General features: G+C 41.4%; 2 protein-coding genes and 1 pseudogene across 3 annotated transcripts; 1 reads left to right on the top strand and 2 right to left on the bottom strand.

The window, feature by feature from the left end:
- Window positions 1-47,630: 47,630 nt before the first annotated feature.
- RWDD4 (RWD domain containing 4) lies at window positions 47,631-56,193 on the bottom strand. The gene is made up of 7 exons (XM_075930276.2): window positions 56,034-56,193; window positions 54,653-54,733; window positions 53,904-54,013; window positions 53,651-53,795; window positions 51,334-51,451; window positions 50,665-50,873; window positions 47,631-49,329 (listed from the first exon to the last, which is right to left on the bottom strand). The coding sequence occupies exons 1-6, from the start codon at window positions 56,055-56,057 to the stop codon at window positions 50,815-50,817; spliced, it is 537 nt and encodes a 178-aa protein (XP_075786391.1). The 5' UTR covers window positions 56,058-56,193; the 3' UTR covers window positions 47,631-49,329; window positions 50,665-50,814.
- A 137-nt stretch (window positions 56,194-56,330) lies between these two features.
- Window positions 56,331-111,384, top strand: TRAPPC11 (trafficking protein particle complex subunit 11). Of its 2 annotated transcripts, none has more exons than XM_006130162.5 (30): window positions 56,331-56,417; window positions 57,495-57,718; window positions 63,503-63,672; window positions 64,416-64,486; window positions 66,085-66,199; window positions 66,398-66,497; window positions 69,255-69,328; window positions 71,537-71,633; window positions 73,268-73,401; window positions 74,329-74,476; window positions 78,594-78,687; window positions 80,080-80,159; window positions 80,250-80,328; window positions 80,441-80,495; window positions 83,085-83,230; window positions 84,579-84,640; window positions 84,733-84,865; window positions 85,556-85,686; window positions 86,588-86,743; window positions 87,298-87,485; window positions 88,186-88,334; window positions 97,498-97,619; window positions 98,728-98,847; window positions 100,903-100,968; window positions 101,076-101,232; window positions 103,463-103,574; window positions 106,726-106,817; window positions 107,129-107,262; window positions 108,631-108,798; window positions 110,351-111,384. In XM_006130162.5, the coding sequence occupies exons 2-30, from the start codon at window positions 57,515-57,517 to the stop codon at window positions 110,393-110,395; spliced, it is 3,402 nt and encodes a 1,133-aa protein (XP_006130224.2). In that variant the 5' UTR covers window positions 56,331-56,417; window positions 57,495-57,514; the 3' UTR covers window positions 110,396-111,384. The 2 variants fall into 2 exon arrangements, with proteins under 2 accessions (XP_006130224.2, XP_075786392.1); XM_075930277.2 differs by having other exon boundaries at window positions 56,390-56,528.
- LOC149524519 (uncharacterized) lies at window positions 89,644-92,184 on the bottom strand (annotated as a pseudogene).
- Window positions 111,385-118,409: the final 7,025 nt, after the last annotated feature.

The following is a 118,409-nucleotide window of genomic DNA, read 5'->3' as shown; positions in this document are numbered from 1 at the left end:
CAGCTTCTCTCCTTGGAGAAGTAATTCCATTTATTTTGCAATAATTAACATATAAACTCAATTAAATGTTACACTAGCAGCTAAAGTTATTAAAATATTGCAGTTTAACATCATCTGTCATTTTTATGGTATTCTAAGAACAGTAAGGTCAAGACAGACTGGCAAGTGTCAGAGCTGTTCCCCACTCTGGCACTTCGAGTATAGAAAGGGGGGGCCCACAAGATACTTTAAAATACCCTACCACTAAAGGCTTCTGTTAAATACACACTATGGTCACAGATTTCCTGATCTTGGATGTACTTCCTCCATCACCCAAATGCAAAAACCCCTTTGAAAAGCAGTAAGACACACTTGGGAATTTCTTCCAGTGGGGTACCCTTAAGCTCTTTAACCCTCCCTCAGGAGAGTGCTTTGAAAAAAAACACTGTAATGTTCTTAATAGCTGATACTGTGCATGTGCCTTAGACTGTACAGAACCTCCTGTTTTCTAGGACATAGGAATCAGATCATGGTCTTTAAAAACATGATTTTTATTAGAAAAACCAAGAAAACATACATGATAAAACATTACCTGGTTGCTAGGTGTTACAGAGCAACTGAAAAAAGATTAAAGCACAGAGAATTGCTTCCCTGAGATCCAGTTAAAAAAATACAGTGTAAGTGGGGGATGGGGGCTTACCTGGGCTCAGCACAAAAAAGTCTAAAACTCAAAAATAAAGAAAAAACCTGATCACATCTGACTAAACATCCCCTGTTCTACTTACATATCTATTTTTCCAAGATTTAGTACTTTCCAAGGCATGAATGTCACTGAATAGCCATGCCTCGCTCCCTGGCTTAATTTGTCTCCCAGCTCTGCTCTGGTCATACAAAGACTGTAACAGGAAGATCACTGATTCCAATTAAAAAACCCACACTCTGTTTTCATTGGCTCTCCTGGCTTCCTGCCAACTCACTTCCTGCTTCCCTAGCATTCCTGGAGATTCTCAAGGACCTACTGTCTAAGATTTTTTAATCCTTACAGGCAATTTAGTTAACTGAATGGCTGGAATGTCCAGAAAAGGGTTGTACCCCTCCTGTTCATCACAGCAAGTCATATTTAAGTGTAATAACTTTTCAAAATTAGCAAGAAAGTTTGTAACAGTCTCTACTTTGGAAGCACAATAAACTGGACATAATTTACTCATGTGAGAATAGACTTCACTCCAGAACTAAGTCTGCATCTAGTATCCTTGGTTGGTTGTGATTAAATTCAAATCTGAAATATCTTAAACTTTCACGATGATTCATCAGAGTATCACAGTACTGCCAACTTTTGCAATTTTATCATGAGACTTGAAATATTGGTGGTTTTTTTTAGAACCCCAACTCCTGGAGCTGAGCGAATAGGAATGAATCTCAGCTTTTGGTTTTTTTTTTTTTAATTTAACCCCTTTGCAGACAGAAATTTAAAAGCATGAGCTAAATGTGGCCCAGTAGTTCAAAAACCAGATGGCAAGTAAAAAGTAAGCCATTTCTATTTTTAAAAAAATCATGATTTTAAAGAGTCTGACTCCTAACTTTTTAATGCCTTAGCTTGGCAATAGTGCTGTTGTCCACATTTTTTCTTGTCAACAAATTTGTGATTTCCATTGCAAGATGCTGGCCTCACAAGCATTATCCATGCCTTTGTAATCTTCACATTGGTTTACTGCAGTGAAGTTTCAGTGGAAGACCTCTTAATAGTTGTAGGTAGTATAAAATGCGGCTGGACATTAATTGTGTTTCACAGATGCACAATAATACATACATATTGCAGGTCCTGTATTTCTTCATGACCACCTTTCTCTGTGGTGACAAAAAGCCAAACAGTTAAGATCAACTTGGGACACTTGAATTGACTATGCCTAGAATTTAACAGGGTGTTCTCAGTGAAGACCATTAAATTTCAGAGGAAATTGCAAGGTCCAACAACTCTAGAATTTGATGATGCATACTGTGAGGCCTATATAATAAGCTTTTTTTTCCAGGAGGGAAGTGAGGATGTTGAAGAAGCAGATGACTGTAATATCAGGAGCTGTTTTAATTTCATGCTTTACATTTTGTTAATTACCAGTTACTATTGTTCTATATGTTTGTTCTTTGAAATTAAATTTTTGGATGGAGGCCTAGAGATGTAATAGGCACAACTATACAAGAATACTATTTGGAAGGGAGCTATTTACAAACTATGCAAATGGGATTTGTTTCATGTGTTGAGTTTTTAATCATTAGTAATGTTTATCTTTAGTCTCTGAGTATTAGGAGCTAAATGTCATTTAATATGCTTTTTATACTGTTGGCTCAACAAGGCTAGTGAGAGACCCTCTTGTAAATAGCAAAACACACTCCATATTTTTTCAGTTGGTGGTGCTTGACTCCAGGATAATGAGAATGAGGAAATGGGTTTGCTATGGGGTCGGTCTACACACCAGCTTCTATCATTGCAGAGCCTTGTAGCATAGTGGCAGGGCCTCCAGCAACAGAGTCTGCCCAGCAGGGAGCTGTGGTGGTAAAAAATATCTGCAGTCTGCTGTGGTATAGGAGAGTCACAGGAACCATCACAGCCATAAAGCAGGTAGCACTGGGTGTCAAGGGATCATTGCAAGCAGCGAGGCCAACAGTCTGATTCAGCACATCCCTGCTAAAGAATCTGCCCACTGGGATTCCATCAACCTGATAGATGAGACTTTCTTTTAGTGGAACCTTACTAGGTGGGTGAGGCACTCTCTTTCTGCCTCTAATTGTGAGCTTCCCCTAGATGCAGTGATCCTGGCTAATGCATGGAGGTACACTTAGCCTCTATACAGAGAAAGGTACAAAATCTGACAACACAGTCATTTGATACAGAGGCTACGTCTACACTACGAGTTTTCTTGGCAAAAAATATGCAAATGAGGGACTCATTTGCAGGAGTTGCGATCTCACTTGCATTTTTTTTGCCAATCCATTTTTGCACTGGGGTTTTTGCGCAAAAACAAGCAGCATGGATGTTTTCTTTTTGCGCAAAAACCCCTTTTTCCGTAAGATCCTTATGCCCCAAAAAAGGAGGTTAACCAATCTTGCAGAAAAAGGTGTTTTTGCACAAAAAGAAAACGTCCACGCTGCTTGTTTTTGTGCAAAAACCATAGTGCAAAACAGATCGGCAGAAAAAATACAAATAAGATCGTGACTCATGCAAATGAGTCCCTCATTTGCATATTTTTTGCTGAGAAAACTCATAGGATAGACGTAGCCTAAGTGTATTGAACGTGCCACTAAAGACTTTCTATTTTTTTTAATCAGGAGAACAATGATAATCTCTTCTAACTGCGGATACTTGCAAATAAATCTTGTCTGAAACTTTTGGCTACGTCTACACTGCACTCTCTTGTGCAAGAATATGCAAATGAGGTGAAGCGGTGAATATCACTGCCTCATTTGCATACGTAAGCCACCATTTTTGTGCAAAAAAACCCTCTTGTGCAAGAGCCAGTCTGCCTGAAAAAAAGCAGCAGAACAGTTCTTGTGCAAGAGGGTGGTTTTGCGCAAAAAGGAGCGATGTAGACGGCTCCTTTTTGCACACAAGCCCCTTGCCCAAAAATGGTGACTCATTATGTATACAAATGAGGCACGGTGATATTCACCGCTTTGCCTTATCTGCATATTTTCTTGCACAAGAGAGCGCAGTATAGACACAGCCGCAGCGGGTTTGGTAGAATGTTACTCATTTCAGCCACGTATAATGGAACTGATCTGACAAAACAGTGTGACAAGGAGAGACACTGCTCATACAGTTTTCAGTTAACAATGTGTGACCTGTGATGGAGCACCACACAGCCTACTGTAATTCTTAGTAGGCCATCCAACTCATAGGGTGCGTCTAGACTGGCAAGATTTTGCGCGAAAGCAGCTGCTTTTGTGCAAAAACTTGCCAGCTGTCTACAATGGCCACTTGAATTTGCGCAAGAGCACTGACTTTGTAATGTACAAAATCAGTGCTGCTTGCGCAAATACTTTCCCGCTCCCGCTCGGGAAAAAGTCCTCTTGCACAAGAATACTTGCGCAAGAGGGCCAGTGTAGACAGGGAAGAACTGTTTTGCGCAAAAAAGCCCCGATGGCTAAAATGGCGATCAGGGCTTTCTTGTGCAAAATCGCGTCGAGACTGGCCACGGATGCTTTTGCACAAAAGCATCCGTGCCAATCTAGATGCGCTTTTGCGGAAATACTTTTAACAGAAAAACTTTTCTGTTAAAAGTATTTCCGTAAAATCATGCCAGTTTAGACACAGTCATAATGAATGGGAAACATCTCTCAACTCTCCTGCATAGATTATCTGCATAGTTTGAGTAGCAGATCTGTTGCACATTTGAGTAGAACTTCCCTGTCATTTTTCAGTCTAGAGTAACCATGCTCTGTCATTTGGACACTTTTTCTCATAAGCATTTCTTAATATATAAAAAGCCCAGGTACCAAACACACAACACTGTTTTATTTTTTGTGGGTGAGTCATTTTGTTTCAAAAGGACTTCAAAGTCCTTCTAGACATGCAAAGTCATTGTGTCAGCTTACCAGTCCGTGAACAAAATCTATTTATTTATCCTTTGCACTCCACTAGGTTGCTGGAGCAGCATGAGCCCAGATAATCAGGGAGTTGTATCCAATTCCTCTGTGCTGTTCTCCTGCACTGAGCGGATCTTGGCACAGCAGAGAATGTGGGCTAATATCTCAACAATGCACTATATGTTGTGACAGAAAGGCAGCTCTGAAATAGCAAATGCCCTGGTTAATTAAGGGCAGCTGAGAGAGTGGCACTAAAGCAAATAAGGGCCAGCTGAGCTGACTTCAGGCAGCCCTGGGACCTCTTTAAAAGCCTTTCCAGGGGAGGGCAAAGAGGAGCTTGGAAGGAGGCAGAGAGGAGTCACACCTGATAAGGTTTGACTGGAGATGCTGACAGAACAGCAGCATTGTTAAGAGAGGGGGAAGGTGAAGAGCTCCAGCAGGGGTCTCCTGTCCCCAAGCAATCAGGGAGTTCAGCTGGTAACTGGGGAGGATTGGTAACCCAAGCTGACCAGAAACATCTGTCCTGACAGCCATTTTGCCAAGGGACAGCCCTCCACAAAATGCTGAAAGGGGTAAGCAAAATCTGTGCTGCAGTACCTAGACTGGAGATTGTAGACTGAACACCACTCGGGGACCTAGGAGTGGGACTAACCCTGTCATAATCTATAAAGAGCCATGAGTATCTTCAGGAGTCTCCTTACTTGTCTTCCACCATGACACCAAAAACAGTTCATCTAGTATCATCTGTAATAGCCACATAACACACATTTGGCTCATTTTTAAAATTGCTTCTTAACCTACAGATTTACAAGAAGGTGCATTTTTAACATCTGCTACACACTCATTTCATTTGTTTTGTCAGACCTTTATAATGAATATTTAGAACTAGGTGTGAAAAAACCCCAAACATTACATTTTGCACGATTTAATACTATTTCTGCTCATAAAGATCTGATGCACATTAATGTATTAAACTTTTTAGCGTAAACCCAAATGTGCTATGGAGGGATAATCTTCATAACTAGATCTCATAGAGTAGCTCACAGTTATCTCTTTTTCCAGCCAGTTTCACATTTTGTTCTGTTTGCATACTGTTCACAAAGAGATTGGCAAAACTGACTTTTTTTTTTAAAGAAATATTTTGGGAATATCTCAAGCAAATAATTTGTGCTCAGCATAAGCAGTTAGATGTGATTCTTTAGAATCTGCATTGTTTTGATTATAAAAGCACCACTTTCTTACATGAAACTGCATTTAAAATTGCAAAAAAACAAGGTTACCTTGCCAATTTCTAAATTCCACAACATTATGTAGCTGGTTTTCTCCTCGTTGTAGTTAGAAAGTACCAGGTGGCTTCCAGTATAGGTCAAGGCAGCATTGTGTAAGAAGAGCATGGGTGTTTTACTTTTAAGAGTGTGGAGATGGGATAGGGCTTGCAAACTGAACACAGAAAGATGGTGCGCATAATATGAACACACTATTACCTAGGAAAAGACTGCTGCCATTTCAGTTGCAAGTTTAAGTACTCTTCTGCATTCCAATTGGTTTAATTCCTTTTCTCTATCTGTTACTTATTTAGATTTAACCAAACAAGATTTTATGAAGTACAAAAACTGCCAGAGAAATTCATCTTTCTGTTTCTTTAGACATAATTCTTAATGCATTTTGACCTCAAAAGCAATTAGTGGTTATAGGTGTTGGCCAAAAAAGAATAGATTCTAGAAGAGTGGCTCTAATGACCTTCAGTAGAATTCTGCACCTTAATTATAAACCATCATACCTATGGGCTTATCTCAATTATCACGTTCTCCGAAGAAAAAACAGCAGTCAATCTCCCTGTTGGCTCTGTGCTATAATGTCTGAAAATGCACTTGGGGGGAATGGGTACTTTAAATCAGACTGGGAAATGCTTCAAATTAAAACCATTAACAGTATACAGGACCTGTATTCTGTACACAGTGTCTAAATAGGCTGCATAACAACCAGGTTATTTTTTCCTTTAAAATCTGTATAAAATCATATAACAACTCCAAAACTGCAACTGTCTTGCTATAAGTTAAACACTTGTTGGCAGGATTCCCAAAAGGAGAAGGGAAAAAATGGTTATTTAAATAAATTAATAATCCTTGCATTTTAACCCTTAGCAACTCAGGCCCCCCTACTGCCTTTGCAAAATTGAGTTTTACTTAGTCATGTAAATTATGTTCTCCCCTAAACACACTTGCCTATTTCAAGCTCTTCTTGAGAAGCAGATCATAATGAAACCAACATAACAGAGTGAATATAACATAGGAGAGATGTACAAAAGAAAATAAAACACAAAGCAAAACAAAGGCATTTGTGTAAATGCCATCTGTTCATGACTATTACAAAGTGCAGGTCAGTAGACAGAACCAAATGTGGTTAAGAAACTGTTGTCATAAATACAATATTATGGTGTGTCAACTCTACATCACATCAACCGATGAAAGAATTTGTACTGCACCATGGGAAGCCATTTTTCATTAATTTGCAGGACAACATTGATTTGCATGCTAGTCTCCACACTGTGCAAGATGCCATGCAGACATAAGAAGATAATCCCAGGCCAAAGCTTAAAGTTCTAGACCCCAATTCTACAAACCTCGGTGGAACAATTCATGTGCATAGTTATCTATGTACAGCTTTAGATGCTCAGTAGTGTTCCCTGTAAACTGCAGGAGATCACAGCTCCAGGGGTGGTTAATCAGCCCCACCCAATCAGTCAGTTCCTCACATGGAGCCCTGAGCCTCTGACTGGGCAGGGCTGATTAATTACCTGTGAAGCTGTGCTGCCAAGCAGCTTAGAGGGAACACTGATGCTCAGCTCTCCTGGAACCATAATTGTGAGGCTTGCTTAATTCACACTTTTAAAGTACTTTGAGAGATTCAGATGAAAAGTATTACATAAGTGCAAAGCAGTAACATTATATTTTCTCTTGTAATGTACTTATCCTATTCCTAACCTTTTCATCTCCACTGTGCAGGTACTGATCAATAGCATTGCACTTCTCATTAGCAATTTGCTGCAGCTTCTCCAGCTCCTGTTTTACCTCATTTTCCAACCTCCTTGTCTTTCCAGTATTACTTTCATTACACCTTTCCCAAGGCATCTGAAGTACTAAAATAACAGGATGGAAGGAGAAGAGATAGGGCTGCTATGAGAGACATGTTATTAAAACAAAAGGTAAGTCTGCTGTCAATCTGTTTACTCTGTGACTAAAGCAAAATCACACACAGGGAAAGCAGCAGTTAAATAACATGGAGTCAGTATAGCCTTAAGATTTCTATCCAATTTAGTCTGTCAATCACTATGGTAATTTTAAGTAGGTTTTAGCAATTTGGTTCTGTAATTGCCATACACTAGCCATGATGGATTCAAGATCACACCTCTGCATTTACTTAGGAGTCAAAACAGAAGCATTTGGATTTTGATTACTCTTCATTTCTCTGGCTGAAAAATCTTTTGGTGAGGAAGAAACTGCTTTGAGAGGTATTTTTTTTTATATTGGAATAACTTCTGGTGGTGAGTGACAAACTGGAGAAGAGTGCTATGTAAGCGCGAAAGCCTGTCTCTCTCAGAAGCTGGCCTAACAAATGATATTACCTCACCAGTCTTTTCTTTGGGATTTGCAGGCAATTTTAAATTATTTTTTTCTAGCAGACCGACAGGTAGGTAGCCAAGGAAGCACAATGCTACTCTAGCATCCAATCACTTAGATATCCTTAGTATCAGTCCCAGGAACCCAGCTATGATCCTGTGCTGTGATGCCTCTGACTGTAGCTGCAATGGGACACCTTGAGTAGCTTCATCAATATTGACATCAGGACTTCCTAGTGAAGCTGTTGGAGATGCTGTGTGACTTAGTAACCAAGTGCACAAGTCTCATTGTTTTGGGAGAGAGAAATACCTGCCCAGACAATGTCCGATTCCACGACACAAACTATCTGAGTTCTCTAACTTAGGCTGCTCACAGGCAACCTCCAAATCCACCCACACACCAGTAATCTATCAGGTTAATTTTGTCTGAACCAAACTTCATGTTTCAAACTAATTTTTCTTAAGTTGGAGTGAACTACAGGCTCCAGTTCTTATTTATTGGTGCTGCCTAGCAAGATCTCTATTTAGGAGCATTACAGATGCCTGCATTATAACACTACTGGTGATAAATCCCCAAAGACTGTATAGAAATAAATTTTACATGGCCATTTAAAATCTGGAACTTGCTCCAATATGATAATAGTAAATCACATCACAAATATGACATACAAATAACATTAAGCACTCCATTGTAGCATTAAAGGATTGTTATACACTATGGGCACTGCTAAGCTATTCTGTCCACCAGCAAGTGTTGATCGGCATTGTGTCTACAGCTCCTGGGAACAGCCACCACTGCACCATCCTGGAAGAAGAGACAGTGTTCACGCCTTCCTGTGGCTGTCTGGTGCAGAAATGGGGGGTAGCTACTACAGCTGTTTCTCCTCATTTCTCCTTTGACAGTGATTGCTGCTAGTTCTTGCAATCTGGCAACAAAATGCCTGCAAGACAGCCAGTCCTTGTCTGGGTGAAGAGGCCCTTTGCTCCATCTCCATCTTATGCTCTTAAGATATTGCTACACTGAAATTAGATATCTGTGGCTGAGCTCCCTTGCAAGATCCTAGAGCCCAGGCTCCAGCCCAAGCTCTAAAAGCCTGAGTCAGCTGGCATAGGATAATCACAGATTTTAACTATAATATAGACATACCTTAGGCTATGCCTAGACTGCCGAAAAAGCGGACTTGTTTTTTCACCAACCCTGTATCCTCATTGTATGAGGAAGAACGGATGTGTTGAAAAAGGAGGTTTTTTTCTGAAATTTGGCCCCATGTAGTCAGGACAAGTTTCGGAAAAAGCCTCTCTTGAAAGAGAAGCGGAAAGATATGCAAATTGCGACTTTTCTTTGTAGTATAGACCTAGCCTTAGGCAGGGGACAGACACAGCCTAGCCCTAAGGGTATTAGCCAAAACAAGAAATTTGCATCTGAAGGTTATAGCTTTGAGTAATCCAAATTTCAGTGCCAAATGTGTGATTCTAACTCTAGACAATGGTCACTGTCAACTGCCAATTCAACCTTAGGTTAAAGTGAGGCTTTTGTAACCTGTTGCTCCCTTTCCTCTTTTCCTTTTGGACAGAATACCCTTGTACTTGGTCCTGGTATCTTTAGACATGAAATGGCCAAGCAGAATGCATTGCAAGGGAGCCTTGTCTTTGTACTCTGGCCTTATCCGATCCTTTACAAATCCAGTTTCCATGTTCCAAATGATGAAATGGTCTCTGAAAAAGTTCAGAATGTGCTTTTACCTCACATGAACCAGCAATAACTGAGCTTAGCTGAACAATTCTCTCAGGCCCTACTAAGACCTGAAGGGCCTGATTCAGCCAAACAGGCACAACTATATAAGTTGTACTTCTCTGATCCACTGAGGACCCTAACACTGCAATAGGAATTTATCTCACGGCTGGCATCACAAAGATAGGGTACAATTCTGCTCAAACTCAGGTCAGTGGGAATTTTATCGCTGAGTTTTATGGAACTATTTTTTCATCTCAGATGCAGTGTATATGCAAATAACGGCTCATGTGGAGTTCTCAGTTTTAATGGGAGGCACAATCATTTTCACGGAAGGAGGAGGACTGGTAGCTTTGCAGGCTGAAGGCAGTAAGCACCCTGGACAGAGCAATGCTGAAGGCAGAGACCTGGTGACCTGAAGGCAGCTCCATGAAGGCTGAAAGGATCTGTAGGCTGAGGTCCTGAGGCAAGGATAAAGAGGGTGCTTGGAGCTGTGGGAAAGTGGCCTGGAGAAATCTATGGAGCAGTTGGAGGGGGTACTGCAAACAGCAGACTTGTACAGGGTCCCTGGACTGGGACCTGGAGTAGTGGTTGGGCTTGGGTCCCCCCTATCCATCACCAGTGGGGAAGTGTCTAAGGTGTGTTGAAGATGAATAATGCCATAATAATGATAAAAGGTATCAATACACTGTCATTCCAACAGTTACCTGTGCCTGTCAAGGGTTACCACAGAGAGCCTATCAACACCTCTGAAATTTACATTTTTTTCTGATTCACAGTGACTTAATCTTAATGGAAAGACACTATCTGCATGTCCAGCCATCTTCCAGTCCATATGCAATATGTCTATCATATTCAAATGTATTTTAACTAAAATTGATAAGTACCCCAACCAGTGTTCCCTCTAAGATTTTCCATCCATGAGCAGAGTGAGTTTTGTTTTGTGCACCAATATTGAGGTTGTGCGCTTGTTTTGATGTGTGACATTGTGGCACCTAAGTTAGAAACCTCTCCCTTTTCCTCTCTGCTGCCATGTCTCCCACTCTTGCCTCGCCCCATCTGCTCCCCTGGTGCCTGCTGCCCCTCACCCTTTGCTGTCCTGGCTCTTGCCCTTCTCACTCCCCCCATGGGACTTACCCCACCTACCCATCCTCTCTGACCCCTGCACCTGCCCCTCCTTTCCCCCTGTGCCCACCCCTCCACTAGCCCCACTCTGATCATCTGTAGCTACCCCTCCCCATCCCCTCACCTAACACCTCCCTCTATACGCCTGCCTGCCTCTCTCCTCTGGTGCCTATCCCTCCTCTTCCCTCCCGTCCCCTCCCCATGTCTGTCCTTCTGCTTCACCCTCCACAATCCTCCTGGCACCTGAACCTTCCCTTACCTCCTACACTCTCCTGGTGCCACCCCCTTCCCTCAGTGACCCTGTCCTCCCCATACCTGCCCCCTTGTCTCTTCCTCCCTGGTGCCCACCCTCTGTCTCAGTTTTCCTCACACCCCTCTGTGCCCTCACACATGACTTGCCCCAACCCCTGCCTTCCTCATGCTCACCTCTTCTTTCAACCCCTCTTCTCTCAGCACCCATTCCTCCCCTCTCCTCTTCCTTCCTTTTGCCCCCATTGCCCATTTCCTCTTCTCTCCCAGCATCACCCTGTCCACTCTCCTCTCCCACCCCCACTGACACCTTCCCATTCCTCCCCATCCCCACTCCTCCTGCCCTTTCCCCTCATTGTCTCCTCTTGGCCCCCTGGCATTTGTGTTTCCTCCACCTTGCCCCTTTCTTCTGCTGCCCTGGCCCTCTCCTCTCCCGTCAGCACAAGTCCCTTCTTCTCTTCACCCCTTCTTCCCCTTGGTTCTCTCACTACTACTTCCCTTACCTTCTGCTATCCTGACACCTGTAGCTGCTGGGTGAGGCAGCATGGCAGGTGGCTGCCCTGCATGTTGGGGCTAGAGTCAGGGCTGTGGTGCTATGTTTAGTACTGCGGCCCTGGCCTAGGAGCAGCTGCACTGTGGCCTGACACCAGTCCTGGTGCACAGGGCAGCTGCCCACCGTGTGGCCCAGACCCAGGACAGCTGGGGCTAGCACCACAGCCCTGGCTTCAGTCCCGGCACACGAGGCAGCACGCTCAGGGGTCATGGTGCTATTTCTAGTACCATGGTTCTGGCCTTAGCAGCCATCATGAAGCCATTGCTCCTGCTGCTCTCAGGGGCTGGGCCTTGCGGCAGGTGGCTGCTCCATGTACTGGGACTGGAGCTAGACCATGGTGTGATTTTTTTTTTTTTTTAAAGTACCAGCCCAGGCAGGTCGTGTGGTGGCTGCCCAGCTGCTCTTGAAGTGGACAGTCATCCGCCATGTGGCCCCACTCCTGGGAGCAGTTGGGGCTGCAGCTATGTGGCTCTGCCCTGGGGATGGGCAAGAATGAAATTCTTTGTAACTTAGATGCGCACTTTATAGGGAACCCTGATCCCAACATTTGTAGGTGAATTTGTTCTAAACAATGCGCCCTCTGTCATCAATGTAGTCCCACTTCCCATTGACTTGTAAATTATGAATAAATATTTTAACTTCTCTAAAGGCCTCAACATTTTCAAGAGGCTGTTCAAAGTGCCTTCTAAATCATGTGGGGGCTCTCACTTTCTACAATACATAGAATCATATGAAGCTGCAAGTTTGTTATACATATTTTTAGCTTTTCTTTAAAGAAAACTATAGCTTCTGTATTACATACATTTACATTTTTCATTCTGTGGACCCACTTAATAAGAAAAATATGGTCTCATGCTCATATCACTTGCAGGCATGCCAGTCTTTCACTATTCTTAAAATGGTCTCTTCTCTGAACCACTAGGAAAGGATCATTTAGATGACTTGTGGTCCACAGACAACAATGAAAAATCATTGGTAGATGTTATTTAAAAATATTAATGTTCTTTGTTATTACCTAAACAAATACTTTCTGTAAAATGCTAGAGAATGTCTTGTAAGAGTTCATGAAATACAAGTTTTCCTTATGTTTTATTCAAACAACATTTAAAAAAAATCTTACCTTGACTAACTGGCTGCCATCAAAAAACCCCAGAAGGAGTTGCCCATTCATTGTGGATGTCAGTATTGGAGTGTCCAGAAAACCACCAGCCGTATAGGTCACTTTTTCCAAAGAAAGATCCCAGACTGTAAAGGACTTGTTTTCAGTCACTGCCACCAGCCTATTCTCTAGGCACACAACTGAGTCAATATTCTTCCCAACACCATGTACAGTAAAGATGGCTTTGCCTACACTCAAATCCCAGAATTTTCAAAGTGCCATCCTGAGATGCTGTCACAATTGTAAGATCCTTCTGTGTTTCTGCACCTGCTGTGATTTTGTCCATGTGACCTAGAAGTACAAGTTCAAAATGACTTGAATGTACTGTAAATTCCAGTGGATCAAAAATATTGTTTATTATTTTATTAATTATAGTTTAGGGATGTAAAATTTAGTTAACTAATCGACTAGTTGATGAATTTTCCATCGACTAGTCAAGTAATCGATAAGGGGGGAGCTGCAGCAGAGTTAGCTCCTGGCTCGGGGGCTAACCCTGTTGTTGCTCTGCCTGTTGGCTCTTAATACATTTAAAAAGCAGAGGCACAGCATCTGGGACTGGGCATGAGCCGGGAATCAACTGATTCCCGGCTCGCGCCTGGTTCCTGTTACCTCCCTGCCTCTCCTGCCCCCTGTGGAGAATGTGCTGGGTGGTTTTAAGCTTGCTCCTGCTCCACTGCCTCTGATAGGGATAGCAATGAATGTGGAAGAACCTAGTTTCTTACTTCCCTACTAATGTTCATTTTTTATTTGAAGCACACTAGGTGGTGATGATGCTCCTCTTAAGTATGTTTGTGTTTACTCATATTTTTACAAAATATATAAATATTCTCAAACAAACTACAATCACTTCAACACTGGGATTGAGAAATTAATTGCTCAGAATTCAATAAATGCACAGTTAAGGCTGAAAAGTTCAGTAACCACATAAGAATGGACATGCTAGGTCAGACCAACAGTCCACCTAGCCCCATATCCTCTCTTCTGACAGTAGTTGGTGTCAGTGAACCCTAGTTCTTGTGTTATGGGAAAAGATGAATTATACCATTTCTTCACACCAATCATGCTTTTCTAGTCCTCAGTCCTATGTCCATTAGGGTTTTTTCCCCCAAAGCTGAACAGTCCCTGTCTTTTTTTAATCTCTCCTTATGTGGAAGCAGTCCCATATCCCTAATCATTTTCTTTCCCTTTTCTATACTTTTTCCAGTTCCAATATATCTTAATTATTATTCTAATATTTTTAATGGTGTGACCAGAACTTCATGCAATATTCAAGATGTGGGAGTACCAAGGATTTATATTGTGACAGTAAGATATTTTCAGTCTTATCTTTCCTTTTTCTAATAGTTCCTAATAGGGATGTAAGCTACTAGTGATTTGACTAGTAGCTTCCCCTACCTTGCTGCCTCTATCAGAGAGAGACAGAAAGGAGGAAGCAGGAGCTGGTCCAGCGGGGAGCCAGCTTAAAAGCTGGTTCCCCCTAGCACTGTTCCAGGGAGGCAAAAGAGGCAAAGGCGTAGCAGGGAAACGTGAGACAGGAATCAGCTGATTCCTGGCTCGCGCCTGGTCCCAGATGTTGTGCCTCTGCTTTTTAAATGTATTAAGAGCCTGGTGGAGGTGCAGTGGAGGGTACCAGAAGCGGCTGTCCTGGCTCACTCCTAGTCTCCCCCACTGCGTGTTTGCTTTTTAAACGTATTAAGAGCTGATTCCCAGCTCGCACCCAGTCCCCTCCTCTATGCCTGGTGGCTGTTAGTACATTTAAAAGTCAGAGATACAGCAGGGATAGGGCCAGGGCCAGGAGCTAACCCTGCTGTGCTTCTGCAGTTTCCTCCCTAATTGCGCAGTCGATGGAAATTCCATCAACTGACTACCTACGCACATCCCTACTGTTTAACATTCCTAGTTCCTAACATTGTAAGTTTTGGGTTTGTTTTTTTTTATTGTCGCACACACTGAGTAGATGTGGTGGTGGATAATACTCTGAAAACAATGACTCCAAGAGCTCCTTCTGGAGCAGCAACAGCTAATTCAGACCCCATCATTTTGTATATATAGTTGGGATTACACTTTTCAATGCGCTTTACCTTGCATTTCTCTACACTGAATTTCATGTGCCATTTTGTTGCCAAGTCACCCAGTTGTGTGAGATTCCTTTGTAATTCTTCAAAGTCTATTTTGGACTTAACAAACTAGATAAGTCTCTCCCATCAATAGAAGTTGATCCAATACATGACACTACCTCACCCACCATGTCTCTTAATATCCTGGATCAACATGCTTAACAACAACATTGCATTAACTATCTTGAATAATTTTGTATTGTTTGCACTTTGCCATCACTCTTTCCCTTTCTCTGGCCATTGATGAATATGCTGAACAGCAGTGATCCCAATATAGGCCCTTAGCGGACCTCGTTATGTACCTCTGCTCACAGTGAAAACTGACCTTTGTTTCCTATCATTAAACTAGTTACTGATCCATGAGAAGGCCTCTCCTCTTTTCCAAGACTGATGTTAGGTCTCATAGAAACAGCAAAGAAAACTCATTAGCTCTGCTCCATATATGAACTCCCTTTTATACATCTGCTCTAGAGGATCTTCTCTTAAAGTTGCATGTTATTTATTCATCTCTCACATTAATGAAAGACATATCATTCAGTTCAATATGTGGTGGCTTTGTAGGGCTGTTAAAATGTGTTTGCAAGCTTTATACCTATTGGGACCTATTTTCTCATTCATGTGGCAAAAATGAACACGAGTAATAGTGCTAATAGGAACTAAAGCTATAAATCCTCCATGCATCTGTTGGAGAATTAGACCTTTTTAAACTTCAGTAATTAAACAGAACTGTTTATTAATGGGACTTCTCAGGCTCTTAGCCAATCTAGCATGGAAAATTACAGTTTTAAAACATTCTTTAGACCTTTCTTTTGTTCCAAATAATTCAAAAAAATAACCTGAGTTTTAACTGCCTTTTGCTGATTAGTTCAAAAAGGGCTAATGAGCCTACTTGGAAAACATAAAAACCCTAACAATAACTGTAGTATGCAGAGTTGAGTGAAAATTCAAATTTACATCCTGTGGGAAATTCCGGTATTTCCACATTTGTTTTAATTCCAAATTAAGACAAAAATAAAAATACCATTTTCCCCCTTGTTTTAGAAATGTCCAAATGTTTTGTTTGAATATTTTCATTTAAAACAAAATGGTTTCAACATTCCCAAATCCAAAAATTTCATTTTGCTGTTTTGAACAGGATCAAAATTTCTATTTTACAGAAACTGCATATTTCATTAAAAAAGGTCATCCAGATTAGCTTGTAGTAGTAAATAAAAGATCTGGTCTCAAAATGTAACAGAAACAACCTCTAGTATATCCTCTAAAATAAGGAGAGCAGGATAGATTACCCTTTCTTCATCTTATCTGTCCCTCCTCTTTTTTTTTTCTAGGAACATCACAAATTTTAATCCCAAATTCACCTACATTCTACGTAATTCTAGTGTCCCCACACTTGTATGGTTAAAATTATTTATACCATAAACACAACTGTGAAACTGAGATTATAATGTCATTTGGAATGACTCCCAGAGTGTTTTAAATTTCTTGTGTAAATATTTTTGTTAGTCTCATTTTGGAATTTTGTCCCCCCCACCTTTGGGCCGTGGATAGATCAAGTGATATGATATTAACTATATAGAGGTTGTTTTTTTATGTTCTCTTTTCCATCTTCCCTAAGCTTTTTAGTCCTTGATTTCCTCACAGTCTTTAGCTATTTGCCTGTGAAGAGCTCAATAGGCAGAAATGATCGTTTTGTTTTATTACTACTCAATAAAACAGAGCTGTTGGCAAATATATTTCTTTTGATCTCAACACATAACATAGAAAGGGAAATTGTTGATAGCATGGAGATAACTCACGAACATTCCAAGTAGGAACTTGCCCCATTGGTTATACTATTTTTTTTTATCAAACAGCAAACAAAAATGAAACTTGTTTTATAAAAATTCAAAGTAAAAAAATGACATTTCTTTGTTCGTAGTCCTCACTTTGAGGAATAGGATCCTTTCACTGATTTGGGGTTGGTGAGGAAAGATTTCAGATTATTTTAAGATAACATTTTCAGTGATTACAAAATCAACCTAACATTCAATGAAGGTGCAAACAGCTCTTTGTCTGTGTGGATTCTCGCTATTGCTATCCTTTGATCCTTATCCGCTTCTTTATAACTATCCAATCTTCAGGTGTTTATAGATGCCAATTCTACCTACTTGTTTTTTCCTTTGATATTTTCATACCTTCTGCTCCTTTTTTCCGTTTCCCCTCTCCTCTTTTTTTCACTCCTTTCCCCATCTCCCTTCTCCCCTATTTATTTTGGGTCTGCACATCCTAAACTCAAAACTCCGGTCATCTGAAGAAGTGGGCTGTGCCCACGAAAACTCATGATACCATCTACATGTTTTGTTAGTCTATAAAGAGCTACCAGACCATTTGCTGATTTTCTGTAATTTATCCTGTACAGAATAACTTGAAGCTTTAATGGGTAGCCATTTTCAATGATGTTATGTGTGGGAACCCATAGCCTGTAACCATTTTCAGAAACTCAGATTGCTGACCAGGGTCCCAATCCTACAACTTTCACTCTTACTGAAGTCAGGCCATTAAGTAAAAGGACTGTGGATTTTAGCTCAAAAATCTTAACAAATTTTGTTTTACAAAATTGTTCCCTCCTACCTGACAGAAGGCCACAGAACAGGCCACCGGGGTTACAAGGCAGGATGTTGAAGGCAAAAGGACAGGGATGGAAGACTCTTGACACTGAGATAGCAGGACTGGCAGGTGGAAGTATTTTTTAGGATCACCTTAATTAACATCAAATATAGTTTCTATACAGAACAATTTTATATTACATGCTGTTAAAAACAATGGAAATATCAATGTCTGGTTTATCATGCTGCAATGTCTATTAGCTATATTGCTGAGAATGAGTCAAGTTCTTTAAGTCTACTCGGTTTTCTAAAATCTTTCAATAATATACTTTCAGAGAGACAATAACCAGTAGCTCTCTGGTTCTGTTATAACAATAATCTTTTTATCACCACCTCTAGAACTCCAGATGAGTGATTATGTAAAATAATATTCATCAACATTGTATATTGTTATACACTTAATCTCAGCATGTTCAAAAATGTCCTTATTGACTCAGTTATTTTTATTTAAAAAAATCAGTATTTTAAACCTGTTTTTAAAATACACACAATTTAAAATCCACTTTCTCGGCAGAGAATGCCAAATTCAGAAGCAATAGTTATGGAAGTTAAACATATATGGTATCTGGTGCCATTGGCTTATCTGCAAATACAATTTGATGCAGATGGCCTATAAGCTGTGAAGCCAGCTGACAAGGGTCCTTCAGTAAAACTTTCTTGGATAACTTGAGAGCATCACTTAACAGATTCAAATCAAATATTGTCCTGTGGGTGGAAAAAAAACCCCTATTAAATACCATATTGTTTTTACATATGTAGACAGTGCTAGTGTTTCATTTAAATAAGTCAGTTTTCACTGTTTCCCATTCTCACTATTTGCTGTGAATAAAGTTGTACTGAGGCTGAAATATATTCATCCTTAGGGTGCCAAAACTGCAAAGGCAGGTGTGTGTATGTGGCTGTAGGTATTACTAGTGCCTAGGGTTAACCCTAGTGAGTCTCTCTTATCCCTTTGCTGTGACTCAGTAACTAAAGAGTGTAACATGATGTCCTTTCAGGTAATCCATCAGATCACTTTCACTATTTCTTCCTAACAGGCTGGAATTGATAGTGTGTTAAACACACTATCTTAAGGCTGTGCATTGGCACAATTCCTTCAAACCAGGCAGATTTAGAGAGACATTTCATTTTTGGGTATTTTGAAACTATGTATCAGAAGAAATTGCTTTACCTGAAAATTGCTGCTGTTGGTCCTTTCAGGTTACTAGTTCTGAATTCCAGTGTGATTTGGAAGAAAATCCCTAACAATCCAGTCACAGAGTAACAAGATAGCTTTCTTTATTGTCTTCAGCTTTTCGGTATAATATGCAGACAGCAGCCTTGCTAATTCTTCTCAACATGATACATAATTTTTATGGGTGAGTAAGATATTACTTTTTCATTATTATCACCATGGCAAAAGTAGGCACTAGATTTTTGAGCCTAGGATAAGCCTAGGATAATTTTTCATTAAAAATGTCAGTGTCAGCATACAATATGGTACAATTTTTATTCATCCCATTTGTAGCATTACATACTTAAATAACCTCTCTTTTTATAAACAGCTAGAGTATACATATATGAAAGGATCTGAACAATGAAGTAGCTTACAAACTGTTGTGTGAAGCCTGTGGAGAGCCCATACATTAAGCAAGAGAAAAACTTAAACAACAAATAGTCTGATACCACTTTAAAGACTAACAAAACATGTAGATGGTATCATGAGCTTAGTGTATTGTCCAAAATATCACCCCCATCCCCACTCATTCCCAGTGATTTGTAGTTTTGCTCTGTACCACTGGTTGTCTCCCTAGAGATGACTGACTGTATGGCAGCGCTACAGAGAGTTTCTGAAATGCTGTGAGATGACAGCAGCTAAATACATATTATTGTTGAAACATATTTTTTAAAACTGCTACTGGAAACATCATTTGTAAAACAAATCTGGAGCTACTGGGATACTTAGTTTCAAAGTTCCAGTTTCAAATTGTGAAGGTTTAGTTACAGTGATTAAAAAATGAATTTGTTAAGGTGAAATAGGCTGTGTCATGCTCTTCCAGGAAGGGGCATTGCTTTATGTTGATCAGGTTGCTTTGTGAAATGCTGTGCCAGTTACAGTGCATTGTGAATATATTAGTATTAACAATAAAAATAATCTGATTTGCCCCGGGAGTGGCATTGTTTTAAATGAACAAGCAAAACAGAATTGGTTAGTTCATCATCATCTTAATTGTAGTAAGAGTTCAGGTCATATGACTGGAGTAAAAAATTGTAGGCAGAGTTATATTCTTCTACCACTTAAAAATACAGTGGACTTCCGATAATTCGGCACCTTTGGGACCTAGGTGGTGCCGGATTATCAGATATGCCAGAGTATCAGGATGTACTGCATACTTCCAACCCAATCCCCCTCTCCACTCCCCCAACCTTATGCTCAGGTCCCAGAGCCACCGGTACAGATGCTTGTCTCCCTTCAGGCACTGGGGCATGTGCGCTGAGGGGCCGGCTTTTCAATGAGTTGGCCGGGACGCCGTGCGTAACCCAATCCCTCTCCCCTTCCCCAGAGCCAAACACTTCCTCTTCCTTCTGTAACCCACGTGAGAGCGGCTGACCTGAGTGGTTCCGGGTTCCATTCCGGTTCCATCAGGAGCGCTTGCCATTTTGATGCTGGACTATTGGGAGTGCCGGACAGTTGGGTGCCAGACTATTGGAGTTTTACTGTACCTTGATTAGAATAAAGGTAAAGCAGCATTATCCCTAGAGCTACTGAGGCAGATTCTCAGCTCATGGAAATGGCCATTCAGCTGATAGGGCTATGACAAATCTATACCTGCCGAAGAACTGCCTCAATCTGCTTCACAGAGTTTCTGCCTAGAACCTTGCCCAGGCCCTGCTTGCTGCCTGGATCTTGCTATGGCACACTCACAATCCTGTAGCGGGCCCATATATTGTGTGTTTGGAGTAGTACACTCTCCTGATAAATTTTAAAAAGCTGATACAAGGTAACAAGTTGCTGGAAAACTAAAGAAGAAGAAACATTCTTGTAGTGGAGAAATAAAGTAATATATCTAAATTATTCCTCTTATTACTTGTAAGATGTTTATCTATACAAGATTATCCATAAAAGGGGGATCGTGAAAATTAAAGAATGATTTATATTCAGAGGTTTTAAGCACAAAAATCTATTGCTCCCACAGTCACATGTTATATTTTAATTGTGCAGTACCTGTGAAAATGTGGTGGTGATAATCTGGGGTTACCATATAGATCAGGGCTACTCAACACGCAGCCCGTGGGCCACATGTGGCTGGCGGGCCGTTTGCTTGTGGCCCACAGTGCAGTTTGGGTTTACCTGGGACTCAACACATGACACACAGGTGGGAGCCAAAACAAAAAAGTAGTCAATATAATAGTCTTCTGTTGATATGCATTTTAGTAGTTAAATTCCTGGACTGTCATTGTTCATTAAAAATGCTGCTATATGAATGGAAATCGAATAAATATATTTTATTAATATCAGCAGAACTGATTTAAACCGGGCCTGTGTGTTGTGTAGTTTTCCCTTAAACTTTGTATTCATGCCTGTCAGTGTGAAAGAAGCTATTTGCATATATATTTGCATGTATATACAACTACTCTTAAGTTACGGCCCTCGGCATGTGCTGTGGGTATCATTGTGTCCCCCAGGGCTTCCAAAGTTGAGTAGCCCTGATATGAGATTATACTTATCTATATTATATCAAGATAACTGATCCCTAAACTGAAAAGGGAGACCAGAGATTTATTTTTGTTACCTCGGAGACATTATAAATATCAGCTATCTGGTAGCAAAGGCTCAAGAGAACCAATCTGATATTTCTGCCTTCATCAGTGATGCCAAGAAATCGAATAATGACTCTGAGGTCCCTGTAGTAAAAGAAATAATTGAAATACTTTTTTTGCTCAAAAGCGTTTTTGTTGCTCTCAAGTAGAATCTGGTAATTGGTTTGTTGGCAGAATAACAGCATTCTCTTTCCAAAATAGTTCTCATCTCTAGATAATATTTAATTAATGGTGTTCCATTAATGTTTGTAAAGAAGTCCTTAACTGATGTATTTCACATTTTTCTCACACAGTACCAGTTGAACCAGGTTTGCAGATTTTTTTTATTTGTTAAATTGTTTAGGATATCACCAATATAACTTCAACAACAAGCCCATTTAAGAAGGTTAAATTGAAACAATACACGTCTTCCTTTTGAACAATACACTTCCTTTTGAAAGGACCTGGCTAATTTATAAAAGGCATTTGCTTCTGTTAGTAGTTAAATCTTTATCCAAACTTCATGTACAAATAACAAACATCATCTTACAAGCCCTCCACGTGTGGAACTTTCACTAACTTCCAATTTTTCTTTCTTGGAATTCCAAAAATATCCCACAAAGTTCTTCTAGAATTTTTTTTTGTTCCTTTTCATCTTACTTTCCATTTCCACCTCAGTGACTGCTCTACAGTTCTGCTTTTTAATCTCTTGTATTAATTAGCATGAGGGATTATTTGCATTAAATATAGCTTATTTGAATGCAGAAATCCCTCCGCTTATTAAATATCAAGATTACATGGACAAATTAAAGTCAGAAAATACAAAAAATAAGGTTCCACCTGAAAAACTAACTGCAACCTTAAACGCTTAAAGTGGATGAAGCAGCAAACCTAAAAAAGAAGCTTTTAGTCATGTCAGTTGTTTCCATTTGATAGCTCTAGCTATTGCTGGGGAGTGACTTGGGGACAGAGAAAGAACTTCTATCCCCTTAGCTACATAAATTCCTGCTCTTTAATGCAGCTGAGAGATCGTTACCCAGTTATCCGGTTAGAAGCTAAAGATGCTGCCTTTGCCATGATGACACTTTTTCCATATCCAGCCTCTCCCATGTACTATAAGTAGTCTTCTATTGAAAACAAGAATCTGATTCTTCAGATCACACAGAAAAGTTTCTCTTCCTACAACACAAGCAATCCTATTGGAGAGGTAGGGTCAGGAAGAGGACAGAGACAACAATAAAAGTTTGGAGAAGAAAGTCAAAATATTTTATTCTACCATACCAATACTAGTTCTCTGTCACAAACAAGAGTTCAGTTTCTCACCACACCCAGGTGTATTTTCTATAATAGACACAACTCTCATGTTTACTATGGCACAGGCTCAAGGAGACAATACTGTGCACCATGTAACAGTTAGACCGGGAGCCTGTGCCATACATTGCATGAGTTAATGTAACAGGAGAAAGATCTCTTTTGTTTTGTAATTAAGCAGTCAATCACATGTCAATACTTAGACTGAGGGCACATCCAAGTTGCTTTGTATTGTTCACCTGTGAGAAGAATATGCTTGCGATAGCAAGCTCATGCTGCACACAAATTTGAAGTGTGCTGTTTGAGTTCTTGCTTTCTATAACATGATGTCCAAGCACCTGTGACCATGTGGTACAGTCCTGACCAATTCTGGCATTAGAATCACCAACTATACATAGCTTGGATTTAAAAGGTACTGAACAGATCACTGAATTCTGGCTATCATAGAAAGCCTTATTTTCATTGTGGCTACATCTACACTGCAGGGTTTTTTGCGCAAGCAGTCTTTTGCGGAAGATCTCTTCTGCAAAAACTTCTTGCGCAAAAGCGCGTCCAGACCTCAAAGCGCATCGGTTTTGCGATGCGCTTTTGCTCAAGAGAGTGTCCACAGTGCCTGGATGCTCTTGCACAAGAAAGCTTGGATGGCACAAAATGGCCATCAGAGCACCTGTGCTTTTTCAGATAGGCTGTATTTGCACAAGAAACCCCTGCGGAGTGTCCACACGTGGCTTTTTGCGCAAGAGTTGTAGCGCAAAAAGGAGTTATGCCTCTTGGAAGGAGGTTTACCTATACCACAAAAAGCCCTCTGTTCTGCTGTTTTACTGTTGATTTACTTGCACAAAAGAGTGCTTGTGGTGCAGACGTAGCCTCTGGCTGGGTGGGATTCAAGCTGGGGAACTAGTGATGTCCTGCAGTAAAGCCAAATCCCACTTATCTTGGATGCCCCCCAGGATAGTCCACACTAGCATATGAATAGCCTGCTCTTCTGAACTGGCTAGTACCAGAGATGCATGTTTTGCTTAAGGCTGTGACATTGACATTATAATGTCTTAAGTTCTCTACCAATGATTGCTGTTCTGTGTTCATGGCAGTCATCGCTGTCAAGAAGTGCATGGACATTCTAGGACACAAAGCATAGTTTCTCTTTAGTGGCTAATTTTCTCTTGTGACAGCAAAACTGGATATCCAGTTGGTCGCAATTGACCCCCAGCAATCAACTGGAACAAGTTGTGTTTATTGATTACTAAGGCGTAATAAAACAAGTCCTATAGGAAGCAATATCTGCCCCTTCTTTGTCTCTGAAGCCACAGTAACAGATGACCAAGTTGTTGTACAACAGGACGAAAAGGGTGCAATGCACTTACTCACAGTATTTTAAACATCAGCCATTGAGTTGACTGATTTCTTTGGGCATGGCTAGTCATAGTTATCCAGATGAAGAGGAAGCAGGGTTAACAATATAGAAAAGCAGTTTATATTATAAAATCTGCCTTTGGTTAACTATAGTGGTAGAAATGTAGCCATGTTAGTCTGGTGTAGCTGAAACAAAAAACAGGACTGTGTAGCACTTAGACTAACAAGATGGTTTAATAGGTGATGAGCTTTTGTGGGCCAGACCCACTTCCTCAGATCAAATAGTGGAAGAAAATTGTCACAACCATATATACCAAAGGATACAATTTAAAAAAATGAACACATATGAAAAGGACAAATCAAATTTCAGAACAGAAGGGGGATGGGGGCGGAAGGGAGGGAGGTAAATGTGAGCTAATGATATTAGAGATGATAATTGGGGAAGCTATCTTTGTAATGGGTAAGATAATTAGCGTCTTTATTCAAATTTGCATGTAGAGTGTCGAATTTAAGCACGAATGACAGTTCAGAGGATTCTCTTTGAAGTGCAGTCTTAAAAGGTCTTCGAAGTAGGATGCAGGTAATCAAGTCGTTGAGACAATGTCCTTTCTGGTTGAAGTGGCAAGAAACTGTTTTTTCTTTGTGATCCTGTCTATCTGTTTTGTGGTTAACTATGTGGAGTAGACAGAACTTGAGGTAAAGACCAGGATTAAACAAAGACAGAAGAGGTATACATATAATTTGCATTTATAAATGTAAAGATGCAGAACTATAATCCAAGTCTGCAGAGCTTGAAATAGTCAATGTTCCCACAGTGCTACCAGGAGACCACATAAAGCCATGCCCAGGAGTACTGAGGAGAGTAGGCACACAGGAAGTAGTTCCCAAGAGACCCAAACTGACAGTACCTTGAGGCCCCTTGACTGGCAAAACCCCTTATTTAACCCAGTGGGGTGCACCAGAAGTTGCCTGGGCAACAACACAGACTTCACCTGGTCTCCTGATCTTTGGCCTCTGATCCTAGCCTGATTTTGACCCTGACTCTTGCCTCCTATTTCTAGCATGATACTACCCATTGGGATCTGCAGTTTTTGACTGTAGCCTGACTGATACTGATTCCAGCCTGGTACTACCTCTGAACTCTGGTCTGTGACTGTGGCTTTACTTATACCCTGACACTTGCTAATTGAATCTGGCTCTAATAATTCCTCCGACCTTACCACATCAACTACTTACTGTCCCTTACTTGTGGTTTCCAGCCCTGCTATGACTGCTAGGCCTTATAATACAGAACCTCCATGGTCCTGGTCCAGCACCCTTGGGACATTGGCTGGTCCCGAACAAGGGAATTTGCTGGACCAGGGGAAGTCCCCAATCACCAGCCTCCCAGACACCCACTGACTCTGCTTCTGGCCCTAGCTGTCCCCCACTGCCTTCAGCCAGCTGTGCTGCTGGCCCTGGCTGGACCCCTCAGCCCTGGGACTCTGAGTTGCACTGCCTGAGCCTCCTGCCACAGGGCTCCTAACTGCACTGTGGAACTCCCTGTACTTCCTAAGCCCTTGACGCTCTCCTAGCTGCGCCACCGGACCTCCCCATGCTGGCAGAGTCTCCTGCCGCAGGGCTCCCCTACTCCACAACGTGGGACTCCCTCCGCCGCCTGAGCCCCCTGCTGTGCTCCTGGTTGCACTGCCATTGCCTCGTTCAGAGCCGCTTCCTGTAGCGATCTGCTACCAGTAGAACCCTAACTTCTCCCTAAGTAGCACATTGTTACAGGGAGCAGCTCTGTACAAACCACTGGAGCTCCCCACACCACCTGAGCCCCTAGCACCGTGGGACTGCCTGAGCCCCTCCCGCAGGACTCCTGGCTGTGCCACTGGACCTCCCCACACTGGCAGATATCCTGCCGCAGGGCTTCTTGAGCCCCCTGTTGCAGGGATCCCAGCAACACTTTGGGATTCCCTGTGCTGCCTGAGCTCCCCGCTGCCTACCACGGCCTCCCTGCCCCTCGGCTCTCTGGTCAAGGTACATCCATGGTCCTGTTGGGCCACGGATGTTGCCAGACTAGAGAGTCCCTGTTTAGGGAGGGACAACCTGTAGTTCTCAAAGTGCCTTCTCAATGTGTTCACTATTATCTTAAGGAAGCATAAAATGTCTCTAGTGCAAGGTCACTTGGTGAGCCCAAAATGGAGAGAGGAATAGAACTCCAGCTGCTGTGCCATAAACACCAAGACACTCTGCTCCCATAGTTTTTATGGAAATGTGCTTTAGAATGTGAATGTGAATGTGTAACCCAAATATGCTTTATACTAAATGGGGCATGTAATCTATCATTCAAGAGCTTGTAATCCCCTGAATGTGTATTTTCTATTTGCGTGCATGTATCATTCTTGTATGTGAAGTTAGAAATATGAAGTGTAAATGTTTATTAATCTAGATCTTCTAGTGAAAGCAATTAGTGGTACTCAAGGAACTTAATAGCCCAGTGGTCAAGGCAATGATCTATGAATAGTCTTATTTTTTCCTATAAGCCTGGATTGTGATTGGTCCTACAAAGACAGGTGATCATGTCACCAGGTACTGGACTCCATCTTGAATTTTGTACTTTTCCATAGAAATGGGGAGAATTAAACAAAGATTTCCTGCCCTGGGGAAATTCTATATAAGGAATGGGAAGCAACATTGATGGTCTTCAGCTAGCTTCACAGACTGCTCCCCACCCACCAAAAGACAACACATGAAAGGCCTGGAAAAACTCTAATAAAGAAGGGCAGGGGAGGGGGAGAAGCTGCTAAACCTAGGTTAGAAAAAAAGGACAGTTGTGCCCTGAGAAAAACATTACCTGAGAACTAAGGTGAATTAGGGAAATAAGAACCAGTGTAAGAAATTAAAATTTGTAACAATGTCTTTTCATGTATTAGGTTTAGTTGGAGTGTTTTGTTTATTTTAGTTTAGCATTGTCTGTTATCACTTGCAACTGCTTACATCCTACTTTTTATACTTAATAAAATCACTTTTGTTTTTTATCAAACCCCGTGTAAATAACTATTACCTGGTTGTGGAGTGGGGTGGAAAACAACAGCTATGCATCTCTCTCATTCAGAAAGGGGAGTGTACTTTATGAACTTTCTCTGTGTAAAACTTCTATACAGTGTAAGATAGAAATTTGAACAAATAACCGTTTAACCGGTGACCTGGTAAGCATCACCCTTAACAAGTGATGCTTACTGGGTAATGGTTAACCATGACCAGCCATGGACAGAAGGCTGCTTTAGCCCCACATGGTGCTGAAAACAACAGCCCTGCATAAGCCTCCTTCTTATGGAGGAAGAGCCCCTCCTTCTGCCCACCCCCAGGCTGCAGTGACCTCTATGCCACAGGCAGGGGCTGCTCTAGCCAGGCTGGAGCTCCCCCCACACACAGTTTAACTGGTTAACCAATGAAATGGGATTTTGCATCCCTAGAGTAAGATTTATCTGGGATGAGATTCAACCGGTTACAGGCTATGTCTACACTACAGAGTTTTTCGGGGATTCCGGAGGGATCTTGGAAGAACTCTGCCACGTCCAAGGAACATGTCTGTTCTTCCAAATTTTTTTCGAAAGAGAAGACACGCTTTTTCAGCATCCCTGTAAACCTCGTTTTACGAGGAAGAAAGGATGTACTTAAAAAAGGGGTTTTCCCAACACTTGGTCCAATATAGATGGGCCAAATGTCAGAAGAGCCTCTTCTGAAAAAAGAAGCGGAAAAAGCTACACAAATTATGGTTCGCAATTTGCATAGCTTTTTCTGGAAGAACAGTGTAGTGTAGACATAGTGACAGTCAGTCACTGTGGCTGAGATAAATCAACACTCTTCCTATCGTCTACCTCTACTTTGTTGGTCTTTTTTCAGGTTTTATACTGCAGTTCTATTGGGTGAAATATGAACCTCTCTCAGTTTATTCACATACTATTGCAACCTTAACTTTGGGCCCATGTATGCATTTATAACCCATTCTTTCCTTTTTTTGATCCTGTGTTATTTCTAGAATAATTCAATGATACTACAGAATTTCTTCTGAGATCTTAGATACTAAGATGCACCTAACGTAAGTTAATGTATGGTCATGAATTTACACTATCATTTCTCAGAAAAGACCTGGCTCAGCAGAGTTTTTTCTCCTCCTCCATTCCATTCCATTCCCTCCTAAATTAGCTGACCCACTCACACTCTTAGAAGACCATATCCCCTATCGAGACCTTGAGAAGGAAGAAGGGAAAAGTAAACCTTAGCCTCAGTAAGTTCCAGGATTTTTAGCATAGAAGCTCATCTTATAGGGCTTTCAGTTCATCCAAGCAGTGCCCTGGTATGTTCTGCCTCATCTGGAAAATGGAAGCAGGCAAGCCTAGGTAAGGGAATGAGAATTTGATCTAAAATTTTACTTATAAACTATTTTTAAAAAGAAGCAGCTTAGATTAGGATGTTACTGTAGAGATCTTTTACATGGCTAGAGAGAAAATAAGGACATACCACACTATTTGTCTTTCTCTAGAAGCATGAATTATGTAAAATAAGCAGCAGTTCATTGCTGAACTCACAGTGCCTGACAATGCTGGATGTGCTCCAGAATCTCCTCATCACTATGAGCTCTATACACTTGTTTTCTTTTCCTTGCATCCAGCCCCTCAGGGAAATCCTTTGAACTTGTAATTCTAGTAAAGGAAGAACAAAGAAAAAGCCTTTGGTAGAGTTAAATAAAGGATTTTTTTTTTTTTTTTGCATGAAAAGATACCAGTAGTCCAGTTAACAGGAAATCAATAATTCTCCTTTAAAGGTGAACTTTTTTTTGCTTTGTGGAGATCTGTAAAGAATGCTTGAATATTAGTCTGTGCGAAAATTGTGCTCCTAGACATAACTGACTGAACTACACATATTGAGAAATAGAAGAGGTAGGCCCTCATCATCTGAATTAGCCAACTTAATGGCACTTTTGAAAGCACAGATGTTTTCCTCACATGTGCAATTTTATATGTTTAAAGCCCTAACACTACACTCTAAGTGATCTCCATTGGATATGTATGTTTTACAGTTCAGGGTAAGGATTTTACACAGGCCACATGAAGACAATGGCACTATAGAACTATCACAGCAGGCAGAATTTACCTGAAGTCCTGGTATCCTCAAAATCTTGTATTCTGTTCAACTGCTTTACTTCCAAATTCTGTTTTAGATCAGAACATTTACTTAATGCATCAGAGAACTTGATATATTTGCAACTCTGACATGCTAAGCAATGTGTAATTTCTGAACAAAAGTAATTGTCAACTGACCAGAAACTCATCATCTGCTTTATCCCAATTTCTTCCAGCTTTTATTAATGAAAGCCTGGTTTGGGACTCACCCCAATACATGAGGATTCTTCATACCATCTTTTCAATTGCAGCAGTTGGAGGCTAGTGTTATGACAATGACTCTTACTCTGTTTGCTACTTATTTCTTCCCCTCTGATGGGGTCATCTTCATAGACATCCTTATAGAACTGACCTGCTGAATTGGGCGATGACAATTTTCTGAAAATCACTACAAAGGTGTTCAAGATAGTAAGCATGGGATTTGTTGCAGATGGGGATGATTCCATCCTTTCCCCAGCTAACACTTGTGTCACAGACATTAGTGTGACGAAGCTGTAAAGAAAGAAGAAAGTTACGATATGTGTATACATAGCCCCTAAAGTTAGCTTAGTAAAAAATCTGGGAAAGGATCCTGGGATGACTGTACAGACAGTCCCCGGGTTACGTGGATCCGACTTATGTCGGATCCCTACTTAAGAACAGGGTGAGGGAACCCCGAACTAGCTGCGCCCCCCCCCCCAGCAGACCGCCGAGACGTGCCGCGGTGGTCCCGCCGCCCGCGTCCTCCGTGGTGAGAAAAACTGCTCCGCGTCTCCCTGGTCTGCTGTGGGAGGCCCCCCAGCAGACCAGGGAGACGCGGAGCAAAGCCGCGGAGGACGTGGGTGGCGGGACCGCGGCGTGTCTGGGTGGTCCCGCCGCCCGCATCCTCTGTGGCGAGAAAAGCCGCTCCGCGTCTCCCTGGTCTGCTGAGGGGGGCACCGCTAGTGCGTTCCCCTCCCCCCCCAAAAGACCAGGCTTTTCTCGCCGTGGAGGACATGGGCGGCAGGACCGCCCAGACGCGCCGCGGTCCCGCCGCCCCTGTTCTCCGCCGCGAGAAAAGCCTGGTCTGCTGGGGGGTGGGGGGAGCGCACTAGCTGCACCCCTCCCTCCCCCAGCAGACCAGGCTTTTCTCGCTGCTCATCAGTTTCAGCAGCGGCTGAATCTGGACGCCTGGGACAGAGCAGCTGGGGCGCTGCTGGGTTGGTCCCTGCAGCGCCGCACCTCGGCGCTGCGGGGACCAACCTGGCAGCAACCCAGCTGCTCTACTCCAGGTGTCCCCAAGTCAGCTGCTGCTGAAACTGATCAGCGGCTGATTCCAGGAAGCCCAGGGCAAAGCAGCTCTGCCTCGGGCTTCCTGTAGTCAGCCGCTGGTCAGTTTCAGCAGCGGCTGAATCAGGGACACCTGAGGTACAATATGTACCAGTTCTGACTTACATACAAAGTCAACTTAAGAACAAACCTACAGTCCCTATCTTGTACTTAACCCGGGGACTGCCTGTATTCATAATAAAATAATTTCCAGATTACAAATTGTGCAATAACAATGTTATTGGGTGATTTTTTTTTTTTTTGCCACAAGATATTCAAAGGTTTAAGTTATAATAGCCTGATAAGTTAATATGTACTTTGCAAGTCTAAAAACATTAGAGAGAAAGGATACAAATGAAAGAGTGGATAAAGATAAGAAAAGTAGAAAGAAGATGCCAGAAGTTGAACGAAAGGAAATCATCAAGGGGAAAAGATGAAGGATTAGATAAATTGAGATGAGTGGAGGTAGAAAATTAATGGTGGAGAAGGGGAAGACCCGGAGAGCATGTTTGTACTTGATAATGTTAATTTTATTTTTAAAATTTGTCAACCCTGTATAGAGATGGATGCAGAGGATGGAGAAGGTGGGAAAAGGGCTTAGGAAGAAATAAAAAGTAAAGGGAAACAAAACAAAATAAAAGGTGTGCATGTAATGTTCACATTTGCATTTTATTTTTTAATACATGAATACAAATTGCTTGGTCTGAGAATTAACTGACCTCAAAACAAATCTAAATTAGAATTAATCAACTTTGTTCTTATGCTACAGTTATAGGAATATGGGATGCTATATGTCAGATTTTAATGCTTCATGAGTTTCTTTTGGCTCTCACAACATGCTTTGAGCACTTGTAGTATGAGAAATTGATAACAATAAAAGATCACATATTACTGTTATAGTTAAATATTAATTAACTGTTAATACTAGTATTAAACATTAAAATTCAGATTTTCATCTTAAATGATCAGTATATTACCTTATGATTAGGCCCACTGATCAATAGGACTGCCTGTGGAGCAGGTGAATTCAAGGTGAATTAAGGCTGGCATAATTGAGATTTATATAGCATCGTAATTTTGCATTTTAAAGACTGAAAAGGAGAAATGACCTCTCTCAGGGGGGCTGCCCTGAATACTGAACATAAAGATAACAGATAAAGCAAGGGGTTAGTGGAAAGAGGGACTAAAGTTAAAATAAACAGGAATTATATGAGATGGTGAGTGAATCATAGAAGACTCAGATGGGATAAGAAAGAAGTAAATAACACAGAAATGAAGGTCAGGGGATAAGCAAGGTGAAAGAAATGGCTTTCAGGAAGGGATTTGAATAAACTGGTTTTAACCTTCTGTTGAGATCTGTTTGAAAGGGCACAGGAATTTGCATGGTGACCTCTGGTCTGATCTGTAATTTTTTGTTTGGACTAGAGAGAAATAATATTTTCACGTAAGAATGCTAGCCGCAGCAGCTTGGCCAAAATACCTCCTGTACAACCCAGGCCACCAAAATCTCCCAGCACCTGGTAAATAAACCCAGCAACTAAAATTAGACCAAAATGTTACAGCCCACAGGAAACTAAACTATAATGAGTCACAGTGCATAGCAGACATACCATCTCTCACAAATTAATCTTTAGAGACAATTTCTAAGTAAAAGTAAACCTGACTCGTGATCTTGTGATAGTACTCTTAAATGTCAGGATTAGGGCTGTCAAACAATTAAAAAAATTAATCAGTTTTAATTGCATTGTTAAACAACAGAATACCAATTAATTTATTTTAAATATTTGTGAATGTTTTTCTACCTCTTCCAATATATTGATTTCAATTACAACTCAGAATACAAGTATAGAATGCTTACTCTATATCATTACATTTCATTATTTCCTCTCTTCTGCATCTCTTTTCTATACGCAATGGCATTAAGGCTGTTAATCCCTCCTTGTATGAAAGAGCCCAATGATGTCAATAATTTGCCCATAATAGGGTGGAAGTGAAGGAAAAGACACTAAGGAAATGCCATATCCAGACACTGATTCCAACAGAAGGAACGGTTGGAAAATTCCTTCAGTACATGGGATGGGGGAAATCGAAGGAGCTGCAGCTGATGACCTCCCTCCCTGCACATGTTTTTTGAGTTCCTCTCATTCCCTAACATAATCAGATGCAGCATGTCTTCATATGAAACTTTTGTGACACACATTTTAAGTAGAGCTCAGTTGACTTGATGTTTTTCACTGATTCTTACATTCAGCGAAAAAGCTTCTATACTTCTCAAGGCAGCTAGTCTTTCATCCTTAAGTGCTGCCTGATGTCCAACAGGCTGTTTCAGCCTTTGAACAAGGTAATGCTTAATGTGATGCTAGAAACAAGTGGAAGAGATGAATTAGCAAATTTTTACTTTCCACTATTCGAAGCAATCTGAAAACAAGGGAAATCAGCACATATCTTTAAGTGGGACTTCACTTACATGTCGGTTTCGCCACTTATTTTTGTACTGGGTAAATGCCAATATTGTCTCTAGATAGCAAAAAACAAAAATTAAGATGTTCCTGAACATAACATTTACATTTAATCCAGAAACATATTTTGTTATATTTAACAAAATCTGAAATAGTAATATCCATAGGGGAAAAAAATCAATGAATTAAATTGAACTGCTCGTTCAAGCCTTGTTCTGCAGAATCACACTATAAAGACCATTTCTGAAAATTTGTAGTAAGATATCATCTTTGACAAATTATCTTAAAATTATGAGCCATTCTTGAGAAACCCTTTTCTCAGTTATTAAGAATATACAGTAGTGCTGGAGGTACCTAACTCAGATTAAGGGACAAATCCTGATTGCCTTACTTACATGAATAATTCCACTGAAGTCAATATACAGACTAGCATGAATAAATGAACCACCGTGTGGTTCACACTTCCTCTGGGGCTCACAATCTCCAGACTGAAAACTCTCAACCTACAGTAATAGAAATATTTACATGAGTAAAGCAACCAAGATTGGGTCCCAAGCATACTTTCTGTTGTTTAACTGTGTAATTAGTTAATACCTTTACTGAAATTCTACTACAGTATTTTAAATGGAGCAAGAAAAAAAATGTTTTTGCAGTTAAAATATTTTCATTCTCTTTATTCTCTATTCTTTTGAAAATACTTTAGATTTGTTTCCTTAACTCAAGAAGATAACTTACCCCAGCCCACGTAGGCTACATCTACACTACAGGGTTTTTGCGCAAAAACGGCCGTTTTTATGCAAAAACCCATGGAGTGTCCACTCCTCAAGCACATTTTTGTGCCAGAAAATTTACAGTAGAATGGCAGAACAGAGGGCTTTTTGTGGTACAGGTATATTCTACAAGGAATAATTCGTTTTTGTGCAAGAGTTTTTGCGGATGCTCAACAGGGGGTTTCTTGCGCAAAGAGAGCCTATCAGAAAAAGCATAGGTGCTCTGAGCGTCCATGAAGTGTGGGCGCGCTCTTGCACAAAAGCACATCGCTGTTGCGATATGCTTCTGTAGTATGGATGCGCTTTTGCATAAGAAGTTTTTATGGAAGATCTCTTCTGCAAAAAGCCTGCAGTGTAAATGTAGGCTTAGAGCTGACAGCTTTGTACAGAGATTGCCAGGAACATGAAATTTGTGGGGAGACGAACAATTCCTGAAGGGTTTTGGATGATGTCTGGCTGTTCAAATTACCATGCTGCTGAAAATACAGATATATCTTTTATTAATAATTTTACATTTTTCTTCAGACTTAAATTCCAAGCACATTTGGTTCATTGAATTTGAATAAACTGTTACTATGGACCTTCTATGAAGTAATAATTTCAGAGTATAAACATTTGTCTTTACAGTATGTACAGTCTAAAAATGCAAGGGCTTTCCACCAGCAGTCGAGGTTAAAAGCTAAGGGGAAAAAAAGGAGAGGCACCATCATGAAACAAGTTAAAAAGTGGTTGTTTAAGTTGAGTGATTGTTATATTATCTCTCTCATTTATCAGTACAGGCAGTAAGGTTTGTAACATCTGATTATACATATGATGGGTTACACAAACCTCACAAGGGTATTCATGATGCTTTTGTGCTCAATCAGTCTCCCTCTGCTACACATGTTGAGGTGTCAACTCAAGTTTGAAGGGAGAAAATAAAAGGGCTAAATAGGGTGCAGCTGGGGGCTAGCCAGAAAGGAGAGCATATAGATGGCTTCATTCAGGCCTGATCTAGACTGAGAGTTTAGGTCAAACTTAACCGCATCAGGTCGAATTTTTAAACAATAAGTCCATGCCACGAAGCCTGTTCCATTGACTATATGAGTTGTTGAAGTTAATTTCAGTACTTCAGCTTTTCAATGGGTCTGTGCAGACAAATTTTGATTGCCTATTCAAAGATCTCTGGACCAGACCCCAAAGGCGAGAAAGGGTGGGATCATATGACTATGTCTAAGCTGCAACTAGGAGCAAGCCTCCCAGCCAAGGTAAGCAGGCTCATAATCACATGTGGGGCTCAAACTAGTTCACCAACAGTAAGTATTGACATTCTGGATTGGGCCCTTAGGCCTATGGGGTTGGTGAGCTTGAGTGCCCAAGCTGCAGTGTCCACAGTGCTGTTTTTAGCACACAAGCACATGTATGCTAGTGAGAATCTGCCTCCCTGGGCTGGGACACTCACTCCCAGTTGCAGTGTAGACATACCCAAAGTGACCTGGCCACTGAGGCACAAGATAAAGCAGACCAATGCAGGGGCCACAAATGGAGGTGACCTTGTTGTGCTGGCCCAGCCTCTAGGGGCAGGGCTGGCCCGAGCCATTCGTGTGCCCCGGGAGCACGGCGCCACCCCCAGGAGTGCAACGCACGCACAGCGCTCCTGCCCCCAGGCGTGCGGTGTATGCATGGCCCCGCCCCCGGGCGTGCAGAGCATGCGCAGTGCTGCCCCCGCCTGGCCCAGTAGCCCCGCGTGGCGCCCCCTACAAAGGGGTACCCCGGGCAGTAGGCCGGTCAGCCCATAGCTTGGGTCGGCTCTGACTAGGGCAAGTCACATACTTTTTCCATAATCTGGGTTAGTTTTCAGGCTGTTCTCTATTCCTTGCTCCCCCACAGACTGCCTGCATAGGCAAATCATTTAGGCTACATTTAAACTGCCAGTTTTGCTGGCAGACTATGCAAATGAGGCATAGAATCATAGGACTGGAAGGGACTTCAAGAGGTCATCGAGTCCAACCCCCCGCCCTCAAGGCAGGACCAAGCTCCGTCTACACCATCCCTGACAGATGTCTGTCTAACCTGTTCTTAAATATCTCCAGAGAGGGAGATTCCACCACCTCCCTTGGCAATTTATTCCAATATTTGACCACCCTGACAGTTAGGAATTTTTTCCTAATGTCCAATCTAAACCTCCCCTGCTGCACTTTAAGCCCATTACTCCTTGTCCTGTCCTCAGAAACCAAGAAGAACAAATTTTCTCCTTCCTCCTTGTGACACCCTTTTAGATATTTGAAAACCGCTATCATGTCCCCCCTTAATCTTCTTTTTTCCAAACTAAACAAGCCCAGTTCATGAAGCCTGGCTTCATAGGTCATGTTCTCTAAACCTTTAATCATTCTTGTTGCTCTTCTCTGTACCCTTTCCAATTTCTCCACATCTTTCTTGAAATGTGGCGCCCAGAACTGGACACAGTACTCCAGCTGAGGCCTAACTAGTGCAGAGTAGAGAGGCAGAATGACTTCACGAGTTTTGCTTACAACACACCTGTTGATACAACCTAGAATCATATTTGCTTTTTTTGCAACAGCATCACACTGTTGACTCATATTCAACTTGTGGTCCACTATGACCCCTAGATCTCTTTCCGCCATGCTCCTTCCTAGACAGTCGCTTCCCATCTTGTATGTATGGAACTGATTGTTCCTTCCTAAGTGGAGCACTTTGCATTTCTCTTTATTAAACCTCATCCTGTTTACCTCTGACCATTTCTCTAACTTACTAAGGTCATTTTTAATTATGTCCCTATCCTCCAAAGAAGTTACAACCCCACCCAGTTTGGTATCATCTGCAAACTTAATAAGCGTACTCTCTATCCCAATATCTACATCATTGATGAAGATATTGAACAGTACGGGTCCCAAAATAGACCCTTGAGGAACTCCACTTGTTATCCCTTTCCAGCAGGATTTAGAACCGTTAACAACAACTCTCTGACTACGGTTATCCAGCCAATTATGCACCCACCTTATCGTGGCCCTATCTAAGTTATATTTGCCTAGTTTATCAATAAGAATATCATGCGAGACCGTATCAAATGCCTTACTAAAGTCTAGGTATATGACATCTACCGCTTCTCCCTTATCCAACATGCATGGATTAGCATATTGCCATGACTCATTTGCATAATTTATGCAGGCCATTTTTGCAGAAAAAAAGTAGCGTGAACAGGAGGGTTTTTGCGCAAAACCCCCGTTTTCCGCAAGATCCTTTTGCCTCTCCCAGCAGTAGTGTGGAAAGGGTTTTTTGCGCCAAAACCCTTTGCGCAATAACTGCCTGCATAAATTATGCAAATGAGGTGTGGCGGTATACTAATCCACACCTGATTTGCATACTCACTGCCGGCAAAACTGGCTGTGTAGATAAAGCCTTAATCTTTTAGTTCCTCCATTCCCCATTTGAAAAACGAGGCTAACAGCACTTCCTTATCTCACGGGCATAATGATGATAAATACATTAAAGACTGAGAGACACTCATACTATGGTAACCTAGGACACAAGAACCATGACAGATTTTAACTGAATGGGCCAAATTCCTTAATCAAAGCAAATACACAGCTTCCTTTCAAATCAACCAGAAGTCATCTGTGAATGTACCAAAGCAAAGCTTTTTCCTTATGTTAATCTTAGTTAGGTTTTAGTAACTATGCATAAAATTATTTTCTGGTTATAGCCCTTGGAGGAGCATCACAAACTGCTTTTGGAGAGAGTCTGACAAATATATTACAGGCAGTCCCCGGGTTACGTACAAGATAGGGACTGTAGGTTTGTTCTTAAGTTGAATTTGTATGTAAGTTAGAACTGGTACATATTGTAGGGGAAACTCTAGCCAAACATTTGTCCAGAGCTCAGTTTTATTCTCCCACACCTCACTTCCCTCAGTCCTTTATTCTCAAGCTGAGGTGTCTGCTGAGAAAAGCCGCTCCGCGTCTCCCTGGTCTGCTGGGGGGGGCGCTAGCTTCGCGTCTCCCTGGTCTGCTGGGGGGGGGGGGGCGCTAGCTTCGTGTCTCCCTGGTCTGCTGGGGGGAAGCAGCTAGTGCGGGGTTGCCTCACCCCGTTTGTAAGTAGGGATCCGATGTAAGTCGGATACATGTAACCCGGGGACTCCCTGTATTCAACTACTTACACTGATTGGGTTTTCAAAGGACTTCTTGGAAATTGAAGGGAAAGCAGTTGTTTCTTTATATCCCTGAAGGAAAACAGTGCAACGTAAAATGTTATATCCCAACCTAGCAACATCATATTCACCAGAGGCAAGTTAACTATTTTTTTCTCATCACTGTGGTACAGCTTGGCAAGCAGATTTTGTGCCTGGTTTGGAAAACATGAATGTCCTTTCAACAAGCCTAATTTAGCCACATTGACAGAATTTTTCTTACCTGACTCTTGTGCAATAATGAGCTCGCCTACTTTAGACTTTTAGCATAAATGTGAACTCAGCTATACAACAATTACATTATGGCAGTGAAAAGAAAGTCCATAGCTAAGGCCTCTCCAGTCAAAGTCTGATAAGAACGAAGGCTTCCTCATGTGAGAATTAATAGGAAACATTCTAAAATCGTAATTAAAATTTAAGTGGCCAAATGTTCACATGAAGGCTACTCAAATATTGCTGACTGTGTACTGAGGTTTCTGAGGAAAAATCCCCTTTGTGTAAGCTGCCCACATGGTGTCTCTGCACAGATTTTCAATACATTAACCCAATTAAATTATGAAATCTGCTTCTTTTTGTATTGCCACAATTTCACTAGCTATTTTCAATTAGGAAACCCCACAGTTCCAGTCAAAACTCTCTTCTGAGCAGCTTCTTAAACACCTTCCAAGAAAATAAAATTAGTAACAGAGTACAGGCAGTCCCCGGGTTACGTACAAGATAGGGACTGTAGGTTTGTTCTTAAGTTGAATCTGTATGTAAGTCGGAACTGGCATCCAGATTCAGCCGCTGAATCTGGACACCAGTTCTGACTTACATACAGATTCAACTTAAGAACCCCAGGCGTCCCCAAGTCAGCTGCTGCTGAAACTTATCAGCAGCTGATTCCAGGAAGCCTGGGGCAGAGCAACTCTGCCTCGGGCTTCCTGGAATCAGCCGCTGGTCAGTTTCAGCAGTGGCTAACTTGGGGACGCCTGGGGTAGAGCAGCTCGGGTGCTGCTGGGTTGGTCCAGTAGCGTGGCCACTCCTCGGCGCTACTGGACCAATCCAGCAGCACCCCAGCTGCTCTGCCCCAGGCGTCCTGATTCAGCCACTGCTGAAACTGATCAGCAGCGGCTGAATCAGGACTCCTGGGGCTGAGCAGCTGGGGTGCTGCCGGGTTGGTCCAGTAGCGCCAAGGAGCGGTGCTGCGGGACCAACCGGCAGCGCCCCACCGGCTCTACCACAGGCCCCGGGCTTTGCTCCACATCTCCCTGGTCTGCTGGGGGGGGGCACTAGTTGCGTTCCCCCCCCTCCCCCAGCAGACCAGGGAGACGGGGAGCAAAGCGGCGGAGGACCCGGGCCGGACCGCGGCGCTTCCAGCTGATCTGGAAGCGGCCGCGGGTCCGGCCCCGGGTCCTCCGCCGCTTTGCTCCCGTCTCCCTGGTCTGCTGGCTCCCGCAGCAGACCAGGGAGACGGGGAGCAGCTTTTCTCGCCCCAGAGGAGGCGGGCGGCGGGACCAGGCATCCCGCCGCTCAAGTCCTCCGGGGCGAGAAAATCCCCGTTCGTAACTGCAGATCCGACATAAGTTGGATCCGCGTAACTCGGGGACTACCTGTAATAGTAAAGGCAGCTGACAAAACATATGCAACTTCTTATTTAAATGTTACTATATTGTAGAGTACACTTTCAAATTTTCGCATTCCTGAATTTTGCCCAGAAAACAAAAGCAGCTGCACTTATTTCCAAAGTGTCCATGAAATGAGGTGGTGGTGTTGCCCTCTCATAGATCCTCTTCAAGTAGCAAAGAGAAAATATTCATCCATTTCCCCTCAAGTCCTTCTGACCTTTTAGAAGGTTGAGTTTACTGACTCCCAAGTAGCTCTAGTAGTCCATAGCAACGTCCTCTTGCCCTACCTGTTCGGAGCGTCTTCACTGCACGCGCTTTCTTGCACAAGTAAATTTACAGTAAAGCATTGGAACAGAGGGGTTCTTGTGCAAGAGTTTATTCCTCTCCCCATGAGGAATAAGCCCTCTTGCGCAAGAGCTCTTGCACAAGAAGGCAGTGTGGCTGGGCAACAGGGGTTTCTTGTGCAAGAAACGCCTATGGCTAAAATGGTCATCTTGTGCTTTCTTGCACAAGAGTTCGTCTACACTGCCATGGACACTCTTGCACAAAAGCATATGGCAGTGTGGACATGCTCTTGCGCAAGACCTTTTGCACAAGAACTCTTGCGCAAAACAGTTCTTGCACAAGAAGCCTGCAGTGTAGACGTAGCCATGGAGTTTCTCTGCTAATTATATCCACCCTTTCAACACACTCAGCCCATATCAAGCTGCTAGGTTTCATAACAAACCATTCAACAATTCACCAGGAAAATAACTTCTGAGTTACTTCTCTGGATGCAGAGAGGTGCTAGAAGAGCAAAATTTTATTTTGCATCTCAGTTCCACAAGTTCCCTTTTCTCCTGTGTGAAACAGAATTTTTTGTTTTAAAGCTTGTGTATTGTTGGGGTTTTTTAAAATAAAACACCAGCTTTTTGGGACACTATCTTTACTATGTATGTACAAGGAGCCTTGTCAACTTGTCAAGCACAATTAAAGTACAAAATTGCCTCAGACCACTAGTCAGCAAAGGCTCCATGGTCCTAAATGAACTCTGCATCTGCAGGCATTAGTCTGTTCTAAGAAGGGAAGAGCCATATAAGCCAGAATTTAGCCTTATGACTATGGGGGGGGGGGGTGGCTCCTGCATTTGAGGAGTCTGGGTGTGGGTGCTTGAAGCTCTCTAGAAGAGGGGGAGGACATTGGTGGCCATGCTGTGTCCCTGATCCCTGTCCCAAGGCCCCAACCATGTTCCACTCCTGCTCAGCCCCCTTCCATGAAACCTGCCATCTTACCTCTCTTCCCCTTCCTCTAAGGACCCCATCCCTTGAGAATCTCCCACCTGCCACTTACATCTCTCTGCCCCTTCTGCAGAAGCCCCTGCCCACTATTTCTCTGAATTGAAAGGGAAAAGCAGTCTCGTTGGTTACTGGAACTTTATTAAACCAGTACAGAAGTATATAACTACAGGCAAAATTTATTACTATATTGCTTGAGTATCCTCATAGCACTGGCCAGACTTCTGTTCCAGCATGCGTTGCGCTCAGAGTAAAACACAGTCCTGTATTAGGAAATAGACTAACTGGGAATAGTAACTTTTCTATGTATTTCAAAATCCTTGTTAAAAACCAATGCCAAGATATTATATACTGTATCGGTTGAGAAGACAACTCCCAAATTAAGCTCTTTAATTGGCTTAATTGAACATTTACTGCAAGCATATACACAAATTTGGTAATATCTTTTCATATCACAAGCAGCTTGCCTTGACACTGATTTTTTTCAAACATTAAAATACAAAAATACGGGGGCTTAAAGAATTGCCAATGATCAGAAATGTACATAAGTTTAAAGAACACAACATAAACACAACACAATGTTTCTAATTTAAAAAAATATCTTTTAAACTCTTCCAGTCCATTTGTAATTTCTGCTAATTAGGCCATTCCAGCACTCCTGAAAGATATGTGTTTTGATTTCTCTTTCTCTAGAGAAGACTGCTATAAATTCTCGTAATAGGCTCCATAAGCTGAACTGTCCTTCAGCCAGTATCTGTCAATGAGAAGTAAAGAGGTCACATGAGTTAAATAATCTATTGGAATCTGTGTCAATATTTATAAAACATGTACATTAATTACAAACATTGTCATGTTTACTGGGATATATTGTGACAACTTACATTCGGTTTGTTGTTTTTTTAGAAAATCTGAACTATTTTGGAAAAAATATTTTTAAAAGTGAAGTTAGTATTTGTAAAATGTGTTAAGTTGTTGACTCAATGTGGTAGCTGGCCTGAAGCACTATATTCCACCCAACCCATTCCCTACTGCTGTGTCTAGACTACATCCCTCTGTTGGCAGAGGGATATAAATGAGGCACTTCAAAAGTGCAAATGAAACAGGGATTTAAATATCCCGTGCTTCATTTGCATAATTGAATCATGGCGCTCTTTCGAAAAAGCGCCATTTCAAAAGTAAAATGACGGTCTAGATGCGATTCTTTCAAAACTGGCAGGCTTTTTCTAAAGTTCCTGTACTCGATCTTTCGAAAAAGCCTGCCGTTTTCAAAAGAACCGCGTCTAGACATCAGTTAAACTTTCAAAATGGCACTTTTCAAAAGAATGTCATGACATGATTATGCAAATGAAGCACGAGATATTTAAATCCCCGCTTCATTTGCACTTTCAAAGTGCCTTATTTACAACCCTCTGCTGACAGAGGGATGTAGTCTAGACACAGCATTTATGGCTCTAGTTCATTTGCCTAGCACAATGCCAATGGCATAGCTTGCTATAATCCACAGAACCAGGTCAACTGAGTTTTGGATCATAACCCCAGACTATTCAAATTTGAAATTTGGTATTGAGAGTTTTAAAGGTTAAAGATCAGTGACCATGAACCAGAAAGCATCAGTGGAAGCAATCAAATAATCCATCCTATATACTACATGAGACAGGACTCCTTTGGGGGGGGGGGGGGCAAAATAGTACGCAATCATATGATTAGAGACTATGAAAATTTACGTGAACAAAAGGGCAACCTTATTCTTGTACTTCCTCACTTTTGAGTAGCTAACTTTGCAACTTTAACACTACTTTAACTTGCTTTTTGTACTTGAGATTGTGATGTTATAAGAAAAAGATGTGGGATGGGGGAGGTAAGATATAAACAAACCTACACTGCATGTTAACTCTTGTACTAATATTCCTGGGAGAAAAAAATAAAACTGATATACTATAATATTTTGTAATGCAGATACAGAGTCCATGCACTTAGTGCACTGATGAAAACCTGATATGTTCCCCTTTGCTATCAGAATGCCACTTCAAGGCCAAAAGATCAATAGTCTTCCAATTAATAGAGATCATTCCTATGCTGGAGATTGTATCTCACTAGATGAAAATGTTTTTCCCATTCTTATTTTCCTTGCATCTCAAAATGTACTATTGACACAAAGATACATTTTTCCTTTAAAAGTCTACTCATGATGTATACTCTGACATAGGGCTACTCAACTTTGGAAGCCCTGGGAGCCACAATGATACTCTCAGCACATGCAGAGGGCAGCAGCTTAAGTGTGATTGTATATACATGTAAGAAGATATTTGCTTATATATTTTCACATTGTTGGGCATAAATACAAAAAGTAAGGCACGCCTACACAACACACAGGCCCCATTTATGTCAGTTCTGCTGTTATTAATAAAATGCAAGATTTACCCAATTTCCACTCATATGACAGCACTTTTAATGAGCAATGACAGTCCAGGAATTTAACTACTAAAATGCATACCAACAGAAGACCGTTATATTAACTACTTTTTTGTTTTGGGTCTCATCTGCAGGCCGCGTGTTGAGCCCCCTGTAAACCCAAACCATACCACGGGCCGCAAACAAACAGGCCATGGGCCACATGTGGCCCATGGGCTGAGTATTGAGTAGCCCTACTCTAACAGATTCTTAGCTTCTGAGAAAAAGATTATCTATTCTGAATGATACTTTGCAAACTCATCATGGGCACTGAAAGTCAGGTCAAACTCTTTCACTGATAATTACCAGTAATAGAGGCTGCAGAACAAAATTGTGCCCTCACACATTTGCACAAGCCTTTTATACTCCTGTAAGGTGATGCAGTTACAATTTGGTCTGCTCTCTCTGCCACTGCTACCATACCTTTTAATGCTGTCACCTTATCAGCAATTACAACCCAGGCAGCTTGGGATCCACAATGCAGGTGAGAGAGTTACAAATCTGTCAGAAATTTGGGGAATTGGAGAAATTTGTGCATCAAGCACTTGAAATCACATTTGCTGTCAACATAAGTGCTCACATATTATGTCTCGTGAAATGAGGTTTACAGAGCGGTTGACAAAGGCTTCCTCTGTCGACCGATCTGCGTCTTGACTGCTGCGCTGGGCTGACAATCAACTGAGCTGGCGCAGCACAGCGGCCATTTTTATTTTAATGAAGCTGGGGATATTTAAATCCCCGCTTCATTGACTATGTCGGGTAGCCTATTTTACATGCCTCTGTCGGCAGAGATATATAGTCTAGACATACCCAGAGTGAGAGGATGAAAGGAGAGGTAGAAGACAGAGAACTTAAGTCTGAGAGTAAGCCCTAACAGCTTGAGAGCAGAAACAGTGGGGAGGGAGTCCTAGAAGGCGTGGTGGGACCCCCTAACCCAGAAATGAATGGCAATCTCCAGCCCTGGAAGGAGGCAAGCTACCAGCGCAGGCAGTGGCCAGGGAAAGAGGAGCCCTTGCCACATGACACAATCACCTCAAAGCAAAGGATATACATGAGCTGTGCTGCTGCCATGGAGAGGCTGGGAAGTGTGCTACCTAGCAACATGGCAAGGAATGAAGGGAAAGGGATGTATTTGGTGGCAGTGAAGGGGGAAAAAAGAGATCTGATGCTGAGATATTTTTCTTACTTCAAACTAGAAAAATAAGATTTAATGTATACAACTCAGTTCAAATGTTAGTCTGCATCAGCTAAAATAACTTCACATAATACTTTGGGATAAATTAAATTATTCGAAAAGGACAGAGGTGTTCACCAACCAAGCTACTACAAGACAGATGCATTTTTGTGTTCAGAAAGCCATTTTGAGGTGAAGGTTGGCTTTTTGGCTAACACACAGAAATATGGTACACCTGAACCTCTTTAATCTGCCAACCCTGAGAAACAGGGTTGCCAGATTAAAGATTTTGTCAGGCCAGAGAGGGTGTGGAGGGAGAGGGAGGTGCATTTTCCTGGAGATTTGCATCCCTTGCTGCTCCCTAAGGGCATGTCTACACTGGGGAGTTATATCGAAATAACTCCTCTTATTTCAAAATAAGGCAAGCGTTCACACAGCAAGTCCATTATTTTGAAATTTTCAAAACAACAGGTTGTTTATTTTGAAATAATAACCCCTGCTTATTATGAGAATAATGCCTATTTCAAAATAACTTATTTGGAAATAATCTCATAGCGTAGACGTGGCCTGGGAGCAGCAGGGAAAAACTTCTGGCAGAGCTTGTTATGGTGCAGCTGAGCGGAGAGGGAGCGGCCACACACACAGCCACTTTCTTCTCCCCCTGCCCATACCATGGGTGTTCCCTAATTAGGGATACCCAGAGTTCAGTGTACTAAAACATTCCCCAAAACAAAAAAATCTAATCTTTACATCTACCAGAATGAATCTACGAAATTGGTGATCTCCAAAGCATTATAAGAGAAGGCATTAGAATTTAGTTTACAGTGTAGTTGCAACATTGTGTATTTTGCCTAAAAGAGTAAAAACAATCCTGTGATAATTTCTATTAGGAAATAATAATGGTAAAATACGAGGGACCAAGTAAAGTGCTGTTTATATTCCATACTTTACTAAGTCGTAAATAATCTTTTCAATATTGCTTTCAACTGTGCTTCAGTAGAACACAACAGGATGTCTGTATGGCAAAGAAACACATAAATTCACTCTTTCCTCTTCATTCCATCTACTAACAACTCATCTCAGCTTTTGTTCATTCTGCACATTGGATATTGCAACTTCTATTCTCTGACATTCCTCACCCATCCTCCTCTTCCACTCCACTGCAAAAATACTCCAACTTTACCAGATATTATGGCCCTACACTCAAGAAACCCTTACCCCCCCCCCACACCAAATTCAAAGGTTGTATGACCACTCTGTTCCTGACCCCAGTAATGCTATTGGTTTAAGTTTTTTAAAGATATTCCAACACGGTTTTAGTTCAGCTGCCAGTAACAGAGATCCCTACTCTCAATGAATGTCTTTCCAGCATGAGGTACCAGAGCTGCTTTTTCAGTTATAAGATGTTAGCTCTTGTATAATACCAAATACATTTTCCTTCCCCCTCCCTCCAAGCCCCATTTTCTATTAGAACAAAGATATTACCTTTCCAGCTCCCAGAGAAACCAACAAGTGTACAAGGCTGAATTGTTCCTTATCCAGTTTATTGTCATGGAGACAGGCTTGTAACATTTACTAAATTAGTGGAAAGAGAACAGAACTGGAAGACAGGCTGTTTTGCAAGCATATATCTCCTTGGGGTATAAAGTGCCAGGATAACTTCAGATCAGCCCACACCATAGAAGCCAGCACAGAAAGCTGATGATCAAGTAGTTCAGAAGCCACATGCTGTACATGTACTTGACTTTCCTTACAGCAATAGGAAAGGACAGGGTTGGAGGTGGTTCCTGTGCCCACCCCCCACCAAATGATCTATTCAGATAAATTGTCATGGTAACTAAATTCATATACCAAGGAAAACAGAGAGTTCAGGGAGCTTTTGAATATAAAAGCCAAATCCTTCTGAGGCTGGGAAAAATTAAAGCTGCAGTGATCGCCTCCCCTGAAAGAAATACACCAGCTCATGAGTCTTTCTCCTAAGGTGTTATTGGCTTGTTGGTGTTCTTAGCTTTATTTCTTATACAAACGCATTTTTAGTTTAAGAATCCAACCAATAGACTTGCAACCAAAAGTATCTAATTTGTCAGACGTTTAGCTTTCTCCAGATGATGTAATCTTATCTAATATACTTTCATTTTTGGTACTTGTGGTTCAAAACTGAAAAACCATTTTCTGATTATTAAAATTCCATCAGAAGTAATAGTTGGTGGTGCCTTTATCAAAAGAACCTGCTCTTATAAATCAAATTCTGTTTGCTTTTGGTTTGCACTGACCTGTGTGTCACTTTAATACAAAGTGCAACATTTTAATTCATTATTTGAACAAGGACTTGCCAGAGCTCACTGCTTTATAGGTCTCCTGGATCTTCCCCTCTCTCTCTAAGCAGACAGCAAGGCACATCCAGCACACTTGTCTTCCACAGACTTAATTTCATACCATTGCTTTTGCAGAAGAAAATACAGCTGTAATTTTGAAGTGAATTTAATCTAACCTGCTGGAGAATGGGTGTGGAGGATGGTGGGAAAGTAGTTTGTTGGAATTCACAACTGCATTCATGTGTGTAGTTTATAACCCTGCTAGTGTATCAGTAATCTATACCGTCCAATAATCAAGCAAGTCCATTAGCTGAAACTGTCAGGTTAATTTATGCTACTCTTATCAGGTGACCTCTCCTGTACTGGGCTGCTCAGAAGCATGACTCAGCACAAATCTTCTAGGGAAACCCAATCAGTACCCTTAACACCGCTTCCTTCACTAAATGTTGTATTACATGCAACAGAATGCACTTTTTAAATGAATGGTGTTTGCTGCATGACAAAGCTCAGCAGATGTGTATCCGATGGCTTCACATCAAGTGTGACTAAGTGTCCCCAAAATAAGTACACTGCAACAATTATCCTGAAAAGTATACAGTGCAAATACTGAAGAAAAAAGGATTCTCTTGATAATTTAAGAACCCCTTACTTCATAATGGGAAGAATTTGATGTAAATCTAAACATACTACTATTTGCACAATATAGGTCTCATGCAAGAAACCTCACGCCATGGCAGATATAGGCATTTATTAAGATAAAAAAATCTCAAATATTAAATGACATTAAGGCATTTCATATTCAGTTACTGTTTTTGTAATAAAGAAGGTTTTTTCTTTGAAACAAGACAACAAACTTGTAACAAAATGTTTTCCCAACACATGGGGCAGTGGTTATTTTTTAATCAGTGTCCTATAACTCATACAATAAAATCCTCATTGTAAATGATTGGTTATCCAATAGAAAAAGCCACCAAATCATAAAAATCAGAAATTGACTATCAGTAAGACAACTTCACACAAACACCCTAGCCTCCTGTAAAGATACATGTGAGAATGACACCACCACACTGAGCTGAACTAAAAATGCATGCTGGTATTGTAGCCACTTTTTTCTTTGATTGTATCTAGAATAGGGAGCGTGTTCCTTTTTGAACTAGCATTTACAACTGTCATGTGCTGCTACCTTCTCTACCCTTGTCTAGTTGAAACTTTGAGCTAATTAATCAAAACCACAGTCAGAAACTTATTCTGCTTTCAGATAATAGCATTACTGGCAAACCGATGGGAACTCAGATGTATCATCACCCAGGGGCAGCCCGTCCATATAGGCGAACTAGGTGATCGCCTAAGGTGCCAAGTTAAATGGGGTGCCAAATTCAAGTTAAATGGTGGCGCAATATCGTTGAGAGGCTTGGGGGTGGAGGCGCTGATTACATGGTTCGCCTAGGGTGCCAGTTGCTGGCAGCTAGTCTAGAGCCGCTCCTGTCACCACCACATGTAGGCAGTTCAATTCACTTAGAACAAGACCAAAATCTTTAGGCGCTCTCTAGACTCATTTTTTGCTGGTAAAACTTCTGTTGGCTTGGGGGGGGGGGGGATACAACCCCGACAGACATAAGTTTCACTGAAAAAAGCACTGGTGTGTGGCCAGTGTGGGGTTTGTTGGTGGGAGTGGTTTAATTATGCTTCCTCGGAACGGCTACACAGGGGACCTTACAGTAGCATTACAGCATTCTGCTGTAAGATCAATAGCATAGACACAGCTCTCTTCCACAACGAGCAGCTACACTGGTTACAACAGAGCAACTGGAGCAGCACAGCCACACCAATGTGAGATGTGCAATGTGGACATAGCCTAAAGGTCTAGACAAATCCTTGGTTATAACTGTGTAGTATTCCCTTTCTGCATTTGTAGAGGAACAAATCATGAAGGCTTTGTTTAAAGAGTTTATTTATTTTAATGTACTATATGCTGTCAAGTGATTAATCACTTTTAATGTTTTTATTCCATTGGAATGAGAACTTCAGGAAATGGTCAAAATAGCAGAGGATTCACTAACAGAATTTTACTATATTCTTACTACAGAGTAAAACAATATAAATTAACACTGCATATTTTCACTATCCTTTTCAACATTCAGCAGAAAGCAAATAGGTTCTCTCAACATTCTGTATAAAAATGTCACACTTATCTTCTGTTTAAGGCAAGTTTTTGTTTATGAAGAAAGATGTAAGACCAGAATAATCTCTGGATAAGCATCTGTGGTCAGGTTTAATAGTTAGGAAACTGTTCTTTTATAAAATGTTCCACTCTAACAAGAGCAAAAAGCTATTAAAAGAAAGATGTTGACCAAAATTGCACTGTATTAAAAGGTGAAGTTTCCTTGTATCAAAATCCATTATTCATCATCTTTAGAACCCGTTTTGCTTAACTATAAAAGACAAAGAAAAAATGTTCAGACATATTGCATTTATTAGGCATTAGAAACTATATTTTTATTTTTCACTACATACAGGCATATTCAGTTACTAGTACCAACTCACCAAGCTAATGCATCTAAAAGTTAAAATGACTCAAAACTAATCCTTTATAGCTTATACGTTTATATTTCATTGACCTGTGAACTTAAGACTCCGCTTTCCCATATTTTATGAACAATTTTATATCCAAAACATAGTACATTCTGCAGTTAATCTTAGACCAGTTTAAACTTTGTGAAAGACAGTACCAGAAATTATTAATGTTTCCGTTTAATAAGAAAAGGCTGATTCCAAAAGTGTGTGGGGATTGGTAAGTCAAATAGTGCAGTTTTTAAAAAGTATCCCACACATTTCTACAACAGTCATTAGTGGATTATTTAGTGTTTAAAAACTGTGACAATGCTCACTTGTATTTAATTAAAAACCATATTTGGTGGGCAATGTGACCTGGTTTCTAAAGATCAAATGTAATACTTAAAACAGTTGTAGTCCTATCAGGAAAATTCTCTGAAATTCAAGACATCTGTTCTAAATAACTACTTTCAATTGTGAAGCCTTTCATTCACAAAAATATTTCTGTATCACTCACTGCTGCAGTTTTAACATAGTATTTAATCAAATATATTTTGTTATAAAGTGGAACTTGTTAAAAATAGCAATGTCAATTTATATTCCAGCAGCAGAAGTAATGAAGTGGAAATGGCAAATGAAGGAATTAACAGATCAATATTGTTGGATTCCTTGTACTACCCATCCTATCTGTATTCATCTCTCTCGTCTTATAGTTAATGTTTTTTAGCTCTGTTAGTACAAACCTAGCATAGCAGGGTCCTGATCCTAGGTGTTACAGTAATACAAATCAATAATTAATAAGTGGGCGGGAAAAAAAGGCAGAGGTGACAGGCACGCAGGAGACAGGGTAGCTGCTGCTTAGAAGAATTACAATTCCTGAAGCGGCCCCTTGCTTCTACTTATTGAGGAATCTGTAAATCTTGGCTGCATCCCTATTAGTTGCCCATTTGAAGACAGCACATTCAGTGCATTCTGGAATTTACAGCTGAAAGTTCTCTCCTCAAAAACTTAATCTGAAATGCTCAAAAGATACATTTCCCCTTTAAACTCAGGGTATAAGACAGTTAACGCTTTCAGATTAAATATATCTTAAATTTCAGAAGAGATGTATTTTTAAAGCTTTGTAAGAGACTATCCATAGGATTTATGGAGAAATGGATAAAAGTCAATTTTTGCAGATTGAGAGACAATTTCTAAAACTTGAAATTACTTACATGCTGGATTGTATACAGAATTTAATCAGAGACCACAGTCACATCCAAATGTTGTAGGAAGAAAAGCAAGAAAAGACAGATTAAATATAATTTATCACTACATCTGCAGAAAAATAATGTTTTTATGCAACAGTTTCACAGTTGTAACAGTCATACTACCTTAATTACATCTACCCAGTTCCATCCTCGAGGAAGCTCTCCTTTGTGATCTATAGAAGAAATAGCATTTATTTTCAGCTCTCAGACTGCAAAAGGCAGACTCTAGCAAGATGTTACAATTTTAAGAACTGAACTCTCATATTACTGGTCTGGTCAACACAATATCCGACAAGTGACTGCATGGAAAGCAAGACACTCATAGTACAAATTTGCGGCAGGTGTAGTGTGCAACTCTGTGCGAACTTTCCCATTCAGGAACTGAGGTAAATAAGCAGAACTAATTGCCATATCACTGCTATGTCAATCAATTTTGTGTGTCAGATTGCTGTCACTGATGAAAAACTGTTTGGTAGTTTTATGAGCAAAGCAAGTGAAGACTGGGATGAGACCCAATTCATTCTCTTGTGACCCAAGGTGTATCTGAATCTGTCTTTGAATGTACAAAACTAACCCAAACACACGGCATTATTTCCTCAATTCTGTAAAAGGAGTAGACTATATTGAACAAACCTGTTCTGTCTGCTAGCTTTCGTTTCTGAGTTTTGGACAACTGTTCCTTTTTGTCTCTTTTCTTACTTGATGGAGCTATTTCTTGAGTTCCAGCTGAGACATTATTGCCTACAGATGTCTGAGAGGAAGAAAAGGTATAATTTAAATGTTTCTCCAACAATGACTGAACTGACAATTGATAATTAAGGTATCACCATGATGGGTAAATTACAAATAATGTTTGTAAGATTTCTTATTGAGACATTCCAAGTATTTTTAATTACATTACTACTGAATGCTGTCTGTGCTTTATCATCTAAGTTTTCAGCTGCAGTTTAAAAGTAGTCTGCTATATATCTGAGAGAGTTTATCTGTCTATGCATCTATGTAATTGCTCAAGAAGTCCCCTAAACAGTCTGGGACTGTCCCAGCTTTGAACCTCCCACCCTCAGGTGCCTTTTAGGGAGGATGGGGGGGAGGGTGCTGAAATGATCCCCTCCCCATTCATTGTTCGCCTTTGTCAGAAAGCCAGGGGAAAATACAGTTTGCTGCATTCCTCATTCTGGTTGGAGAATGCAGGGAACAGATGGCCTGGCCTGCCCCAGTTGGGAGACATGTACCCCCACCCCTGTCTGTGCTCACTGGAGCTGCAGCAGAGAGGCGCTTCTCACCTGGCCTCCAGTTGCTGCGGTGGGAGAGGGCTGGGGTAGTCCTCTCTGGGGCACCCTTCATACTGAACCCCACATTACCAGCCCCACCCCCGAGCAATGATTTAAATGAAGAAAAACAAAAAACTGAGTTCAAGACTCAAGCAATGCCAGGTTAATCTTCTATATTTTAGTACTATATATTTCTAATGTTCTCACTGTTGTATCTAAATTGTACAAACCCCACAACATGCCCTGACTTAGTGGGGATAGAAGTGGTTCCGTGTAAATATTGCCAGTACCACTCACTCCTTGCAACACCCTTTTAAATACCTGAAAACTGCTATCATGTCCCCCCTCAGCCTTCTCTTTTCTAAACTAAACAAGCCCAATTCTTTCAGTCTTCCCTCTTAGTGCATGTTTTCTAGGCCTTTAATCATTTAATGCTTCCTTCTTTCTCAGACTCTCTACAGAGAAAAACTACATCAACAAGGGTCCAAATCTAGAGGCTTCTCTCTCTCTCTTTTTTTTTAAAAATAAGATAACATGTAGAAAATGTGAATTGGAGGCTGGACAATAAGAAACATAAAGCTTCCAATTTTAACTGGCTCAAATGGAAGCTCTTGGGAATCAGAATATCTATGTTAGGATAATTCTAACCTAGTTCTGAACAAAATTATAAATCAAATAGATAAAAATTGGTGCATATGTGTTTTTCTAAAAATAGATTTTTGTCAAGTTTCCCACTCCAGATGAAATGCTGCTTTTAACAGATAGGGTTAGAAGAGATGGTTTTAATGAAATCACTTTGAGCAGAGAATGTGCTTCATGTTCTCTAGACTACTGAGCTACTTAGAGTAGAACATAGAAGTGTTATCTAAGAAATTTAATATTTTTATTTCCATCAGCTAAATATTTTTCACATTCATTGTAACTGATTTGTTGCTTCTGTTATTCCTTCCCTCGCTCTTCTGCTCAAACCCAAGCTATCAGCCTAGCTCATCCATTCAAAACCCACTTTGGCTCTAACTGACTTTCTTTGGCACTAGTTCTATAGTCACCCTGGTTCTCTGTGTTAGATTAGGAAGTGTTTCGAATCACTGCTGCTCTCATTTTTCTCATAGGGCACATCTACACAGCAGGGCAAAAGTCGAATTAAGCTAGGCAACTTCAGCTACATCAACTACTGCGTAGCTGAAGTTGAAATAGGTTAATTTGGCTTTTGGCACTGTCTACACAGCAGGAAGTCAAAGGAAGAACATTCTTCCTTCACTCCTCATGAAATGAGGGTTACAGGAGTCGGAGTAAGAAGTCCTCCAGATTGATATTATTTTGAAATAATGGCTTGCTGTGTAGACGCACATTTCTTAAATTTAAAAACAACATCAATTAATCTAAAATAATGCTGCTGTGTAGATGTGCCCATAGAAACTTTTTGGTAAGAGGATGAACACTGAATACTTCAGGTCACACCCGCAGAGCAGTGATACACTTCCTTCCATCTACTTTTTCCTAGCCGTTATCTTATTGACATACACATTGATTTGCACCTCATAGATATGCTCCAGAAATTTTCTATAACAATGTGAGATGTTTAAACTTATAGTAACTAACCTTTCCATTCCTTTCGTTGTATTATAAAGAGTTTTTCTAAATCTGAACTTTTTTTAATACCCCAGTTATAGACTTACCACAATATGAACAGGTTGATTTTCCATGAACAATTCTTTATTATCTTTGGCATATTCAAAAAGTGTATATGTCATGGCAGTTCCAAGATTAACTTGAACTTCTTCCATTAATTTATCTAATATACTTTGTTTTACAGCTACAGATCTAGAAGAAAACCATAAAATCCAATTACAAGCTCAAAAGAATTAAAGAATATGGTCAGAGAAAGACCACATATAAAACTAAAATGGAACTACTAACTGAAATACTTACATAGTGTTGTTGAAGAAAGCATTCATGGATATGTTTGGAGCTGTCTGTGGGTATGTTTCTGGCCATGAAATTTCTATTAGGAAAGCTTTGGGATCACCATTGTCACCTATCTGAAAAGAGATGAAACATTTTACAATGGGCAGTCTGTTTATCATCAAACCTTAAAAATAAAGTGGGTGGGGTTACCTCTTTCAGTATATTAAAAAAACCCTTTTCCTGAAGGACGACAGTGAAGTCATCACATGACACTGTGTCCCGCCTGCCTCCTCTCGCTCTCTCCTCCCACCCCTTTCCCAGTTCTAGGATGCTGTGCAGTGCCTCCTTCCTCCCCCCACCCCTGTGCTCAGTGGCTGGGAGAAGAGCACAGGGCCTAAATATGCTCTATATTAAATATAGTTCATATTTACCTTGACTCAAAGTTTCAAATTTCTTCATAGTAAGCTTTCTGAGAGTAGCAACATGCCACACATTACTATCCAAGATATCTGTCATAAGGATGTTAAAGACTAGTCAACTATCCGATAAGCAAATGCTTATCGGATAGTCAGTTGACTAGTCAATTTCCTTCCTTCCCTTCCCCCCACATCCCTTGCTGCCTCTAGCTGATAGGAGGGGAAGAAGGGGTACTTCAAAGTGGCAATGCTGCACAGCTGAACTGGGGATCAGCTGTGCGGCGCTGCCACTTTGAAACCCCAATAACTTTAAATGAATGATATATTACACCTAATTAAAGCTCCATGTGGTCTTACCCTATACTGAAAGGAAACAGGACTAAGTTCTCTGAAACATTCATCTCCTTCATAAATAGAACGTAATGCTTCTAGCTCCATCTGAAAAGAACAGGTGGATGAAAGGTTAGGAATTTCAATACAATATTAACTTTAAAATTCTTTCAAATGCTTTAAATAAAACAGACGAGTGTCAGCATAATATACAAGTAGTTTCTCTCTCTCTCAACCCACTTCTTTAGATGAGATAATCTTGGGTCATGTCTCAAGACCATCTCACCTGAAATGGGTTTTGCCCACAAAAGCTCATGATACTATCTATCTATAGATATATAATGTTAGTCTCTAAGGTGCCATAGGACTACTTGTTTTTTAAGTTCCATGGCTACCCCTCTGAAACTTAAGCATGATATACCAAAATCCACATTTTCTGTTTTTCATTAAAAACAAAGAAATTAAAATGCAGACAACAATTGATCTAAGATATCCTGACTATTACTGAAACAAAACACAGGACGATGTAGTGCTTTAAAGAGTAACAAGGTGGTTTATTAGTTAGTCTTTAAAGTGCTACATAGTCCTGTTTTTTGTTTCAGCTACACCAGACTAACACGGCTACATTTCTATCACTGGCTATTACTGTACTTCTATAATCCAATTTTAGGGTTGTAGAATAGGACCTCAACAAACTTGGCACACTAGTCTGAATACAATTTACTTTTCTGCAAATCCAATCCCTATCTTGGCACCTTTTTCCGGCAGTCCTGAAGACCGCTTTTAAAAAACAAACAAACAAACAAACAAACAAGCTTTATTCTTAGCTTCCCACAGGAAAAGGCCAAACATTTGTTTCAAGAACGTATCTATCCTCCCTATATTATTTTCTACAGAACTACAGGGACAGGATTCCATAACTGAGAAGATCCCAGAAAAACCTACTAATCGCCAAGTACCTATCCCAGGACGATTTTCTGCAGGGCATATGCAGTTACTAGACTCTACCCAGAGCGTACCCAATGTACATGCTCAATGTACGAAAGCATTTTAGAGAATTTACCAACTCCACGGATAACTGCACGATGGCATCCAAGAAACAAGGGGGCTGACGTGGGATTCACCTGACGGGTAAATGCTCGGGGGCTGACCTAAAGTCTCGGCCAATCTTGGCTTCACAGAGAAGCGGCAGGGAATCCCGCCTGCAGCCAGGCTACCGGCGGGAGGGCAGCGGCTCTGGCTGGCGCGTGTGGGGTCAGGCTGGCGAACCCCGCTCCCGGGGCTTGTTCTGCACCCGCTTTCCGAGGCGGGTTTATGGGGGGGGGGGTTAAAGTTAATCCGCGATCGCCAGGCGGGCACAGCCCGGAGTCGGGGGCAGTTTCGGTCCCCCAGAGGGTCGGCGTCTCACCTCCTGGTCCTCGTTCGCCGCCATGGCCCCGGGCTGGGAGTCCCTGCCTCGGCCCAGGGGCTCACAAGCCACCCGCAGCCGGGAACCCAGGCCACACGGGCGCGCATGCGCAGCCGCCCGACAGCCAAAGCACACCTCACTGGCTCCCCCTCAGCCAGGGCTGCTGTATTGAATGCCTATCTCTCGCTATGATCGGGCTCGTCTGTGACAACGTTATCAATCCCGCTCGGCAATTGGCTAATTCTTGCGGCCTCGCCTCTGTCCCCTTTTTTCATTGGTTCCTACCCGGGTTATCGAGAGTTCAGGTTTGACTTTTTTTCTTCATTGAGCAGGGAACGCTGATTGGTGGCACGGGCTGTCACTCCTAACCTCTTGTTTCCGCAGGTGAGGTTCTGGCTTTCAGTTGCTACCGGCCGGCCGGTGCTGCGGGTTGGGGGCTCGCGGAACGCCCGCCGGGGGCTGCTGTTGGCTGCGCCGCCCGTCCCGCGGGGAAAGGTGCGGGGCTGGCAGGAGCAGGGAGAGGCGGTGGCGGGGCCGGGGCGGGGTCTCTCGCGGCGGGAGGGGGGGGGGCGGTTGTTCTTGGTGTTTGTCTCCCGCTGCCCCCGCTCGTGCCCGTTACTGGGAGGTTGGGCAAGCGCCACTGACCCCCTCCCCCCCAGTGGGAGCAATAGTGGCCCTTTTAATATCAGGTTCTAAACGAAACAACGCTCTGCACGGTGGGCCCCTCCCCCGCCCAGCGAACGGCGCCTGTCGGTAGATACTGAGTATGGAGCTTTTCAGAGCAGGGGTCATCTCTGTACAGTGTATTGCATCAAACCTGAGGCTGGTGCTAAAAAACCCAGTGCCACCATGGTGAGGTCGAACATGCTTGTTGCTCCATACAGTACCTAGCCCATGCAAAGCCTATTTAAGCAGGCTGTTTCTTAGTGTGTAAGAGAGAGAAGCCATGGCCTGCAATTGACTCTGCAAGCTCCTATATTTGCTTATATAGCTCCAGCTGCAGGATTGGGGCCATCAGAGTTCTCAGACCATCTGCTATCTACCTTTTCAATTTCACATCTTGGGGCAGGGAGTATTTGATGAACTTATTTGTTGTACATCTATAGTTAGTGGCTGTTTGGCTTACTCTTTTAATAATAGTGAAAGTGTTTGAGCAGTATGAATAAAAACAGATGTTTGATCTTAATTGAGATGTACTGCATGTGTGCCCTCCCCTTTCTGGTTCTTTTATGCCCTCCAAAAATTGATTGATTGTTGGAGTTTTTTAAAATAATCCCTGCATCTAAAACTGTTTGCATTCCTTTACACAAATGCATTTTAAGTTGCACGAGCAGGCTGGATTTAATTTGGAGCCTATCTAAAAAGACTGGTTTAATTTTTTTTAAAAGATAGTTTTCCTATCTCATAGGAAATGGCATGTTTGAAAAGAGATTTGAAATACAGGGTACTTTTGTTTTTCAGGCATTCTGTAAAACCTCAAGATGAGCCCAACACAGTGGGACTTCCCCGTGGAATTATGTTGTCGGCCTATGGCCTTTGTAACCCTCACTGGCTTGGATGTAGTGTATAATGCTGTTCATCGTGCAGTTTGGGATGCCTTTTGTGCAAACAGAAGAGCTGACAGAGTACCAATTTCTTTCAAAGTGCTCCCTGGTGACCATGAGTATCCCAAATGCAGAACAAAGGTACATAGTTTGTGGAGGTTTTTATAAAGTCTTAAAATATACTAAACACGTTATGAAAACTATCTTCCTGTCAAGTAACGAGGAGTCGTGTGGCACCTTATAGACTAACAGATGTATTGGAACATAAGCTTTTGTGGGCAAAGACCCACTTTGTCAGACGAAGTGGGTCTTTGCCCACGAAAGCTTATGTTCCAATACATCTGTTAGTCAATAAGGTTCCACAGGACTCCTTGTCGCTTTTACAGATTCAGACGAACATGGCTTACCCTCTGATACATTACTGTCAAGTGTTTGCTATTTGTGATTTTTTTTTTTTTTTGGTAAATCTTCAGTCATAATAAATCTGAAAGCATTGCATGGTAAAGGGGCACTGTAAGTCTTAAATCAGCAATTAGGACAGAATTTTAATGTCAAGTATCCAAATTTTAGATGTTAGAAAAAAATTAAAATTTGTTTGCATGAGAGCAAAATACAATCTGTACCTCTATATGCAGCACTACAGTGAAGTTGAAACAGTATCACAGTAGTTGATAAGCAGCATAGTCCAGTGGTTACAGTGAAATGCTGAAAATCAAGAAACCTAGATTTTATTCCTTAATTTTCTTTTTAATTGACTGTGATTTAGGACAAGTAACTTGCCTTTTGTCAGTTTTTCTTCCTGTGAAATGGGGGTAATACCCATTTTATTTTATAAAACATGTTGTTATCTTTACATGACAGATACTACAGGTTGGACCTCCATGGCCTGGTAACCCCAGGACCTGACCAATCCCACATCAAGGTTTTGCCCGACCAGAGGAGATCATTTCTGGCCCCCCTGATGCTAGCCCCCTCTGGCTCTGGTCCGATCACTAGCCTCCCAGCCAGCTCTCCTCTCTTGCTGGCAGGGGTAGATGAGAATTTTGCAGGGCCCAGGGCAGCACAATTTCACGGGGGGCCCCCCTCAGAGAAAAAATAGAAAAAAGACCTCCGCCCTATGCCCACTCCTCCAGTAGCCCCACTCTGATCATGTAAGCTACCCCTCCTCATCTCCTCTCCTAACACCTCCCTACACGCCTGCCCTGCCTCTCTCCTCTGGTGCTGGTCCCTCCCCTCCAGGTGTCTGCCCTTCTGCTTCACTCCTAGAATCCTCTGGCACCTGCACCTTCCCTTATCCCTGCACCCTCCTGGTGCCTCCCCTTTCCCTCACTGCCCCTGCGCCCTTTGCCCTCTTTTCCCCTGATGCCCACCCCCTCATCACTCTCTGCCCCCATTCTCCTCATGCCCCTGTGCCCTCACATATGCCTTGCTCCATCCCCACCTTCCTCATGCCCACCCCTCCTTTCAAGCCTTCTCCCAGCACCACCACCTCCCTCCTTTTGCCCCCCATGCCCTTACCCTCTCCTCTCCCAGCATCACCCTGTCCCCCCTTCCACTGACACCTCCCCTCCTGCCCTTTTCCTCATTGTCTCCACTTCGTCCCCTGGCATTTGTCTCTCCTCCATGCTGTCCCTTTGTGCCTTCCCCTTTCTTCTCATGACCTGCCCCCCTCCTCTCAAGCCCTTTCCTCTGCCATCCACCTTCTGACTTCCAGTTTGCAGGCTGACCGCGACCCCAGCCCAGGCTCCAGACCACGTGCCGAACTGAGCGGTGCAATGCTGAGCCGCGCAGTTTTAAAGTCCCGGGCCGTGATGTCATGCCACACCTGGGCATCTCCCTTCTCAGCTGTTGTGCGGCGTTTCAGCACGCTGCACATGCCCTCCCTCGGCCCCACATGACCGTACTGGCCAGCGCCGGGGAATTTAAAGTGCGGGGCTGCGGCGCCCTATCACGATCCCCCTTCTCCTCTAGCAGCCGCCAGCTGGCCCTTCGGTGGATGGCCCACCGGGAAATACCCAGTATCCCGTCGGGCCAGTCCGCTCCTGGTGCTGGCATGGGGCCTATTGAAGCGCGTGGCCCAGGGCAGCCACCCCGCTCTCCCTGCCCTGTATCCTCCGCTGCTCGCTAGCCCCCCACTGCCCAGTTAGCCCCTGCTGCAGCACCTTCCAACCCCACTGCCTCTGCATGCACCGAGGTCCTACTACCATGCTGGACAGCCCTGCTGATTCTGTGTACCGGGATCCTGCTGCAGTGCCCAGCTCCTACTGCTGTGCCGGGCAACCCCACTGCCTCTGCGTGCTGGGCTCCCACTACCCTACTGGGCAGACCCACTATCCTGCCACGAAGACCCACTGCCATATGTTGGTCTCCCGCTGCCCTACCAGCCTGCGGGGCTCCCTTGCACTAGCTCTCCACTGGGACTTTGTAGTCTGGCAATGCCAGACCAGAAAATCCCAGTTAAGAGAGTTTCAACCTGTTCCTAAGTGCATATTATTTTATTTTTCCCGAAGTTGACTTTTCTTTAGTTTCATAATCTCTTCTTCTTCTTCCACCTCTGTCACCTCCTGCTTATGTAAATCTATTTTTATAATATGTCTGTGGTGTACTTCTGGCCCTTGAGCCAGAATGGGGTGGAAAGAAAATCTCTTCATGCCGTCTCCCAGTGTTTTTCTCAGGAATTGAAATTGGAGGGGGTGTCAGGGCCGATGAGGGGTGAGACTGTGAGGGTGAAGGTGGGCTGTATGGCACCATAGTAAAAACTGAAAAATGTTTCATGACATTTAATTAGATTTAACTCATTTTAAAATCTCACAAATTAAAGTTGGCTATTCAAGCCTTCTATGAAGCACTACGTCTACATCCTTCTTGGTTTCTTGTTATAATTTTGCACAACTCTGTTAATGAACTTCTCAAATGCAGTGCATTCATCTTCGGTGGCTTCTTGTGTGTCCTGTACTTCCATTCCTTCAATTGATATGCTCATTAGTTCATTCACATGATCAGGCAGAAGGCGACTTCTGTCAGAACACAAAATTCTATTCAATGATGAAAAAGAATGCTCAACTATAGCTGTTGTGACTGGGAGTAGCAAGAGATGAATTCCTACTTCTTTCATCCCAGGAAACATAGCACAAAGATCCAGTCAAGCCACTAGTGATGATAAAAAAGAAGTTGAAGTCAAATCTTCATTCATTTGTCGTATGATATTCCACTCTGTTTTCAAATTCTCTATTCTGTCCTGAGCACATGGGAGCCCCATTACTGGTAGTACCTCACTCTACTCAGTTGTTGTCATTTTATAGGACAGGCATCTGTAAAAGCTACATAGCGGTTGAGTAGAATCTAGAAGTCGCTGTTGTAGATTTTTAAGAATCAAGTCTGTGTACTTTTTCAGTTGTCTTAACAAACACTTGTCCTCTTCGCTTAAGGATTCAGTATAAATGCCTTCATTAGTCAATTTCTGGACTGAAATCTTTGCTTCCTCCAGTACTTTTTCAGTGGATAGCTCTGTGATCCAAATGTAGCTTCTATTGCTGGACAAAGATCTTCTACTGTTGTAGCACATGCCTGGATGGCATTGTTTAATGACCCAAGTGGTTTCAACAGTAGGTTTACGAGAGAGAGAGAATGGTGGTAATCTTCTCTGAATGTAGTAGCAAAAGTAATCCACCAGCCTCACTACTTAGATCCATCCCATCTTGGTAGATACTTTCCAAACTCAGTAATAACGGCTGGAGTAATTTTAAGACAACAGCCAAGGATCGCTCATGAGAGAGCCTGCGGGTTTTCCCAGATTGGACTAATTTGAACTTTAGTCCCAGTGTATCTTCTATATTTTCCAAGATATTCAGTCTTTTTGGACTCTTGCTGAAAAAAGAATATAATCAAGACATTAAATTTATAGCTTTTAAAATGTCTTTCGAAGATTCTGCAGCTTGTACTAGTGCTAGTTGGAGTAGATGGCCTCTGCAATGTGTATAGGAGAGATTAGGGTTACTCTTGAGCAAAGCTTGTACTCCACCATGTCTTCCAGAGAAGTTTGCAGCTCCATCAAATGCACAAGCAACCATCTGTTTGGGGTCCTATTGACAAGCATTTAACTCTTCTAAGATGTGGGTTGTCACAGATGCAGCTGATGTGTTTTCTATAACTTGAACATCTAGAAATGCATCTGCTGGCTTACCTCTGACATCAGGATAACATACACAATGACTTGATGCCCACTTGCATTGGTGCATTCATCAGCCATGTATGCAAATATTTTGAATGTGGTGAGAAAGTTCGTCACTTCAACTGTTGAGTCTTTCAGTGTTGCACCGCATGCTTCTAGCTAGTCAGTTGAGTTTCTTGCAGAAAGATAATGAGCATTTGCTGATCTTGTTCGGAACCAGTGTTCAACTTCAGGATGAACAAGTGACAATGCACTTACCACACACTACAAACTGGAGGCCAATGTTATCTCTTGCTTAAATAGAAAGTATGATGCCACAGCCATGTTTGTTTGCGTGAACTGTGTTGTGTCTCCAGCATTCTTAACGGCCTCATTAAGTACTTCTAAAATTGGCTTTGAAAGAGGGCTTATAAGGCTTTGTGCATGTGGATGCAATCCAGAGGTCTGGTGTTTTGCTGCCTTTTCACGTAGTTTGTCAGCATTGGCTTTGCTGATCGGTCTGACAAACCAAGCTCCTCCACTTTTACCAGTTATAGCATTGGAAAGCTTTCCTTCTTCGTAAGCTTTTTTGCAAGAGGTGCCATCTTTTGTAACTTCAATAAATGGGAACATTTTGATCGACAAACGTCAGGAACTGCCTTTAGGTTTTTCTGAAGAGACGCTGTTTCTTCAGTAGGTAGCTGTATTTGTGCTTTGGGCTGGTTGGATGTAGGTACACCACTTGACTCTTCAGATGACATATTGATATATTCTTGGTTCTTGATGTGTTTAATTTTTGAGGCCTTTGAGTGGAAAAACTGTTGTATTGTTTTCATTTTCACTTTGACCAGTAATGTATAAAAGAGATATGAATAAATTAAATGTTTTGTTAGGATAATGCAAATTTAACATAAGGATAATGCAAAATACACCACAACACATAATAGAAAATATCATATTGCCTCTATATAAATCCATGGTACGTGCACACCTTGAATACTGGTGTGCAGATCCCACCCCATCTGGTCACCCCATCCCAAAAAAGTTATATTGGAATTGGAAAAGGTACAGAGATGGGCAACTAAAATGATTAGGGGTATGAAACAGGAGGAGGGATTAAAATGACTGGGAATTTTCAGCTTAGAAAAGAGAGGACTAAGGGGGAATTATGAGGGGGGGTCTATAAAATCTTGACTGGTGTGAAGAAAGTGAATAAGGAAATGTTATTTAATCATTCACATAACACAAGAACTAGCAGTCGCCCAATGAAATTAATAGGCAGCAGGTTTTAAAAAAACAAAAGGAAGTGCTTCTTCACACAACATAAAGTCAACCTGTGGAACTCTTTGCCAGGGGATGCTGTGAAGACCAAAACTATAACAGGGTTAAAAAAAAAACCTATATAAATTCCTGGAGAATAGGTCCATCAGTGGCTATTAGCCAGGATGGAGAGGGATGCAATATAAACTGTATATGCTTTTAAAGTGTGTATTAATGTTTCAAATTCAATTCAGATTTCCAAACAATCACTAAATTAGCATGTAACTAGTTCACAAAACTGGGGGGAGGGGGGTTGGTAGAAATTTGGGAGGTATACCCCCCCCATAAGAGGGGTGTAGGGAAATCCCTGCCATCTCCATTAGGGAGAGAGCAAGATTGTTGGAGGAAAGATAAAGTATCCCCAAGACAGACATGGAATTTCTCATACATATGCCAAATAGCACAAATAAATAGCATTGGTGACTTATTAAAATAAGTTAAATTAATATTTTCAGAGAACTTCCTATGAGTGGTACATTCCAAAAGGGATATTGAAGACTGGCTGGATGAACAAACATCTGAATCTGGTGCCAGCTCTTGTTGTGGTGTTCTATGAACTGGACTGGGATGAGGCACAGTGGAAAGAAAAACAGTCAGAATGTGCTACTAGAGTAGAAATTGTCAGGTACAGTTATTTTATTTGGTTATAAGTATCTACTGAAGTGTAGGTCACGAATTACTTATACATGTCCTAAAACAATTTTATCTTTTCTTTTGTTTTAAAAATACAATTTTACTCTGAGGTGAAAAGACTCCTTACAGATAAATTATAATTGAAATTTTATTTATATATATATATTATATAATATAAAGAGGCTTTAATGAAGTTTTACTTTAGAATGTAAATTAGCAAAAGTTGCTTGGCACTGCCTTTACTTCCTGTTTTCTGAAATCAGTGAGGCTATGCCTGTGCTACGGCTTTTGCCCAGAGTATGCAAATGAAGCACTGATTAGCATTTTGTCACACTTCATTTGTATAATCTATTCTGAGCCGATTTTGCACAAGGGGTTTTTGTGCAAAAACAAGCAGTGTGGACTTTTCCTTTTTGCGCAAAAAGGAAACGTCTACACTGCTTGTTTTTGCGCAAAAACCCTTTACACAAAAACAGCTCAGAATAGATTCTGCAAATGAAATGCAACAAAATGCTAATCAGCGCTTCATTTGCATACTCTCTGCCGGCAAAAGCTGTAGTGCAGACAAAGCCTGAGGTGGTGTAAAATGCAATTTTTACATGTTCCCTGTCGTTTTTCAGACACATTGTATTTTGTAGAAAATGTGTGCTTTTTTAATGGATAATTTTTAAGGAGACCAAAAGTCATTGTACAAATATGAAATGTGAGCTTGTCATTACAATTCTTCTATTTCAGGCAAAGTTTGCAAGGAAGAAACACAAAAGTTGCTGTAGTCTTGATTCAAAAGAAAACACCCTTACCTCCAGGTATGAAAAGGCTAATCAAACTGCAGTGCATGCAAATATGAGGACCAAATTTTCGAAGGGGTTTTAATGTGGCCATCATTTGTGCACTTGCATGCACAGTTCTCATGCACTGCACTCCTCCCCCCTAAAAGTTCTGAACTTTCTCTGAAAAATTGGCCGTAAAATCCCTAGTACTTTTTTCATTACCTCGCTCTAGAAGGAGTAGAGGAGGGGATTTAATGTCTAGCTTCCTATATACAGTATTAAGTCTAGTGCAAATATGGCTGTGCAAATATGGCTGTAACCTGTTCTATAAAGTGGTTGTAATTTAATGCTTACCTGAGATCAATTTAAAAATAAACTATAATTGCAGTTGTTTTAAAAGTTGCACAGAAGCTGTAGCATTTTGGTTTAAGAATATTCAAATGTCAGCATGAATATTTCCTGTACAGGCAGTCCCCGACTTACGCGGATCCGACTTATGTCGGATCCGCAGTTACGAACGGGGCTTTTCTCGCCCCAGAGGACACGGACTGCGGGACCTCACGGTCCCGCCACCCGTGTACTCCGGGGCGAGAAAAGCTGCTCTGTGTCTCCCTGGTCTGCGGACCAGGAAGACGCGAAGCAAAGCCGCGGAGGGGCTCGGGCAGCGGGGCAGCCCAGACAGAGCAGCTGGGGTGCTGCCTGGTAGGTCCCCGCAGCGCCGCCCCTGCGGGGACCTACCCGGCAGCGCCCCAGCTGCTCTGTCCTAGGTGTCCAGATTCAGCTGCTGTTGAAACTGATCAGCGGCTGATTCCAGGCAGCCCAGGGCAGAGCAACTCTGCCTCGGGCTTCCTGTAGTCAGCCACTGGTCAGTTTCAGCAGCGGCTGAATCTGGAAGCCAGTTCCGACTTACATACAAATTCAACTTAAGAACAAACCTACAGTCCCTATCTTGTACGTAACCCAGGGACTGCCTGTATTAAAATGTCAGATGGGAGCATGCATGATGCTTAAGGCACTTCATTAAGTCTGTGCATTTAATCATTCTCTGTTTTTTACCCATACTGTTATGAGTCTCTCATTTTGACTGGGGTTGAGAGGTGTTTGTGTTAAGAAGTGAACGTAGTACATTTTTTTTTAACTCTTGACTAAATTCTGCAAGGGACAAGTTCTCCTGCCTGACTGTATGTTAGTTGTCCAGGAAAGACGTTTGAAGGGGTTGCATCTTGAATCCATCTATCCCAGGTTGTAACTGCATGAAGTCACGGAAGGTGGAGCTTCTTTGTTTTTACTTGTAATACCTCTAAAAGATACTGAATTGTGAGTTTTTTCTGTCATTGGCAAACCATTCTTTTACACCCAGGAGAAGTTGGCTTGCCAATCAAACTTCTTTTTTGGGGGGATTTTTAAATGACACAACTAGTACCGTAAATTTATTTGTAATGTGCTATGTGAGTTCCCAGTTTGTTGCCCAGGTCTGGGGGTTGTTAAGTCACAATAGTATTCTGCTAATCAAAGAGTCTCTCATTTTAGATACGTCATCTTTTCTGTATCTTATGATAGTCAAACTTCAAGAGTGCAATTTGACACTGCTCTGCTAATTGATGTTTTCTTGCATGCCCTGTTGCTGTCATTAGGGGAAGATGTTATTGCTTCAGAAAGAGCAGCAGCTTTATGTAATGCTTGTGACCTCTCTGGAAAATCCTTGTTTGTATTACCCCACACTGATCATCTGGTTGGTTATATTATAAGGTAAGTGAATTGGCAAAAGACGTTTCCTCTAGTGCATTTTTCCCGTGTATAAGGGAACATATGATATACCAAAAAATTGACATCTGCACATCAGCTGTAGAGCAGTTGCAAACTTAATTTTTAATATATTTTAGAATTTGTGTATATTGAAAGAACTTCCTATGTGCTTAAAAAGTGACAAGCAATTTTCTCTTGCAGATTAGAGAATGCTTTTTATGAGCATGCACAAACCTACTACTATACAGAAATAAGAAGAGTAAAATCTCATAAAGAATTCTTGAATAAAACAACACATCAGGTAATATTACTCTTTTTAAAATAAGATCATTCAAAACGTATATTTAATGTATCCTATATATTACACATGGGATATATTACGGCTTTTTGAAATATCAGAAGGTTCAAAGAAAACAAAATTACTTTCACACTTTTTTTCACTTCTAGGCAGGGTTTTTTTCTTAACTTACAGCAACTAAAGTTCACCTTTTAAAGGTGAACTTCAAATTAAAAAAGGACTGTGGAATTAATTTCAGAGTTACATTCTTAAAGCTTCCACTTGTCAGACTTGAGGGGGTGTATTTGTAAGCCGAGAAACAAATTTTCAGCTAGCTTCTTAAAAATAAAATGTGTGCTAGAATTGTTTTGGTACTTCTGTCTGACTTAAGGTATTCCAGAAAACAACACACCAAATTCCAGGTGTCTTGCTGCAGTCCTTGTAATCACTGGTGTCTGTGTAGGACATCACAAATTGATGTATTATGGGCTATTCTCTGACTGGAGAGGCAACAAACAGATTGTAAAAACTTTGCAAGACAGGAGAACTTACTTTAAGTTTCAGAGGGGTAGCTGTATTATTCTGTAACTGTAAAAACAATAAGCAGTCCCGTAGCACCTTAGAGACTAACAAATGTATGAAGCCAGGAGTTCTCAAACTTTGTGATACTGCGACCCCCCTCCCAAGTTGCTCCCGGGGGGTCGGGACCCACAGTGAGAAATGCGGTATTAAGCCATGAGGGCTTTGTGGGTAAAACCCACTTCATCAAATGAATTAAAGCAGAATTTGTGTGTGTGTGCACGTGTGTGTGTGCGCGTGCACACACCAGAAATTCTGTAAATTCTGCTCTCTATATATAAATAAAATAAAACATCAAAAGGAGTTACCTGTCAATTGTAGGATCAATGTTAATGAAACTTACTAAGTGGAGGTGGATGTGTCTCATTGACAGTATTTTCCCTGCCTTTGATTTTCCCATTTCCATACCAAATACTGTGAATGACAGGTAACTTATTTTGCTTTTATATATACTGTGGATTCTGTAATTCTTTCTTCAACTTATCTGTTGGAGTGGGTTTTACCCACAAAAAGCTGATGATCTAATTAAATTTGTTAGTCTCAGAAGCTATGTTTAGACTACAGAGGTTTTTTTTAAAAAAGTGGCCTTCTTTCGAAAAAACTTCACCTGCGTCTAGACTGCCATCGCGTTCATTTGAAATTAAATTGAAAGAACATGGCAATTTTTTTCGACAGCGGCAAACCTACTTTTACAAGGAAGAACTCCTTTTTTCGAAAGAGCTCTTTCAAAAAAAGGCATTCTTGAATGCCAATAGGGCTTTTTCGAAAGAGCATCCAGATTGTCTAGACAGTCTCAAGACTTTCGAAAAAGCAATCTGCTTGCTCAAAAGAGAGTACCCAGGCAATCTCCTTTGAAAGAGCTCTTTCGAAAAAGCCTATTTAGTCTAGACGTGCCCTCTGATGCCACTGGACTGCTAGTTGTTTTTAAGAAAGTTTTAGTGTTTTTTCTGTGCAGTGCTCTCACTCCGGCTGTAGAGGGACTACAGACTTCTGGCCTTAACTTGGTTCTCATTTGTTGCCTTTTCCATTCAAATATTGATTTGGCACAAGAACTTGTGTTGCAACCACCAACTGTCCTCCATTTTGGAAGGCAATAAAAATTGCCTTCAGTACCACCAGATGTATCCTTAAGGTATCTACCGTATTTTCCGGCGTATAGGGCGACTGGGCGTATAAGACGACCCCCTATCTTTTTAATTAAAAGATAGGGTTTCCTCTTATACCCCAGCGCCCCTCCGCCTCCTTTGCTCCTGGTGTCCCTGGTCTGCTGGAGATGGTCCCCAGCAGACCAGAGGCACCGGGAGCAAAGCCGCCATGAGCGCCTGGGCTGCCCCCTCCCCCCCCGCCGGAGCCCCTCCGCGGCTTTGAAAGCCTCGGGGGAAGCCGGCGGGGGGGCATCCCAGGCGCGCATGGGCTGCCCCCCCGCCGGAGCTCCTCCGCGGCTTTGAAAGCCTCGGGGGAAGCCGGCGGCGGGGCATCCCAGGCGCACATGGGCTGCCCCCCCGCCAGAGCCCCTCCGCGGCTTTGAAAGCCTCGGGGAAGCCGGCGGGGGGGCATCCCAGGCGCGCATGGGCTGCCCCCCCGCCGGAGCCCCTCCGCGGCTTTGAAAGCCTCGGGGAAGCCGGCGGGGGGGCATCCCAGGCGCGCATGGGCTGCCCCCCCGCCGGAGCCCCTCCGCGGCTTTGAAAGCCTCGGGGGAAGCCGGCGGCAGGGCATCCCAGGCGCACATGGGCTGCCCCCCCGCCAGAGCCCCTCCGCGGCGGCGCGGAGGGGTTCCGGCGGGGGGGCAGCCCATGTGCGCCTGGGATGCCCCGCCGCCGGCTTCCCCCGAGGCTTTCAAAGCCGCGGAGGGGCTCCGGCGGCGGGGCATCCGGCGTACAAGACGACCCCCGATTTTTGGGGGATGTTTTTTAACTTCAGAGGTCGTCTTGTACGCCAGAATATACGGTATTTATGATTGCTGATGGATAGTACAAGGTGGTCTCCTGCTCCTTTTGGGGGTAAGAGTAGTAAATTAGGTTCAGCAAAAAAACTCTGTGCCTGCTGTTCAACTACTACTCATGTAATTGTTTTCTGCTGTACTCTTATATTTTGGATAGTTCTAAGGGATCTGTGGTTTCTTTGAGTGTTAAATATATTCCAATTTTGTAAATGTTGTGTTCAGTTTAAATTATGGCACCATTATTGGTTTGTGTTTTGCAGCTTTTATTTGTTAGACATCAGTTCAAAATAGCATTCTTCAGTGAACTGAAACAGGATACACAGAATGCTCTGAAGTATGTAAACTTTTTTAATCACAGTGATTTCTTATTTATGTTGGTTTCAGGGTTAGCAAAATGTAAAATTTAAATGTTGGCAGTGTCAAATACTCAATATTTTTAGTTCATTCTACAGTGTAAGGAATAATGCTTTTGTTAGTCTGTGTTCAGAGTAAATATTGATTCAAACAATTTTCTTGAGTTTGTGTTCACTTTTTTTGTCATACGTCAAATGTGTTTCTCAATTTACATTGATGTAAAATTACTTATAGACTAAAACCCAAGTAGGTGTTATCATTTTAAAATTTATTTGGACAGGTAGTCAGTCAGTTCACTTTTTAATAAATGAAAATAAAATGGCTGCATTAACAACAGAGGGCTGGACTTGATGACATTTTGAGGTCTTTTCCAGCCCTAGGATTCTATGATTCTGTGAACCCTCCTTTTCCAACTCCTCCTGTTCTCCACCCCCCCCCCCCACCCGGAAAATCTGTAAAGGTTAAAATCACAGTCAGGAAGTACAAAGGTTAAGATTCCTACTTCATCAGTAACTGATGATGTGTTGTACATCTTATACATTTTACAGAGTACATTAGGACCCAAATAGCAATGCTTTAAAGGTAGAATTTAATTCAAAGGGTATAGTAAATACTCTATGCACACATGCTCAAACTCTGTCCCCTCTCCCCAACATTGCTTTTGGAGCCTTAATAGTTGGGTTTCCTTAACAATGTGCATCTGTGCATCCTTAATGTTACATTAAAATAACTTTTGCATCTAATTCCATTGTTGTTAATAATATCTGGAGAGACATATATATGCTTGTTCTTAATATCAGCATTTAAAAAAATCTCAGTTGGGCTCTAAATCACATTTCTGTTGATGTGAATGGGATATAGGAAATGTGAGCTCCCAATCTTTACTATCATCATTATTTGTCAATATCTTTGCAATAAAAAAAAAATTAACCGCAAGTTAACTGCTTTGTTCGATTAGGGCCTCACTGCTCACCAGGGGCTGTCTCTAAGGGGGTGCAGGACAACCTCCCCCCCCCCCCCCCATCCGACCCCTGCCTGACCACTTCATGCCCCTGCTCTGCCCCACCTTGGCCCTTTCCACCCTTTTTCTCAAGCCTCTTCTTCTGAGCAATGCTTAGAGCTGGCAGAACAGAGCAGGCTGGGGCTAGGTTGTTCCACTTCCCATGAGCCCAACCCCTGCTGTCAGCACCAGGCTGCACACTAATCACCCGAGGTGCTCTTGGGCCTGCACTTCTGCATCCTCCCAAAACGTGGGGCCCAGAGTGATTGCCTCAAATCATTTTATGGACAGGACTGCTCTGCCACACACCAAGCCACAACTCACTTTAGGTAGAAGAAGCTTGCTTGTGAGACAGAAGCGACACAGAAGGAAAGAGGTTACAACAGTACAGCCAACAATTATGTCTCCTCCAAATTACACCTGTCTTCTGTGTGAAAATAAGTCACTTTAAAAATCCACACCCTTGGCAGACATCATCCTCACATCAAGAGATAGCTGAAGGATTAGGGCATAGACTTCACACTTGGAGCATGCTTAGAGCTGACCCTGAGGTGGTATTACTTAGCATAACTTGCTAAGGAAAAGCCTTTCTGTGAATACTTTCTGGGAAGGTTTCTGAATTTCACTTTTGGATATATTTAGATGTATGTTTAAAACAGAAAGCTGTAACTAAATCCAAACTTCTCAGTATTCTAATTTGTTGCTTAACAAGAACCAACCACTGCTTAAATATCTTGACTTTTGTGCTATATCTCTGCATTGGTTCTACTGTTTGTCACATCTCAAGATTTACTAATATTTCAAGAATGGTTTTTAATGTTCTTTTGACAATATGAAACCTTAGTGTTCTTTTGACTGTTGCGGTTTGTATTTAGTTTGCTTGTTGGAAGCGATAAACAAACAGAATACCGCAGGATTGTGGGGGAGGATTTCTTTTCTTTTTAAATCACTCCTAAACTGCACATGGAAAAAGGCAGAAAAGTATTGTTCATGATCAATAAATACACATCAAAGTTTGCTTGAGGATGTTGTGAATGCAGAAGCAATTGCACGTGTTACCATTATCAATGAGCTTTTTACCAGAAAATTTGTTTTAGTTGAATACAGATTTTATCTTTTCCAGTAATTTGTTCATGAATAATTGTTTTGGTATGCCAACTCACCCAATTTATAAACATTCATATTTAGAAATTACAGAACGGCATATAATCTTGTACATGAATTGAGGGCGCATGAAACCAACATGTTGGAAATCAAGACCATGGCAGGATTTATAAACTACAAGGTAACACATTTATTGTAACCTTTAGCAAACCTATACATTTAAAAATATGAAGATATCTGGAGGACTCAGAATCTGTAAAGATTTAATGTTAAAGCATTAAAGCATTTAAATTACTACTCAGATGCTGTTCCCCTAAATTCTATCTTGTGGAGGTTACTTCGAATTCCATGGGGGAAATACTTGCTCAGTAGAAGTTGGGTTTAGGTGCTTAGAATTCTATTCTATCATTTAAGAGGCTAGATCAATGTTTCTCAAAGTGTTCTGCTGGCCAGCTTTGGGAAAGCCAGCGTCTGTAGTCACAGAGCCTCGTAGCTCCTAATAGCTCTGGTTTGCTGTATGGCTGGAAATGGTGAACTGGAGCCAATGAGAGCTACAAGCTTCATGGTTACAGACTGTTTAGATCAGGGCTACTCAACTTTGGAAGCCCCAGGGGCCACAATGATACTCACAGCACATGCCAAGGGCCGCAACTTAAGTGTGGTTGCATATATATGCAAATAGCTTCTTTCACACTGGTGAGCATGAATACAAAACACTTCCCACAATGCTCGGGAGCTCCCAGCACCTCCTCAATAGGGACTAGAAATGCCAACACCTTGTTACCTATCTGTTCCAGCCAGCCCATCCACTTGTCTCTTTCAATGCTTACTCCACCTGGGAGACGCCTCGCTGTTGTGGAGCGTAATCCCAGTGGAGGCCATATTCAAAGGCTCCCACCCACAGGATGCATGTTGAGCACTGTGTAAACCCAAACCGCACTGCGGGCCACAAACAAACAGGTCGCAGACCGTGTGCGGCCCATAGGCCATGTGTTGAGTAGCCCTGGTTTAGATAAACAAAGTGGTGTGGGCCTGCTTCCGGCTTTCCCAAGGTGAGCCCGCAGAACCGTTTGAGAAACACTGGAGTAGAGCTTAATATGGCTCAATCTTATGAAGTGTTTTTCACCCTTTTCAGTTCCCACTTGAGGTCAGTGGGAATAAATAGCACTTCACAGAAACAAGTGCATGTGTAGTCTATAGAATATTCATCCATTTTAAAAGGCAGAGAAGGAAAAGCAAACCTGAGGAAAGGATGGCTCTTCCTTTGGAAGAACAAATTTTACAGGACCTTGGGTCAGTGAGCAAAGTGTCTTCCTACGTACTAATTAAAAAAACTTGTGTCTTGAGCTTTCATCAAGGCCCTTGAAAGTGACATACAACTGGTTTGGATTACTGCAGACTACATAGTCTCTGTGGGGAAGATCACTGGCTCCAAAAGATATCTGGTGGTGTTCATCCCTCCTCTTCCAAGTAGCTCAGCAATTCCATGTTGGATCTGGGAAATTGTGTGTTGTTCACTTTCTTCTGTGATGATTTTGATCTGTGCCTTAGATTTTTTTTTTTTTTCCTGGACAGAACTAATCTTTCAGTTCTTGCCATAATTTTTACATCTAGAAGGACCATGTGGACAATATGTTGCTCTGAACCCTGTTTGTTTCATAGAATACGCTATCCAATGTTTTTACTTCTAAAATGTTGGGGATCTTAACATTTACCCACTATGTGTCTAATATTAGATTTACCTTTAAAAATTTTAACTTAGATTAGGTTGTGACTAAAGGTTTTAAAGTCTGTCTCTTATTTTGACTCTCATAGATTTGTCGCCTCTGTTTTCAACATAACACCCCACTGGATGCTATTGCCCAGTTTAGGAAGCACATTGACTTGTGCAAGAAAAAAATAGGGAGTGCAGAGCTGGCTTTTGAGCATGCTGCCTGGATGTCTAAACAGTATGTTTTTGCTAAATAATACTTACACTGTATCTCACGTATAAACATTTCACAAAGTTAATTGTTTTTATGTCTAGGAAAGCAATGAAATTCTGAATTTTGCTCCCTAAAAGAGATGCAGTAGATATTAAAGGATATAATACTATAGTTGGGGAAAAAATACTTACATATTTATTTATTGTCCTGTATCAGACATGCATGCTACATTAATCACTGATGGTAATTTATAATGGTGGGAATCAGTATGTGGTACCTATTGTGAGATTTAGAATCTGATCCTACTGTTGTGGTTGGAAGCTTTGTCTAACAGACTTCAGTGGGTGTTTCATCTAAGCAAGGACTGCATGATTGGATCTGAAACGTCATAATGTACACCAAACTGACACAGATCTTGGTTTCATAACATTATACTGTGTTTTAAATATACACTAGATAGCAGGCCTTAGCAGTAAAGATTTCTCTCCTCTGGGAGGCTGAGGAGTTCCTCATATCAGAATTGCTGCAAGTTAGTTGTGGAGGAGTTATGAGCCTTTCTTTGTCATTGCCCAGTCTTTGTTGATTCTGCATATAAACAGAGGAATTCAGTCTCCAGGGCTGTCAGTCAGCTTCACTCATGAGTATTGAATGAAAATAGAAGTTAAAACTCTACACACTTTACAAAACATAGTAGAATTATTTCAAAGTAACTGGGCCCTGACCCTTGCAGTTTTGCACTCCTGTGAATGCAGTTGTAGGAATGAGTCTTTGGGTTTCAAAAACCTATGAAAGCTTTGGATGAACTGGAGCTGTAATTTGATTTAAAATGACAAAAATTCAAATCTGTTGTGTATTGTAATTAACTATAGTCACATATATCATACAGTTAAAGCGCAGCTTCTGTTTTATAGTAAATATTCATGTAAAAATGTTTTTGTTCTGTTTTTAAAGATTTCAGGCCTTTGGAGACTTGTTTGATGAGGCTATTAAACTGGGCTTGACAGCAATTCAGACTCAGAATCCAGGTTTCTATTACCAGCAAGCAGCATACTATGCACAGGAAAGGAAGCAACTAGCAAATGTACTCTGTAACCACGATGTAAGTTGCAAACTTTTGTATCTCAATCTTTATTTCTTAATGCTTTAGTATAGATGACGCCAAAGCCAACAATATGCTTGTATGCAATAGAAATACCTAGTACAGTATTTGGAAGGATTGACAATGAATGAATATATTAGTCATCACTTTATCTCAACTGCAAAACCAATTTTTAGTTATGTAGCAGACCTTATGTAAAATATTTTCTAAATGTTTATACACTGTTCAGCACTTATGTCAGTCTGAAAAAGGAGCCTCATTGTACTTCGCTATGAATACTCAATTATAATTATACCTAACTACACTGTCATGCTGATATATCAATCATTTAAAATATTAAGCTGAATTCCTACTGATGCTATTTACCCAGCAGTGACAGATAATGTTAGGAACTGGTGAAAATAAATAAAACTGCCTATAATTGTGCAGACATTAAAAGGAAAACTAATTTGTTTTTAGCATAACCTGTAGTAAACTAACGAAAGCAAATAGGCTGTGATGTCATATAGGATTGGTGAGAATTAAGAATGGTCTGATGCAGTACAGCCGATGGTGGATCTATCACAGTATCCTGTTTTCTGACAATGGCTAGTGCCACACGTTTCAGAGGAAATGAATGTACAGAGCAATTCTATCCCATTGTCCAGTCCCAGCTTCTGATAGTCAAAGACTGAGTGACACCCAGATCATGTGGTTGTGTCACCAACTATATTAGCCAATTAGCCCATCAGGTCTCTCCTCCCATGTTGGTCTTCTTTCCTGAGCCTCCGGCCTCTTCCCCTCTCTCTCTCCCCCACCCCCCTCTATCTCCCTCTTATTGGTCACTTGCACAGTATTTTTTAACCCTTTTTTTACATCCCTACTATTAAAGTCATTGAGTGACTCCTAGTTCTTGTATTATGTGAAGAGATAAATAACGCTTCCTTATCAACTTTCTCCACACCATTCATGATTTTATAGACCTCTGTCATCCTTAGCCATCTCTTTTCTAAATGGTTCTAGAAATTTTAATTTCTCCTTATGTAGAAGCTGTTCCGTACTGCTAATAATTTTTGTTGTCCTTCTCTGTACCTTTTCCAATTCTAATCTTTTGAGATGGAGTTACCAGAACTGCATGCAGCATTCAAGGTGCGGGTATACCATGGATTTATATAGTGCCATTATTCATGGGTGGTGGGTAAAATTAAAGCTGGGAGGTAAAATTAAGCTCCAGCCCTGCCTCTGCCATGAATTTATTCCAAAATCTTCTTTTGTTATGCTTCAGTCTGAGAGAGTTCCGCAGATTTATACCTTCAAAAGAATGGCACAGGGGCAGGAACCTCTTTCACATTCTCTGCAGTGATGACTGATGTAGACAATTCATTGAACTTTTCTACAGTCGTTTTGCTGTCCTCTAGTTCTCCTTTAGCATTGGGATTGTCCAATGGCATCACTGATTTGTTTGGCCACATAGCCACTGACTCCATGGGTGCTCTGGGGCTCATGCATCCATGGGGGAAAAAATAGTGGGTGCTCAGCACTAGGGATGTAAAAGAGTACAGTAGTTGAGTTGACAACTAGTATTTCTCTCCCCTCCGCGCCCCCCCCCCCCCCCGATCTCTATATCAGAGGTAGCAAGGGGAGGAAAAAAGGAATCGGTGCTGGGGGGAGCTGACTTAAAAGCCAGTTCCCCCTAGCACCGTCTCCACAGTGTGGGGGGTGGGCAGGGGAGGCAAAGGCGCCGCAGCGCTGCGCCTCTGCCTTTTTAATGTAATAAGAGCAGAGGCTCAGAGGGGTTAGCTTCTGGGGCTGGCATGAGCTAACCTCCTTGGGCTCCTGGGAGCTACCCCCACAGCGGCTCTGCAGTTTAAATGTAGTAGGAGCCAGGCTGCTGCGCGCGCCCGGTTCCTCCTACATTTAAACTGCAGAGCTGCAGCAGAGGTAGCAAGCATCTCCCTTCCCTCCTCCCCCATCAGCAACTAATTGAGTAGATGATGGAATTTCCATCGACTACTCGATGAGCTGATTAATCGCTATTTAACATCCCTACGCAGCAGACAAGAGTGAGTTCTGTGCTGCTAACACTGCCCTTGGGCTAAGGATTTTGTTTATAAACAGAGGCTGGGTGATTAGGATAACAAAAGGCTTGTCATTATGTTAAGGATCATTAGATGATCCTGAAAGCATTGCTAATCATGTCAGTTAAAAGATAGGAAATGAAGGAATGTAGGAATAAATGGTCCATTTTCAGAAGGGAGAGAAATAAATAGTGGTGTCTTCCAAGGGCAAGGGTGGGCAAGAGGTGGCTAGTGGGCCGGATCCAGCCTACAGCCGCCAGCACCTTTATTAAAAAGCAGCTGCTGCTGCTTTAAACACCAGGCTGCTAATTCCTCTTCAAGCTGGGTATGGAGGAGAAAACTTTGTGCACTGTCCCCAATCCCTTAGCAAAATACCCAAGCTCCCGTTGGCCAGTTTCCAGCCAGTAGGAGCTGAGAAATTTTGCTGAAGGCAGGGGCAGCGAATGAAGCCACCTCCCTTCTCTCCCTTCCTGTGCTGGAGTAGAGCTATGTGGAGCAACTCGTCTTTCCCTTTTTCCCCCCCAGGCATGGATCCTGTCTCAGGTTCATTCAAAGCTGTTGGCTGAGAGCCTGCTAGATAAGTGCCTCCCAACCAGAGCCTGCCTCTGGCACCCCACCTCTTCTCTTCCCTCCAACTAACTGCCCCAGGACACCACCCTAACCTTCTGTATCTCCTCTTCCTCCCCCCCCCCCCCTTCCTCCACCTCACAACTCTCTCCTAGATCCTTTACCTCCTCCTAAACCCCTTCCCTTAGGTCAGAATCCTTTCCTGCACCCATATCCCTCATGACCCTGCACTCCATTCCCCTGTCCCACATCACCACCCAAGCCCCCTTTCACCCTGCTCTCAGATCACAACTTCCTCCCAGATACTGCACACCCTCCCCCCCCCCCCACACCCCTCCGCACACTCCTCCACCAGGTCATAATCTTCTTTTACACCCATAACCCCTCCTGGACCCTGCACTCCAAGCCCTTGCCCCAGATCATAACTCCTCCTTCACCCAAATTCCCTCTCAGACCCCCACCTTCCCTCCTGCACCCCTTCCTCTGTCTTAAGCTCCCTTCTACACCTCACCTATTGTCTCAGACTCCGCACACCCTCCACAGAAATGCGGCTCTTGACCACTTACCAAAATCTTGGAGTGTCCCCCATTAAAAATTATTGCCCACCCCTGCCCAAGGGACTTATAAAAGTGGTAAACAGAAAGGTGGCAAACTTTGCAGATGATACAAAATAAGTCCAAAGCAGGCTGCAATGAGTTACAAGACTCAAGGATCTCACAAAATTGGAAGATTTGGCAACAAAATAGTAGAGAAAATTCAATGTTAAATGGAAAGTAATGCATAAGGCAAAAAATATTCCCAGCTGTAAATACAAAATGATGGAGCTTAAATTAGCTGTTACCCATTAAGAAAGAGGTCTTGGAGCCATAGTGCTTCCAGAGTACTGCAAATTCATAAGAATCCTTCTCACTGGGCCTGTATCATCCAGAACTTTGTCTTTAGCATCAGAAGACTTAAAGCTTATCTCCGGTCATCAATGGGACAGATGCAACTGAATATGTACCTGTCGTTAAAGTGCACCAAAACCATACCAGGGAACCTAGATGTAAATAAGATTGCTTATATTTTCATCCAGAAAGCTACAGAGACACATACTATCTTCAAACTGGAATATTAGAGAAGACAGCTTGTGACTATTTTAATATATTGTAATTCATGCTCAGTAATTATATAGTTCATAATGATGATGCATTCAATAACTAGAATAGGAAAGAAACGCATAAATATGCTGAAATGACTTCCCTTCCCCTCCCGGCCTCCTGCCCCAAAACAAGCAGAGTGTCCCTCACCCTACACACACCTCTTTGAAAGCACCTGCTTATCTGGTTTCATGGTAAGTAATATTTTACACAGATGGTTGAAAAAGCTAAATACATTAAGAACTTTATGTTCCTCTTTAAGTATGTGGATTTTTTGCTTATGTACTGCAGTGTTATCTTTCATATTTTTGAAATGTGAACCCTTTTTAAAGGCTATATTTGCTGAATTTACAGTCTTCTGTCATCTATCCGAATCCGGATCCATTGGAAACTCAAACTGGATTGCTTGACTTTTATGGACAGAGATCATGGCGTCAGGGAATACTAAGTAAATATTTTTTTGGTTTTTAATTGTTACAGAGATCAGACAAAGGGATTGAGGTCCTAGTCCTGTAATGTGCTTGGTTTGGCAGACTCCCAGTACCTATGTAACACCTGTTGACATCAGTGAGACTGAATAGGTGTTGTACTCTGCCCTGCAGAACAATCTGTGGGACTAGGTCCTTAATTTGTCCTTTTAGTTGGCAGTGTAAATCTGAAGTGTAATGAAGGAAAGTATACATAGTCCAGGGGTGGCCAAACATACTGAACCTCTGAGCTGCATATGACAGTTTTGAGAAGATTGAAAGCTGGGGTGTACCTGCCAGAGCTTAGGGCTTCTGTCCTGTGGGAAGCACCTGCCGGGGTTTGGGATCTTTGATCCTGCTCCTGCTGAAGCCCCAAGCCCTGGCAGGCATGCCTGCGGGGCTAAAGCCCTGAGTGCCCCTCCCGACCGTTTTGGGCTTTAACTCCTGCTCCATCATCCTGCTGGTAAGAGGAGAATGGGAGGACCTGGGGGGGCCTTCACAAGCTACACTTTAACTGTAAGAGAACCACATGCACCCTTGATCAAGACTCTTCTTTTTATAAGATTTCTCCTTCTATATAGATGAATACATCTTGTACCCAACAAGCAATGTGTTTAAACTAATTAGTGGTGTAACACAAAATAAATAGTACAAAAATAGTGGTATCAGTTCTATATATTATATCCTCAGTTTTATATTCTGTTGCTAATGGTTCTCTCTCTATATCTATATCTATATCTATATGGGGGGGCGATAGCTTTTTTTGTTGTTGTTGTTGTTGTCTTTTTCTAAAACTGGCAAGTATTTAAAATGTTGAGGCTTGAATCAAAATTATAAATATCAATGCAGTTTAAAAGTGAATAAAACTTTGTTTCCTGCTAAGATGTGAATTCAGAGGCCTGTCTTTTTTGCAACAGTTGATAGCTTCATGGATGCATAAAATAAGCAGAGAGAAGCATTTTTACATTGCTTTAAGTGTTGATGATGTCAGCTATTGGTAAAGAAATATAACTGTGAAGTCATTATTGGGAAGCCAGCAAATAGTTTGTATTATAATGTATTTGTAAATTTTAGCATTTTCTATCCAGTGATCCGGGCATCTCTGAGAAGTATGTATTTAAAATATGTAAGTTCACTTTTAAATTATTAATAATATGCCCGTTTGAAGAGTGTTTGTTGCCAAATTATCTTTGCAGAACAGAGAATATAACAGAGTTCTCCAAATGTAAACATTCTATCTCCTAAGAGATGGCATAGTTATGAATCTAAGAATGCCTGAGTTAGAACTGTCTTGTTATTTTTTTAAAAAATGGTAATTCCTTTTTAGACTGGGCAAAATTTCAATGTAATGGATTTTTCATTATCATTTGCAGGTTTTGATCTTTCTGATCCTGAAAAAGAGAAGGTGGGAATTCTAGCCCTGCAATTAAAAGAAAAAAGTGTTCCTCATTCTGTAAGTTACATCTACAAAATAGTGTTAGAACAATTTAAAAATTATTTCTAAATGTAAACATTATATCACTATTGCTGATTTATCTGTTAGGAGCTAATAATCACTTTGCTGAGTAATGCTGTAGCACAGTTCAAGAAATACAAATGTCCAAGAATGAAGAGTCACTTAAGTAAGTATCAGTTATCAGACTAATCTTTGAAACTCTTTGCAAAAATATTTTAAGTATTGCAATATTTAAGTATTTTAAGTATTGTAGATCCTATGGCTTTGTTCTTTTTCAGTGGTTCAGATGGGCGAAGAATATTATTATGCTAAAGATTACACCAAAGCACTAAAGTAAGTATTTGTGAATGATTCCTTAGAACATTATTTTTCTAGTTTGGAACACAGATCTTACCAGTTGTATAGTGGTGTTTAAAATTAATTTAAGAGACTTCTGCTATTGCATGTGGAGTTCTGGGAGTGAACTTTAGAGTTTGCTAATTTCCACTGTCTGACCCACTATATGGTCTACTTGAAAAGTTACCCTTGAAAGAAAGAGTAATTCTCAACTAATGGTCCACAAATAGGAACAGCCTAAAATTTGGAATTTAGTACTTGAAAGTTGCAAAGGGAATTTAATTACCACTCATACCACTGCACAATGAATGTCATGATTTTATTATTTTAAAAATGATAAATGTCATTTCAGCTGTCTAATCTGAAATTTCACAGAGATGTAATTGTAGGGATCCTGACCCAAGAAAAGGAGTTGCAACCCTCTGCCCAGCACTATTACCCTTACTTCTGCACTGTTGCTGGTGGAATGGTGGTGGTCTACCACTGGGACTGGGCAACTGGAGAGTCCTGGCTGCTGGTTGGGAGCAAAGCTCTGAAGGCAGAGCCACCAGCAGCAGCAGCACCGAAGTAAGGATGGTATGGTATGGCGTTACCACCCTTACTTCTGCTCTGCTGTCAGTATAGCTGGGCCCTCAGTAAGCAGCTGCCAATTCTGAAAGCAACAATGCAGAAGTAAGGGTGGCTTGGTATGCTATTAGGGTGAATGTGGTGCACTCGTAAGACTTGGGAAGGAGCCACTTCCACTCTGATTGAATTGGCCTTGTTAGCACTGATCCTCTGTTTAGTAATGTATTCAGTAATGCACTGGTCCTCTCCATACTTTGCTAGGCTGGTCCTTAGGTGGTGGACACACAGTCCATTGCTGGGGTTCTACTTCAGCTTGGTAGAACTTGCTGGGAGCTTACACTCTGCTGGCATAGCCTTGGAGAGCCCAGGGTCACCTCCATGCCACGATGAGGCAACGGAGTAGAACTTTGTGGACGATACTGGCATAATGGGGGGGAACCCTCATACTGGCATAATGACAGATTTGGTTTGGGTTTTTTTGCAGTTGGTCTTAAACCCTTTCCTGATCAACAAAAGGTAAATCAAGAAATACACTATTAGCTTAGAATAAGGGTGACTACCAGGGCTGGACTAAGGGGTGGGCGAGCTGGGCAGCTGCCTGAGGCGCCAACCAATGGGGGGTGCCTGATGGCAGTTGTAAGGGGCACATGGGGCCCTTCCCCGTGGGGCCCTGCACGACCAGGCGCAGCCTGCCCGGGTGGCCCCGGGATGCGCTCCAGTGGCAGTGGCTGGGTAGCGCATGCGCCGTGCACATGCCCACGTGTCCTAGGGGTGGACTTGTGCATGTGCTGTGCGCCCGAGGACAGGCCCACGCGCCCTGGGGTGGGCCCGTGCATGCGCCCGAGGTGGCGCTGCCCATCCGGGGCACCAAAATGGCTCGGGCCGGCCCTGGTGACTACACAGAGTTACTCCTGAGAGAGTTTTACACCCTGTGTAGGGCATAGAATTCACCTTCTGTAGATTTTTCTTTTTGGCTCCCCCACAGAAAAATGGGAAAGCAAAGAAATCTGTGAGGAACTGATTCCCTTTAATTGGGAAAGGGTTTAAGCTGAACTGGAAAAAAACAGCCACCTCTGACATGGCTGCTCCTGCAGAGAGCAGTTCACTGGGAGAGAAGGGGGAGGCTGTGCGTGAATGGGTGGATTGATCTATGGAGAGGTGTTGAGGGGCAGGGATGGGGATGGGTGCCTGCTTGTGTGTGAACAACTGAGAGAGCTGCTGCTGCATCCTGGGCTTGTACATGTAGGGCTGTGAGAAGCAGGCTCTGTCCCTGAGGCAGAGCAGAAATGTAACAACAAAAAGGCAGGCTGCTAATGTTTAATTGCTCCCATTCTTAGGCCAGGTCTCCGCTAGACTTGAAAAGTTGGGTTAAGGTACACAACAACTCCAACTATGTAAAATATGTAGCTAGATTCAGCTTACCTAAACTGAACTTGTCACTATCTTCACAGAGCCTGTCAGCTTCCCTTACTCCTCGCAACTGCAAGGAGTACTGGCACCAACCAGAATTGCCCTCCGCATTCGATTTAGCAAGTTTTAACTACCTTATGTCAAGGGAGGCAATTTCATTATTTTTACTGTTGGGTTTCCTTCATTCCAGTTGTCCCAATAATAGCCTGAGACTAGAGAATCTTTTGTCCTAAGTGTTTGTTTGCTTTGTTAACAAGAGACATATGTTTACAATTGTTCAGTAAGTTCCATTTAAAAAACCAAAACAATACTACCAACAGGCATTACGTTTACCATAACATTTACCATTTTGTGTCGATGCAAAAGTAAAAACAGTGAAATAAGCTTCCTTTTATAAAATTGGTGATCACTGTCTAGTGGAAATGATGCATCTGTTTTACAGATTCTTGCTCAGCTTAAAAAAAAATCATTGGCTGTAATTGATAAGCTCTTTGGATTTGTTGGGGCTTTTTTTTGAGGGGGATTTGGGGTTGGCATCAGTATAGTTCACAATACAATAGGATTACTTTACTTAAATTATACATGTGTCCCTCTTTTTTCCTTTTCCAGGCTGTTGGATTATGTTATGTGTGAATACCGTAGTGAAGGATGGTGGACTCTTCTTACTTCCATATTGACCACGGCTCTCAAATGTTCATACCTCATGGCACAATTAAAAGATTACATTACTTACTCTCTAGAGCTGTTGGGTAGAGGTATCCTTTAAAGAAGTTTATCTCATGCCCACTAGTTATTACAATGTTTGAGTATTCAACGTTGTTGCTAATTGTACCAATCATATGCCTGACATTAGGCCAAATGCATCCCAGTGTAAGGGGTGCAATTCCCCTGACTTTGAAACCATCTTATGCCAGAACTGAGTTTGATGCCTTTTCTCTAAGGGTATGTCTACGCTGCATTTCTCTTTTGAGAGAGGAATGCAAATGCAGCCAAGTGAAATTGCAAATGAAGCGGGGATTTGAATTTCCCGTGCTTCATTTGCATAATCATGGCTGTCCATTTTTTCGAAATGCGCTATTTCGAGAGAGAAAACTGTTTAGATGCAGTTATTTCGAGAAAACACCCTTCTTTCGAAATACTCCTTATAAAATGAGGTTTAAGGGTTATTTTGAAAGAAGGGTTTTTTCTGAAAATAATGTCTAAACAGCATTTTTATCTCGAAATAGCTCATTTCGAAAAAGCAGCCGGCTGCGATTATGCAAATGAAGCACGGGAAATTCAAATCCCTGCTCTGCTGCATTTGCATTCCTCTCTTGAAAGAGGAATGCAGTGTAGACATACCCTAACACAGAAACTTGCACATTTTGCTGTGCTATAAAAGTTAGGAGTGAATCTGAAAGATATTAATCAGTTGAAATAAAACTTAGTAAAACATAACCATAGAGAGGCTTATTTCCTTTTGTAATCGCCTAGCTAAGACCATTTTCTTGGCTCATTCTGACTACGTACATGCACAGACACACAAAAGCACAACCTCCTCTGAGAGGGGTAAGTGTGAGCTTTAATTTTTAAATAAAGACTATCGATAATAACATATGTAAATGTCACTTTTACTCCTAGTTAACTACTTATTGGGGCTGTTCTGGAACAAACCAAACTCTGTTTAGTAGTTTTAGATATATTATTAGAACATTTCTTTGGTTTTAGTTTGTCTCCAGTTTTCCTGCTTCATATTAACTTGATTTCATTCACTGTTCCTATTTTGTCATCTGTTTTGAATCTTGTAAATTATTAAATACTTTACATAGCCAGAGCTTGGAAACAGACATTTATTTTGCCACAATTGGCTGAGGTGGGAATAAGAGGAAAGACTTCAAATTCCATTACTTAATATTTTATATTAATTTTTATTTGGAAATAACAGTTTTCTAAAGATTAATGCTTTAGGTGTCTTAGTTCACTTTTAATGCTGATGAAAGATTTGGATTCTACTGGTATGGGGGGGGGGGTGTGTGGTTTTTTGTTTTGTTTTTGTGGGGTTTCTTTTTTTTTTTTTTTTTTTTTTTGGTAGTCTACTTTGCTTTCCTTAATTCTGTTCATTAGCATCCACTCTAAAAGAGGACCAGAAGTCTCGTATAGAAAAGAACTTGATTAAAGTTATTATGGTAAGCAAAAAGAATATAGCTTCCTTGAAATATGTGCAACAGATTTTTCAATATTTGATTATTTTATTTTCTAATCTTCTGTCTGGGTACAGAATGAGAGCCCAGATCCTGAACCTGATTGTGATGCTTTTGCTGTGAAAGCTGCGCACAAGTTGTGGGCTGACCGTGTTTCCCTCATAGGCAGCAATATTTTTACAATAGAAGTTCAAGATTTTGTACCATTTGGTAAGTAAGAAAGCTTAAAACAGTAAATGATACGTTGATAATGTAAATTGCACTTATTTGCTAGATACACAATTGAGAATAAATATGCAAAATGTATTATAAATGCCAGCATTTGAAGTTAAGCTTGTGGCAACAAATTCTTTTTTTATCTACATCATTAGGGTGGGAAGATAGTGAGGAAAGAAAACAAATTATATTTTTCCCCCTTTCTTCTTCTCCCAAATGGATACATGTAATTGGTACAAAAACAGATTGCAAGCCTTGCCTAAGGAAGAATCCTCTGAACTGCAGCTGATCCACAGAAAGCCTGGAAGAGAGAAAGTTCTGCTGAGCGAGGATGTAGTCTCTCTGAAACAAATCTCCCCAGGGGTGCAACAAGGATATGTACTAGCTTAAAGCTCACAAATTCAAGGGCATATGGGGGAGGCATTAGCAGCTACATAATTGCAGTGAAAGTGCGCAGTGTTCAGCTGAACTGCTGTCCATTTGTATTTCTCAAAACCCTGTGTAGCTCTCCAGTGTTACCAAGCATCATGCAGGAGTAATATACCCTAGTATATTTATGAATAGATGTACTACAAATTGTATTGTGTAGATGTCACATACAAATTGTAGCCAGAAGAGGGAGTTTATGATGACATTCCAGTGTTCTTATCAACTTAACAAATACCTTTTTGTTTTAAATTCTAGTGCAATGTAAAGCAAAATTTCTTGCTCCAAGTTTTCATGTGGATGTTCCAGTTCAGTTCAATATTTACTTAAAAGCTGATTGTCCTCATCCAATCAGATTTTCTAAGCTATGTGTTGGCTTCAATAACCAGGTAATTATGTTTTATACATGTGTGCATCTTTTAGGGGAAGGTTAGTCTCTTTTAAGGGGTATTACTGTAGCTTTGCAGTTTCATTATACTTTTTCCATTTTAAATATTGAAAAGGGATCACTTTTACCTCCTGTTTTTCTAGGAAAGTATTCTCTTCTCCATCACTCTTCTGCTGAGGACTATGCTGTTTTAAAAATTCTCCAACACATCAGTGATTTAGTATAGACAATAATACAACTTTTTGTCTCCTTGTGGAACTTGTAAAACAACACTTGAAATTAGGCATTTTATTTAAAATCTAGAATTACAAATAAGACTTTCTGTATGTTAAACTAGCTAGGATAATTGCATTTTAATTAAAGCAAAGTGCAATTATGCAGTACTATTGTGGAAACTTTTTCCTCTAAAGAAACTTATATCTAGGCAACTGATAGATACATTAGGTTTTTGATCTATACCACTAAGGGTACATATACACAGCAACGTTATTTCAGAATAACTGATGTTATTTTGAAATAACATAATGGACATCTACACACCAAGCCATTATTTCGAAATAACTTCGAGCTGGAAGACTTCTTACTTTGACTCTAGTAACACTCATTTCGTGAGGAGAAATTGAAGGAAGAGTGTTCTTCCTTCGACTTCCTGCTGTGTAGACAGCTTAATTCGGTTTTGGCGCTATTTCAACTTCAGCTACGTCAGTTGTGTAGCTGAAGTTATATATCTTAATTCGACTTTTGTCCTGCAGTGTAGACACGCTTTAAAGTTTACCATTATAAGAAACAGAGAGCGCTAACAGGATTTCAACTTTAGTCAAGTAACACAGATCATCAACATTAATTAGATAGATATCCTATTGCTGATAATATATTAACTTCATTTGTTTCATTTGCTATAGGAATACAATCAATACTGTGTGGTAGAAGAAGCATATCAGAAAAATGACATTCTAGAGTATTCATCCCAAGGACCAATGTGCCTAGTCCCTGGTAAATCAAGAAAGTTTACTTTCAAGTTTGTTGCAAAAAGTGAAGATGTGGGAAAGAAGATTGAGGTTAGTTATCTCGATTCATAAATTTGGCTTTCAAAGTTCAAAAATGCAAGATTGATTGCAGTTCTTTACTAGTTAGTAATGTGGCAGTATTGTCCAAATTTAAATATAATTTGCTTTTCAAATAGCATTGCAAAGTTAAGTATAAGATTTCATTGCTTACTTTTGGTACTTAACAGTTGAAATAATTTTTATAGAACAATTTTTCCAAAGCAGATAACATAGACTTAAAATTCTTGGCATCCACTTCTAAAAAACTGATTAGAAAAAGGAACAGGAAGGAGTGAACAATATCAAGAATTTCATATTAAAGGGGTGTGTGAGTGTGTGTGTGTGTGTGTGTGTGTACACACAATAGTGTGTCTGCTCAAACGCATCCCCATACTGCTAAAGTTACGTAATTGAAACAGCCTGAACTGCAGAGCCTATGTTGAGATTTTAATCTCCTGTGCTGTAAGCAGATTTAGTGGCAATTTGTATGTTGTATATAAAATGTGTGTATACTACAAAATTACTGGAAGAGGGAAAAAAATTGTATTTAAATATACATGTTTCAGATCACCTCTGTGGATTTAATCCTGGGCAGTGAAACTGGCAGATGTGTGATTTTGAATTGGCGTGGCGGAGGAGGAGATGCCGCTTCATCTCGAGAAGCGTTACAAGCAGCTCGCTCCTTCAAACGGCGACCTAAACTTCCAGATAATGAGGTTCATTGGGACAGCTTGACAATTCAGGCAAACACTATGTAAGTTAAAGTTTAAAAGTCATAATGGTACAGATCACAAATGGTACAGATCACAAATATCTCCCATATATATGTGTAAAATAAAAAAAGTAAAATGTAACTTGTTAAAGTCTTTCTCAAAGACTTACTGATTTACCTATTGCCCACCCCGTCATCAGTTATCTTCATTTTTTTAGAACAGAGACGGAGTGAATTCAGATCACCCTTGTCCATATCTCCTTTATCATGGCCCAAAGAAGACCAAACAAGCTTTAGCCCCCTTTATTCATCTTGCCCAATTTGTTTTTCTGAGTAAAACAAACAAGGAAGAGTTATTTATAGCAGTATATAAATACACAAAGGCTTGAAATGATATACAAGGAACTATTTTTAGTGTATTTATTAACTTTATTACTAACTGGCCATTTTCAGAATGAAATCCTTACTTTTAAAACATTTGTTTTTTGTTCAATGTGGATTTCTGTATCTCTGGTTACAGAAATGTAAGTTCCCAACTCTTACTGGGCCTCCAGGCATTTTTAATAGGAGCTGTGCCTGTGTTCTGTGCCACTGATTTTCAGACATTTCAGATACCCTGTTTCAATTATGTACCTCCCCTAGAGTTCTCATTTGAGTAGTTGGCAACTGTAAGCTAGCTAATATGGACTAAAAATTGAGCCATCCAAGAAATGTGGACTAGTATTTTCTTTTTTGATTAAAGGATCATTTCCAGAGTGCCAAATATTTCTGTTCAACTACAACATGAGCCTCCTGCCCTGACTAATGAAATGTATTGTTTGATTGTAACTGTCCAGTCACATGAGAAGACAGTTGCCAAAGATGTGAAGCTCACGGCGGGTTTAAAACCAGGTATTTATTTCTGTTATGGTAGCATCTTACATGTCCGATTTTTCCTAGTTATTGTACAGAGTTAACACAGAGCCACGGAGAGCTTACAATCTAAATCTAGAGTTTACACAAATCATGACATCAATAACAGCTAAACAGGATGGAAATGGAGGTGGAAAAGGCTATAGTGGAGGCAGATGTGTGTGAAGGACTGAGTGGCAACAAGGGTCTCATTCACAGGAAGTTGCCAGCTTAACCAATACTAGATAGAAGTGTTTTGTAGGCATCTGCAAAAAAGGCAGGTTTTAAGAAGGTATTTGAAGAGAATTTTCACGTGGTCTAACTGTATGTAAAGCTATTTTTGACAGTAGATTGTAGATATTTCTTGCTGAGCCACTAGCAAGTTTCAGTTACAGAACTAGATTTAAAAGTAATGTTTCCAGTGCACTTAATTTTTCCTCACAAGGTAACCGTTACATTTCAGGTAGCTTCGCATAGTTATCTGATGAAGTGGGTTTTGCCAACGAAAGCTCATGATACTATATATATTTTTAGGGAAGCTGCCTTGTTAATCTGTAACTGAATAAACTTAAACAACAAATAGTCTTGCAGCACCTTAGAGACTAACAAAAAATATAGATGGTCTCATGAGCTTTTGTGGGCACAACCCACTTCAGTTTATATATATTTTGTTAGTCTCTAAGGTGCCACAGGATTACAGGCAACCTCCCGACTTACGACCTTCCGCATTTACGACTGTCTTGCTCCGGCTGCCAGCTCCACCCGACACAGCCCCAGCTGGCTCTGGGAGCATCTCGTGCCACACTGCCTCCACCCAGCACACTGGGGACTACAACTCCCAGGAGGCAAAGTGGGCCACGAATGGAACCCCCATTTTTATCATTGCACCTATGGGGGGGGGGGAAGGGTTTGACTTACGACGGCTCAACTTACAATGTTCTCCAGGAACCAATTAGGTTGTAAGTGCGGGGGTTGCCTGTACTCGTTTTTATGGTTACGTTTTGTTAGCTTAGACTTTGTATTCTTATACCTATTGATGACAGTAGTGGTTGAGAAATATGCTTTGCTCTTGTATGAATTTGTGTATATATTATAAGCTCATGCAGAGTCTCATTCAAAGGACATAGAAATAGCAGTCTTTCCATTGATCAACTTCATTGAGATATTTGGATCGGATTCATAATGGTGTGTCTGAATCCCTGTCTGTATTCCCCTTTACTCAAATTCTCAAAATTTGATAAACGTGTCATTATGGGCTTGCTGGTTACTTTAAAAGAGCTATCTGTCAAAGTCAGACAGGACTCACAGATTTGGCAGACTGCTCTGTTTATTTCAGCAAAGCTTTGCTAAAATGCATGGAGAAAATGTGAGTACCCTACAAGGTTCAAACCCCTTGATTTTATACAGTCAAAAGGAAGCCAAAATTAACAGGATTAAAAGGGGGGCAAAACTTCACATAATTAGTGTGAGGCTACTCAAGTACTCTTCATTTCAATATTAAGCACACAGCAATCTCCTGGCTATATCTCCCTGATTATCTGGAATTGTTTCCTAACACTTAATGTTTCTTTTCCTGTTAAACTCAGGCCCAAATTGGCTAGCACCTTGATCTGCATACCTACAATCAACATTAACATACTTTTCTTCTTCCTCTTAAAAGACAAACAGAATTCCTTCAACTTATTCCATTATTACAGCACAATTCATCTTTTTCTTACAGTATAATTCTTTCTACTTTCACAATCCCTCCTTTTGGTCAAGCCTCGCCTATGACCAACAATTACTGGGTTCCTTGCATTAACTGTTCTTTGTCTCTCTGTTCATCAGTGATATTTAAAATAATCAGATTAGCACTCTGGTGAGGGGTAGCTAGCTGTGTGATATGTTTTGCACAGTTTTGGATACAACAGGAGATTTACTGAAAACCTACAAAAATCATTAAGATCCCAAATAGGATAGTCAGGGTTCCCTGAAACAACCAGTTTCCTATGCCAGAGAAATTGAACAAGTTACTCAGCCATTTCCACAGGGAACTTGGCTCTTCGTGAGGAAGATATGCAATCTTTTCTAAGTAGTTAGCGCGATCTATTACATCATTGGTGTTGTCTGGTATATATACACAACATTCTTTGCCAATGAGAGCACAGGTCCCTCCTTTTGCTGCCAGCACTATATCCAATGCCTGACGGTTTTGGAGGACCACTTGTCTGATCGCTCCCGTTTCTTTGGCCAGGGCCCTTAAACTTTCTCCAGTTTCATTTGCCATGATTTCAACTACTGCTTGTAACCTCAGAAGCCTTTTTGCATGATGTATTACTCCCCCAAATGGGATAAAGGAACCACCAATAGCCTCTTCCCAAGTTAAAGGGCTTATGTGATTCACATACCATTGGGCATCCGACAAGTCCCTTCTTTTTCGCCTAAAATTACGGAGGCGTTCTCGTGGGAAGGACTCTAACACTCGGAATTGTGGGAAGAGTTGGGCGGGATAACAGATACCTGACTAGTTAACTGGTAATGTGGTATAGGCCTTTGTCCCACAGACCCAATGATGCCCTATCAAAGCCGGGAAGGGTCGGTTGCACCCCTTTGCCATATAGGGGTCTACAAAGGAGGAGTAATATCCCCCGAAGGGCACACGGTGATTCTCCTTACGGGGAGTGGTGTTATTTGCATGGCATTGAAAGATTGTACTGTTCTCACTAGGGTGGCTGTAGCGGGAGCAGGAGAGTGATTTCCCTGTTTGATCCCAGGTTGAGAAAAAATTCATATCCCCATACCCGGTCCTCCATTTTTCAATCTTGTTTGAATAATCCCATACACCATTGGTTACAATATGCTGAAGACAACTGCTCCTCCCCAGATTCAGCCCTGTCCCATTACACACCCAACACCAGTGACCTTTTCCCTCCACCACGCTTATCCATTTAGATACATTTATTCCTACTGCTTCCCAAGTGTCATTACTGTTCCATGTCTTGTTAAATGGATGAGGTCCTCCGGTGAGGCCTGGGGAATTAAGTGGGATTGCCAAGACAGGAACACCAGCTTGTGAGTGGGCTGGGATGTGGCTGCAGACCCAGCAATTAGAGATATTAAGGGTCTGAGCGATCCATACTTGCTGGTGGATAAAAGAATTGTCATTGTCATTGTGGATTCCCCAGACCTTAAGACACCAGTAGCCGAGGAACAGGCCCCACCAGAGGCACATGCTGGAGGCAAGACCCTTTTTGGTTCTGACAACCTCAGCTGAGGGAACCGCAGTCACGGTTTTATGTCCGCCAGGCAGCAGGCGCTAGGCTCACTGCTGCTTCTTCTTGGGCCTTGCTTTTGGTTGTCGTCTGCTTCAGGCAACCCTTACGTGAACGTAGGTTGTAAGGTATTGCAGGCTGTTCCTCTACGTCTTCTTCTGGAGTCAAAATTGACTCTGCGTGGTCCTGAGGCGATGACTGGTCTGCTGGGGGTGGTGCCTTCTTACACTGAGAAGCATGTATCCATGCTGCTATGCCGGATAGCTTAACAGCCGTCTGGGTAGTGAGCAGCACCTGATGTGGGCCCTTCCACCGGGGTTCCAAGGCGTGTTTTCATTGGTGGTGTCGTATGTAGACCCAATCACCTGTCTCGAGGGTGTGGCAGGCGTCAGAGGTGGGTTCGGTTGGCCAGGCGGCTCAAACCTGTGAATGGAAGTGACTTACAGCTTGCATTAGTCCCTTGCAGTACTGTAGGAGTATACTGTGAGTCAAGTTCAAGTCTGAGACTGGAGTAATGGTAGTCATTGTTCGCATAGGGCGCCCCATAACAATTTCAAAAGGACTTAATTTATGTCTTTGGGATGGGGTGGATCGAATTTCCATAAAGGCCAATGGTAAGGCCGCTGGCCAGCTTAACCCTGTAGAGTCACAAATTTTTGCAAGCTTATTTTTTTTAGCATGCCATTTCGTCTTTCAACTGCACCTGCGCTCTGTGGGTGGTAGGGACAGTGCAGCAAGTGCGTGACATGTAATACACGATCCAGGTGCTGAACAAGTTGTCCAGTAAAATGTGTACAAAGTGGCAGGAATTCCTTTGTCACTGGACAAAGTGGCAGGAATTCCTTTGGCAGGCATAATATGATTTAACAAACATTTGGCAACAGACAGTGAATCAGCTTTGCGACAAGGAAAGGCTTCAATCCAGCCCGAAAATAAGCATACCATAACCAGAATGAATTCATAGCGTTGACACTTAGGCATTTGTACAAAATCAAGCTGCCAATGCAAGAACAGTGCTTGGGGCAGGCCCCAGAACCCGTGAGCTACCTTTACAGGTTTGCCAACATTGTAGCTTTGGCAAGTGGTACAGGTGGCACAGTGGCGAGCTGCAAAAGAGCTGAAATGTGGGGCTCACCATCCTGCCTTAGTAACAGCAGAGACCATCCCCTCCTTTCCGACATGCGAAACGCCGTGTAGCAGGGCGGCCAGAGCTGGGTAGAGCGAAAAGGGGGCCACAAAGGCACCACTAGGCGAGCGTCAAAGGGAATCAGGGTGTAGAGAGCAACCCTGGGCGACCCAGGAGTCTTTTTCTGCTTCTGGGGCAGAGTCTTGGAGCAGGGTGAGGTCAGAAAGGGACGGCGGTGGTACAGAAACAGAAAGGGAACCGAGAAACGCACCGGGGGAAGGTTCTATGGCAGCATTACCCTTAGCAACATCAGTATCTGCTGTGGAGTGACCAGGTCACTTAACAATAGCTAATGCAGATGGGAGTAAAACTGCATACAGGAGAGCAGCAATGTAGGGGCCATTCTTGATAGGGGTACCAGCAGAGGTAAGGAAACCCCGAGCTTGCCAGAGGGTGCCAAAGTCATGTACAACCCCAAAAGCATATCGAGAATCAGTATAAATGGTGGTGGAGCGTCCCTCAGCCAGAAAGCAAGCGCGGGTTAGGGCAACTAGTTCAGCAACTTGTGCTGAAGTCACAGAAGGTAAAGGCACAGCTTCTAGGGTTTCAGAGAGTGATACCACAGCGTATCCTGCGAGGAGACGACCTTGGCTATCTCTAAAGCAGGAACCGTCAGTGAATAACACAAGGTCGGAGTTAGAGACAGGGACATCAGAAAGGTCGGGGCGCGGGACGGTGACAGCAGAGACAGTTGCAAGGCAGTCGTGGGGTTCACCGTCATTAGACAGAGGAAGGAGAGTGGCAGGGTTCAGTTGAGAACAGCGCTTTATGGTGATATGCGAAGCCGAAAGCAGTAAAAGTGAGGCGGGCGGAGGAAAGGTGAGCTGTATTACCTTGTAGCAGGAGAGTTTCTATAGAGTGAGGGACCATGAGAGAAACAGGAGAGCGGAAGACAAGGGACTCAGACATTTCAATTAGGCGTGCCGCGGCAGCCACAGCCCGCAGACGGGGTAGACCTTGGGCAACAGGATCCAAGGTGGCAGAGAAATAAGCTACTGGACGATTTTTTTTTGCCACCATGCTCCTGAGTAAAAACCCCAAGTGCACAACCAGATTGCTCGTGGCAGAAAAGGGTAAAAGGCTTACAGCAGTTAGGTAACCCTAAGGTGGGGGGGGGGGGGGCAGTGAGAAGCACTAAAGAGTCAGTTTCTGAGGCAGATAATGAAGGGGAACAGAGGAGTAGATCATTTACACATTGGACCAATGTGGACCCAGAGGGGAAGACCAGGTCAACAAGGTCTTTGGCTAATGCTTGGGAAAAGTAAGACGGGCTTTCTGTGTACCCCTTGGGAAGCATACTGCTGCTCCTTGTAAGAAAAGGCAAAAAGATACTGGGACTTAGGGTGAACCGGGACAGAAAAGAAAGCAGAACACAGATCAACATCAGTAAAATGAGTTGCATCTGGCAGGATAGAAGCCAGATTAGTTGCTGGGTTAGGGATTACAGGAAAGGTGGGTACAACAATGCAGTTAATAGCTTGAAGATCCTGAACAAACCACCATGATTTACCATCAGCTTTTCAAACTGGGAGGAGGATAGGGGTGTTACAGGGGCTGGAACAGGGGACAATAATGCCTTGTTCCCACAGGGTGGATATGACCGGAGCTGAAACCTCTAAATCCCAAAAACTGGGTGCCACAACCCCTTTCTCTGACCTTATCCCCATTCTTGGTACCCTCCCCATTCCCAGTACTGTCTGCCCTGCCCTGAATAATGCTGTATTTGCAGAGCTATCAACCTTTGTGAGGACTGCTTCTCTTTCCTTTTAGAGTGCAGTGGCAATGCTCTGCCACTGCTTGCAATTTGTCCATGGTCTTGGCCTCCCATCCAACACTTATTTGCTTTAACATACTGCTAATAGCAGATAAGAGGCTATTAACAAACGCATGCGCCAGGGCGCCCTGTCCATTTTTACCTGGTTGCTGTACCCCAAAAAAACCAACCAACCAAACAAAAACCATCAGTCAGTCTGTGTGATAGTTGCCCGGGTTTTTTTTTTTTTTTTTTTTTTTTTTTTGTTGCTGTTTACGGGGTTATAAGTAGCTTACACAGTTGCAGCAGGTCTGCTTCAGAGGGTTCATAGGCATTGCACACTAGCAAAATTCCTCTGCAAATTTGGTAGGGTTTTCCTTGGGCTTTGGAAAACCTTTTAAAATCGAGTGGAGCTCCGTGTGGGTCCAGGGTTTATAGCTTCAAGTGGGACCGGTCTGAGTCTTCTTGGAGGATGGGGTAAAGGGAAGCGCTTGGTCTGGTGGTGGGAGAGGAGGTTTCCAATAAAGCTTTTTTTTTTTCTTATAATTAGAATTTTTAAGGAAGGCGAGCTTCGATTCAGTTCATTTAAGATTTGCCTCGTCCCACCACTGCATGAAGCTATCTACCTCTCCTCTAGCCAATTTAGTTTTTGGGAAGGCCAAGTTTGTCTTTTAAGACGTCCACTTGGTCTTTGTTCCAAGATCCTAACAGTGGCCACTGAGTTTTGGGATCCCCCCCAGAGTCAATCTAGATCATTTTTCCAGAAATTTACAGGAGTCCGGACCCTTTCTAAAATATATAAACTGAGCCAGGGTCCCTTTAGGGAACTGCCCTTGCTTAGACGTCTGGTTACCCATACAGGAGGACTTCATACACCAATCACACCAGGAGGAAATTCGGGTTCGTCAGAGCGGTGCCCGGTGCAACACACAAAAGAAGCCCACAGGCTACTGCCTCAATCGCCCTTGCGTTCACTCCAAGGATTTTATCCAAGGTGCGGTGCGGCTGCGATTGTGCAGATTCCAGTCACACAGACCGCGGGGACAGGAGCCCCTTGGTCGGCCAGTCCCTGGCCAGGGATGGCTCCCAGACTCACTCACACCACAGGGAAGACGGATAGACACAGAGACAAGACAGTCCTCAGTCCGGACAAAATAATTACCTGACCAGAGTCCTGATGTTAGATCCCGGGATCCCTACCAGAACAGAGCAGGAACCAACAGGTTCGATGGCGTAGACTTCGCTGTGGCTGTGCACCTTTCCGTTCTGGCGGAGGACCGCTCGGGCTAAATGCCCAGGTGCCGGCTGCCACGGTAGTCCTGCAAGACAGTCAGGGATCACACAGCTTCAGCGAAGACGGTTGCCATCTCAGTAGAACCTCCAAATTGTCAAAGTCAGACAGGACTCACAGATTTGGCAGACTGCTCTGTTTATTTCAGCAAAGCTTTGCTAAAATGCATGGAGAAAATGTGAGTACCCTACAAGGTTCAAACCCCTTGATTTTATACAGTCAAAAGGAAGCCAAAATTAACAGGATTAAAAGGGGGGCAAAACTTCACATAATTAGTGTGAGGCTACTCAAGTACTCTTCATTTCAATATTAAGCACACAGCAATCTCCTGGCTATATCTCCCTGATTATCTGGAATTGTTTCCTAACACTTAATGTTTCTTTTCCTGTTAAACTCAGGCCCAAATTGGCTAGCACCTTGATCTGCATACCTACAATCAACATTAACATACTTTTCTTCTTCCTCTTAAAAGACAAACAGAATTCCTTCAACTTATTCCATTATTACAGCACAATTCATCTTTTTCTTACAGTATAATTCTTTCTACTTTCACATATCAAAATGTACGAGTTCTGTTACAGGAAAGACTGTTTCCTGTGACAGGTTGTCAGTGATGTGTGATGCAATTTCTAAGATATTTTTCATTACAATACTTTGTAAATTGAGCCCATAACTGAGCAAGATTCCCATGAACTTTTACAAATATGGTTTTACATATGTTCAGTGTTTTAGAGCGTGGAAGCTTTGTTCTCTTAAAATATTTTATTGCAGAAAAAAGTTAAATTGTTCACAATTTGACCCCTACGACAATGAATTATGTTTCCCACCAAACCCATTTATTCATTGGTAGGCTTCTATCAAATTCACAGTCTATTTTGATCAATTTTATGAACATAGGATTTAAAAAATAATAAATTTCATTATTTCAGCTATTTAAATCTGAAATTTCATGGTGTAATTATAGGGGTCATAACCCAAAAGGAGTTGGGGAAGGGGGAGGAGTTACAAGGTTTATGTAGGGGAGGTGATAGCAGTGCTATCCTTACTACTACTGTTGATGGTACTGCTGTGAGATACGAGTAGCTAGAGAGTGGTAGCTACTGGCCAAGAGCCCAGCTCTCAAGGCAGAGCTGCTGCCAGCAACAGCAAAGAAGTGAGAGTGGCATAGTATGGTATTACCACTTTTACTTCTGCACTGCTGCCTGCAAAGCTGGGTGCCCAACCAACAGCCACCACTCTCCAACCGCCCAGCTCTGTAGGCAGCATGAAGTAAGAGGGGGGCAAATGCTGCAGTCATCCTAAAATAACCTTGACACCCCGCATAACTCCATTTTGGTTTCCTCCAATTTGGGAAAGGCTTGTCTCCCCCCTTAAAATATCTGTATATATGTGATTAAAAACATGCAAAAGACCATATTTCATGTAAGGAGAACAGATTTCATGTGCTGTGTTTTTTATGGCCATGAGTTTGGTAGAGCCCTACCCATTGGCATAGGTTGCTGAAAATCCATCAGTCTAACTGTTAACAAAAAATAAATCTTTATTCTATAAAGCATTCATGTAGTTTTGTGTCTTGCTGTTGATAGCATTTGGTCAAAGTACATTTCTGGTAGCAGTAGTGATTTTGTTTTTGTTACGCATATTTATTTTGGGGGTATAAAAAGAGAACATTTGTGTCCTAGGGCAAGATGCCAATCTGACTCAGAAAACTCATGTGACCCTTCATGGAACAGAAATGTGTGACGATTCTTATCCTGCATTACTTCCTGATATCCCTATAGGAGATTTACAGCCAGGAGAAAAGGTGAATCTAATTATTATCCCCATTTTCTGACTAGGAAGATGTCTTTTTAATAGCTAAACTGAAAATGAGCATTGGCTAGTAAATGCTAAATTTCATACAGATATTAGAAAGACTAGAATTTAGTTTCAGTTGTGATGATGCCCAGTGTCTGAACTTCTGTCTAATGCAGCAGTAGGGATGAGCCTTTAACTTCCTTATATTTCAGTTCTATGGACTAGTTTGATACAGTGAGTTTGAGGTTTGTGTCATATAAGAGAAAAAATATCTATTTTAATATAATCCAAGGAGTCTGATCTCAGCTGTAAATCCTTTAACTCAAATAGGCAGTTAACTTGACAGAAGATTTTATTCTTAATGTGTTAGTACCTGAACATGCTGAAGGGTAACAGAATTGTTAAGGTGGTTGGAAGAGCATAGACATAGGGGGGTTTTCTGTTGTCCTAGAAGGCTGAAGAGAAGGAAGGGGGTAAATAAAATGATCAATTTTCATTCCCCATTTGGAAAGAGGAGAATTTATTTAGGATGAACTTGTTCTTCTGCCTATGGGTTGGCAAATATTAAAGAATCACTCTCTCTTCTACAAGTACACACTGGAAAGACTGTAAGCTGCACTGATAATTTAACAGCCTGAGTGCTAAATCTCATAAGAATGCAGAGTTGAGTGACACATACTGCTTTTTGTTTTTGTTTTTTTAAGGTGGTAGTGGTAGGAAGGAAAAAAGGATTGGGTTGATGAAATGTACAGCAGTTAATGTCTACTAGTAAGAGTAACTGTATTCCTACATCTTCACAGTAATATGGTAAAACTCATGCAGTTTGAACTAATAGCTAGTAAATCATAGGCTTGTTATGGCAAATTATACCTAGTAATGGCTCCAGCCTAGTAATTGCTCCAGCCTATTACTCTAAATAGCAGGAGAACATCAGTAGTGGAATGGCCAGAGCTGCGCTACTCCTGTATTGGCATTATACTTCATGCAGTAAGTAGCTAGTTGCCCGTTATGATTCCCTTTAGTCTGAGTTATCTGACGTACACTAAATGAATAAAAGGCCATCTCGGGTTGCATTTTGAGTACTATTTAACTGATTTCTTCTTTATATCTTATAGCTGGAAAAAGCTGTATACATTCGTTGTGGAACAGTTGGTACCAGGATGTTTCTAGTCTATGTTTCCTATTTAATCAACACTACTGTTGAGGAAAAAGAGATAATCTGCAAGTGTCACAGGGTATGATCTGCTGAGTTCAGTTTGGGATGACTCTTCATTTTATATTTATATATGAAATGGTTAAGGGATTTGGATTCTTTGTGTAGGATTTTTAAGAGCAAGTCTAATTTCAATGGTATCCATAGTAGAATAGTACTAAATGGATTAATTAGATAACCTTGCCAAATATATTTAAAATTTATTCTTTCAAGCTCATACAATGTACAGAATATCTAAAATAAAGTGCATAGGGCTCTCACATGAGATTGTGTAAAAGAAAAAACCTGTAATTTAACTTCTGCTATAAGGGAAATATTGAGTCCAGATAGCGATGTAAGCAACTAGTTGAGTCACTACTTGACTACTCACCTCCCCCCCCCCTCCTTGCTGCCTCTGGCAGCAAGGGGAGGGGGAGCAGGAGCCAGTGCTGGGGAGAGCCAGTTTAAAAGCGGTCTCCCCCCAGCACTGCCTCTGCAGTGCAGGGGGAGGGGGCAGAAGAGTCAGAGCTGTGGTAGTCTGGGACCCGACGTCAGCTGGGACTGTTGAGTCCCAGCTCAGGCCAGGTCCAGACCTACCCCAACGGTGGCTCTGCCTTCTAAATGTAATAAGAGCCACCCAGCTCTTTTTAAGAGCCACGTTTAAAAGGCGGAGCTGCAGCAGAGGACTCAGCATGAGCCAGGACTTGGACTGCTGTGCCTCTGCTTTTTAAATGTAGTAAGAGCTGCCTGGCTCTGCCTATATTTAAAAGGCAGAGCCACAGCTGGGGACCCAGCGTGAGCTGGGACTCAGCAGTCGGCTCTTACTACATTTAAAAAGCAGAGGTGCAGGATTCCAGGACCTAGCATGAGCCGGGACTTCTGAGCCCCAGCTCGCACCGGGTTCCAGACTTACAGCCACTTTGGCTCTTCAGTTTAAATGTAATAGCAGCAGGGCTACCTTTGTGTCGTGATCCTACCATGTTTAAACTGTAGAGCCACAGAGGGACCCCTTATCAACAAATTGTGTACTTGATACAAATTGTATCGAGTAATGATTAGTCAGTTACCCAGTTCTTATCATCCAGAAGTGATATGGTTACTTTCTGAATGAGGAGAAAGATGCACCATATTGCCTTGACAGAGAATTCCTAGTATAAGCTAGGCATCTGCGTGTGTCATCTTGAGAGAATGTTGCTTTTCCAACAATTGCTATTGAAAGATTTAAGGGGCAAGATTAGAGGGATAGAGAAGAATAAATGGACGCGAGAAGCCATATTTTTGAGGTGACTTAACTTCTGGCAAGTGTGGAGGAATATAAAATCATGTGGTGTTCCTTAAAGCTTAATATTTTTATATATCTCGAATAATTCCAAGTCCTAGTGTGATTCCTGAACTGTGTAGGGACACTGTTAAACTGATTTTTTTTTTAATACAGGAAAAAGTTAAAAGTAGCTTCTTATTCAATAGTCACCTATCAATTTTTGTATTCAAATCAAATTTTCCTACTTCTGATATGCATTTTTCTTCATATTGGTGTCTTAAGTACTCAGAGAAGTTGCAGAGTAAAGCTGCCCATATAAAGAAAATTAGTTTCTCTCATATCTTAAATGTTACTTGTAACACATTGTCATGATTGCCTAGGGTGGGGAGGAATGTTTGGACTAAAGTGCAATGTTTTGCTTTTGTTTAAGTTGACAGTGATCCTTCATGTTAAAATTATTTTAGGAAACTTTATTGAGAACAGGTATTGCATCAACATTTTATTTTACACTTTATTTAATTCTGTTTCAAGTGTTACATATTTAAATTAATAATCAGCATAATTGTAATTATAGTTTATAAGGAAAAAAGGAAAAATGCCCTTATCTGATTGAGTGAGCACCTTCGCAAGTATATACAAGAAAGGAAATATATTGATTTCTATAGTTGCTTTGTCTGCCCATTGTTTAGGGAGAGGGACAAATGATTCATTCAAATGATGACATGGGGAGGACTGGGGTATGTTGTGATGAATTCAGTTTTCTGTAAATTCTTGCCTGTAATCCAATGTCAGTGTTTAGACTTGAAATTTAATACAGTCTTTTCCTTCTCCATGCAGGATGAAACTGTAACTATAGAAACTGTATTTCCCTTTGATGTTGCTGTTAAATTTGTTTCTTCAAAGGTATGTGTTTTGCAAATTGATGGACATATCTTAGAATCATAAAAATCTGAGTAGAGAAAATGTGATTAATGAAGTATTGACACATTGTTTGTCTCTTCTCTTGGTAGTTTGAACACTTAGACAGAGTCTTTGCAGACATACCTTTTTTATTGATGACAGACATTCTGAGTGCTTCACCTTGGGCTCTTACTATTATAACTAGCCAGCTGCAGCTTTCGGCTTCTATGTTACCAGTAGACCAACTGGAATCTTATGTGGAGAATGGTGAGAATTTATATAATTCTTGCTTCTTAAATAAGATTACATTCTTCTAAAAAAAACCAGTGGGAATTGGGAAGAAATACTTTTTAATATGGGTTGTACCACCAAACATCGACACTCTCTGGTCCGGCAACATCCTTCATCAGGCAGGACCATAGATGATCCTGGACAAGAGAGTCTGGGAGCCTGAGGGCAGGAGGGACAGCTGGGGCAACAGTGTCGGCAGCCCAGCTGGGAGCAGCACAGGACTGGGACCGGAGCCTCACGGCAGGACCTGGGAGCTTGCGGCTGAGGCTGGAACCTCACAGCAGCAACTGTAGGCATAGGGCTGGAGTTTCCTTGCAGCCCCAGGAGCACGGGGCCAAGGCACCGCAGCAGCCCACGGGAGCATGGGTCTGGAGTTAAGCCCTGCAGCAGCCTGCTAGAACGCATAGGACTGGAGCCCTACGGCTGCTACCGGGTGCACAGGGCCAGAGCCCCATGGCAGGAGCTGGAGCTTGTGCTGCCCAGGGAACAGGCAGCAACTGGGCAAACAGCCCAGCCAGGTTTGGGGGTAGGGAGGTAAGGACAAGGCAAAGTGCTTGCTGGGGCATCCTTCCAGCGGCAGGCGATGGGCTTGGGGTTGGTGGCAAGAAAACTCCCCTGGTCTGGCAAATTCTCTCATTTGGGACCGGTCAGGTCCCAACAGTGCCAGACCAGGGTGGCCCAACCTGTAGCAGCTTATTGATATTCATTTGGAGTTTCTCTAAGTAAGATGAACTCACAGAGGGGAACATTAGTTTGGGGTACAAATAGAGTTTCACCTTTTTCAGCTGTCTCTTGTTGTTTGGAATGGAGAAGCATGGAAAGTCTAAATTAGACAGTGGTTGATCTGATTTGGAATAGACACAAATACAGATGGTGATTTGAGTTATGTAGAATTTTGCTTAGCACAGCTTTCTGAAAGTCATTGACTTCTTGTGACAATATAAATTCTGAATTGTATATAGAAGGCTCTGGAACTGCTGGCAATTGCTTAATCTTTTTAAAAAACATTGCTTTGTTGAAAGGTAACATTAATATGGGTCAAATGAAAGATGAGTATTAATTACTTCATGAAGCCACCCTCAAGTTTTGTCCAGCAGTCATTCTTGTTGTATGAAGCAAATGGATTGACTGAAAGCAGTGCTCTTTTCCTGTTTAGGAGCTGTTTACAGAGAGAGAAAAAATTACTGTCTCTGGTTCTGTTACACATTTCAGCACCAAATAGGACACAAAGTAAAAAGGCTTGTTTTTAAAATGATCTAAAAAATCCAAATAAACAGACCTGAAAAGTTCCTTCTCAACTTTACATTTAGTAACATGGAAATAAAAGGTGTTTAATCCAGATCCCTAGAAACCAGATCTCAAGTGAAGCACCTGAGATGACGGATTCTCAAGCAGCCATTCTTGAGAAAAGGCATTTGATAAAGATCGGCTTTTATGTACTACAAATACCTTTTGAAATGTACATACTATGCCTCTAGAATGGTAGGTTTTGAAATTGTAAGTCCATACATATATGATTACTCTCTCTCATGCATGAAATAGTGTGTGAATCTATTCACACTAGCCTACGAAGAACAATTACATTCAAGCAATTTCTCCATCCTGTATTGCATACTGTCTTATTAGTTAGAATATCTTGTAGTTAAATAATAATGTACTCCATTCTTCTGAGACTTATACGCTAAGGACTGAGAAGTAGAGCAGTCAAAAACTTTTCAGTCTTTTATTAGGAAATGTTGACTTCATGAAGTTGCCGTGTTCCACAGGAACTTGCCAGTTCTGTTGAAACTTGCCACAGAACCAGCCTGGTATGCCAGCCCACCTACCAACCAGTTTCTGAGGCTCCTACCATACTCCACTTGGATGGCTACTGGAGAGCAGTTGCTTCCAAGGTTCATAGCTCAGCTAGGGCACCCTGTTTGGCTTCCTTCCCTATGTTTCCTGACTTCAAAGAAGGTTCAGGGAACCAGCTTCCTCAAAAGTTTGACAGCTCTGGCTCATGATCTCTGATGGTTTTTGTGTACAGTTTGTGAATCAGTTGGGGACCCTTCAGACTGTATATATTGCATTATATGCAACACCTTTATTCCTAAAATGTGTATATAATCTGTATGTATTAGTAATTTTAGTTTTTCAAATCTGGATGGTTTCTGTGTAAATATTCAGCATGTCTTTTGCTTTAACATTAACAGAATATTGCTGATAGTTGTTTTGCAGACAGGCGAGAGTGCTAGTGAATGTTTTTGCCTTCAATGTCCATCAGTTACTAATGGTCAAGGTGGAGTGGCTACTGGACATTATGTAATCTCCTGGAAGAGGTAAGGTTTCCTTCTCTGGTTGTTTTGAAAGCAGACTTAGAGTGGGGTAGGATAGGTAGGCTATATTTGCTTTTTTCTTCCTTGCTGGTCTTGATAGTGGAATTGTTCTGTTTGAAAGCAGCAGAAACCCTTTTTAAAAGTGCACATGCTGCTGACATTGCATCTAAATGGTGATAGTTCTGTTTTTATTAAGTTTTCATCTATATGATCTCCTACACTAATTCTTAAGTTTTCTAAAGTCTTCTCCTCCTCATCACATATGAAATACTATTTAAAAGACCAGTTAAAGACCACTCCAATTGTATAAAAAGTACTGCTTTAATGGTCAAACAAAAAATAAGTGAACCAGGGCTGTCAATAAATTGCAGTTCTCTCATGAGTAACTCAAAAAAAATCATGATTTAAAAAATTAATTGCAGTGAGTCATTGTTTTTTTCACACTGTTAAACAATAGAATACCAATTGAAATTTATTAAATTTTTAAATTTTTCTATATTTTCAAATATATTTATTTAAATTATAATACAGAATACAAAGCACTAACATTATAATTATTTTTATTACAAATATTTGTACTGTAAAAATGACAAACAGTAATACAGTAAAAGCTTTGTTATTCAGTATTCAGTTTACCAGAAAGCTCAATTAACCAGAATTTCTGATATTTTCCAATACAAATCTTCAATCTAGTAACCAGGACTAATATACTTCCCTATATGTTACAGGGCATCCCCACTATAAGTTGCCCCAGTATACCTCCATTCCATGCTAATGTCATTGACTCTTGTAAGAACTGATGTGTTATAAGTCCTCCCATTCCCTGCTCTTAATTCATACAAAAAACCAACAACCCCAATTTGCGCAAATGGAAGTCAGCCACAGGAAAAAAATTCCCTGCTTTTAAGTTGTTTCACTATAAGTCCAAGCTATTCAGAACATATACAGGAAGGACAGCCTGTAGGTAGTTGCATATTCTCCATTCTACTTCCATGCAAAAAAGCAGAAGGCAGTTAAGCAAGCTAAAATTTATTCAGGAGCTTATTCAATAAAAAATAGCTTCCAGAGTATGTCATTAGGCTAAATCTGTAATAACTCCTGCACCCTCTACATCTGCAATGATAATTGATGTCAATAATGATAACCCCGAGGCACTGCCAAGATCCTGAAGTGCCTTCTGAATCATCAAAGTAAGATTAAATAATGTTTAGTATAGTTTGTATCGTGTATTTTCAGTGATCTAAGTGTATGCCATGCGCTGCCCATAGAGATAGGTAGTATTATAAGAGAATCTCCTGTATAGGAAACTTTACCTGTATACACCAAGTGCTTCAAGAAACTAGTGCAGTGCTGTACCACTAATAGAATGGTGAGTATCTGTATACTATTTTATACTTTTTATTATATTCTACTTTGAAAATTGACATTCCATATGAAAGTATAACTTTCAGTTAACCAAAATATTTGCTTAACCAGCACTGCTCATGCCCCCAACATGCTGGATAACAGAGCTTTTCCTGTAATGTTTTTCTGTTCACTTCATACCAGTACTGTGGTGCACTCTCTTTATTGTGAAAGTGCAACTTAACAAATACAGATTTATTTTTGTTACATAAACTGAATGCAAAAGCAAAACAATGTAAAACTTGAGCGCTTACAAGACCACTCAGTCCTATTTCCTGTTGAGCCCCATAGTTAAGGGAAACAGATTTGTTTACATTTATGGAAGATAATGCTGCTCACTACTTATTTATAATGTCACCTGAAAGTGAAAACAGATGTCAGCATGGCACTTTTGTAGCTGGTATTGGAAGGTATTTGCCTTTTCATGCTTCAACCACCATTCCAGAAGACAAGTTTCTATGCTGCAGCTTGATTTTTAAAAAAATTTGTTCCTTACATTTGTGACTGAACTCCTTGGTGGAGAACTGTATGTCTCCTGCTCCGTAGTTTTATCTGGATTCTGCCATATATAACAGCAGTCTCAGATGAAGACCCAGCGTGTTTGAACCTCTTTAGTGCGGCTCTTTCTGGTCTGACAACATCTGTGGTACAGCATGATTTTAGTTAGCCCGATGACACGTATTCATGGCTATAGCCAAGTTTCCTGTGGTCCCATAAAGTTTGTTTACTGCCACCAATCCTGGCTCTCAGTATTCTGTGTTGTTGTTTAACTCTAATTTACTCCTAAGAGCCTACTAAGCAATGAAAGTGCTGGTAATGCTTCTAGACAATATTGACCTACCCTGGTCCAACAAATTCTCTGGTTTGGCACCGGTCAAATCCTGATGGTGTCGAACTAGAGACGTTCAACCTGTACCCAAAGTTTAAGAATCCGAAGTGCCTTCCATACTCTGAGAGGGTCGAGGTGTGACGCATATTTCCAGAAGTTTTTAAAAAGAGCAGCACTGATGTGGAAACTACAGAACCCAAATTACTAAAAAAGAAAATCAAACTTCTGCTGGTGGCATCTGACTCAAGACGATGAAGATGAACATGCGTCAATCCACACTGCTTTGGGTCATTATCAAGCAGAAACTGACATCAGCTTGGGTGCATGTCTGCTGGAATGATGGCTGAGGCATGAAGGGATATATGAATCTTTAGCACATTGAATGCAGTTATTTTTGTACATAATTGAACATTTGTAAGTTACACTTTCATGATTGAGATTGCATTATAGTATTTGTACTAGGTGAATTAAATACTATTTTTACAATGCAGACATTTGTAATCCGAATAAAGTAAGCGCTGTGCACTTTGTATTCTGTATAGTAATTGAAATAAAAATATTTGAAAATGTAAAAAAGTCAAAATATTTAAATTTATGGCATTTGATTATTTTTAACAGCGTGATTAAAATATTTGTATAATTGCTTAACAGCCCTAAAATGAGCCTAATCTTTCCCATCTTGATATATGGATTTGTATTTTAGAGCAGATATTAGAAAGTATCTCTGTCTTCTCTAGATTTTAACATCTTTTTACAAGATTATTATAATAAAAACATCCAGCTAACACTTTTCTCCTTTTTGAACTGTTAAGATGACTAAATATTGCTTGTTCATTTGATTCTTGATCCCAGTTTTCTGTTGGTTTAGTGATTTGATGTCAAGAATATAAATCAGTCTACCTTTGTGGTTTTCTTTGATAGGAGTTCAGCTATGGAAAATGTTCCTGTTGTTTGTACTGTGATCACTTTACCACATGTGATTGTAGAGAGCATTCCACTCCATGTTAATACAGGTAATACTAATATGCATGAAATATTTAGCCCTAGGATGTATGTGTGGCATGCTCAATCAAGGCTGTGAAAGTCATAACAGACATTGGTCCGTAGGCATTTGTCCTTTATTGCCACGGATTAATTTATAACATATTTTAATGATCTATTCCTGAAGCATCTGATCAAATGTACTTTAAATATGTTTTGTGCCACTTTCTGCAGATTTCTACTTTTATTGAGTCAAACTTGATTTTTTTCATATGTGAAATCAAGAAATTTATCGTCCTATCAGATTATATAACCTTTGCATTCATTCCGTTTGTCTCCCAAGATCTGCCGTCATTTGGTCGAGTCAGAGAATCCTTACCTGTCAGATATCATCTGCAAAACAAGACAAGTCTAGTCCAGGATGTAGAAATATCAGTGGAGCCAAGTGATGCCTTCATGTTTTCTGGTCTTAAACAGGTACAGATGTCCTCTCTCTCACTACAGTGGGATGATACTTTTGATGTTGTTGTTAAATTATTCTAATAGACTTCAAATGGAAGTGCTGGCCTCTTTGGAAATCTTAGAGTTTTTGAGCCCCAAGTTTTGAAAAACTCCCTCCTGTGATGATGATAAACTTTTGCGGACTCCTTATACATAATCTACAGACTCCCCAGAGGTCCACAGACCAAGCTTGAAAGCCACTATTTTAATTTTACAAATTGTATTTAAATATGAAATGTTATTTTTAATGTAACTTTACTATAAAATAGTAAAAGAAATATTAAAAATAAATAAATTGTAACAAATCTGTCACCCAGTTCAGTTTCTGCCAAAACATGGGTTGTGAAATTTTCTCTTGTCCTTTTGAATCAGGTGACATGCAAAGAAACATAATACACTGTAACAAATATGGGCTACCCGAAGTGAGTGATAGACTTATAAATGTTAGCTTGTGATAGCCCATTAGCTTGCTATCTAGGGTTGCTAGGTGTCCGGTATTGTCCCAGACAGTCTGGTATTTTCATCTCCTATCCAGTAAAAAATTCAGAAAATACTGGACACCTAAAATATCCAGTATCTTTTGTTTTTTTGTAACTTTTTTTTTGCCTGCCAGGAGGCGAAAATACCAGACACCTAGCAACCGTTCGACACACTCAGCAACTGGGCTCAGTTCCTGTCTCTCCAGCTCCCTCCCCCCCTCCCCTGACATCCCCTGACTTACCTGGTTCTGCAGGGGCATGTCTTGTTGCTGGTACAGAAAAACAAAATGGCTGCTGGCAAAAAAAAACCTCTTAAAGAGGCCATGCTAAATTTTTTTTTTTTTTTTTTTTTGCTTATCTGCTGTCGGGGTTCTATTTTTTTTTTTTTTTTTTCTCATCTCAACAACTTTGGTCTCCTCCTTTTTTTGCGGGGGGGGAGAGTTTTGGTATTTTTGGTTAAACCATTTGGCAACCCTATTACTATCACATTTGCTATTATCCGATCATATTGCCCTAGAGTTATTTAGTAAATACATATCCTTAAGATCTGGTGAAATGAAGAATGAGCAATATATCTGGAGGAATATGCGCATCCAAACTTTTTTTTTGTTAATCTTAGGAGGACTAAAAATCTTCTTAAGAATGTTTAATTATGTCTTTCTGGATAGACTAAGGAAATGCATGTTGACCATATGATTCAGTTTGTGAAACGGGGTAGAAAAGAAAGGACTATAATACCTTTAATAGTGCTTTTAGTCTAATTGATTAAAGGGAATAGTTAAGAGAATAATGTTTAACTTTGGAGTGTGCAGATGTTTAACATATGTAAAACAGCTTTCTTTCCTGGAATTATTTATTATTTTAGATACGATTGCGAATCCTTCCTGGCACGCAGCAGGAAATACTATATAACTTCTACCCTCTCATGGCTGGATATCAACAGTTACCATCTCTTAATATCATCTTGCTGCGGTTCCCAAACTTCACTAATCAGTTGCTCAGACGATTCATACCAACGCACATTTTTGTAAAGGTACAGTTCTAATGAAGGCTTTTGGTCTATTTATATTATGAATGAATTCTTCCAGAACTAACTTGGGATTTATTTTGCTTTTGAGAAGGACAGCCCCAGTTCTGCACTAACTGAGTGGACAATTCATTTGAGAGCAGACTTTACTTGCTTTAGGATGCACAGGCACAATGCTGTATATACATGGAGGCCTGTGGACTTCACCGGGGCTCTGTGTGGGTGCAGCAATCTGCTCAGGCATTACACAGTGCTGGCCAGGGCTCTGTATGAGCAACAGGAACTTTGCCCATAAAACCATCCAGAATTACTTTCCTGAGTTATGGTTCTCCTCATAGCTGCAGTGTATTGCCCATTTTGCAGAACATTTTTGTTCTGAGTAATGTGTTGGGTCTAGAAAGATGATAGTAATTCAATAATTAAAGCTTCAATTTAAAATTTGGCATGCATTTGAATATTGGTGGAACTATATTTGGTTAGAATATTTCCAAATTTTCATTTCTTATCTGACACCCCATATTATATTTATATTACTCAAGTCAGAATTGATTGCAGAAAGGGAAATATGGGTGTTCATAAAACCCTAAAACTCATCACAGTACAGAATATTTCCAAACCTAAATTACTATTAGAGTAGAAGATTTAAGTGCAAATGACATTTATGATACTAGACTTGCTACAGTGTTGCAGCTACTCAGATATGAAAACATTATTATTTCATCCCATCATGGCAGACAGGTTTCATGCAATCTCTGGCCCTTTCCAACTTACTTTAAAGCCTTTCACTTAAAACAGGGCTAGCTAGCATTGTGTCTTTCCTTTACAGGATCTTATGTTAACCTTTCCTATTGGAGCATAAGCAATGAGTGAGAGGCCTGAAGTGTTCCTTTATGTCTTTGAGAGAGTCTTGTTTGAACATCTATAATCCTCTGATCCCTTCAAGCAGGCTTTGCGTTCCTCCAGTTTTACTGCAGCTAAGAAGGCTAGGTGGAATTTAGTATTTATACTCACTGTCAATCAGTTATCAAGACTTGCTTTTAGGTCAAAACAGAGATTTGATATGCTCCCTCCAGGGAAAATAGTTCTGAGCATTTATAAGAGTTTTTAATTCCTTTTTTCTCTTCTCTGAGGTTATCGGAATCCCCCTGTTCTTTCCTGTATACTCCTGTGCACAGCTATGCTATTCCTCTAGCCCTTTTCCCAAAGGACCCCACTTGAAACTTATCTTAGAACTTTCTGGAGCTGTTCCTGCTTCATGCAAGTATTTGTCATCAGAATTATTATCAGTGTAGAATTTGTATTGCAGTAGTACCAAGAGACTCCAGTCATGGTCAGGCCTTATGCTAGGTGCTATACACACATGTGTAAGGATATGGTTTCTGCCCTGGAAAGCTTATACAGGAAGTTGGGAGCGTTAGAAGACTTGAATGTAGAGAACATCACAATATTTTGTGCTGCCATTAGAAATACTTTGATGCTAGGAAAGTTACAGCACTGATTATACATTGTTGCATCCTGTTCGTTTATGGATATGTAAACTGACTTTTTTTCTTTAAAGCCACAAGGTCGACAAGTTGATGATACCTCTATCGCAGCTGCGTAACTGCAGACATGGACTTATGCACTAGAAGGAAATGCAATTTTTTCACAGAATGTATAAAATTTTGCTTTTTGAACCATAGCTTTGATCAAACTTTAATTCATAAACTTTTATTTTTTTAATTACAATTATGACAACTACCATTAGAACTCATGTTTAAACATTTAGCTTTTCATAAATTTTCACTAATGAATAAATATACAGAATACGTTGGTGCTCTGTTTCGCATGCACATTCTTCTAAAAGTTAACTTCATGAATGTTAAATACTTTAAGAAGTATTATTATACCTTTGGATTGTCTTGAGAATGAAAATGAAGAAAACCAAGTTCACTTGACCAAAAAACAGAAGTGCCACTTTCTTCATTAATGATTGCTTGAGGAGCAATATCTGTACTTTTTATCATCAGGTTTTGCAGCAATGAAAGTGATCATATCTGATAGAAGCTTATTTTTGTGTTATTTATATTCAGAGGGTAGAACCGTATGTAGCAGCCTGGACTTCGATTCATAAATAACTTACTGCTACAGATGGATCTGTTGGCATTGAGTGGTTTCCTCATGCTTTAAGAAGGGTCATTAATTTAAAAGGCACTTTCTCTCCAGCAGTACTAGTACTGTCTTTCAAAATGTTTCACTCAGCAGTGACTAATCAGTAAAATATGCAGCCTTTGTGATTTTCTTAATTAATTAATAATACCATACAACATTAACCTGAAATGATTTCAGTTATTAAAAATGCACTGCTTCCAGATCAAAGACACATTTTTCTCAGTATTCTGCTTTGTCAGGTTAGAGGTACCTCCTTGTGCAGCTTTGCAAGCTGGTATTAAAAATATACACAGTAAATCATGTAAATAAAAATTGTGTTGTGAAATCTTTCATTGTTCATCTTTCTAAATAGTTAAATTAAACAATTGCATTTTGATCTCCTGGAAATGATCGTATTTATTGTCCAAGTGAAGTGATATTAAACAACTTATTGTAACTGAATATTTGTGAAACTGAATTCAATGTGTTGATTTCTTAATTATATTGATTTGTATGTAATGAATAACTGTCCACTATGGTCTAGTGCAGTGGTCCCCAACACGGTGCCATTTCTGTGCACCCGCCAAGTGATCAGGGCCAGCCCCAGAAGTGCGGCGCATGGGTGGCGCCAGCTCCGGCCCCGCCCCCAGGTGCGTTTCTAACCTCGCCCCCAGGTGCCCGGCGTGTGAACAGCCCCACCTCCGGGCGCCCGGCAGCCCCAAAAGGTTGGAGACCACTGGTCTAGTGTGTTAGTGGAAAATATCTGGATTTGATTCTCTTATGTCTGCCTTCAAACTTTGGTAAGCTCTAAATCTAAAGGATCCTGATACTATGAACCCCCTTCCAGATCTACCTGCTATCTGTATATCCCTACCCTATTCATCTCTGATATTTTGTGGTCGTCTTAACACTACCTGTCATTAGCCATCTGTTCATATTTCACTGTTACCTACCAATGTAGTATGACATACACAATAAAAAAACAATCCTAAGGTTTGAGCTGTTAGATTGAACAGTTATTGGGCAACTGAATCCATGCTTTACAATGATTGGAGGGGCTTACATCAGCACTCTGTGCATTTGTTTTTATGGCAGTTAATTTAATTCAAGACACAGCAATATTATATAATCAAACTTACACGCTGTTTTAAAGCTTAATCTGTGTAGCGTATTACAAAAATGCAATAATTAATAAATACAATCCACCATTGTAGTTTTTCCCATGAAACCCCTTAGAGATGTGTCTCAGAATCTGAGGGGGTATGTATATGATAGTTTTGGAACCCCTGCTTTCTGGGGGAACCCTTTCATCACTTGAACAAAAACTGTGGTGAAGCCAGTAAAATTTTTTGTTTGTAAGAACTTCAGGGTTTGGCCCTAGATGGCTGATTTCAGAGTGGTAATGGGAGCTTGAGGGAAGTTGTATACACCAACTTCCAAGAGATTAATACAGCATTTCTGGGGCGCACATGCAGCTGGAGAGAGGTTGTTGATTATTGGAATGAGGGAAAAGAGAGCTACAAACCTGTTGCTTACTTTCATTATTTTCTTCCAAATGCTTCCAATTGCATTTGTTCTTGTAGGGATATGTCTAGACTACATGCTTCTGCCGACAGAGGCATGTGAATTAGACATACCGACATAGTCAATGAAGCAGGGATTTAAATATCCCCTGCTTCATTATAATAAAAATGGCCACCGCATTGTGCCGGCTCAGCTGTTTGTCGGCACAAACCGGCAGTCAAGACTGGGATCGGTCGACGAGGAAAGCCTTTGTCGACCAATCCCTTATGCCTTGTGAAACGAGGTTTACAGGATCGGTTGACAAAGGCTTTCCTCGTCGACCGATCCCCGTCTTGACTGCCGGTTTGTGCCGACAAACAGCTGAGCCGGCACAATGCGGTGGCCATTTTTATTCTAATGAAGCAGGGGATATTTAAATCCCTGCTTCATTGACTATGTCGGTATGTCTAATTTACATGCCTTTGGCAGAGGCATGTCGTCTGGACATACCCTAGTATGGCTGGCATCCGGTATTTGCCCCCATTAGTTCACTTTTCAACAGTTTTTAAAAATAGAAGTTACATATATTTGACCCTCTTGGATTGTCCTCAGTTTCCAGCCAAATGTTTTGTTTAAACTACAGTTCAGGTTGAAAGAAACTTCAGTCTTCTATGCTATTCTGCTTTGTTCTGAAAGTATTTATACAGCTATAATATCGAGACCTGAGATCTTTCCCAGGTAATATTCTATCAGTAAATTATAATGACTTTCCTTTTGAAAGGCTACAAAGTGTGTGCATGTGTATAGATACACAAACACCTTTTCTCAGTTCCAAAAACTTGAAAAATTTTTAGGAGCAGTGAAGATTACCATATCTGTTATAAAAATGAAATAAATGAGGTATAATTGTACATTGAAGATCAAAAGTACAATTTATAATGAACATTATACAGGCAGTCCCCGCATTACATACAAGATAGGGACTGTAGGTTTGTTCTTAAGTTGAATTTGTATGTAAGTCAGAACTGGTACATATTGTAGGGGAAACTCTAGCCAAACATTTCTCCAGAGCTCAGTTTTATTCTCCCACACCTCACTTCCCTCAGTCCTTTATTTTCAAGCTGAGGTGTCTGCTGAGAAAAGCCGCTCTGCGTCTCCCTGGTCTGCTGGGGGGGGGGGCGCTAGCTTCGCATCTCCCTGGTCTGCTGGGGGGAAGCAGCTAGTGCGGGGTTGCCTCACCCCGTTTGTAAGTAGGGATCCGATGTAAGTCGGATCCATGTAACCCGGGGACTGCCTGTATACTTAAGTCGTACACTAACCAGAAACGTGAACTTGTGAAATACACTGTGTAGGGAAAAATTACCAAAGAATTGTATTTTTTATAATTTTATAAGAGCAGCACTTGGACAGTGCAAGTATAATCTCAGTGACAGACCTTCAGCCAGTCTAGGCTTAGGTGGTCTATGATAACCAGTACACAGACCTTTTTAATAGACATTGTATATGCTGTTCCCTAAGCTCTCCAGTCTTTCCCACTCCAGTTGACCCAGGCCAGTTAAGGAGGAATGAGTTCCAATTGATGGCATAAGAAGAGAATGACTTTACTAAAATGTTTAAACCCTTAGATATGTAAATAATACTTTTAAAAAATCCCATTTCTTCAAGTGATTGCTCTTGTTAATTCCACATACGTATGTGCGTGCTGCATGCACGTTTTGTCAGAAGATTTTCCCTTAGCAGTACCTGTTGGGCCATTAGGGGAGCACCCTGGAATGGTGCCGCTATATTGGCTAATCTATACACCTGCTGGCCTGCCATATCCTAAGTTCCTTTTCTGCTCGTGATGGAACTACACACTTTGCTCTTGCTTTGCAAGCGCCTCTTAGCAGTTCTCACCTGTTTTTTGTAGTGTGTGTTAGTGTTTTCTAGCTGATTGTTTTTATTTTGTAAATATTTAAGTGTTTAGTAGTTACTTAAGCAAGGGGCTTGCTTCGTGTCCCCAGTGTGTGGGGTGGGGCATGCCTAGACCCCAAGGCTTTAAGCTCTGTGTGAAGTGCCAGAAAACCTATGCCCTGCGGGGATCCCCACAAAGCCTGCCTCAAGTGCCTTGGAGAAGTCCACCTGTCCAAGTTGTGTAAGATCTGCAGGGACTTCATCAAGTTGCAAACCAAGCAGGAAAGAGTCTTACTTGAAATCATCCTCATGGAGATGCTTTTATCTGGCACCAGTGTTGGATCGAGCACCGGCAACCCAGAGCGCACTGGCTTCGGTGTGTGAGGCACCGAGTCACTTGTGCGCCTCCCTGGTGCTGCGAAGGCCTCGGCACTGGTCCCAGTCTTTATTGCTTCAGGAGAAGCAAAGACCTAGTTAGGGCAGTCTCTGCCGAGGCATGTGCTATCTGTGCACCCTCAGGCAGTGCACGTGGCACTGGCAGACATGGCACTCAGACCATTGTGATCAGGTCAGCACCGTGGTCAGGTCAGCCTGTGTTGGGATCCAAGTCCTGTGGAGGCCCTTCCGGAGCCCTTGATGCCCAACAGCTTTGAGGCCATGATGGACCTCATTGAACTTATTTCATCTTTGATCCTGGTACCGTGAAGCCAGAGGGCACCATCGCGTGAATCTGGCACGGGGTCTTGGAGTCTCTCTGGTACTTCTCCCTTTCAGTAGGGGTGGGAGGAAGTGTAAACTCTGATTGGGATAGTTGGGTTTGGGGCATTTGAAAGAGTTTATTAATCCTCTTTTTTGTGAGACTGGGACCAGGGAAGTAATTTGATAAACTACTAGGAATTTGCTCGCTGCTATGGCAACTAGTTTTCTATCCAGAGTTATCCCAGGATTTCATCAAGGGCTGAAAGGTGAAATGCTAGGCACGGGCCTGCAGCTCTCTACTCATGTGAGGCATCCCTTTGAAGTCAGTTGACTCACAAGGGGATTATTTCTGTATAGGCTGCAAACTAGGGATGTAAGCAACTAGTCGACTACCCAATAAGCCTGTTTCACTCCCCCTTGCTGCCTCTATATTAGAGGCAGCAAGGGGGGGAGCAGGAGCTGGTGCTGGGGGGAGCCGGCTTAAAAGCCCGTTTCCCCCCAGCAGCGTCTCTAATGGGGGGAGGAGAGGCAGAGACGCAGTGGTGGGCAATGGTGTGAGTGGGGACTGCTTCAATCCCCGCTCTCACTGTTGCCCACTGTGCCTTTGCCTCCTCTGCCCCCCTGTCCAGGTTCCCCACTGTGCCTCTTCCTTTTAAATGTAGTAAGAGCCACAGGAAGCTCTTACTACATTTAAAAGGCAGAGGTGCAGCTAGGATAGCAAGTGCTCCACCCCACCCCTTACCGATGAATCGAGTAGTCGATGGAAATTCTATCAACTACTCGATTAGCTGATTAATTGAAATTTAACATCTCTATTGCAAACAAGATTACCAGCCAGTCAGATGGGATTCTGGGAGGGCAATTTACATATATTTGTTTTATTTCCTAAAACAGCTTTTGCTGACACTGACCATTCCAGTGATACTCAGCTAGTTGCTTCTGCCACTTAAATAAGTACTCCAGATCCTTTGTAAACAAAATACGACTTTAATCCTTCTGTTCAATTCCATGAGTGTTCTCCAAGGAATTATTCTGTAGGAAATTGTGTATTTCATAGTGGAGGGTCGTGGTTGGGTAGGGAATATTAACTACGCCAGGGATAAAGCGCTGTGCTTGGTAATTGCTTGCTGAACCCAGTTATGACAGCAGCAAGGTCTAGGCAAGGCTTTAAAAGAAGTGAAAATTCCTCTGATAAAGAAATGGAATTGGTTTGTGCCTAACAGGCATATTTTCATGGGAATTTTGAGGAAATTGTGCTCTAAGATAAAGAGATATCTCTTGATCTTAAGTAATTATAGAAAGCTTTGAACTGGGGATCAGATAAAATAATCATACCTCCTCATCTGAAACCAAGAATATGATTACTGTAAATTAAAAACAGAATATTCTTTGATATTTGATAAAAGACTAAATCTGTAGAAAAATTAAATTACTTACCAGAACACTATGTTTCAGTATGATGAAACTATGCCAAAGCAAATAAGCCTGATAGAGAGAAACTGAGAAATGCTCAGTAGTCCGGTAAAGTTTTTTTTTTAACCCGTTCTTATTCAACAAATCAGTTACACTTTTTTGGTTTAAATGAATAAATGTTTAACAAATGTTTAAATGTACAAGTAACACAATGTCTTTGTTCAAACACTAGAGTCAACATTTTATTTTTCTGTTAGCTTAGGTATACAATTGAGTGCATGTAAGAAATAAATGGTAGAAGACCAACCACAGCTGGAAAATACACCAGTCAATAATATTAATGGTCTTCATGTAAAAGCAAGGCATGTATTTAATGTTATTTCTTTGTGATGTATATATGGCATTCATGTGATCTTAAAGATTCATCATGGTGACTTATAGGAAACTCTGGAAGCATGTTTGAGTGGTTGTACTAAGCATACAATGTCAGGTCTCAAGAGTGCTGGACTACAGAGGTTTACAGCACTCAGAAGCTTCAACTCCTTTTTAGCATCTAAGGGTATGTCTACACTACCCCGCTAGTTCAAACTAGCAGGGTAATATAGGCATACCGCACTTGCAAATGAAGCCCGGGATTTGAATTTCCCGGGCTTCATTTGCATAAGCCGGGCGCCGCCATTTTTAAATCCCGGCTGGTTCGAACCCCGTGCCGCGCGGCTACACGCGGCACGGGGTTCGAACCAGCCGGGATTTAAAAATGGCGGCGCCCGGCTTATGCAAATGAAGCCCGGGAAATTCAAATCCCGGGCTTCATTTGCAAGTGCGGTATGCCTACATTACTCTCCTAGTTCGAATTAGGAGGTAGTGTAGACATACCCTAATGGAATTAAGCTGCATGGTTTAAAATAAAATTCTGTTTATGGCTACATCTATACTTGGAGCTGGGGCCATGGAGATCTGGGTAGATGCCACTGATGCCCCTGCTTGTGTTACCATGGCTACACTACTATTTTTAGCACTCAGTGAGAGCTAGTCCAAATATGTCTGCCTTAGCTGGGAATTACAAATCCCAACTCTAAGTGTAGACATACCCTATGAGAAATGAATTGCTGGTCTCAACCCAGTTTCTAGGAGAAGGGTTGCTTTTGCAACCCTTCCCCTATTACAGTAGGCAGACATTGGCATGTTAACTGGTGTTCTTAGCAGAAAGGACATGGACTTTTTTTTGTCTAAGCAAATTATTTCTATGGTGGAAAGACAAGGAATTTCCCCGCTCTAAACCATCTTTTTTGCTGGCTCTAAACGGTCAATAACTACCCAGCCAGTAAATCCATTTGTAGCCTGATCTGTTTGTATTATAATTGAAAAATATGATGATGCACAGTTTACAGCTTTAAGACCTTTTCATGTGCCCATTTGTCCATGTCCTTCTTGGAATGTCATACATGAAGGGCCTTCCAAGTTAGGGTTGTGAATGCCACTGATTTATGTGTTAATGCAGGCACCCAGGCTAGAATATAATGATCTCACCTCTCCTATCCCTATTTGCCAAAAGTTGGAAATGGGTGACAAGGGGATGGAAAACTTGATGATTACCTGTTCTGTTTATTCCCTCTGGGGCATCTGGTATTGGCTGCTGGCAGAAGACAAGATCCTGGGCTTGATATAGACCATTGGTCTGACCCAGTATAGCTGTTTTTATGTTCAGTGAATAGAGAACATCACTCTCCAAGACTTTCAGCAATGTTCCCTGTAAGCTGAGCATTTGGGCAGTCACCCAGGAGAGATTCAAATGCCCCCAGCTGTTTAGCAGAGCACCCAGAGCTGACAGCATGCATTACCATTGGTGGTGCACATGCCTTGATGCACATAACACGATTTATTCTGCACATGACTGGAAAAAATCAGAAGGAACATTGACTGTCAGTAAGGGATAACTCATGTTTGAGACAACATGACTTCTCCTAATGAAACAGGTT

The sequence above is a fragment of the Pelodiscus sinensis genome, chromosome 4 (genome assembly GCF_052426305.1).
Source record: "Pelodiscus sinensis isolate ZL-2025 chromosome 4, ASM5242630v1, whole genome shotgun sequence".
Lineage (NCBI taxonomy): Eukaryota > Metazoa > Chordata > Testudines > Trionychidae > Pelodiscus > Pelodiscus sinensis.
The sequence above is the reverse complement of the archived record's forward strand: the minus strand, read 5'-3'. Positions and strand labels throughout refer to the sequence as shown.

What these genes read in the sequence shown, in the direction of transcription:
- RWDD4 (XM_075930276.2), bottom strand. Translation starts at nt 56,057, where the DNA reads ATGGCGGCGAACGAGGACCAGGAG. An exon ending in GCTTTCTTCAACAACACTAT is followed by an intron (nt 53,796 to 53,903) that starts GTAAGTATTTCA and finishes GTTTTCTTCTAG; the next exon opens with ATCTGTAGCTGTAAAACAAA. An exon ending in ATCAACCTGTTCATATTGTG is followed by an intron (nt 51,452 to 53,650) that starts GTAAGTCTATAA and finishes TCTTCCTCTCAG; the next exon opens with ACATCTGTAGGCAATAATGT.
- TRAPPC11 (XM_006130162.5), top strand. Translation starts at nt 57,515, where the DNA reads ATGAGCCCAACACAGTGGGACTTCCCCGTGGAATTATGTTGTCGGCCT. An exon ending in GATTACACCAAAGCACTAAA is followed by an intron (nt 80,496 to 83,084) that starts GTAAGTATTTGT and finishes TTCCTTTTCCAG; the next exon opens with GCTGTTGGATTATGTTATGT. An exon ending in CACGGCGGGTTTAAAACCAG is followed by an intron (nt 88,335 to 97,497) that starts GTATTTATTTCT and finishes TTTGTGTCCTAG; the next exon opens with GGCAAGATGCCAATCTGACT.